The sequence below is a fragment of the Rhinatrema bivittatum genome, chromosome 18 (genome assembly GCF_901001135.1).
Source record: "Rhinatrema bivittatum chromosome 18, aRhiBiv1.1, whole genome shotgun sequence".
Taxonomy (NCBI): Eukaryota; Metazoa; Chordata; class Amphibia; order Gymnophiona; family Rhinatrematidae; genus Rhinatrema; species Rhinatrema bivittatum.
The window spans coordinates 42,637,645-42,760,329 of NC_042632.1; the positions used below are offsets into that span (position 1 = coordinate 42,637,645).

General features: G+C 44.7%; 4 protein-coding genes across 8 annotated transcripts; 2 read left to right on the forward strand and 2 right to left on the reverse strand.

Moving 5' to 3' along the window:
• Positions 1-463: 463 nt before the first annotated feature.
• TTC1 (tetratricopeptide repeat domain 1) lies at positions 464-13,434 on the forward strand. Its single transcript, XM_029583635.1, has 7 exons — positions 464-1,086; positions 3,004-3,064; positions 6,121-6,233; positions 8,040-8,076; positions 8,762-8,910; positions 10,220-10,274; positions 12,953-13,434. Exons 1-7 carry the CDS (start codon positions 628-630, stop codon positions 13,087-13,089), a joined length of 1,011 nt encoding a protein of 336 aa, XP_029439495.1. The 5' UTR covers positions 464-627; the 3' UTR covers positions 13,090-13,434.
• Positions 13,435-14,967: 1,533 nt separating this feature from the next.
• On the reverse strand, positions 14,968-59,825 carry PWWP2A (PWWP domain containing 2A). Of its 2 annotated transcripts, XM_029583633.1 has the most exons (3): positions 58,691-59,825; positions 33,367-35,058; positions 14,968-17,578 (listed from the first exon to the last, which is right to left on the reverse strand). In XM_029583633.1, exons 1-2 carry the CDS (start codon positions 59,746-59,748, stop codon positions 33,381-33,383), a joined length of 2,736 nt encoding a protein of 911 aa, XP_029439493.1. In that variant the 5' UTR covers positions 59,749-59,825; the 3' UTR covers positions 14,968-17,578; positions 33,367-33,380. The 2 variants fall into 2 exon arrangements, with proteins under 2 accessions (XP_029439493.1, XP_029439492.1); XM_029583632.1 differs by lacking the exon at positions 14,968-17,578 and having other exon boundaries at positions 32,347-35,058.
• On the forward strand, positions 58,733-80,949 carry FABP6 (fatty acid binding protein 6). Of its 2 annotated transcripts, none has more exons than XM_029583636.1 (7): positions 58,733-58,869; positions 60,313-60,378; positions 76,559-76,615; positions 77,941-78,035; positions 78,383-78,555; positions 80,392-80,481; positions 80,846-80,949. In XM_029583636.1, the coding sequence occupies exons 3-7, from the start codon at positions 76,611-76,613 to the stop codon at positions 80,897-80,899; spliced, it is 417 nt and encodes a 138-aa protein (XP_029439496.1). In that variant the 5' UTR covers positions 58,733-58,869; positions 60,313-60,378; positions 76,559-76,610; the 3' UTR covers positions 80,900-80,949. The 2 variants fall into 2 exon arrangements, with proteins under 2 accessions (XP_029439496.1, XP_029439497.1); XM_029583637.1 differs by having other exon boundaries at positions 77,965-78,035.
• A 3,191-nt stretch (positions 80,950-84,140) lies between these two features.
• Positions 84,141-101,940, reverse strand: CCNJL (cyclin J like). 3 transcript variants are annotated; one of them, XM_029583813.1, is made up of 6 exons: positions 101,798-101,940; positions 101,464-101,571; positions 93,461-93,671; positions 89,866-90,165; positions 87,399-87,558; positions 84,141-86,362 (listed from the first exon to the last, which is right to left on the reverse strand). In XM_029583813.1, the coding sequence occupies exons 2-6, from the start codon at positions 101,539-101,541 to the stop codon at positions 85,927-85,929; spliced, it is 1,185 nt and encodes a 394-aa protein (XP_029439673.1). In that variant the 5' UTR covers positions 101,542-101,571; positions 101,798-101,940; the 3' UTR covers positions 84,141-85,926. The 3 variants fall into 3 exon arrangements, with proteins under 3 accessions (XP_029439673.1, XP_029439674.1, XP_029439675.1); XM_029583814.1 differs by having other exon boundaries at positions 101,035-101,571; positions 101,798-101,838; XM_029583815.1 differs by lacking the exon at positions 101,464-101,571 and having other exon boundaries at positions 101,798-101,935.
• Between the last annotated feature and the right edge of the window lie 20,745 nt (positions 101,941-122,685).

Here is a 122,685-nt window from a genome sequence, read left to right on the forward strand (position 1 = left end):
GCTATATTGGCTAGTATTGTTTTTAGAGGAGGGAGGGGGGATATTTGTAACCAGACTTACCTCCCCAATTAAGTCAAAGAAAATGTGGGCTGCCTGAAATACTACTGCACAGCACGTACTAACAGTAGCCCTTTGTAAGAGTTATTACAAATTACAATACGATAGGGAGCCTTCAATATTCTGGTAAATAAATCTAACTTAATTACTCGATATGGCCCTGATTGAATAAAGGTTTGCACACCTGAACATAAATGGGGCAGTTTTGTTGATACATTTGACGTGACTTTTGCACCAAAACAACACCAAGGGCAAAGCTTTCTTAATCCAGTCTCTACGTCTCTCAGGATTCGCCGTTAAATTGTCTTACTTTTTGTCTTTTCGCCTAGGATTGTCCGGCAAATTCAAAAGCCTTTTAGCCCGAATCAAATATGGCGTCTCAGGTGCTGTGCGCGTCAATACGTCGCTTTGGAAAGAGTAGCGCGGTTGCGCGCTTCGTGCGTTCCGCCGGGTATCTGCGTGCGCATGGGCATTGCGGCGCCTACGTCGGGCGGCGCGCGCGCGATTGTGACGGCGCATTCTGTGGCGGGCCAGAAGCGCGGCGCTAGCTGAGCGCTTTCCTCGGCGTCCATGGCTTCCGTCGCGGCGACAATAGAGGGAGCGGAGCAGTCCCTGCCCCCACCTGCAGCCCAAGGCCAGGTTGTTGCCTCCGAGGAGGGGGGAGATTCCCGGTCTCCTTCGGCCGCGGAGCAGGAAGAGGACGAGGACTTCTATGACTGCAGCGAGGAGCCGGTCCGCGGAGCCTCCGGGGAGGGCCCGGTGACAGGGACCGACTCCGGGGACCAGGACTCCGGCGAGCCTGCGGGGTCGGGGCCTGGGCCTGGGCCTGGGCTCGGGCAGGAAGCATCAAAGGAGCCCGCGGGGGCCAAGCCCGGGCAGGAAGCCTCCGGAAAGCATGAGGCGACCGAACCCGGGCAGGAAGATGTAAGGGAGGCCCCAGTGTCTGGGGAATCGGGGGACCACGAGACGGAGTTAGCGGAGGAATTCTTATTGGAATCAGAGAAAGACTTGACCGAAGAGGAGAGACAAGTGAGTAGAGAAGAGATACAAAGGAGGGGAGAGTAAGAGCAGGAAAGAGCGTGGGAAAGCGATGAGCTCCTGCCCGGAGTATGGGATTGGGGGGTGTGGCCTCAGAATAAAGGATATTAGGTGGTATGGGATCTTCTATGTTTTCGAGCAGGGGTATAGCCAGAAATCTTTTTGTAGGGGCCCCAAGGTTAACATGGGTGGGTACCATGGCCATGTGTGGTGTTCTTGTAATAAACACTGATAAATTCTAGGAAAAAATAGAATAAAAACTGAAAATGAAAGTACCTAAGTATATAGAAAATCGTGGTTTAATGGGCACAGCCAGCATGGATTAGACACAGGAAGTCTTGCCTCACCAATGTGCTACTTTTATTTGAAGGGGTTATTAATGTGGATAATGGTGAGCTGGTGGATATAATGTATTTGGATTTTCAGAAGGCGTTTGATGTGGTAGCAGTCAAAGCAAAGAATGTTAGGAATTATTAGGAAGGGAATGGAGAATGTCATATCTCCATATCGCTCCATGGTGAGACCACACCTAGAGTACTGTGTGCAATTCTGGTCGCCGCATTTCAAAAAATAATATAATTGAACTGGAAAAGGTAAAGAGAAGGGCAATCAAAATGATAAAGGGGATGGGATGGCTCCCCTATGAGGAAAGGGTAAAAAGGTTAGGGCTTACTTATTTTGGAGAAGAGACGGCTTTGGGGGGGGATTGGTCTATAAAATCATGAGTGGAATAGAACGGGTAAATGTGAATCCGTGGTTTACTTTATATATAAAAAAAAAAGTCTAGGGAACAGTCCATGAAGTTAGTAAGTAGCACATTTAAAACAAATCCGAGAATTGTTTTTTACTTAATGCACAATTAAGCTCTGAAATTCATTGCTGGAGTATGTGGAAAAGACAGTGTAGCTGGGTTTAAAAAAGGTTTGGACAAGTTCCTGAAGAAGTCCATAAACTGTTATTAAGCAGGTAGATGTGGGAAAAGCCATTGTTTATCACTAAGTGTTTGCAACAAGGGATCTATCTACTGTTCAGGATCTTGCTAGGTACTTGTGTCCTAGATTCACCACTGTTGGAATCATGATACTGGACTTGATAGACCCTCGGTCAGACCCAGTATTACAATTCTTATGTTCTTAGTGTTTTGTTTTTGCTATTATTACCCCTTATACTGTAAGGGGTAATAATAGCATGTCAAAAGCACATGGCCAACCCCCTGAAAACTAATAGTGCTCATCGCATGCAAATGCATGTTGAGCCTGTTAGTTAGTTGCCCGGGATACTGAAAGTAACGCCTGCCCAAGGGCAGGCGTTAAGTTCTAAACAACCCGGAAAAGTGTACAGAAATGCAGAAAAAACTGCTCTTCTGTACACTCTCCGACTTAATATCCTATCAGAGGAACCTAAAAAAAAATAAATCTGCCCACTCGTCAGTGGGTTAGAAAAACGGATTCTCAATTTTAACGGCGTCCGTTTTCCTAACCCATGGCTGTTGGTGGGTTCGAAAACCGCTGGTAAAATTGTGTCTGTTGTCGGACCCGCTGACGGCCAGCTCTACCGCTAATGAGGCACTAGGGACGCCCTATTGTCCCTAGTGCCTCCTTATTAGCGCGTGGCCTCATTTAAATAGAGAATTGCGGGCGCTGAACGCAGAGTGCCTGCGCTCCCGCGATTTTCACAGTGTCGGCATGTAGGTCTCTAGTTTATTTTTGAAATGAGTCTGTTCAGTCACTAGGTTTTCACTCCTTCTCTTGTGTATCATTTGTCTGCTTGTGATGTGGACAGTGCCTTGATTAATGGTGCCAAGTAAATGCAGACAGCAGTAAGCAACCACAATAAAGAGAGCTGTTATTTGCTGGTGACTTCATTCGCATCCTGTGCAACAATGAAAAATGTTCTTGTCTTTTACAGAGAAGACAAGAGGAGAGTACTACCTTAAAAGAAAGAGGAAATGAGCAATTTAAAAAAGGAGGTGAGTTTATTAGGTTCTTTACAGTGCTTGTGCTTAAGGTTTTCTGTTTAGGAAATGTTTAAAACTGCGCTGTAAGGGTAGGTCAAATAGGAAAGAGAAATGTTGGGGAAAGCGTGATGGTGGTAGCAGTCATGTTTGCATTCCTATAGTGTTGCCTGGAACCACTTTAGTGCTTTGGATATAATCTTGTATTAGTTTTTATATACATTTAAAGATGTTCAACGGCTGGACATCAGGCTCTGTGTTTTGCTTACTGGCTGCATGAACCTCACTAAGGTGGCTTAATTCTTTTGCACAATTTGTATAGCTTTGTTGCTGTACCGTAATAGTGTGCTAAAGTGATTCACTCGGCTTTTAATGACTCACTCTTGTATTTGCATTTTGTACTGAAAACGTATGCCTGTTGGAACTCCTGTTTGTTTTCTTTTTCTTCTATGGTTCAACAGCAGTCTAGGAAAATTGAAGTTACAGGATTGGTTCATCCTGCCAAGGCAGTGCCTAATAAGCCATAGATGAGGGGCTGTTGCTTTAATTCCCCTATATGTGCTCTTCCACCATAGTGTAAACAAATGCCACCTTCACTATAAGAAAATGTCACCTATCTAAGCTCTTTACATAAATTGTGTCCAAGCAAAAGAACCAGTTGTGTGCTGTGTCACTCAGGTACCATCATGCTATTGAACAATTCACTTCTGAAAATTAAAAATGAGTTTGATTCAATCCAAAGACATTATTAACTTGTGGTGTTTGCTTTAAGAGCTATTTTAGATCTAGTTCTCCATGGAAAGCAGAACCTGGTGCACAAGAACAGTGGTAGAGGGATTGCCGAGCAGTCATATTTGATATATAATCACTTGGAGAATATTAAGGAAAACCTCTACATCAGCATTTAACTTTTAAAAAAGGAGATTAGAACAAAATAGGGAGTTATGAGGGTTAAAGTTAGCATGAAGCTTAGTGATTAAAAATACTGTGTTGAAAGTTCAGGCAAAATATATTCCATAGTGCAAATGTCGACCAAAGACTGCTAAATGGTGCTGTGGAAAAGAGGATTAAACTTAAAGGATATCCTTCAAGAAGGGGAAAGTGGATCCTAATGAGTAAAGAGGCAAATCAGATGTAAAACAATCAAAGTCACATAAATGCTTAATAAAACGCACAATAAAAAGCAGTGCATGAATCGACTGCTGAAAACAAATGTAGGAACAGAAATTAAACACTTAGAGGCAGGCTAATAAATAATCGTTAAAAGCAAGTGTGAATATGTCAGCCTTACGTTTCCTAAAACAAATCCAAGGAAGATTCAGATTTAATCTCCTCTGAGAATGCATTCCAGTGTTCAGGGCCAGCAACACAGAAAGGGCGCTTGCAGGATTCGGCCAGTCTGATAGGCTTGTTAGAGGGCGTATTTAATAAACTCTGGGAGGAAGATGATACATTTTTAAAATGCAGCTGAAACAGGAGGCCAGTAATGGTTTTTGTATTTTGACTTTCACCCTCATTGGAAACCAATGAAGTCTGATTGCAGATGGGGGTGATATGTGGGTGCAGTGGAGCAGTAATGTTTTGCATTAACTGAAGCTCAGGAAAGCCTCAAGTAAAGGGCATTACTGTGATCAGCGGGAGAGAGAACTAGAGCTCGAGTGAAAGTCGGGGTTCTGTACTGGAACCAGTGTTTAACTTCTTTGTTTTCCATCTGGAAGAGGGAGCAGTGACTAAGGTGATCAGATATGCAAATGACACACTTATTTAAAATAGTTAAAACATCAGTAGGCTATAACAAACTGCAGGTGGACACTGCAAGACTGGAAAGGCAGCTTAATGTCAACCAAAATTTAGTGTGGACAAGCGCAAAGCGATGCACATGGAATAATAATCTTAAGTGTATGTAAACAATGTTGGTGTCTACATAGGAGTTACTACCCTGGAAAAAAGGACTTTGCGGTTGTCATGGGCAGTGTGTTAAAAGTTTCAGCGTATCCTGCAGCAGCAAATAAAATGTTAGGAATTATTTGGAAAGGAATAGTCTGCTTTGTTCTCTGTTGTAATGCCCCTATAAATCCATACCTTGAGGTTTATATGCAGTTCTGGTTGCCCCATCTTAAAATATAGCTAAACTAGAAAAAGGTACAGAGAGGAGCAACAAACATGAAAAAAAGGGCTCCTTTGTGAAGAAAGATTAGACCGTTAAGGCTGTTTTACCTTGGAGAGAGATGATGGAGAGGTGATATGTTAAAGGTGTACAAAGTGAGTGGTGCAGAACAAGTTAAAAGGGAGCACAGTTATTTATCTTTCCAAACAGGACTAGGGGACACAGCATGAAACTAACTGGTAGCAGGTTTACAACTAATTTAGGAAAGTAATTTTTTGGTCAGTGCTACAACTTGAGTGTTAAAACGTTTGGGCACGTTTCTGGATGACGGATCTATTAGCCCACTGGAATTGGGGGATCGCTACTTCTGGGCATGAGTAACAGAGAGTGCATCTCCCATTGAGGTCTGCCAAGTGGCCTGCATTGGTCTGAGCTAGCATGACACTTGTGCACTTAATGACTATCTGAGTGAAAACCCAGAAAATAATAAACAAAATAGAGAGAAAAATGGAAGCAAAGCAAGAGAAAAGCCAAGTGAGCAGTGTTTTCTGTTTTGGTTTGGGTTTTTTTAAGTACGTAAAGTTTCATCACTTATCTCCTCCCACCGTTGCTGCTGGTCCTTTATTTTATTTGGTTGTATATATTGTGTTGGTATTTCTTTTCCCGCTGCTGTGGTCAGAGCTTAAATTTAGCTATGTTTTATTTTACCATGGGGATCAAATGTTTATAAGTAATAAATATAAGTTCCTATCCCTTTTTTATAATCTGCCTTTCAGCCACTTCAGAGCGGATTACATTCGGGTACTGTAGTTATTTGTTGAGATCTTGATTGATTGGCAGATTTTATTCAAAGTCCTAAAAATCCTAAACGCAAATTAAGTAACGTGCTGCGCTTTGATATTGATGAGAAAGATGGTCAGCCAAATCAATAAATGAAATAACGAACTTCTTCCCGTCTTTTCAGAGTACACAGAGGCAGACTCCTTGTACACACAAGCGCTCCAGATCTGTCCAGCTTGCTTCCAAAAAGAGAGGTCCATCCTGTTCTCTAACAGAGGCGCTGCCAGGATGAAACAGGTACAGTGGCTGCTGAGGTTTCTGCTCTCAGGACCCACCGCTCCCCTAGAATATCCCTCCCCTTGTTCTAAAGAGCTTTGGCTGCTCAGTTTAGGTCAGACGTCTCCTTCTATTGCAGTGGCTTAAAAAAAAAGAAGCTATGAAATGTAATAGCCGTCTGGAAATATCAATCAATGCTGGGACTTCTGCTTGATAAGAGCTGCAAGCTACAGTGTGCAGCAATGCCTGATTATATCTTGACGCGCAGGTTCACAGCAGTTCTTGCTCATTACGGTCTGGGCAGTGTAAAACACATTTTCATTCACTGTAGCAGCCAGCTAAGGAAACAGAAGGTTGGAATCTGTAAAGGATCAAACATTTGACACGGGGGCGTTTGAAATTCTGAGTCTGCCTCTTTGATGAGCAATCGCAAGGTTGCAAATCTTTTATATTACTAAAACTAGCTGATTGCGAGCACTGCCCCATGACCAGTTACAAACACAGTTTAAAAAGGCCCTCCCCTGTTTTGTCTTTAAGATAAGGCAGGAGGCAGGGTCCTCCATGCCCCCATTAACTTGGTGGCGGGCATTTCCTTTCTGTGTTTTCATCTTATGCCTTGGGATTATGGGGTTGAATAATGCAGGAGGCAGGGATTGGTGGCCTTTGCAAGGGCTGTTAGGCGGGAAGGAGAGGTGGGGGGGGTGGTGCATGTGTGCTTGGCGCCTTTTTGCCTTTCCTCTGAATGTTGAGGCAGCTCCTTGCGAGGTCTCTCGTCGGTTGCGTGGGGGGGGGGGATTTTTCTCCCACCTCCCTCCCTTGTGTTTTGCGATGTTGATGTGTAAATCGAGGGGGATTGTGTTTCGTTAATTGTGGCTTTGATGCTGTATTGTTTGCCGCAGGGTGGGTGTGACCCGAGCCTAATGTTTGGTCATCGTTAACTTTGGGACTTTGTCAAGTGGGGGTCATGGCAGGGCAGGTGTAGCTGGGGGGGGGGGAGGGCGGCTGCTACACACGTCGGGCGTGCAGAGTGGGGGCTGCTGTGCGAGCTGTAAGGTTTTCCTTCCGGGACGTGGCAGGGGGACTGGTAACGGCAGTGGCCGTGAGGTAAGGAGGAGGAGGGGGTGGTGCGGCAGCAGTGTGTCACTGGGATGCTGATGGAGGAGGGCGGGTGTTTATGGTATAGGCTGGGGTTATTGTGCATTGATGATAAGCTGTGGCCTGCTTCTATTCCACTTCATGTCTGTGTGAATTCGTTGGGAGTGCTTTCTCCAGGTTACTTGTCAATATTCAGCACACATTTTGGGGTTTGTCTTATTCTTCCAAAGAGTTTTTAGTAAGCATCCTTTAGGAGCTACTTACTGATCAGCGTTAACAAGCATGAAAACATTTTGTTTTCTCTTATCGACGTGGCTTTTTATATTAGAATTTAAATGAGCTGGTTAGCACCAGTTTGCATTTTAATCAGCTGAAATGTAACCTTGATCAGTCGTGCCACACTAACAGCTTTAGCTGCACCTCCAGTTAGTGTTTACGTTAAATAGGCATTATTGCTGCCCTCTTGGTTTTGCTGAGTAGTGCATTGGTGTGCGCTCCTAACACTGTTCAGGCCCCACAGAGAGGTAGTATGAAAATGTTTTGTTTGCGATGGAGTAGAGGAGCAGCCTAGTGAGTTAGAGCAGCAGGTTGAGAACTAGGGAAGCCAAGACTGTAAGCCCTCCGGAGACGGGGAAGTACCTATGGTACCTGAATGTAACTCGCTTTGTGCTACCAATGAAAAGCCGTGAGCTAAATCCATACGCTGAATACGAATCCACTTGTTTGTTTCAGGACAAGACCGATTCTGCCATAACTGACTGCAGTAAAGGTACGTGCTTTGCTTTGGCACTCTGAGAGAGGAAACGCAGTGTGTCCCGTGGCCTGCACACCCTCGTCGCTATCCTCAAGGTGTGGGGTGGTGCGCCGGGTTGATGGGAAGGCTGTTTGTTACAGTGCAGGCAAACTGAACTTTCTGATTTCCCCATCCTGGAACTCGGTAACCTTAAAACACTTTTCATATAAGGCATGAGCTTTTTAGGCCATTTCCTTTCTGATAACATTTGCATACCTTGACTTAAAACTGGACCAGTGGCAGCAGAGCTTGCATAAACGTTTTGTGTACTGGAACCACTGACGAGGTAGCAAGGACACAAACCGAAGTTGCACAGCAGAAGCACCCTGTATATAATACCCATGAAAACGTCACTTTACAGAACTTTATTGCCGAGTATAATAATTCCAATGTGCTGCACTTTTCCGTGATACAGTAATTATAGCCCCTGGTGGGTGTCTGTCTAATGTTACCTCGGTATAATCATTTATAGCACTTTGCTTTGTGCTTACTAGGCTGCTTGCAGTCGTAATAAAAAACTTCTCAAGCTCAGGAGTTTTATAGTAGCCACGCCGAGCGTCCGACGCAGAGACGTCATTTGACTATATATTTGCTCACGGCTACATCCAAGGTGTTCCCTTTAAAATGTTTTCCATTTCTTTCTTTTCCTTCTTTTTTTCAGCGATTGAATTAAATCCTGATTATATCCGCGCTATACTGAGGAGAGCAGAGCTGTATGAGAAAACAGAGAAGCTGGATGAAGCCCTGGCCGATTATAAATCGGTGTTGGAGAAAGATGCTTTGGTGCCCCAGGCCCGAGAAGCCTGCATGGTGAAGCCTTTTTTCCCCTTCTGAAGACATTTTACAAACAGGGGCATTTCTTATGTATAAGGTCCCACTGCTTGTATGGTGGCAGAAGGGTTTGGTTTTAATGGTTGAGACATCAGAGGGAGGGTGGATGGGTGGGGGCCTTTAGGCTTGCAGTTCAGTCAACTGGGGCTGGGATCCAGCACTGTGAGCCTTCATTTGCAATTGCCCAAGGATCTTATCCCTATTTTTATCCCTTTCCAACTCACCCAGCCCAGTTGCTGGAGTTCAGCCCTTAGTTGGGGGCCTAATAATCATGAGCCCTAAATCTGTCTCTTAGGTGGTGATGACTGGGGCTACATCCTCACTTGGCCTGGAGCAGGATTTCCTACACTTGTCCAAACCATTTGGGTTTTCAGGGTATCCACAGTGAGCATGCAGAAGATAATTTAACACACATTAGGCTCCCACCCTAGGCAGCTACTTCATTGTGGATATGCTGAGAACTGAACTGGCTGGGAGGTCTCCAGGACAGGTTTGGGAAAGCTTGAGGTGGAAGTCAGACCCAGCTTTTGTGCATGCCCGTGTGCAGGCAGTTAGATGGTGCTTTTTAGTTTGGAGTAAATGAAATGATAAAAGATTCACCTGTACCCATTCTCAGTTTGTCAGCGTTCCCTTTGCTGTGTAATTCTGTACCTTCTTCTTACGATGTGCTTGCATTATTGTATAACCCTGTGGTCAGAGCACCATATATAAAAAAAAAAAAAAAAAAAAGCTGGTCATTGTTTTTTCTCAATTCTCCCATTGTACACACCCTCCAGTGTTTCTACCTGCTCGAGCCCACAGCAGTCATTGTATGAAGAGCCATATTGGCTCATGAAATGTTAACTTTAGTGTGTAGAGTCGGAATCCAGTAGAGCTGATAAATCTACTCAGATTGGTGGCGCGATTCTCAAAATTGGGTTTAAATCTCTCTAAATTATTAACGTGAACCCCTGGTCAAATGCTTTATAGCAGACTTTTGTGACCGAAAGAACAGGATGCACCTGCTTTACCATTGCTCATCAGCTGTTGAATCAGCAATAAAATGTAACAAAGCATCTAGCATGCCACTTATAGAATTTTTTATAGCTTCTTCAGAGCTACATTTCTTTAAAAACCTCGTATTCATACGTATCCTGGGAGGCAGCAGGGTACATATAACATATTAAAGTGAAGCAATAGAACAATTACACACATACAGTATATAAGCAAAGCATTTACAAATGTGTGATTACCAGCTAGTTGCATGAATTTTCTTTGTGATTAAAATTTTATTTTTTTTTTTTTTTAGCGGTTACCCAAACAGATCGAGGAAAGGAACGAAAGACTAAAGGAAGAAATGTTAAGTAAGTGAAATCTAGCTAGAATGTGCTGCCCTGTTGAATAAGAACCCGATGGTGTGGCATGCTGACCTTGCGGAGTGCAGTGACACAATGTGTGCAGGGCTTCTTGTCCTAGAGGATGCCACGCCAATATGTTCAAAGAATGTGGGGTAGAAATGGCAGGATGTTTGAAGGCAGAACTCCCTCTATTGTGGCTTGCCTGCTGGGGGACGCAGGGTGTGGATTTATGCGGTGATGGAGCCTTTGCGTGACAGATGGGACTCCGGTGACCAGTGCCCCTAGCCTTGGTGGCTTGTGTTGGTTTAAGGAAGTGGGCTGTGAGGCCATGACAGAAATGGATGAGCTGAGAACTGCATAGTGTGTAAGGGAGAGGTATGCAGCTGAGTTGTCCTTTCCATGGATAGGACAGCCTTGAGTGAAGGATAGAGCATAAAGAATGTGGCTGGGGGGGTGCAGAAAATGATTTTATATTTTGACATCTTGTGGCTTTGCATACCAACAGTTTCTTGTGCACTGCAGCTTGCTAAGCCATTGGCAAGGTGTTTTCTGTTTGTGTGTGTGCTGGAATTTCATTGAATTCTATGGAATCGGGTTGAATGAGTTTCAGAGGATATTTAAATGGAATCATTTATTTATTTAATCAATTGATATTTAGACAGGCATTTTTGGTATCTAGCCCTTAGTTTGCACTGATGTCACAGCTGTGCATGCTGATTGTGGTTTCCCTGCCTTCCTCTGTAGGGGATTGGTGTCATCTAAGCCATTTTGCATATCCAGTAGGGAATAATCGGGCAATAATGTAGCTAATGTACTTCATGGTACAGAGCTGGACGGGCTCCAGATGCTTTTCACTGGAATTTATTGTGCATGTTATTCCTATTCACTCTGCAACGCAGCCTTTGCTCCAGCTTTGAATGGCTCTGTTTGTATTTTACTTCTCGGCCCTCCAAAATAGTTCAACATGGCTTCCTTTCCACCCTCAAACTGGATGAATAGACCCCTTGATTTTAATCTCTTGCAGTTGTCTTTCTTATTTTTTAATGTCTTTATTCATTTTTAATACATGTACAAACAAACATCAACACATAAGCAACTACAAATTAACAATGCCATCAGTTAACAATGCCATCAATAACCCATCCCATAACCTCCCTCTCCCTCCCCAGCCCAGATCATAGGAGTAGGAGAGACAACATACAGTGGTTCAGCCAATTTCTTCAGTCAATAGCAACTGCAGAAGTAGCCTGAGACGAGTTGGTCATGCTTCCCCTATAGAGAAGCAGCCAGTTTCTTGATGAACGGACTCCATGTCTTGTTGGAAAGCTGATATTCCCCCACCCCCACGGGATCATATTCCAAGATTTATATTCCAAAATCAAAAGTCAAACATTGGTGCATCACTTTGGATCTACTTAATATACATTTCCTAACGATACATGTTCCCTTAACCTTCTTTCCAAATCATTGTAGGTAACTGCATCAGTGAAAGGTGGGCGCATCTTATGACCATATTGCCTCAGTTCTTATTTTTTTAAAAATGGAAGTCAGAGACGTGGTAGTGAGTGGGCAGAAGCGTTTGAAAGCGGTAAGGAGTGCTGTGGCTGATGTGCCGCAGCAGGTGACAATGCTAGGTGCCATCTGGGAGACTCTAATCAAGTTGGAGGCGTCACATTGTAAGTCTTCGTGGAACATTAACTCCTTGGTTGCTAAATTAGAAGCCATAGCTCGGAAGCAGGAGCCCTATGCTGTTGAATTGAGGAAGAGAATTCCTGCCGTAGAAAAAAAGAATCCCAAAGTGCTACATGTTAATTCAGGACAGAGTTCCTCGTGGTTGGAAAAGTGTTCAGGGCATCTGCCTCTTCGCCTGTTGCATTCTCCCAAGGTGTACGGCTCATCTCCTGGAGACCTGTTTAAAAGGGGTTTGTTAGATTTTGGTACACCATCTGCATCATCTCCTCCTGGGAACATTTTCTATTTACCTGCAGCAAAGGCGGGAGGAGGTTACCTCGCTTAGGACATGCGTGTTATCTTGGAGAAGTCTTCTCGAAGTACAGGAGAGGGCCACGTTGCTTGCAGCTTTATTATTTTTGAGCAGGACCTGAGTCCAGTTACGCGTTTATACTTTAGGGAAATAGTTATTTTTTGGACAAAGAATCTTGCTATTTCCTGAGGTGGCTAGGAAAGAAGGAACTTTCTGCATCTGCGCCGGAAGACTCCTCGTGGGGCATCTTTCTTTCTCTGTTACCTTTCTAAGTGTATAGTACAGTATTGTAAGGTCAAATATGCATTTTTTTTGTACCTGAGCAGCTGAGGGTTTTGTTTTATTTTTAGATTATGGGGTCTCCTACTTTAATTGCAGTTTGAGAAGAGATGTATCTGTTTCCTTACTATACCAGCATCAGCCTAGCCCTTTCGTACAAGGTGTTCCTGTGTTATCCCGCATATTTCTTTTCTCCTAATTTGCTATGCTCTTTCAAAATATATATATTTTATCTGCCGAATTCTTAATTTGTCGCACAGTCAGGACATGGTTTCTATTAAATACATCCTAACGTGAATGCCCAACTATTTAAAATCAGAGCTCGCTGACTTGCTTCTTGAGAAGGCAGCACAGAATAGGGAAAAGCTCTGACCTTAATCTAATGTAATTGCCTTTTTTTGTTTTGTTTGCTGTACTGCAGGTAAGCTGAAGGATCTTGGGAACTTGGTGCTCCGACCATTTGGACTGTCAACGGCAAACTTTCAGATCAATCAGGACTCCTCAAGTGGCTCATATTCTGTCAATTTTGTGCAAAACCCCAACAACAACAACAGATAACAGGAGCTTGGCTGAACAGCAGCGTCTTGTGTGAAGCAGCATCCAGGACACAATGTCTTTAAATGTTAAACCTGTATGGGTATTTATTGGAAGAAAAACAAATGGGAGATTACTCTTCGCCCTGAAGCTGTAATGTTTACAGATATGCTGGGACATACTGATGACTGAACCTGCCTTGCTGTGATCATATTAGAGGCTTTTTCCCTTGTCCAATTCTCTGCCTGTTCTTTGCCTTCCCGTGCTAGTAGAACCAGGAAGTGCGGCACAAAAGGGTTGTCTCTTCTCATCTACAGAGGAAGATGTTCCATTTGCGAGTGAGTTGGAATAAAATATTTAAACCAAAAATGCAACAAGTGTTTGAGGTCAAGGAGAAATATACTCTAGAGTCGTTTTCAAAAGAAATACTACAGGACTGAAATACAAAACTATTTGATCAACTATATTCTCCCTGCTCTAAAGATACAATAGGCTACAATATTATGAAAACAAAAGCTGTGCTAGATATATTAGGTTCTTGCCCCTCTTTATAATAACTTTTTTTTGTAACGTGCCACAGTCAGAGCAAGGAATTGAGAGTAGCGTTCTAAGCTATCCATTATGATCAGGACAAGATAGTTCTGGGCGTTGCTGGTCGTGTAACGCGGTGAGGGTGCTGTGCTCAGCCATGTGGAAGTTCCCTGCTTTTGATCTCACTGAGCATGCTGCATTCACAGCCCCTGGTGGCCACATTTTAGAGCACGTGCCTGTAGTTGTGGCAGCAGGGAGAAAGGAGACCCTCACGTGCCTCATCCTGCAGAGGCCAGAAGGAAGAGATGGCATTGGCTCATGCAGGCCAGGAGGACACTGCACTCGTGTCAGCCAGGTTGCAGGGTTCAGAGGCTGCTAGGGGTCTAGCTTGGGGATGAGCTCTAGGGTTGGGAGATGAAGGCAAAAAACCCCCCCAAAAAAACCTTTGGGTAGGAAAGTTGAGTGTGCAGGGCTTGGGCTTTGGGAGAGAGTGTACGAGTATTATCCCTTCTGCTAATCCATATCAACTTTGGATGGGGGAGGGGGGAAGAGTTTGAGGGGTGGGCCCGTGGAAGTGGGGGAGAAATTCCCCGGCTAGTTTGAACGAAAGGCTTATGGACTAGAATCCCAGCATTTGTTCTGGTTGAGTTGGAGGCGGAGCTACTGGACTACAATAAAAAGTGAGCCCTACCAAATCTTTAATGTTGTCCACATTAGGAACTGCATCCTGAGAGGTCATGTATCAGCGTCTTTAAAGAAAGCAAACTATGGCTTCTATTTTTGTAACTGACAAGCCGTGTTTTATTCCAAGACCATGCTAAAGCAGATGTGTTCATGATGCTACCACCGCCTTTGATGGTGGAGAAGAGGGAGTCCTGTTAAATATGTACAACATGAAGACTATCTGTTAGGTGACTAGAGGAGTACAATGGCCATAGTTTTGAGCCATGGAGGTCTGTGGGGGGATATGTTGAGTGCAAGGGGGAGTTAGTTGATAAGGTGAGAGAGTGAAATCTTAGTGCATTCTCGAAGACTTCTCTTGCTGTCAAATTCCATTGTGCAGAGTAGTGTGGTTGCTGCATTAGCTACATAATATGTAGATCTTTTTCTGTCTAACCCATTATTTCTCTCTTTGTATTTATGCATTTGGTTTTTCATTCCTTAGTGTAGTATTTTGCACTTGTCCATATTTTTTTTTCATTTGTGACCTGATGTCACCATGGCAAGCTGATTATTGCAGTTATTTTATTCTATGTGCTCTAGAAGAGAGAGAGTGCCATTTTATCAGTAGAGGTAAGTTGAGGGAAAGAAACTAAAAACATAGGGAGACGATATTGCCTGTAAGATCCACGAGAGGGAGAAGATAACGTGTTTAAGAAAAATCAAGACTTTATTTGAATAAATGTTACACAACATTCTTCAACATTTAACTCTTGAGCAAACCTGAAAGCTGAATCACAATTTTTTTTTGTCCTGTTCAAGTTAATGAAATGAAGGAGGCAAAAAGTGGCTGTTCGAACTACTTCCAAAAAAAAAATGGGATGGATGCAGCACAGCTTAAATATTAAGCAGCTAAAGCAAAACAATGGAAAGCAAAAAATACAGCACTAATGTCTACATTATTAAACATCCCTGACAACAAGTTCCAATTATTCAGGAAAACCAAATTAAAGAGGAGGAACAAAATAGCTACAGTACTTTGGGGGGGGGGGAAAGCAGTGGATTTTCAGAGGTTAACATGTTTACCAGGCTTCTATTTTTTTTCTGAGGCCCTATCCCTCCATCCCCAAACAAAATACCCCATGTTATAAAAGGCTCATAACTTTATATTTCAGAATCCTAGGTCGCCTGCACCTCTGGGGTTAGAGCAGAGGAGGGCCAGCCCACCCTCATCCTCCAGTTAGGAGAGGGGAAAAAAAAAAGCTTAAAAGAATTTTACAGTCTTACAAAAACACAAAAAGGCTGCAAATAAAAGGAATAAGAAATCTATTGTACAATAATTTAGTGTTGTTTTTTTTTTTAAACTACGCATTCTAATTCCAACATTATAAATAAATTAAAATCAGCACCTAAAACAGATACTGCATCCTTAAGTTTAAAATTATTTCTTAAACTGAACTAGCAACTATCATCTGCTTTCCACATCTGCACTAGGTCTCTCCTTGTCAGCACGTTAGTGCGTGTTACCCTTTAAGTAAACAAGGTATTTTGTGCCGAAAGCAAGAAAAGAAACTTAAAAAGGAATGAAACATGCTACTACTTTGTCCCCTAGGATAATAATTCATTCCTTATTCTCATGCCTAACTCATCTTGTTTGTCTAGTGCGTATCCCAACTTTTTCAGATACACTAGAATGTCACTGGGAACGGGAGCTGAATGCTGATCAGTCTGCAAAACGTTACTTGGCTTTTACCAATTTGGTTCCAAGGAATATCAGTACATGATTAACTAATTTTAAAAGCAAATACCCCACTTGCAGCACACTGGGATAATATTTCTTGTTATGGTTGCAAGAGTGGATAGGGAATGAATTTGTACTACAAAGAAATGTTAGTTGAGTTGGGTATTTTTTTTTTTATTTTTTTTTAACTTTTAAAGTGTCTCTCCCCATAATGGCCCTGTCCTCTGCCATGAAAGACAAAGTAAAGAGAGCACCAGATTTTATTTTTAATTATTTCCTGTTTTCTCGTATTTCTAAAGAAAATTGCACCAGGGTTGATGAGACCAGGCAGCCACATCTGCTAATGGAATGTAAAATCTGCGTTCAAACATGGCAAGTAGGTGTAAGGCTTAAAAATTGAGTGGAGTCAAATATTGGGAAAGGTCTTGCACGTTTCATGGGTGCTGCCATGTTAAGGGACTCGCTTGAGTTACCTTCTAATTGTCTTCACAGTTATCTTATGCTGCATTCGGTTAGTCTACATAGACAAGGCGACTACCATGGGCAACTAAGTCAACCCCAAAATGTGATAATGCCAACAAAAAAGAGCAAAAAAACCCCCAGGAAATGTTACTAAAAATATGCATATAAATTTTAACTTCCAAAGGGTGAAAAATCTTCTTGGGTGCTATTTTATCTAAGACAGCTGTCACTCTTTTCCATCCAATTCCAAACTCAATGCTTACCCTACTACTGTCTATTTTACTGTAAAAAAAAACCAAAACAAAATCTACACTAAAGTAGGGATAATGGTGAAAAAACCATTCACCACTTCACTAGTGCACCTGGTCCAATATGATGATATTTCTTTTTAAGTGTTTGGGCTTCATCGTACCTTGCCTCTCAAAAGAGCAAAATGAAGTGTCAGAAACAATGGTCGTCTCCTAGAGAAAAACAAATTGGAAGAAGTCAATGGACCTGACCTCATTTGTCTTTCATAGGCATGACGCTGCTCTAGACCTTTCCCTCTGTATCCCCTGCTCTCTTACCCCATCTATGCATCAAAAGGCGAGTTCTAGTCCCACAACCACTTGGGCACAAAATGAAACTTTTCAGAAGATGGAAAAAAACAAAACAAAAATATGCCACCATAAGGGGGAAAAAAAGGTACAGGGCCATCACCTCGCCCTTTTTGACCCTTTGGCTGCACCCAAAAAGCTGAAACGGCAGCAGTCTGCACGGGGTGGTGTGTGATTCCTGGTTCAAGTGGGGTCCCTTGGTAGCAGCAAAGACCACCTTTCCCCCCTCTCATGCATTATTTATTGCAAAAGTATTTATAAAATATTTCCTAAAATGTCTTTTGTTAAGATTCAAAGCAGAAATGATTTACAAGAGACCAATAAGTCCTGATGATGGTTTTTGTAATTGGTTTTCACAGATTCTGTTTACTTCTTCATGATGGTATCCCAAAAGGGAAAAAAAAGTTCAATAGTATTTGTCTTGCATTCCTTTTCACGGGGATGAGCTGTTCCTGCTCCTCCTTTTTCTGGCAGGGGGGGGGGGGGATTCCAGTAAATAGGGTAATCCCCTAGTGTCTCTGAGCTAGAAGAAAAGACAAATAGTTTAGTACTTGACTTGCAGATAAAACTATTTAGAAAGCCTATAAAAGATGTTTCCATTGCAAACATTATTTGCCATGAAAGCTTGTGTCGGTCAATCGATTTGTCCAATCTTGGCTTTTCAGCAGGACAGAATTTCACTATACAATCACCTTAAAATGATTCCATCAAACCCAAAATTATATTTGCTATCTGTTAAACTTTGGAGCTGGCCTCTCCATTCTGCTGTGGGAAAAGCATTTTGCCCTCTAGCCACAGTCCGCAAACCCTTTAGTACATCTGGCCCTGAAAAAGTTAGAGCCTATAAACTCCAAGAAGAACGATGCCACAAAATACTCGCAGCAGGTGAGCTGCTGAGTATTAGCCGTAAAGAGCCATGCTTTTTCACTAATAGTGGTACAGTAGTTATTTTGGGCTTAAATCGCACTTCTATAATCAAAAGGTGCCATTTCTACATGATCACATGTACTCTAAAAACAGACAATCACTGCTCCAATCCCTGTAACTCTTCCAAATTTCATAACATTTCTTTCATCTGTTTTTGGGAATAAGTCATTGTAAAATACCAGTTGTTGTTTTTTTTTAATGAGTTGCCTACCTCAAACAATATTTTTTACTTTTAAAATCAGACTTTGGTTCTAGAATAACCCAAGGTTGCTCTGATGTTTTTAAAGTTCTCAATATTAACATGTTACAGAATTTTTGATTAAAAAATATTAGTTCTGCATGCACAGTAAAGAAAAAAAAAAACCTGGTTTAAAACCCCTTATTATTTGATCAGCAGTGTTCACGCAGCAATATACAAAGTAAATGATGGCTCAGCTTATCTGCCCAGATTTGCCCTCTCTGGTTTTCTACCCCTTTGCGAAGAGGAGCATATAAAGTCTCTTGTGCTTAAAAACATGAGCTCAGTTTCCCACGGCTTACCCTTCTCAACCCTGCCATTGTATCTGTCCTCCACATGCTCTTTGATGTTAGGGTTATAAATATGGCTGCTCCTCGCAGGTTTACCTGTCTTCTTGGAAGCCTAATGCAGCCGTATAGCTGAGAGTAGGGTTATAACCATGGCTGCTCTGGGAAGGTTTCCCCAGCCTTTCACTCTCTTCCTACTGGCTTCTATTTCTAAAGCTTCCCCACCTTCTACTTCTTGTAAAACTCTTACCTATGTCAATATGGTATTAAACATGTAAACAATATTAACTATGCAAAGCGAAAGCATTAGCGAGCACTTACTGCTCTGGCTGCGGGGAGATGAAGGCCACAGTGAAGCTGAGATACCTCAGGAAGAGGAGTTAAGGTAACACAGGTGCCTTATGGCTCTGGCTTTTAGTGGTCGTCAAAGCAGTCGCATCAGTGTGGACTGTTACAGTAATATGACATTACAATGCTTGCCATGGCAAAACATTAAATATCTCTAGCTTCACAATGATATTGGATCATCATTGAAACTGCTACTGCCATGAATAGTAATCCGTTAATCATGGAAAGGCAAGGCTTGGCCAGGCCTTATGGGCTTGAGCAGTTCATTTAGTAAGGGCAAGCTTAAAGGCCTAATTTTGCATGGTTAGGGTGACCACAGCAACTCAGTGTCTGTTTCTGTACTGATACTAAGTGCCATTTTTGATGAGGAGTTTCATAATGGGAAAAGCTACAGTGCAAGGAGTATCAATGGGCTGATCATAATGATACACTCTCAAGAATTGAGAGAGCAACACATTATCCACAAAAGGTCAGGGAATTAGTTTGTGAAGGAGTAGAAAGCCCCTGGCCAAGCTGAAAAACTCTCCAATCAAGGCAATCACAGTTTGCCATGATTAGGAAACTGGTCATAATGTCAATGTTAATGGGGTTATGATATCTCACCATTAACATTGTGTTTCATATTGTCTTGAAAACATGCTAAAAAAAAAAAAAAAAAAGGCTGAGCTTTATAGGAGTATGAGGTCACAATGAATCCATAATCAACTGAATCCATTATGTACGTTGCGGATTTACACATGCTAGGCGATTCATTCCAAAACGTCTGCATTCAAAGAACAAATTCACAACAAATCAAAGGAAGCAATCAATCAACCACAGTAGTCACGTTATCAGTCTAATATACCTGAAGGTCAGGCATCAGTGCTGTACAAGCGCTTAGGGTATGCAGGGCTGGGAGCTCAGCTGGGGTTTCAGGTTACTGCCGGCTGCTGGTAGCTGTGGCAGCAGAGCAGTTTCCATACTGAAAGCACTGTGCTATCACAGCTCTCTCCAGCAAAAGGAGACTGAAGCTGTGGCTGCTTGGAAGCTCTGTGCAAATCTGAGCCTTGCCAGAAAATAACTTCTGAAAATTGGGTTGTCATTTTTAAAGAAAGACATTGTTAGCCTTTTGTATTACGTATTTCTGTGGGTTGATATCTTAGAATACCATGTATGTACTAATCACGGCACAAGGGGCTGCTTGGGAGCCCCGCGTCTGATTTTCCCAGCCTCGGTGCAGTAGGGAGAACAGCAGGCAGCGGAAGCCAGGGTTCAAATCCTGCGGCTGCTCCTTGTGCCTTTGCGCAAGTCACTTTATCCTGCATCGCTTCAGGTACAAACTTACAGGCTGATGCAAAAAAGTGCACACAGGTGGATGTGCCTTTTGAACATGCTCGACTAGTACCAGAGGCAAGAAGGAGATTAACCCATCCAAAACATGTGCCCAAACAACTGTGTAACCGAGAGCGCTCATCCCATGTAAATCCCATGAAGAGGAGGCTATTAACTATTACTACCCCCTCCCCTTGCAGAAAATTGCTGGGTGCCCAGCACCCACTTTCTAACGTGGAAAATTTGACTCCAGCCCCAGAGCTGCCATTAAATCAATCCGTGAGGCAAGGGCGCAGGAGACATTTTTTAAAAGTCTCCTGAGCGGTTCCTACGTACTGCTTGCGGTGTTTAAGAATAATGTAACGGCTGGATGAAAAAAAATAAATAAATTCTGGATGTATCATACGCATTCCAGGCCAATGTCACCCCTTGCTACTGTGCATGTATATTTGGTGTCCAGAAAGAGACCTGATGCGGCATCAGATGGACGCGCCTATTGAGTGCCCGTTGTAATTGCGGACGCACAGCTACGGCTCCTGCGCGTCCGATGCATTTGCCTACGGGGGAAGCATAATTCTTCCCTAGCGCAGCAGCTCATTAAAATATAGCATCAGGCACCCAGGAGAGGGGGCTGTGCGGGTTAGGGAAAGGAGCCCCCATTTCAGCGCACGACTTATTGCAGAGGCCTGTTGGATTGTGAGCCCTCTGCAGCCGGGGAAATAGCTCCTGTACCTGAATGGAATCTGCTGTGCAGTGCCCGAAGAGCCGGATATTATTTATGGCACTGAAGCAGGAAGGTAATTGGACAAACTAAATGGCCTTTTTGGTCCTTATTTGCTCTTATGCTTTTTAGCAACTGTCAAGAATATTTTTTCCAAATGAGGTCAATGCAGATATGGACCAATATATTTATGATTTGTAAATCTTATAAAAATGTCGATGCCATCCCAGGCCCCCGCTGGTGAGTCAGTTTAGCAGAAAGGAAACTTTCTTGGCGGGTCAATTACCGAGCATTGCAAGCCCATTCAAAATGAGCCTGAACTGTCTTGGAGGCATGCAGGGTCTGCACTATCTACAGGAGGGGTAGCCAACTCCGGTTCTCGAGAGCCACAAACAGGCCATGTTTTCAGGACAGCAGGAATGAATATGCAGGCGTTAGATTTGCAGGCATTGCCTCCGCTGTATGTAAATGTACCTCATGCATATTCATTGTGGATATCCTGAAAAGCTGGCCTACTTGTGGCTCTCGAGGACCGGAGTTGGCCACCCCTAATCTACGGCATCATCGGTGGTTCCCTGCCCTCTCCTGGAAGCCCACCTAACCAGTATGGTTTTCAGGATATCCGTAGTGAATGTGCATGAGAGCGTCTTGCATACATTGGGTCTCCATTGCATGCAAATCTTTCATGTCTATTCATTGTGACAATCCTGAAAACCTGACGGGTTAGGTGTGCCTCCAGGAGAGGGTTGAGAGATACTGGCGTACATAACTCAGGATGTGCTATGTATGTGCAATACCCTAAGGCAGTGCTTTTCAACCCAGTCCTCGGAGCACGCCTAGCCCGTTTAGGTTTTCAGGATATGTACAATGAATATGCCTAAGACAGATTTGCATGCACTGTGTCTATTGTATGTACATCCATCTTATGCTTATTCATTGTGGCTATCCTGAAAACCTGACTGGTTAGAAACACAGCTGCTGGCAGAGTAAGCTTGTTAATTGCTTAACATTTACTCTACGACCCTCAATGGCTTTGCACTCTGCATTCGTAGCAGCCTCTCGAATGCTACACCTTGCCAGGTTTTTAATCTGCCAGTTTCCTCCAGCTAGATTAGGATCGGGCGCTATGAGCCTTCATTGGGAATTGCCCCGGGTCATTTTCTCCTATTTTATATGCCCTCCCCCTCCACCTACTCCCATGAAGCGGAGTTTGGCTACTGCAGCCCTTCTGCCAGGCTCCGTGAACTCCAGTCGCGGGCTCTGAATCTGACCACCCTTGAGCGATGACGACTCCCACCCCACCCTAGGGGAGCTATATTTTGAAAAAAAAATGTATTGGCAGCTATATTTAAAATCGAAGTTTCAAATTCTGCTCAAAAGGTAAATCTCTACTAATCCTGAGAAAAAACTGGTAGCCTACTTAACCCGATAAGTATATGGGCACTATATGTAGCACTCAAGTTTGATCAAAACGAGTGCCTATATTTTATTGCTGCTTTAAAACATCTGCAATGCTAAAGGTCAGATATGGAGGTGGTGCTTTTTAACCAATGCACTCGAAAAGAGGGCTCTTTTGACACCGACACCACCCAAGGTAAAAAGCTAACCAACATCAAGTGACAAATTCACAACCAAAAAATGACCTACTATCCTGAAACTGATCTGGGACCCTGCCTCTGAACAGAAAACCTTTAGACCAGTACTAGTACAGAACACACCATTCCAGGTGTGCTTTTTTTCAAGAATTCCTGCCAGTGTTGTCTGGGGTAGGGAGAATAATTGACAAAATCATAGCCTTAGTTCCCAAACTCTCAAAACCTTTAGCTGGTTTCAGATGCTGTGGAGCACTTGTTTCATCTGTGCAAACCGCAGCCGTTCACATCACAGCAAGATCAATTCAACCTTTCACCCTCCAGGAATGATAAACGTATCAGTGGCAAATACATTAAAATAACTCGGGCATCTGTTTGTAAGATGCTTTAGATAAAAGGAACTACAGTGCAATCTGGTTAGTATTCTAATTAAGAAGGAGGCTGAATCTCCCTGCAGATTCATTGCAGATGAAAACCTTGGCTTGGTAAAAGCTTTAGTTGTGTGGGCATCAAGCTGTTATACCAATTAGGATTATAATAAGGTTAGGTTTCTCCAGAGAGAGGGATGTTTATTGTTTTAATTTACACACACATTTCTTTAAATTTGTATTCTGCTTTTTGGCACTTCATATAATTCCCTATGGTTTGGTTGCGGTCATGTGAGTTGCAATCACAAATGCCTCTTCTGGGACACTGTGGTGCATCGGCTCAGTAGGGCGTCCTTAAGATCACCTGATGATTTCCCACCCAAAACTATCACCTGGGAATGGAAATTAAGAGAGTAATCCAAGGGAAATGACATCACCATTTTGTGCATTTGCCATAGTATGGGACACAACGAGCACATGTTAAAACCAAATAGCATCCACTAAACCTGCTGCTGTGTGCTAAATACGAACAGCACACCCGAAAGGTTACAGGGCACGCTAAAAGCAATTAGCATGCACTCAATGAGAGGAAGGCATTGGTGATGGGGAAGAGGAGAGGAATGTCAGCAAGGACTCTGAGGAGCACAATCGAGGTCGCTTTTGCTGGCCATCAGCTTGGCCAACTGAGATAGGATTGAAGGTGACTGAATAGGGAGAATGTGGAGTTGGGGAATGCATTGGAAAGGGTTTGGGAGTTGGGGGGATGTGGGTGTGGCAGAACAATGGAGAGAGATGGATGCGTAGGAATGGTCCCATGAGTAAGGGGAAGGCAGGGGGCTAAAAGAAAGCATCTACATGTCTTTTTTCCTGTCATTTTTGACAGGTCTTGCTATTAATTATATATATATATATATTTTATTTTTTTTTTAATTTATTTTTTTAAGTCTGCTGCTGGTGTGGCTTGATGGTAGTTCTGGGGGCTGCTATGAAGAAGCCCCGATCTGAGAAAGAAGGAAGCAATTCAGACAAAACAGGCAAGGTTCAGAAGGCCTGAGGCTAATGTAACAGTCGTAAAATGTAGATGGGACTCCAGCTGGTAAAAGAAGGCACTGGCTGATGCAGGATTAAGAGAAGGCTTTCGCCCCTGGCTGCCAGGGTATCTTCCTTCACTCAATATTGTAGAGGACAGGAATGGTACTACATGACCCAGCACTTAGTGCTCAACTGGATTCATGAACCTCCAATGCTGAAGAGGGATTTTGTGTTTAAATGCTTACCTTGTAACAGTAATAAAACCCTGTCCAACATCTATAACATCTATAGCATCCTTCAAATTTACAGAAAGGAAAGAAGAAAAAGGCTAAACTGATTTCCTCTTCTACTTCTCCAAGTTTAAATGGAAGTTCAGAGCGGGCTATAGCCTACCTACCAGCCTCTTAGTAGCTGCAACCAAGGCAGCCCACACCTCTACCCACCAGTGAAAAGTATATAACCCATGACAGAATTTGAACATATGTTAAAATACTAGAAACAAGTTCGTAATGCTACAGGTCTATATCTTAAAGAAACCAGCAAGAACTCATATCTTGGAATAATCTGCACCAACTGAAATCTAAGACTGACGGCATGAAACCTCTTTAATAAGCAGCATTATTGTAAACTCCAGCAACTCATGTTACACTATTTCTGAACTGTCACCTTTTAAGCAGGCCTTTCATTATTCTGTAAGTCAGCCAAGCACCTAGGTTGTGATTCTTAGCAGCATTCTCCCAGCTGGCATCAAGCATGGGTGGTCGAGCAAGCTAAATATCAAATAGCCCTCTGCGCTCCCTCCCATGTCAGCTTTACAGCTGCCACAGATGCAAGAGATTGAAGAGGTGACATGGAAGGCAAAGCTGCGATAGAGGGCACTCAAGCACCCATGGAGCTGGCACTAATTACATTATCTTGGACTGCTTTGCTTGAGGTGGTGGTTCTCTGTATGCCAGCCTACTTCAGATCCTGCTTAGTAGAGACTTGCTCATTTCAGGCACAACACGGTAATCTACCAGATATAGTTGGGGGGAACAGTCTTAGCTCTCCCACGTCGCTGCATGACCACCATCTTGAAAGGGCTTTTCTTTTAACATCTGAAAAATGGCAGCAACTCAAAATTAGGAATTCTAGTTCTAAAAAGTTTGAAACTGTGGTACGTAAATAAAAGCACAGCAAGCAGAGCTAGAAATGGCAATGAAGTTGCCCACTCTTTCAAAGCATTTCAGGCTGGATCGTTTCCAAAATGAAGTCACTGCTGGCAATTCCACTCCTTAAAAAAAAGGAGACCCAAAAGCATTTTTAAAAGATGGCAATGCTCCCTCTCAAATAGCCACCCAGGGAACGGGCCTGCGACCACTTGGCCTTTTTGTAATTGCATTCGTTTCTTCGGACAGCGCCAGAGGAAACAAAACAGTCCAAAGCAAATGCTAATGGCCGTGACAAATAATGTCCCTGGGCTGGGCCTGCTCGCTCACGGCTATGGATAGCTTTTATATTCTTTTTTAACGATTTTAAAGGGCACAATCAGGCCTTACTATAGAGATACTGACAAAAACCTAGGGGCACTCCAAGCCAGGATGAGCATAAAGTGACAGATGATTTTATAACAGTGGGTGGAGCTACACAGTAATAACATAAAAGGCCTTCACTGTACAGTGGCCCTTAAAAGAGGAGCTGTATGATTTTATTTCCGTTTATGTTCATACTAGTGGGAAGGGCTCAGTAATCAGAGGTGCTATGGCACTCTCTCACTACACGCTGCAGCTATCCCATGCTTTCAGCCTGACCCTGAATTCAGGGGTGGGTTCACTATTTCAGGTCCCATTGATCCCATGGAATTAACTATCCCTGTCTGATGAGGGACAACATATGGTGTGACAATGCAGCATCTATCTCAGAGGAGAGGCATAAATACAACGGGGTAGACCCAGTTCAAACAGGGAGAGTACCTCCATGCCTTCTGACTGAAGGATAATCTAACTTTTCCTTACGTTTACGCAAAGGAGCAGCAATCCCTCAGCAGCTGGGAGACACACATTCCCATCGCCTTCCATTAAAAACCCGGGGATACTTCCATTGCACCTCTGCGCAACAAATTAACTCCTCGAGGGTAGAACTTAATGTAGAATACGGTTTTCAGTTAATTTTGCTAAGTTTCTGGTTCTTTGTTCACTTTTTCTTGCACCAAAATTCCATTGCAAGCAAGCATCCATGCCAGAACTCAAAATTAGATCCTAAAAAGTAAAGCACGGAATCTATTAAGCTTTTGGGATCCTGCCAGGTACTTGTCACCTGGATTAGCCGTTGTTGGAAACAGGATATTGTGCTTGATGGACCTTTGGGCTGACCCACTATGGCAAATCGTATGTTCCAAGTCCATTAAGAGAACTGCCGTATAACAAGAACCTGCCGTAATTGGGTTGCCATGCTATCCCCTTCGATATTCCAAAATGAAAATCAACACCTTGTAGGTGACACCTTTTCATTGGACTTAAGGTATTTGTGACGAGCGGTTAAGCTGCACGCCCTTCCTCAGGCCAGGGCAGAATGGGCTAGGGCCGAGTAGCACAGCATTGGTTTCAAAGCTGAAAGGAGAGAGGTTTGAGCTGCACTGCGGTCTTGTGGGAGTAATTTTATTGGATTAGTTCTCCATGTTGAGAAATGAATTGCATTGTACCCCATCCTGCCTACCCATTGGCATAAGAGTGGGTTATCAAGTGAAAAAAACCCCAAATGCACAAAGTGCATGAGGTTTAAAGAGTATTTAATCTTAAATGCAGGTATGAACAGTAATGATTTGACCTGCAAGGGTTCTTGGCTGTTATAGTGCATATACTTTCAACTGTTCAGTTTCTAAAAGGAAACTAAAAATACTATTAATGTAAATATGATTTTCTCTATAAAATTCTCACCACTATTTTTACACAAAGCAATTAAGTATGGACACTAAAATGCCACAAAGCAGTGCTTCCTTAGCACCATCACTACTTTGCCTCCTATTTTCAGCTTCCTAAGACCTGCTCAAGACCTATTGGGTACCAAGGATGGCCAACTGCTTTTTTAAGCTCCCCTGATTGTTAATAGTATAAATGCCACAAAGGAAGGGTCGTGGGTTGAAGCTGAAATTGTATAACTAAAATAAAAGGAAGCATTTCTTTGGAGAAAAGGTATTGATGGTAAAAAAAAAATCCGTGAGAATCTGGAAAGCATGCAACAAACCCAAAGGATGTTTATTTATGGTGAGATGAGGGTAAAGGCAGGTCAAGGTTTCTGCAGCACTGCAGTAGGCAGGAACAATGGGCAGTCTAGATGGTCCTTGCGATATTTATCTGCCATATTTCCATTAGTTGGACCAGGGGCAAACTGTGCGTAAGGCTAGAGCTGTCAAGTCAACACGCCTTCCTAGCCGCTTATCATTGTTTAGATAAGAAATGCCATGGTGGCTCACACCAAGGTCCATCAAGCTCTCCGACGGCAGCCAATGTGGGACACCGCTAGCCTGTGGCTCCCAAAAAGTAGATTATTCATTGTTCACTCTCGGGGAGAAGCAATGGCTTGCACAGTGTCTGCAATCAGGGCCAACAGTTAAGGAGTGGAGGGGGAGGTCTTATAGGCACACACCCCCCTGGTATTCCCATCTCCCACCCTTATAATCTGAGCCTTCCAAGGCCCCCACTGGGGTGATGGCTTCTGGGTCCCACCCCCTCCTCTTGTCAGCAATTTACAATAAAAAAAAAAAAAAGCACTGTGAGGCATAGAGTTAAAGATAGCACCAGGCGTATAAAATGGGTTAAAATCCATAATGAAATAAACTAATCTTAGAGGAACGCCAAGAAGAAGGCACAGCAGAGGATCGGTTATGGCCCAGAGGTACAAACACTGCTTGGTAACCACACCTTCCACAATGACTTCCTTTTTCTAAAAATAGCTAACCAGAGGGTAAACTATAGGATATACTTCTAAATAAGTGAAAGGAGCAGACATAAAAGAGGCTGCAAACTTAGAAAACTGACCTTCGCCTAATAAAACACAGCCATCATGGAATCACACTGAGCTTACACCTCCTCTGTACCCGTCTCTCCTCTTGGTTTCATATTGTTTAAATACAAATATACAGGCACAATTATTGGCCACAGGGAACCTCTCGGCGGGAGGAGATTGAATTAGCACACACTTCAAACTTGTGAGCAGCAGCACCTAGCATCAAGGCTTCTTCTTTCATATATAGAATTCATTCAACTTAATAAAAAACAAAAACAAAAGCCACACACACACGCACTCTGGCAGCAGTTCAGACTTTAGATAATCCCATTTAATTGAAAGCACTTCCTCCACACTCCCAGTCCCGTGACTCTAGCAGCCACACAGGGGATGCAGCTCCTTGGTACAAAGCAGAATGTGCACGCGGATCCAGGATGCTCTTTACAGATCCATCACTGGGCTGTGAGAGCACCAGGAAATGTACTTTTAATTAAATTGGACGGGCTATGAACACACCAGAATTAGAGAAGCACTGTAACACATCCAGGAAGAGGATAAGGATGGTGGCAGGAAATGTGGCGATGGAGGATTCTTGCTAGAGATTTCTTTTTTATTTTGGCTACCATCCCTGTCACTATCCTAGCTACTTAGAAACAGAAAACTGCTTCCCTCCCCCAACAATCACATCCCCTTTGAGACTTCAATTTCCTCTGGAAACCCCTTAAGAGTTTGCAACCAGGATAGGCAGCCCTTTCTCACCTACGAATGAGGCGAGTGAACGTGAGCTGTACTCGTTTGGTTTTTCAGATGACTGAACGGCGAATGTGGACTGAAGATTCAGAACTGGACAGCAGCCAGGGTTGGAAGCCTTGGGGATTGGTGGTGGTGCTGCTGCTCACAAGCTGCAAATGCCACTTCTGTACGAACGCTGCTTAAAATGTTAACACCCTGCAGGCCATGATGGGAAAGCGAAGGGCAGAGTGATTAGAAGAATGGAGGGGACTCCAGAGACTCGAGTTCAAATCCTGCTTCTGGCACCGACTCGTGTGACCTGGGGGAAGTTACTATGGCACCTCACGTTCCCCCTTAGCTTCTAAGCTCACTGGGACAGAGACTTCTTGTTGTAAAGTGCGATGTTGCAGGGTACACCAAAATAGTAATAATGATGTACAAGCCATGCCTCAATCACTCAAGCAGTACTGCAGTTGTAATTACATTGAAAACATCATCCCCAGTTTTTGTTATAATCATTTGATTTCTGAGGACATAATTAGGGAGTGTAAAAGTACCTCTGTAATTAGCCACCACACTATTATAAATAAGTAAATTAGGATGCTGCTTCACTGATTTTTGTCAGCAAACGGCTCCTGCACGCAGAGAAAGCCTTGATAGAAGATGGCCAACATGGCAGAGGAGAGGGGGTAAGCAGAGAGCTTAGGAGCCTGGGCACTAAAGAAACTAAAATAAAGAAGGAAAAGGTTAAATCTATTTCCACACCTGCCCAGGTGAGAGAGAATGAAACTAGAAAAAGTGTTTCAGGAACAGCACAAAGGAAGCAGGAAAACTAATCTTAAGCAATTTAAGGCTGTTTTCCATTCAAACACTGAAGTTACTACTGTTGCTTAGCAAACATGAGGGAAGATCTCGAAATGTAAGCAGCATGGAGCTGGTACTGATCTCCAATATAACGAAGGAGGCCCTGCCCAGTAAAGGGTCCAGGCGCTCAGCCCCAGCCTGCTGCCGGCACAGAGGGCCTAAAGGAAGCTGTTACGAGCTCACTGGGGCAGACAGCAGGAGCTCTTTAGTTCCACATTCAAGGACCAGCACCAGCTAAGGCTTAAAGCTTACAGAACTTCCTTAATGTTTACAATAAAACGAGACAACACAATTTTGATCAAAATACTGTTTAATGTGTATATAAATAGATAGGAGAATGGGTAATGAAAGCTGCACTTGCTTTTAAAACTATTTTATCCCTTTTCATGTAACTATTTCAAGTTTTAGTGTAAACAGTGTTTTGGATGTTTAGAATTGAACCAATGCTGCAGGTCCCATGTGGAGTATGATATTGAATTCAGTGCATTAATCAGCTGATGTTGAAAGGAGCCGATAAATTCTAAGATACAAATTTCTATCTTCATGCAATGGAATGAAAGCAGCTGAAAAAAAATAAAAGCAAGCAACTTGTGCTTCACTGGTCCGAGTCTCATTTTTACTAAGTCATTGCAAGCAGTCAGAAAAACCATGGATGTCACTAGATTTTAAAATTCTTTACCCAAATTGTTTGCAGGAAAGAGAATATATGAAGTGTAAAATAAGTCAAAGTCACAAAATTGCACACTTTTTTTTTTTTTGGGGTAATCAAAAAGCTTTTGGGGAAATGTTTTTGCTCTATTCTAATCTGGCAGGGAAGGCATTGCCCACATCATCTGTGTGTAAAGCAAAAGTGCTTACAAATCTAGCAGAGGGGAGACTATGAAATATCCGCGTCCTGGAACCCAAGGAGTTTGGCGGCACACCTAGCCAGTGGGGGGTGTTCAGGATTGTCACAATGAATATGCAGGAGAAATAATCTCCCCCCTGTCTATGTATTATGGAGACCCTGAAACCCCCACTGCCTACGTGTGCTTCCAAGGACAAGCTTGGAAAATGCTGGCGTAGATAGCACTCGCCCTCCTATAAACCCATGAAGATGTATTATCCATGTGCCAATTCATCACAGACTTGCCCCCCTCTACCCATGCACTGTAACAGCATCCACAATGGGCACCAAAGATTAGGTATGGGACAAGACCGTTCCAAAAGGAAACCTCTTGCTAAGTGATCATCAGCTGTTTCCAGGAACACAAAACATTGATGGCCAAAGAATGCAAGGAGCAGCTGGACCAATCCCCTCCTCCCTTTCACCTTATTTATGCCTTAATATTTGTTTTGTTTGTCTTCCTACAATCCTAGTTAGAATTACTGAAACCAAACCCATCTCTATATGAAATCATTTTAGGAATTAATAGGTTAAAGAGTAACGCTTCCTGTATTATTCTGAATGTATAGATGTGAAAGTATTGGAGGCCTGCACCAACTACCTCCCCCTCACAACCAGATTTGAAATTCTACATGTGTGCAAGTCTAAAATCGAGCTTGCTGGTACAACAGAATGTGCTCTGCAGCTTACTGTAACTTTCCAGCTGTGCACCGGGACAAGTGCAGGTGTTCTTAGTTTGGAATACATCCCATGCAGATTTGAAAATGTAGTCTAGATGTGTTTTCTTCCCCCACCCTAACCAGGCCCCAGGAATGCCTTCTGCAAATGTAGCCGAGATCACACACTAGGCACTGCCCTGCCTAGGGAGGGGCAACCATCAGGAATGGCTTGGAATAATGGCCTTCCCTACCGGTCCTAGAGAAAGAAAATCACACCACACAATCTTTAGAGAGCCTCAAGGCAGTTCTTGAACTGAGCTGAATCACTTCCCCAAAGAAGGTGTTTAGCACAAAAATACATCCTTACGAAAAACAAATTCTCAGGCATTTTTGGAACTGCAACTTGGTGCTAAGCCTGTCCAGGCCCACAAACTCACACATGGGGCCCCCTGGTTTGGCAAGAAGTTAAGAGAAGCTCAAGTGTGGCATCAAGAATAAATCCTTTAATTTGTGGATACATTTACTATTTTAAAAAACTTTTACGTAACTTATTTTTTCCCCTCAGATCACTAGGGCTGTATCTTATGTACTCTAAACATTTTGACACCCCAAGTCTTCTACATAGAAATACTACCTTAAGACTGCATGGACTTTAAAGATGTATCAAATGACATTAGGGTAGTGGTTCCCAACCCTGTCCTGGGGACCCCCAGCCAGTCGGGTTTTCAGGATACCCACAATGAATATGCACGAGAGAGAATTTGCATTCACTGCTTCCATAACGTGCACATTTTCTCTCATGCATATTCATTGTGAGTATCCTGAAAACCCAACTGGCTGGGTTGTCCCCCAGGACAGGGTTGGGAACCACTGCATTAAGGAAGTGAGAATATACTGGAAGATGATGGGAGTCACTGTTCAGCTGCGGGGAGCCCAGATAACTTAGCCAGATAAACTCATCCTGTTAAAATTGTACTGGATATTCAGTGATGCAGATGCAGCACTGAATGTACCTGGCTAACTTTGGACTGCCTCAGAAGTTAGCTGGCTAAGTTAATCAGATAACTGCTCTGCCCTGCAAAACCACCCTTGACTTTATCTGGCCAACATTTTAGCTGGCTAATTACTATAGCCAGGTAAGACATTCAGTGAAGATGGCATGAATTTCAAAACCCAGTTCACCCAGCTGGACAAACTATATGAATATAGTGAGCCCCCTCAAAGTTTAATTGTTTCTCAACAGTAATGTTGTTTCTTCGACTAGCTGAGACAAACTGATTCCAGGTCTCCTACAGTGGCCAAAATATTAAATTTCAAAGCTTTCTGAGAAACGCACAACAGATTCAGAGTTTCTTCATTTTATTTACAGGTTTGTACATTTTCAGCACGTTACACAATTACAGATTTCATATTTTATTTTCTGACCTGCAAACAGATGCCTTAAATGGAGTATAGAAAAAAAAAATGAAGTTAATACATCCAAAATGAAAGTGTTACACATCTGACAATTCACCAAGTGTAATTTTCTGATTATGTCCCTAAGAACTTAGCAACAGGCAATCAGAAGATATGGAACCAGTTTTAGCAGTGTTATTTACATACGCAAACTACCTTCATGGACCTGAATGTTCACGATTTTGAGTCCAAACCCAGCACTATGATCAGCCTTCAATTCCAAATAGAGCCACCCAGCCCTGCTTTCAAGTAACAAGAAGCCTATCCTTACTAGGCAGATGTATGGATGTGGACACTAAAGGCAGAGTTCCCCGTTCTCTTACCAACCCTCTTCATGAAGCCCGAGCCATCTCTCACTTCTCCTCCTCCAGGATTTACTGCAGCATTGATCAACCTCGGCCACTCAAGGTGTTGGATCTCAAGACACCAACCAGATGATAGCTCCTCAACTCAATTTAAATTTTCTACAGTACAGACATGGAGGACACCGAAAAAGCGACGGGTTGCGTGTATACCTTCACAAACTCTACTGTCCCATTTTTTTACCTTTTCCAGCTGGCATGAACCTGCAAACTAATAAAATTAGTCCAAATCCCCCCTACAGCTACGCTGCCCACGTAAGACTACTGCTAAGAGCTGGGATAATTTATGAATGCTTAAGGAACTACTTTCCAAAAGTAGAGAGGAACTGTTTGAAAATACAATTTACCGAATCCTCACAGTCTGCAATCACCTTTAATTTCTACCACTCCCTGTAACTCAGCGTACGATAGCCTTCAAGAAAGCCACAAAAGGTTACTTTACTGCCAGAGACGCAGCCAAAACGAGTGCAACATTCGCTTGTTTTTTTTTTGGGCCAAGTCTTTGCTTACGTCTGACTAGGCTAGAAATGCGTATCCTCGCCTACCTTACTTTCCGGTTTCACGTTTCAAACTGGGTCAGCAGGGCCCGCACTTCGGGGGTGAGCTGTTTGGCAGCCTTAGCTGCCTCTGTGATGGCCTTGCGGTACAGGCCCTTTCTCTTCTTGTGAAAGCGCAGCTGGAAGTTTTCTAAAAAGGGGCACAGCTGGGCGAGAGCAAGGAAAGAGGTCGTGGGGGACCCAAACCATGCAATGCGAGCCTCCTGCCGCACTAACAGACCGTTATCTTTCCGGCTGACAGTTATAGAAAGAATGCGGGCCGGCCACCAGGGGAAGCCATAGATCTTGGCCCAAACAATGTCCCCTACACATATGGTCCTGCCATCTGGGGTGATGCATTTAGAGACATTTTTGGAAAACACTTTAATTTTCAAGGAATTACTCAGCTTTTTGTCTTCCTTGGAGGAGGAGGAGGAAGAAGAGGAGGAGGAGGAGGAAGGTGGGTGCACATTGCCTGGGGGGAAATCAAAGTTTTCAGTAGAACTACACTCCGAGTGGGAGGATTTCAAATCGTCTGTGCTGTCGCTACTACACATGGAGGCACTGGAAGAATCGGGCTTCTTTTGTTTTAGGGTCATGTAAACGGTTATATTGCTTTTCCTGCCTCTCTTGCCCAGTGTCTGCTGTTCCTCCTGCTCATCAGCTGGCACACACACGTCACTCGTGTCCTGAACCTCAATACTGGCCTCTTCAGGACCTTTTGAGGGGGCCTCACCTGCTGAGCGGGTGGAGGGGTAGCGAGGCTGGGGCTTGACGGCCATCTTGCTGCTCTGCACTTTCTCAAGTCCAGCCTTGAGGGAGGCGTCATTTTCTTCGTTCCGGTACCTTTGGGGCTTTAAGCGCAGCCGGGGCGGGAGGGTACCTGAGCTGGTGTTCTGACAGCGCCGGGTGAAGTGAACCTTAGGGTGCGCACTTTTGGAGGACGATGTTTCCCGCTGCTTTCTCTGTGCCTTCTCTTTGGCCATTTTCAACACTTCCCGAGCCTTGATGTGATCCATGTTCTTGCTTTGGAGCACTTTTTTAGTGTGAAGCTGAGCTTTAGAAGTGTTCGCCGGAGCCGAGACTCGCACCACTCTCCCTCTGCTATGGGGAAGGCTGGGGACCTTGGTCACAACATTTCTTTTGTGGCTCTCGTTTTGGCTTTTTCCGTCCACCTTGTGATCAGTTTTCAATTTTTTATTCACAGTAGCTACGTTGTCATGTCTTCGCCTTTTACTCTCCTCGTGTTTAGAAAAGTCACTGCTCCCTTTTTTAATTTCCTTCTTATCTGCCACAATACTGTTTTTACACTTGTCACACAAGACCTGCCTAGGCCGCAATTTAATAGCGTTCATTATTGAAGTAGGCTCTTCCCTGTATATTTTCCGCTTGGGCCTCTTAATTTTGCGTGGAGGTGGCTGAGGTATTGACTGGTTATATGTGTCCCTGATAAACAAAGGAGGGGGGTACGGAGCTCCTTCATGGAAGAGGGGAGGCGGTTTGGAAGTCCACTGGTTCTGCGCCAAACTGGGCTCAGACACCGGAACTGGAGGAGAAGTGTCCCCAAGAACAGCGCCTTCCTCCTCGCACTGTGCTGCAGTCTCTTCTTGGAATGATTTACTTTGGAGCTGAATGGCTTCTGGTTTATCCTTGTATTCCCTTTTAGGAAATATGGTAACAGGGATCCCATGGGGTCCAAACCTGCAAGAGAAAAATGCAAGCACATTAGCCAGCAGTTCACAGTTTATATGCAAATCACTTGTTAAAGGAAATAAGCGCTCTCACACTTCCTTATGGCTTAAAATACATTTACACATCTTTTGAGTTTTGTTTTTTTCCTGCCCGTTCACCAACTGAAAAACATTGACTTTCCAAAAGGAAGCCTAATGCATAAAATCAGAAACTCCAGCAAACAGAAGAGAGAGGCCAGATAAACAGCATTGTAGTTCAGTTCCCCAACTATAAAGAATGTAAGCAACAGCTAAACTATGCAACATTAACCCAGTTTACATATTCAATGACAAGTTTTCCAGTAAGAGTCTTTGCAGCACATGAACAGTTCTGGTCCATGGGAAAGTCATAGAACCACAGACCAACTATTACAGTGACATAAAAACTGAAAACCACAAACAAAAAAAAAAGGAGGAGGAGTGTCACCACTCCCACTCCTGAAACCTCCAGGACTGTGCGGTTTATTTAACACGCACTAGCACTCCACCATCATATGCTGTTTTCCACTGTGGTAACCAGGAACCAGAGATACAGTCATGTTACTGACCACTAAGAAAATCTTCCTCATCAAAAATTTAACTTTAATAACCCAACATGTCCCTCCTGCTCCTTTAGGCTTCCAAGTCAATCACAGTAATTTTCTGTTAGGCATAAGTACCAGGGGTATTTCTCCAATTCTTATAACCTTCCCTGGTAAGGAGAGTCCTTAGCTGAAAGCCACAGATCACAGTTGAGCAATGGTTGAAACTTGCCCTCCTCCCTCCCCCAAAGAGAAGACTGTGAAGGTCATCTCCACAGCATTCCCGTCTAACCCACAGAGAGAAAGCTTAGCCTGGAAAATGAGGTTTTCTACCCAGCCAGCTTAATAACCAGCTTGAAGTCTACAAACAAACTGGAAAGAGACAAAAATAATATCAAACAATGAATTATATCATGTTTATAACACAATAGATTTACAAGCCCTGGCTTCCACTGAGCTGGAAGCAACTGCTGGGCTGAGAAAGTAAAGTTTGATTCACGTTTCCTGCCATTGATGCAGAGAGTAATGTTGGAGCATCAAAGGTGAGCATAAGGCTTAATGGTTAAGGGTAGTAAGTAGTAACCGCTGCATCAAGCAAGTTACCCCGATGCTTGGTTACCCAGACTGCACAGATCAATGCCTTGTTGGATGTTGTCTGAATGTAAATCTAAAAAGACTTCTGAATGTAGTGCTACACCAATTAACTGCAACCACAGCGGAGTGACAGCTTACGGATGTATAACGTACACGTCATACTCCTTGCTTTTCAAGAAACCTAAACCACAAATAGCAACGTCACGAAAACAGCTAAATACAGAAGGCAGTTTTCCCATTTGTTCTTGCATTCAGCTGGAATCCACATTTCTCTGAGAAAGGTAGTGAGATGTACCAGCTTGGCTGCACATTTTACTTTCTGGATCGCACCGGAATACTTAATAGGCCCATCAACATGCATTTGCATGTTACGGGCGCTATTAGTTTCAGGGGGGTGGACACGCATTTTCGACGCACTATTAGCCCTTACTGTACTGTATCGGCCTGATTGTGAAAAGCTCAGGCTGCACTTTTTCTTTAGTGTCACTTAAAGCAGTGATTTTCAACCAGTGTGCCGCGGTACACTAGTGTGCCGCGACACATGGTCGGGTGTGCCGCGGGGAAAGTTCCCCAAACTATAGTGCCCCCTGTGCAGGGCCGGCGGAAGCACTAGGCGAACTAGGCGGTCGCCTAGGCTAGGGCGCCAGCTTCCCGGGGGCGGCACTGCCCCGGTAAAATTAAGAGAGCCGCGCTTTCAAGCATGTGAGTCCTTTGCTGTCAGCCCGGGCGGAACGCGGCAGGACAGCTGGAGTCAGCGGCACCGGGCGTGCTCTCTTCTTCCCGCCCCCCCCCCCCCCCCGCAGTCCGGAAGAGGAAGTGGAGAGCATCGGGTGCCTGCGCGGGAAGAAGAGACCACGCTAGTGTGGTCTCTTCTTCCGCGCAGGCACCCGATGCTCTCCACTTCCTCTTCCGGGGGAGGAGGAGAAGAGAGCACGCCGGGCACGACTGGAGTCAGCCGGGTGCCTGCGCAGGAGTCATCGGGTGCCTGCGCGGGAGTCTTCCCGCGCAGGCACCCGATGCTCTCCACTTCCTCTTCCGGGCCGCGGGAAGAAGAGAGCACGCCGGTGCCTGCGCGGGAAGAAGAGGCCACGCTAGTGTCCGACGGGAAGAAGACTGCAGCGCGGCTCGGAGGAAAATGGAGTTTCAACCGCGGCCGATGGGACTCCGCCTCCGCGAGGGCTGAAAATGAAGAGGTTAGCGTTGGGAGGAGGCTGCTGCTAGTTCCCGGGGTGGGGGAGAGAGATAGTGAATGAACGAGCAAGCATGTGTGTTTGAGATCCTGTGTGTGTGAGTGAGAGATTGCATGTATGTGAATGATTGAGAGCCTGTGTATGTGAAAGAGAGTATGTCTGTGATTGAGAGCCTGCCTGTGAGAGAGAGAGCATGAATGTAAGTTTACCATTGGGAACCTGTATGTGTAAGTTTGTGTGAAAGAGTATGTGTGTATGATTGAGATCCTTTGTGTGTGAGAGAAATCATGTGTATGTATGATTAAGAGCCTGTGTGTATAAGTAAGAGAGAGATCATGTGTGTCTGTGTCTGATTGACAGCTGGTTTAGGTGATTGAGCATGTGAGTATGTGATTGAGAGCCTGTGTGTAAATGAGAGAAAGAGAGGACATGTTTGTAAGCATGTGAATGAGAGTCTGTGTGTGAGAGAAAAAGACAGCATGTATTTATGTGATTGAAAGCCTGTGTGTGTGTGTGTGTGTAAGCGTGAAAAGATAGACAGCATGTGTGTAAATGTGTAATTAAGAGCCTATATGAGAGAGAAAAAACATGTATATATGTGAGTACTGAGAGCATGTGTGTATAGGTGTGTCATTGAGAGCCAGTGTGAGAGAGAGCGCTGGTATGTGACTGAGAGAGGAGAAAGTTCCAAGCAAACCACCCCACCTCCTGCTAATTCAGAACAATCTCAGGACACCTGGATATCAAATGTTCCCAGGTATGCAGAGCAAAAAAATTTTTGTATCCTTATTATTTTTCATTACTGGGTCTTTGTGTCTGCTATTTTTAAATATTTTGTTGGTATCTGGAAATGTTTTATATGAGTTTTTAATTATTGGATATTCCACTCATCAGCTGTTTCGAAATATGTTCTTTTTGTTAGTACAGTTTTACTGCTGATGATTTTATATTTCTTGATTTGTTTTATAAGGATGGGTGATGTTTCTTTTTCCTTTGTTACACTGCATACAGAGACTCTGGCTTGTTGCAGTTTCCAATTCAGTTTTTTCTGCATGCTTCTTGTTATGCGTTTTGGTCTCTTTATTCTATGTTAGGTGAGGGACAGCACGTGATTCAGGTGAGGTTTTCTGCTGGCGTGTTGTTTCTGTGTAGGACTCTATAGCAGCCTGACTTGGTCCGTTTTCCTAATAGGAGATGTATTGGTGTCTTAAGGCCTGGTGTAATATTTTCAGAGACTTATTGTACTTTAAAAGTGTGATCTTACATAAAATGCACACATTTACTTGTATTTAGTTTTAAACATATTGTATGGCTCTCATGGAATTACATTTTAAAATATGTGGCGTTTATGGCTCTCTCAGCCAAAAAGGTTCCTGACCCCTGGTATAGAGCTTAGCCACTACTGCTGCTTCTGGTGTGTACTACAGCCTGCATGGAAGAAGAGTAAGAGAGCTGCTGGAGGGGGTAAGTAAAGATGGCTTTTTAAGTTCATTTTTCTTGATTGACTGCCATTTTAATTATTTAATATTATGTGATGTGTCTGCTTTTTTTGTTTGAGCAACAAGTATAGCTTTGGTTTATGTTTATTTTATATATTTTTATTTATTTATTTATAAAAGTTTCTATACCGTCGATAAGACAAATCATCTCAATGGTTTACATGGCATAAAAATGTCAAATAAGTGTTCTGTTATAAATAAAGACTTCGTTATTTTCATTAATGCACAATGTAAGTTAATTGTGTGTGGAGGCGGGGGGGGGGGGGGGGCATAGCTGACGTTTCGCCTAGGGCGCCTAATACCCTTGCACCGGCCCTGCCCCTGTGTTTTGTTCCCCTACGATGCGCAGTCACGCTTCCTACAGTGTAGGAGCCGTGTACAATAACACATGCGCGAGCTTTGAACGCTCACGCGACTTAATGACATCACCGAGCTGGTACTTGTACTCTGGCCTCATGACCATAGTATTTCTCATTGTACCCCTTTATATTGCAGTATATGCTTGGCAGAGGTCCTTTAAGTGTGGCAGATAATGTAATACTCTTCTATTTTAGTGTGTGGCTGCGCACACTATCTCAGCAGTGATGGAGAAGTATTTGAGAATGGAAAAGGCAAATGCCGAACAGGACCCTGGACACAATTCTGACCTAGATGAAGGCCCTAGTATGAGAGGTCGACAAAAGAAAAAAGACAAGACAGTGAGCTCAAGGCAATACAGTGAAAGCTATCTTTCATTTGGATTTACTTTCACTGGGGATGCGACAGCACCAACACCACTGTGCTTGGTGTGTGGTGAGAAGCTATCCAATAGCGCCATGGTGCCAAGCAAGCTTAAATGCCATCTCCAAACGAAACACTCTTCCGTTCAAAACAAGCCGATGGAGTATTTTGTACGCTTACGTACAAACAATGAGAAAGAAGCAACTTTTTTGAGAAAAAGCACACAGGTAAATGAGAGAGCCCTCAAAGCTAGCTACCTTGTTGCTGATCTCATAGCTAAATCAAAAAAGTCTCACACTGTGGCAGAAACATTAATACTACCAGCTTGTAAAGCTATTGTAAATGAGATGCTTGGCCCTGACGCAGCCAAAGAGATAGCTAAAGTGCATCTCTCTGATAACACAATTTCCAGACGGATTGATGACATGTCTGCTGACACTGAAACAGTTGTTTTGGAAAAGGTGCGCATCAGTAAGAAATTTGCCTTGCAACTTGATGAGTCGACGGATATCAGTGGACATTGTCAGCTGTTGGCCAATGTGCGTTTTGTGGATGGAGAAGCCATTAGAGAAAACTTCCTATTTTGCAAGGCACTGCCAGAAAAATCAACAGGAGAGGTAATATTCCAGGTCACATCGGAATATCTTGATAAAAGTGGGCTTACATGGGAAAACTGCACAGGTGTCTGCACTGATGGAGCCGCAGCCATGGTCGGGCGCATCAAAGGCTTTGTAAGTAGGGTTAAAGAAAGAAACCCAGATGTTCTTGTTACCCACTGTTTCTTGCACCGTGAGGCCCTCGTTGCAAAGACCTTACCAGCAGATCTAGTTCCTGTGTTGGATGATGTTGTGCGCATAGTGAACTTTGTGAAGATGCGACCTTTGCGATGTCGCTTATTTGCGTCTTTGTGTACAGAAATGGAAGCGGAACATAAAATCTTATTGCTCCACACGGAGGTCCGGTGGCTGTCACGCGGCAAAGTGCTGGCCCGTGTGTATGAGTTGCGAGAGGAACTTAAAATATTTCTGACAAACGAGAGGTCCGATTTTTCAAAGCTGCTTGCAAGTGATGAGTGGTGTACAAAGCTGGCATACCTGGCTGATATATTTCAATATCTGAATGAACTGAACACACGGATGCAAGGCCGAAATGAAAACCTGCTTACAAGCACTGATAAAATGAACGGATTCCGTTTAAAGGTGCAGCTCTGGCAACAACATGTTCAGGGTGGCAACCTTCAGATGTTCCCGCTCACCGAGAAACTGCATGATGGCAACACTGCTGCAATGTGCGAGGTGATTGGCAGACATTTGAAAACTCTTGAGGAGAAATTGTCGTTTTATTTCTCTTCAGCCTTCACAGAATGCCTTGACTGGGTTAGGGACCCATACAGTTCATTATCCGTTGCTGGAAAGGACATGACTTTAAAGGAGCAAGAGGAACTCATTGAACTGAAGCAAGATCGCGGTTTAAAGCTAAACTTTGCTGATCTTCCTTTAGACAGTTTTTGGTTATCTGTTGCCAAGGAGTTCCCCATTCTGGCCAACAAAGCTATTTTGACATTGCTCCCATTTTCAACCACATATCTATGTGAGCTGGGCTTCTCAAGCTTGACTGCCATAAAAACTAAAAACAGGGAGAGACTGAGAACTGTTGAGGAAGAGCTTCGTGTGTGTCTTTCCACCATTCCTGCCAGGATATCCCTTTTGTGTTCATCGAAACAGGCCCAGGTTTCACACTGAATGAGTATAGATACATTTAGAATCTATATTTTTAAACATATGTATAATATGTACTGTTTTAGTGTCATTTTGTGCCATTTTGGTTGGTGGTGTGCCCCGGGATTTTTTAAGTGTAAAAAGTGTGCCGCGGCTCAAAAAAGGTTGAAAATCACTGACTTAAAGGGTAATTTTAAAAGGCATTACGTGTAAATGTAATTTAAAATTGTAGCAATTTTAAAAAGCCATTTACGCAGGTAACGTGTACTTACATGTGAATATTCTATGGACAATTCACTGGCATATATTGTGGCAATTTTCAGAAGCCCATTTCCACAGGTAAAGTGCATTTACACGTGTAAAACCCAATTTTAAGTGTGTGAATGCCTTGTAAAATCAGAGCCACAGTGATCAGTGTAAATGCTGACCGATTACTATAGAAAGAACATCGGCTAATTTCTGTCTTTTATATTTCCACAATCCAATAATAGTCACAAGGTAATTTAAAACTACTGAAGTAAGCAGATAAGGAGCCTGGCTAGGACCATCATGGCCAGTAAGGTTTGAGCTCGCCACAGAGGAGGTTAGATGGGACCTGCTAGCCACAGAGCTGCCCTGACAGCTGTCGGAGGAGACTTCTCTCCAGCCCTCAGAACTGGCAAGAGGGCTTGTGCAGCCCAGGCACTCTGAAGCTGAGGTGATTGAACCAACGAGGGTAAAACAGGAAAAAATAAAACAAACAGATGTGAGCTCTAATAAGAGAAGTCACACACAGTAAAACACTAAGTCTCACATTAAACTCAGTGAATTTCTACTGGGGGAAATACAAGAATTGAACCGAGAAAATATGGCATCTTTCCTGAGAAACATCCACCAAGATCTGCAGGGTGAGAACCAACTGAGGCAGAAGAAAGAGTTCAGTTTTCCTAAGGCCTAGAAATTCTTAAGAGAAGAATAACTAGGAGGTTGCTTTTTTGCTAAGAATTCATCAAAACCACCATTTGAGAAAGGAAACTCTCGTTCATTATCAGAGGCGTATGAATCCCATTGAGTGGAAATACAAGACAAATGGTGCCAGTTCTCATCCAAGAGAGACACTCCAGAAAACAACTCTCTGCATCCTCAGAAAGCCAGAATCACCTCCCTCGGCATCATCTGTTCAAGTTAAACCAGTTACCAGATGAGGAAACAGTTTGCAAGTTAATCTATGGGTTGAATGTTGAAAACCTCCAAACTCAATGGGGCTGACGCAATATTTGTGCGCAGAAAACAGGCGCTCAGTGTCAAGCGCCTGTTTTCCTAATGCACGCCCAGCCACCTCTCCTGGGCGCATGATGCAATATTTAAGTTAGGGGTCACGCTAAAAAGGAGGTGCTAGGGAAAATTGTACGACCCTAGCACCTCCTCAGCACCAGGCACACAGGAGAGGTGGCTGTCGGTGCAGAATAGGAAAACAGACGCTCAATCTACGAGTGTCCATTTCCTCCTGCTACCAGCATATATATGCACAAGATACACGGGCCTAGACCATGTATGTTGTGTGAGTGTGTATATTGGGCGTCCAGAATTTTCTCTCAAAAATATATATATATTTTTTTTAAATGTGCCTTTGAGCATGGCATACCTTTACGCCAGCCCTGGGCTGGTGTAAGGTTGGCTGCGTTGCAATGGGCACATCAGCCATGAGGGGAATTTTTTGCATCGTGGGGATTAGCCAATAGCCTCACCTGCATGGAATTTACATGTGATGAGTGCTATTAGCTACGCAGTGATTTGGATGCGCTAATCTGCATGACGCATCAGGGGCTATGGACATGCGTATCCAATCACGTTAAGCCGTGCGCTAGCTGCTGCACACGGTATTGCATTGACCCTTATGTGGGGTGTCCAAGCTGTGGAAGCAAAGAGGAAGCCTTTACTGCCAACAACTTGAAAAATAAGCTCTGAAAATCATTAATCCTGCATACCAAACCTTTCATGAGAACCTATATTACAATGTATCTGTACCCTGCCTAGTTACAGGAAGTAGCCTGCTATTTGGACTTTTCCCCACTCTACTAGAGGAAAAATGCTCAGACACCACCACTTCTGCTGGGCACAAACCAGCTGAAAAGCGCAATTTTCAGAGCTGTAAGAATCGCACAAGCAAAATCACCTGGGTGCCTGAAATTTAGAAAACAAAGACACGAAAAAAGAAAAGCAGCAATATAAAATCCTGAAAAAAAAAAAAAAAGACAAAGCACAAAACAAGCAAATTAGTGACCAAAAAATGAAAAGTAGGTAGCAAGTTTCCCTGGCTCCTACGTTTTCTAGACATATTTCCACCCCTGCTGATTTTTAAGCCCATTTACCGTTTAACTCACATTTGGTTGGATGCTAGGGATGCCATAGGGTGGACCAATCTCTGTGCTTACGAGAGGAAAAACAGGCAAAAGTGAATATTTAAGCAGATGCATAATACTTTTCCCTTCCTTTGTGGTGAAGGAGCAAAGATATGTAAAAACTAACATGGTAGGCATGACCCAAACTGCTGAGCTCCCATAAGCAAATATCAACCACTGCAGCATGGCACGTCCACAAGCCATGGGGCAATGAAGAAGCACTATGGGCCGACCTAAAAAAAAGATGATGGGGGCATCCATTTCCATTGGAGTGGTTTACAGGCCTCCGAATCAAAAGGAAGAGCATGACAGATCTGGTTGAAGACATCCAAAAGATGGGAAAGAAGGGAGAAATGGTGATCGTTGGAGACTTTAATCTGCTGGATATAGACTGCAAAATCCCTTCTGCAGAATCAAACAATAGTAGAGAAATAGTGGATGCCCTGCAAGGGGCTTTGTTCAAACAATTGGTAATGGAACCCACGAGAGAGGGAGCCATACTCGATTTAGTGCTCACTAATGGAGATAATGTCTCTGATGTCCAGGTAGGCGCCCACCTCAGCACCAGTGATCATCAAACGATATGGTTTCATATCACACAAAGGATACGGAGAAGAAGCACAAAGACCCGAGTTTTGCAGTTCCAAAGACACAGACTTTGATGAAATGGGGAAGTACCAGAAGGTTGGGAGAACGAGAGAGATGTGGAACAACAGTGGACCAAACTAAAGGAGCAATAACCAAGGCAACTAATCTATATGTTAGAAAAGTAAAGAAAAGCAAAAGAAAAATGAAACCTACCTGGTTCTCGAAGGAGGTGGCTGACAAAATAAAGACTAAAAGAACAGCATTCAAGAAATATAAAGGATCCCAAAGGCAGGAGCACAAAGAAGAATATCTGGTAGAACTGAGGGAGATGAAGAAAGTAAGAAGGCAAAAAGTCAAGCGGAAGAAAGGATTGCCAAAGAGTTAAAGAGAGGTGACAAAACATTTTTCAGATACATCAGAGAAAGGAGAAAAGTCCAAAGTGGTATAGTGAAAATGAAAAGTGAAAAGGATCAATGTGTGGAGAGAGATGAAGAAATGGCAGAAATATTAAACAAATACTTCAGTTCAGTGTTCATTAAAAAGGACCCTGGAGAAGGACCGTCGCTAGTTAACAAGAAACTGGAGGGGAGTGGAGTAGATGTAACTCCATTTACTGTAGAGAATGTATGGGAAGAGCTGGGGAAACTGAAAGTGGAAAAAGCCATGGGGCCTGATGAAGTTCATCCTAGGATACTGAGAGAGCTCAGAGATGTGCTAGCAGGTCCGCTGTGTGACCTGTTCAATAGATCCCTAGAAAGGGGAATGGTGCAGAGTGATTGGAGAAGAGCAGTGGTCGTCCCGCTTCACAAGAGTGGGAGCAGAGAGGAGGCTGGTAACTACAGACCGGTTAGCCTCACCTCTGTGGTGGGAAAAGTAATTGAGTCGCTGCTGAAAGAAAGAATAGTGAACTATCTACAGTCAGGAGAATTGCTGGACCAGAGGCAACATGGATTCACCAGGGGAAGATCCTGTCAGACAAATCTGATTGACTTTTTTGACTGGGTGACTAGGGAATTGGATCGAGGAAGAGCGCTTGATATCACCTACTTGGATTTCAGCAAAGCTTTTGATACGGTCCCGCACAGGAGGCTGGTGAATAAAATGAGAAGCTTAGGAGTGAGTGCCGAGGTGGTGGCCTGGATTGCAAACTGGTTGACAGACAGAAGGCAATGTGTGATGGTAAATGGAACTTACTCTGAAGAGAGAGCGGGGTTAAGCGGAGTGTGGCAAGGATCGATGCTGGGACCAGTTCTATTCAATATCTATGTAAGTGACACAGCGGACAAGATAGAAGGTAAGGTTTGTCTTTTTGCGGATGTTCACCAAGATCTGCAACAGAGTGGACATGCTGGAAGGAGTGGAGAGAATGAGATGGGATTTAAGGAAACTGGAAGAGTGGTCGAAGATATGGCAGCTGAGATTCAATGCCAAGAAGTGCAGAGTCATGCATATGGGGTGTGGAAATCCAAAAGAAATGTATTTAATGGGGGGTGAAGAGCTGATGTGCACGGAGCAGGAGAGAGACCTCGGGGTGATAGTGTCTATCGATCTGAAGTCGGCGAAACAATGTGACAAGGCGATAGCTAAAGCCAGAAGAATGCTGGGCTGCATAGAGAGAGGAATATCGAGTAAGAAAAGGGAAGTGATTATCCCCTTGTACAGGACCTTGGTAAGGCCACACCTGGAGTACTGTCCTCGGTTCTGGAGACCGTATCTCCGAAGGGACAGAGACAGGATGGAGGCGGTCCAGAGAAGGGCGACCAAAAATGTGGATGGTCGTCATCGAATGACTTATGAGGAGAGATTGAAGAATCTAAATATGTACACCCTGGAGGAAAGGAGGAGCAGATGTGATATGATACAGACTTTCAGATACTTGAAAGGTTTTAATGATCCAAAGACAATGACAAACCTTTTCCGTTGGAAAAAAAAAAATCAGCAGAACCAGGGGTCACGATTTGAAGCTCCAGGGAGGAAGTCTCAGAACCAATGTCAGGAAGTATTTCTTCACGGAGAGGGTGGAACACCCTTCTGGAGTAAGTGGTGAAGACCAAAAATGTGAAGGACTTCAAAGGGGCGTGGGATAAACACTGTGGATCCATAAAGTCTAGAGGATGTGAATGAAGAGAGGGTAGCTTGCAGAAATAACGGCTACTACCTGGAGATAATACCCTTATTCAATAAACATACACACAGTTAATGCAACTCCAACATTGCTCTATGCTTCAACGGCAAGAGGAAATGTGGGAAAAAAGATTTGCATTCACAAAAAAAGCGGGGAGTAACTTGCTTGATATGACGGTTACTACCCCAAACCAAATAAGCCTGGTACTTCACTTTCAATGCATATCCAGCGTAGCTCTCTGCTTCAACGGCAGGGGTAATGAAGAAAAGATGATTTATATTCAGACAGCAACCAACAAGGACTGAATTACATAGTCTGGGTAAACAAATAAGCATGTGTGTAGCTTTGTTACAGCAGTTACTACCCCAAATCAATTAAGCCTGATATTTCACTTGAAATACATCTGCGGCGCACTTCACTGCTTCAATGGCAGAGAGTGAAGAAAAGTGGATTTATATTCAGACAACCAACAAGGACTGAATTGCACAGGCTGGGTAAACAAACAAGCGTGGAAGGAGCTTGCTTATTGCGGCAGTTACTACCCCTAACCAAATAAGTTAGATACTTCACTTAGATGCAGCACTGCTCTCTACATTAAGGCAGGGATGGAAGGGAAATAGAACCAAAAGGTTACTAAGGGCCAAGAGTAACTGATAAGCATGAGAAAAAAAAACAAGTGTGAAAGCTTGCTGGGCAGACTGGATGGGCCGTTTGGTTTTCCTCTGCCATCATTTCTATGTTTCTATATTAGGAATGAGGTGGCAACTGTTCAACTGAAAGGAGTCACCAAAACAAATTTCAAAATTGTTAGCATTTACATTCTGCTCAAAAGTTTCCCCGGCTATTACGACATGGTATGAGGATACGCAGGTTTTTACTTTATACTAAGGGAGCTTTGAAATAGCCTTTACCCTTATTATCTACACCGAGGGTACTAACCCCTTTTCCTTTTTTGTTCAGCTACCATACCAGGAATCTCACGTCAGGAAAATGTATCAGAAGCTCAAGTCACCCAAAACCTTTTTGGCCTCTGGAAAATGAACACCAGAATAAAAAAAATAAATAAAGACACAAAAAAGCAAATAGCACCTGTTATAAAAACTATTTATTTATCTGTTTTAAGACAAACATTTTTGTCCCAGCCAAAATATATACGGCAAGAGATAGAGCTCTATCTGGGGCACACAGGAGGAGCAGCTGCCATGCATGCTCCTTTTCTACTTCCCCCCTACCCACAAACATGTGCCTTATAGTTATCTCCAGCAGCCCACCCAGACATTTTGGGTCAGGAGTGGAAGCATTTTTTGCCAACCAAAGTTTTTAAGAGCTAGGGGGGAAAAAAAATGAAGATTCCTGCTTTTGGTTTTGTCTCTTTGCTATCCTGGCACACAGGACCTTTCCCAGCACTGATGGTTAGACAACGGGCTGGGAACACAAGGTTCAAATGCCACTCTCCCTGCTGACATTCCTTGTGATCTTGAGAAAGTCACTTTATCTCCCATTGCCTCAGGTACCCACTTACGAGTGGAAGCTCCTTGGGGTAGGGACTTCTTGTACTTGAAGTCTAAAAATGCTGAAAGCCGCCTTAAACATTATTTGGAAGGGCAGGTTAAATATTCTAAGATTTGTGTTCGTTATTCTCTATGCTAGTGCCACAGCTGTACACCATCCATTAAGATTTTTCTGTTTAAAAAGTATTCATAAGACATTTGAACAGTGCCACTTTTCCCTAGGTTAGTTACCCAAGGTTTACAATCACCTTTATCAAAAGACGCATATAGTTTCTTATCCTATTCTGAGGATACTTGCACTCAAGTGTTATTCCTTCCCACACAGAGTCTACGTCACAAACGTTTTGTGTGTATGCAAACTCCCTCCCTCTCTAAGATACATGGATAAAGAGAGAGTGAGAGTGAGAGTGTGTGTGTCTCACATATGTGAAACTACAAACCCCAAGTTTGCAGGAATATTACAGCTCAAGGTACTGAAATGCTACTCTGCAACAGGAGCAAGCAGGACTCATCTATACTGACTTAGCCAGCACTACAACACAGTCAATTCATGATCAATCCAATGTACAAATTAGCTTGCACCCCCTTTCTTCACACCAAGTAATAACTGTTATGGTAGTCAAGGTTTCTGGGTCCTGCCATGAAGTCCATATATTAAAGCAGCGTGCCCTAAAACCCGCGTGGTTATGATCCTGAGGATGAGCGGATGCTTGTAGGAGTCCTTGTGTAAGGGACACGTGAAGCAAACTTTAAGCAATGTTTTTCTGTGGTCTGAAAACGATAGTAGGCATTCCCTCTCACCCAACTGTTATCTCTTTCCTGCACACATCTGCTGACTCAGAAGCGAGCTACAATACAGTCCCACAATCCATTTGGGCAATGGTACATATGTTCAGTTTCCTCGGGCCCTGCAGTAATAAAACGAGAAAAAAAAAAAAAGTGCGCTGAATTTCAGCGCATTCTTTTTCTTTGGACTAAAAAGGAAAAAAGGGTTAGCTCCCGTCACAGTATGTTAATTGAATGCTAATGCATGGGGCATTCAAGCACACGCCACCATGTTTAAGTCACATAAAACAGGATTTCTATGCATAAATGCCACAAACTCCAGTTCAGCCCATAGACTACCACTAGCCCCAGAAACGTTACTCCACCTCTGGACAGCAGTTAAACTGCCTACACACCTCTCTGCACTGGGGAACAACAGCCAATGCCTTAACATGGCATTTGCGTGGCGAAACAATTTGGGCACTAAACTCTTTTAGGAGTGCACATAACCACATTATGCGTGCACCGCCGAGGGTGCCTTGTAACATCAGGGTGTCAAGAGGTCACACTGCAGGCTTTCTGCTGATAACACCTGCCAAAAATTGATGTGAATCAGATCCTTTCCAGGGTTATTTTTCAAAGTTTCTCTGCCATCCTGCCATTTCTCTAGAATATGGGTATTTAGGTCTTTAAGTCTATCCCCATATGCTTTAAAATGAAGACTACTGACCATTTCAGTAGCTACCCTTTGCACCGACTCCAGCTGGTTTATATCCTTATGAAGGCCTGGTCTCCAGAATTGTACACAGTACTCCAAATGAAGTCTCACCAGGGACTTATACATGGGCAATGTCACCTTTTCTGCTGACCATTCCTCTCCCTGTGCAGCCAAGCATCTTTCTGGTTTTCACCATTACCTTCTCCACCTGTTTGACCACCGAGATCACCAGATACCACCCCCCCCCCCACCCCCCGATTCCACTCGGGATTTGTGCATAGAATAATCTCATTCCCTATACTATTACTGCTTCCTTAGGGTTTTTGCAGCTAGCATTAAATCTTAGCTACCAGTCTCTAGGCCACTCTTCAAGTTTTGCTAGCTCCCTCCTAATATTTTCCACACCTTCCAGGGTATCCACCCAGAGGCAAATTCTTATCACTTGCAAAATCCAAACCTTTCCCAGTAGTTCTTCTGCAATATCACTTATGAAAATGTTGAAAAAGAATCAGTCCAAGGACCAATCCCCAACACACCCCATTAGCAATGCCCCTCCTGGGAGCAAACTCCATTTACCACTACCCTTTATCGCCTTCCACTCAGTCAGTCACTTTAGGGTCCAGAGCAAGGACACTCAGTTTATTTATAAGTCATCTATGTGGAAACATGACAAAGGCCCTTACTGAACTTCAAATGCATGACATAGTGCTCTCCCTGATCCAACCCTGACATCCAGTCAAACAAAACTGATGAGATTCATCTGACATGTTGCCCTCATATCTTGTAATCCATTGGATTCCAGAAACTGCACTCTTGTTTTAGCAGTGATCCCCCACGGAGGTCAGACTAACCGGCATGTAGTTCCCAGCCTCCTCCTCACTTCTACTTTTGAGAAGGAACCTCGTCCGCCCATCTCCAAGCAGTTTATGCAAGACAAAAGTCTTTATTGAAAATGAGATTTGAATGTGTCACTAAAGCCAAAATATTCCTGCCAAAAAGAGTCATGCATGTCTTGAATTTAGGTGAACTGTTAGCACAAACAACTATATATATGCAAAGAGTAGCTGGACCAAGTTGTATACGTTACTGCTCTGACCTCAGAATGATGGCAGGAGTTTTCAGCAATATCTAATATCACCACAAAACAGGTGTTGCCCTAAAACCAGTATGTACAAATATGACACCTGAAAATTCATGTATTACAAAATGGACAAAATAAACTTTTTGAACAAAAAAATAATACTCACCACAGAGAATCTAAAAAGAATTAAGGGATGGGTTGCTAGCTTCATATGAAAGTAGCAACCCTTAACTGCCCGGATAATCGGTGCTATGTGATGGAGATGCTGATATCAGTTCACATATTGGCACACTGATAGAAAAGAAATATCCCCTGAGGAAGGGCACTGTTCAAAATGCGGCCTTGTTGGGAGGACAGTAAGAGATTGAATATCTCAGACAGATGCCGAAGTTTTATTAATAAGTGTTTTTCTTCACACAGTATACTGACACACATGCATACGGAGTACATCCATAAAGAAGCCTTTGAAAGCATACTTCTAAGTTTAAGAAAGATCTTTATAATAGTTATTTAAAAAAAAATCTAATATACAAATTATTTGTAGGTAGGATGGATGGTGGTTGGTAGTTAATGATTATAATTACATCATAGCACCAGGCGTGGTAACAGTTGCTACTTTTATATGAAACTAGCAACCCATTCCTTCGTAATTTTTTTAGATTCTCTGGGGAGAGTATTTTTTTTGGTCAAAGTTTATTTTGTCCATTTCTAATACATGAATTTTTCAGGTGTAATATTTGTGCTCCTGGGTTCTCAGCATCCATTCAAACCCAATATACACTCAGGCCATTCTGAAAATTAAAAAAAAAATCAAAACAAAACAAACTCTAAACATGCAACAAGTCTCTACCTTGGGCATTTGTGGTGGCCCTAATGGCAGCTTTAGACATTACAAGGAACAGAGGGGCTTAAGCCAGGAAGAGTAGTTTGTTTCCAAATATCAAACAATCAGCAAGAGAATTTCTACTGCATAGAAATAGTCAGGCAGGTCTATCTTGCTTGATGCATTTAACAGGGTTACCAGGGGAGGACCATGGGAAGAATTTTCTAGTAGTTTAACCGGAGTAAAATATTTGGTGGTAAGGTAGGAAGAGGAAGAAAGGATTTGTGGTGAAAGGGGTAGTTCCTGCTGGGAATGCGAGGTTGGGGATTGGTAGATACATTAGAATGTTAACAGGAGGGAGCACGGCTAGTGGCAGAGATGAAGGACAGTTTTAAGGTGCTTTGCCTGCCTTTTTCCTCTCCTAGTACAGCCATGAAGGACAAACAGGTGACCCGACTTCCACAAAGGCTCAGTAACCTCTAGATACCTGAATGTGTCTCTTGACAGCTAAGGGTCACAACAGACTATACTCCTCTACATCTTTCTCTCTGTCTGGAGATGGCAGGGAGATGGACTGATTCAAGTGAAACTCGATAAAAAGGAAGGAACAGTATGCTGCTGTACCGCCTGGAGTCATGGCTCCCGGCAAGACAAGGCCTGCAGTTCGGAAAACCTACACGCAGAAGAATTTGCCTCAAACAAACCGTTTTCAAGGTCAGCAACTGCAAGGACAGAGTACATAGCGGTCTAAATGTAGGGCCTGCCAAAAGCTCCAAAACAAAGTTAAGACTCCATAGAGCACAGGAAACTGCAAAGGGTCACATCAAATCAAGCCAACAAGGATCCACCATTTACCCGACCCCTGAAACAGGCGAGAGCCACTACTTGTTCCTTTAAGGAATTAAGAGCCAAGCGTTTATTCAAGCCATCCTGCAAAAAAATTCCAAAATGAGCGGAATCTTGACCAAGGAAAGAAGAGTACCTCGATCCTCACATCAGGCCTCAAACACTCTCCAAACCCACACATAGGCCAAGGAGGTGGAGAACTTTCTAGCTCTTAGCAAGGTGGAAATCACTGCCACAGAGTATCCATGTTTCAGCAAGCAAGCCCTATCAAGGGCCATACTGCAAGACAAAATAGAGTCAGATCTTTGTGAAGAACAGGTTCCTGTGTGCTAGAAGTCGAAGTGGTGAATCCACCAGGAGCCTCTGCAGATCTGCATACCACGGTCTCCTGGCCCAATATTGAGCGACCAAGAGCACCATCCTTCTGTGGCATGGAGAAAAGGCAAACAGCAACTTGTCTTCCAGCCACTTCTGCACTAGGGCATCGATCCCCAATGACTTTGGATCTCTTCTGCGGTTGAAGAAACGCAGAACTGTCACACTGCACAAAGTTAGCAACAAGTCTGGAACAGGAGACCCCAGCAATCCCAAATCAGCTGAAATGACTCATCTGAACATGCTCACTCTCCTGCACCTAGACTCTTCCCTGCTGAGAAATTCTGCTCTTATCGTCGTCTTTGCCTGCAATGTGTGAGGCTGAGATCATTTCAAGATGCACCTCTGCCCATTCCATAAGTTGATCTATTTCTTGTGACACTTGCTGGCTCCTGGTACCTCCCTGCCGATTGATGTAAGCCACAGTCGTTGCATTGTCAAACATTATTCGATCTGATCGACCCTGCAGCCTGTCGCCAAACTATAAACATGCCAACCAGACCACCCTGGTTTCCAGCCAATTGGTGTTCCAGAGAGAGACACTTCTGCACTCCAGCACCCTTAACATCGGTTAATTCCCGACAGTGAGCTCCCCAACCAAGGATACTCGCAACCGTTGTCAGTACTAGCCAATCCAGTGGGGATAGGGAAACTCCCTTCCGTAGATTATCCGCCTGCAACCACCACTGAAGTTGGAAGGAGACCTACAATCGGCAGGTGGAGCCAAATCAAATAGTCCCGAGCCTGCAGATTCCACAGAGAGCAGGGAGCGCTGAAAAGGACGCATATGCGCCCTCGCCCATGAGACCACTTCCAGAGTTGCTGCCATTAAACCAAGGATCATACGGTCAGGAACAAAGTGTTCAGACTCAGTTGAGCTAGCAACCTCTGAATTCGAGCTTCCAGCAGGAACACACTGCCCTACTTCCTGTCGAACTGAACCTCCAAATATTCCAGCGACTGATAAGGCTGAAGACTGCTCGGGGCAAGGTTCACCACCCAGCCGAACTCATACAACAGGGAAATCTCCTTGCAATTCACCAGGCAGCTCTCCTCCAGCGACTTGGCGCGAATCAGCCAGTCATCCAAATATGGGTGTACTAGGATTCCTCTTCTCTCAACTCTGCTGCAACTACCACAATTAGCTTGGAAAAGGTTCTGGGAGCCAGACCAAAGGGCAGTGCCCGAAACTGAAAGTGTCTCCCAGAACTGCGAACCACAGGAAGAGTTAATGTTCTAGTCAGTTGGGAATGAGGATATGCCTCGGACAGATCCAGAGGCATATCCAGAGAGGTCAGAAATTCCCCTGACTGCATAGCCATTACCACAAAGCACAATATTTCCATGCGAAAATGCTTCACTTGCAGATGATTGTTGATGTCCTTGACGTCCAGAATGGGACAAAAAGCCTTCCTTCTTTAGCACAACAAAATAAATGGAATATCACCCCAAATTTTCTTGAGATGTGGGCACTGGGACCACAGCCCTCAGACTGAGGAGCCTTGCCAATGTATCCTCCACTGCCTGCTTTTTCTGAAGAGAGTGGCAGAGAGACTCCATGAATATGTCCCAAGGTAACTTCATCGCACATCCTTCTCGTATCACCTCCAGGACCCACTGATCCATTGTGATTTCAGCCCACCTCTGGTAAAAGAGAGAGATGGGTCCCCCTCTCTCCTGTTCCTGGGGTTGGTCAGCAAACCTTCATTGGGAAGCTCGGGAGATTCCACTACCCGAGCCTACGCCTCTTCTAGGTTGTCGGGGAAGGACAAACCTACCGAAGGACCAAGTCTTCTAAAAAGGTCGCTCCTCTCTAGGATCAAAAATCCTTGGATCTTCTAGTACGAACTCATGTTAAAAGAGCACTGTGGCCATTTATCATCCTCCGGCAAACAAGGAACCGGAGATTTGCCCCACTTACTGGCCGGTTTCTCCAACTCGCTGCCAAACAAAAGCAAACCGTTAAAGGGCAGTTTGGTGTCATTAGCCTTGAAGGTCGCATTAGCCGACCAATTTCTCAACCATAACCGACACCTGGTCGCTACTATTGAAGCCACCCCTCTCGCTGAAGTGCGGACCAAATCACAGCCCACATCTGCCAAAAAGGCAACAGCTGGTTCCATAACTGCCTTGGAGTTTACCCCGGAGTCATCAACCTCCTGGGAGAGAGACAAACAAGAGTGAGCCACCAAGGAACAAACAACCTGCAAGCTCATCGTCACTGCTTCAAATGCCTGCTTAAGGATAGTCTCAATCTTTTTATCATGAGCATCCTTCAAGGTTGCTCCTCCTTCCTCTGGAATAATGGACTGCTTGGAGATTGCACACACAAGTGCATCTACCTTCAGAAAACATAAGTGCTCTCTTACCACTGGATCCAGAAGGTATAGGCCTTCCAAAACCCGACCAATCAATTCTTGAATGGCCTCCATCATGGGGAAAAAAACAAGAGGCTTTATGCAAGGAAACCAAAATGGGATTTCTCTTTGGTTCAGAGGCTGAATCTGCCCCAGGAACGCCAAGCATTTTCAAGGTCTGGGAAATCAAGCTGGTATTTCATCTCTATGAAAGAACCGCAATATAGTTCCATATGGTTCTAATCCGAGGGCAATTTCCCCATCCTCAAGAGAGGCAGGATCGGCGTCATTATCTGTGGTGTCCGGATCTCTAACCAGAGTCCCGCTACTGCTCTAGGAGTTCTCCAGCACTTACCAGAAGTTTCAGGCAAGGTTCCTACCTGCGCTTATGCTGTAGGAACACTGAACAGGGCCAAGGTCTGCGTCTGAAGAAAGGATTGCAACCTCTTGAAAAAATTCTACCCATGAAAAAGTAGACGTATCCAGACCAGGAGGTACCTGAGGTGTACTCACTGAGCTACCTTCCCCTGTTGAGGAACCAGTTAGGGGAGTTCCAAAATCAGGCACCCCACCCACCTGAGCCATCTTTACCCAGACCCGCATCGGCTGGGAAGAACCTGGTTTAGTGAAATCGGAGAAAGACAATTCCCCCTGAGCCTCCAAACAGTGCTGGCACTTCTGGTTGAGACGCCAAAATATGTTAAAGCAGTGCAAAGAAAAAAAGACACAGGCTTCTTAGGTACAGGCGCCATTATGGCAGACAGAGCACTGAATGGTGGCCGGAAGCATGCGTCTAGCTGTTTTACCTACCTAGGCACCCAAAAAAATAAGCGCACAAAAAACTTAAGCACACATTACCACTTGTGCACAAAGGTAAGCGTGCGGCCACTACAGGCTCACTTAACATGAACACACAGACTACAAAGCCTGACTGTGCATCCAAGAACTGGGTGCACATGCCAGACCAACAATCCTGTAGAGGGTAGCCTAAGAAATCACGCAAAATGCCATTGTGGCCTACCATGCAGCGAAAAAGCCTCGAAGCGGGGGTCTAGCCTAAGGAGGCTGCTCACTCGCCAGGCTACCCACATCCCTCGACCTGCCACAGAGCAGGACAAATGTCGGACCGGCGTGCCGAACATAAGAGACCGGGGAGAGGGGGGGGGGGGGGGGGGGGGGGGGTCGGAAGCCCTGCACAACAAAAAAAAAAAATCTTAGTCTCTATAACTTTTTTTTTTAAACTTACCAGAGCTCAGCCTTTTCCTGACTGAGTACAGAGATGGTCTCCAGCGGCAGGGGGAGAGGGCATGTGCTGGCACCGCCGTGCTCAGCTTCCTGCACCCGCTGCCTTTCAGCTGCTCAAGCAGCTAAGTCCACGCCGGCAAAAAAAAAAGTCAGTTAAGGGACCAAGGTACTTGTCTGAGGGACCACGGAAACCACCTCAGGAATTCTCAACTGGGGGAGGGACCATTTGATATCACAGCAGGAGAGCGGTGTGAATTTATTTCCTTAATTTTCCTTTTCTTTAAAATGAAACCATCCCCAGTGGGAAGATGCACATCCACCATCTGCTGGAGATGGAGAATACTGGCAGGCTGATGTCACTGCAAGGGTATATATACTATGACATCAGTTTGCACCATTTCCATCCACTGGTAGATATGCATAACCGATTTGTGCTGGATTCATCTGACTGGATACTAAGAAATATGAATTGTATATGCAACACACCTTTTTTTAAAAAGTTACTCTTTAAAGGGTGATCCATTTCACCAACATTTCTTCGATCTAGTAATAGTTTGACCTAATGATCATTTGCAGGCAGTTTAACTGGCTTGCCTTGGTCTCATACTACTTCCCTCATACATATTGGCATAAGATATGCCAAGCTAAGTCAGACTGATGGTCCATCAGGCAAAGCATTCTAAGTCTGGTCAATCCGGATCACCTGAAATACCAGGCAAGTCCCAATACAAAAGCCTGTTTCATGGTGCTGATAAGTATGGACTGTCCCCAAAACCTTTTTGAAACTCAGTTATACCACTAGCCTTAACCACATTTTCTAGCAACAAGTTCCATAGCCTGGTTTTGTTTGATTTAAACCAAATTTAAGAAAGCATTTTTTTTCCAGTCTGCTGTTAGTTTCAGGGAGTGTCCCCTGATCCTAGTGCTATTCAACAGTGTAAATAAGCATTCCCTATTAACTTATTCCAAACCACGCAATTTTCTAAACCTCTATCCCTTTTATGTTGTCTCCAAGCTGAAGGATCCTAATCTGTTTAGCTTTTTTCTTAACTGAGCCGATACAATCCCATGACGACTTTTTTTTTTTCTAGTTTTGCTTTCTCTGGAGGTGTAATGACCAGGTGTCATCGTACCATGGATTGATAGGTGGTATTATATTCCTAGCCCTTTTTGAATAATTCCCATTTGCTTTTTTTGCCTGCTACCACACCCTGAGCAGGAGATTTCAACATGCTGCTCACAATGACTTCTGGTCCTTTTCCTGGGTGGGAACTCCTATGTGCATCACTTTGCATTTGTCCACATTAAATGTAGTCTGCCCTTTAGATGCCTAGCTCCCCTGTCTCACAATCAACTCCTGTTTTAACTACTTTGAATAATTGTGTCATTGTTCACTGCTCCCTTTTCCACATCATTTATGAATATGTTGAACACTGATCCTAGTACAGATCTACTACTCATCTCTCTCCATTGGAGAAAATCCCTATCTACCAGTTACCAATCCACAATAGGATACTGCCTCCTATCCCACAACTTTGTAAATTTCTTAATAAGTCTTCATGTCGGACTTTATCCTGCTATACTATATTTACTCGCTCACCCTTATCCACGTTTCCTTCAAATAATTCTAAAAGATCAGTAAGAGGACTTCCCTGTGCTAAAACGTTGGCCTTTTCCCATTTCTAGCCATATGCCCAGTAATTCTGTTCTTAACTATAGTTTCTATTACTTTGCCTGGCACTGACAAAAGTTACTGATCCCTAGTTTCCTGGCTCACCCTTAGAGCCCTTTAAAAAAACTAGCATGGCTTTGGCCGCCCTCTAGTCTTCAGGTACAGTGGCAGCTTATAATATACTACAGAGCCACAAGAGCAAATCTACAATTTCATATTTGGAGTTTTTAGAACGCTGGGACAAACACTATCAAATCTTGCTGATTTGACATTTAGTCTGTAAAATATGCTTTAATGTTCCGAAACAGCCTATTTAAAAGCGATTTGCCTCATTTCCTCTTGATACATAACCTTCAAAGAATAGTTCCAATTTTCTCTGCAGAAAAGACGGAAGCAAACACCTGCTCCCTGTTTGTATTCCTCTTCCTAGAACTCGTGTAAAAAAACCTCTCCCCCTGGACAGCTTCTCTCATCCCAGACGTACAGACGTCTCTCTACTTCCCCCACCGGATCCCTCTACAAGATATCGATTACACCCCTAGCAGCTATGACCTACACAGCCACCACATCCCAGGAGAGCAGCGCAGAATTATCCTATTTCGGTTCCACAGCAAATTTGAGTTAGCATTCAGCCTGAAAGCTTTCTGAAGCATTCGTTTCCTACACATACCCAGCCCTGATCCGATCTGATACTGCCTATGCCCTCGTTCTGCCAGCTTCCCAGACCTGAATAGGCATCCAAATCCCTCCCCGATCCCGCATGGCCACCTTCCCCCACGTGTCCTCTTCTCTCGGAAGGTGGGGGGGGGGGGTGTAAGTGAAGCACGTCCCCGTCCCCACCCCCACCGATCCCCAGCACCCCCTCCGGTCTCACCTTTTGGACAGATCCATGAGGACCCCTGAGAAAATCCTCTCGCCAAGCCGGAAGGAAACCACCAACGCGTCCTCTATGATGTGATCCAGTGTGACCCACACCGCCGAGCCTGGGAGCAGCTCCGCCACGGTCCCCGCCTGAGGCGGCTGCAGCTCGGCCGCCGACTCCTGGGGCGGCAGGTCCGGGACGGGGGGCTCGGCGGCCGCAGGCGGCTCTTCCAGGGGGGGAGGCTCGGGCGCATGGCTGCAGAGAGGATCCGCTGCCCGAGGGAAAGTGCTGGAGGCCGGCGGCGAGGCTTCGGGCTCCTGGCCCCGGCCAGTGCTGCTCGGCTCCGGGGCGCAGACAAGTTCGGGCGGCCCGCAGACGGCAGAGGGCTCGGGGGCGGGCTCGGGCTCCGGGGCCAGCGCGGCCTCCTGCGGCGGAGCCTCGGGCTCCGGGGGCTGCCGCAGCTCCTCCTCCTCTTCCGAAGCGCTCGGCGTCCGGACGCGCTGGCCGCAGCTCCCCAGAGCTTGCTCCGACACACCCTCGCAGGCCGCCGCCGCCCGCCAGTCCTCGGCCGGGAGGCTGGCGCGCCCCGCCGGCTCCAGGGACTCGGGGCCCCTGCCCTCGGTGGGGTCGGGGCGCCGGAGCTCGGGGGCCTCGCTTCCCTGCGCAGGGTCCAGGTAGTCCGGGGCCTGGCTCTGCCCCGTCGGCTCCGACCAGTCCGGGGCCTTGCTCCGCCCTGCTGCCTCTGGCCGGTCCGGCTCCTCGCTCTGCCCCAGCGGGGCCGGGAAGTCGGCCTTCTGCGCCTGGCTCTCCCCCGGCCCGTCCAGCTCCGGGGCCTCCGTCCCCACAGGCGGGTCCCAGTGCTCTGCCGCCGGAACGGCTCTCAGCGGCTGCGGCAACTCCTCGGCCTCGGCGCCCGGCGGCTCAGTAGCAGCTGCGGAAGCATTGCCGAGCAATAGACAGGTGGTGCCGGCCTCGCTCCCGGGTATCGGTTCGGGCTCCGGCTCGGCCTCGCCTCCGTCGCCCGGCACCGATGCCGCAGTCGCTGCCGCCTCCGCAGCCACGGCCGCCATTTTCTTTCTCACTTCTCCCGTACGGGCGAATCGATACTCGGCCTTCACCTTCTGCGGGATAGCGCCCGCCCACTAACTACGAAGCCACGCTTTCATTGGCTAGCTTGTCTTGAAGCACATTTACCATTGGCGGGATGGGCCGTAGATCAGGCCAGGGCCCGCCACAGAGAAACTTTCCGTTGGTCCGTGTACTTGTCAAACATTCGAACTGGGTTTGGAACCCGCAAGCCCATCATGCTTTAGAGAGAAAGTTAACCTCTAATTGGATGGTGAAATATTGCTCTTAATTCCTATTGGGGTTGCTGAACGTCGATCAAAAATTATTTTGCATTTTATTTTCATTGGCTACCATTCTTGTCAATTACCCCGCCTTAGGGTGTACCTGTGTCTCCTGGGCAGAGATGAAGCATCAAAGAGCTGTAGTAATGATGGGAAGGCCTTATTAGCTCTCCATGGTAGCAATATCCTTATTTTAGGTGGAAATGCATATGAAAATACATCTATAGTATTTGACATTATGAATAAAACAACAGAATAAAATAATACACTTTTTTATTTTTTTAGAATGTTGCCAGTCATTGAGGAGTTCTTCCTGATATCAGATATATTCATGGCACTCTGAATATGAAGGTATTGCCTTTAAGTTCTGTTTATGACTTTTTTTTTAAATGTAATATTAAAAGATGGAAGAGGAGGGTTATCAGTTCTATGGGAGCATCTGTGCACAGCTTGAATAATGACCTAGAACATAAGAATGTAAAAAATTGCCCTTCTGGGTCAGACCGAGGGCCCATCAAGCCCAGCATCCTGTTTCCAACAGAGGCCAATCCAGGCTACAAGTACCAGGCAAGTACCCAAACATTAAGTGGATCCCATACTACTGAAGCTAGTAATAGCAGAGGCTTTTCCTTAAGTCAACTGGATTAAGAACAGTTAATGGACTTCTCCAAGAACTTCTCCAAAACTTTTTTAAACCAAGCTACGCTAACTTTACTAACCACATCCTCAGGCAAAAAATTCTAGACCTCACTGAGCTTTCATTTCTGAACTTGGCAGTTGTAGCCCAGTCTTATTCGTTTGGTATATACCCTTTGCATTGGTTTTTACTTTTTAAATATATGCTTCTGATTTCATGTATCCATGCCAAGTCACTCCATTGAGGTGATGAATGTCCCATATTTCTAGAGGGAGAGTTAGAGGCAATTCTGGTTTTTGACACCTTCTTTCTGATGCATTCTGGTACATGCAGTGCAAAAAAATGGCACCGTTCCAGAGTCTCGCTTGAGAAACTGGGATCACTTGGTAGTTCTAGTTAGAACAGATCTTCTTGGTATTTGGGTAATTGCCAGGTTCTTGTGGCCTGGTTTGGCCTCTGTTGGAAACAGGATGCTGGGCTTGATGGACCCTTGGTCTGACCCAGCATGGCAATTTCTTATGTTCCCAAACACCAGTGTGACCCCATTTTGGCACTTGAAAATTCACATAACCCCACAGCAGAACCAAAACCAACAAGCAGGAGTGTAGTCCTTCCCCAGCAATTGCTCCTCACCTTCCCTGCACTCCACCTCCTCCAGAGGACCTCCTTGCTTACTCCTCCTCTTCAGATTACTCCTCTCAAACTTCGCTCCTCTCGCATCCCTCAACTCTCACCCTCAAACCCTTCTTATAACCTCCAACGGATCCTCTGTTGTCCCCTCCCTCTCACACCATCCCCTGTTCCTCATCTCTTATCCCCCTAGTCTGGTCACTGCATCTCAAAAAATGTGTAGCTGAACTGGAAGAGGTACAGAGAAAGACAACCAAAATGATAAAGAGGATGGGAACAGCTCTGCTATGAAGAAAGGGTGAAGACGTTAAGAATGTTCAGCTATGAGAAAAGTCGGCTGAGGGGGGATATGATAGAGGTCTCTTGTGAAGATTTGATGACCCTCGGAGAGAGGAAACTCACCCAAAGATGAGATTGGTGCAATGTTCTCTCCTCCTAGCTTGATGGACTCTCTACTTGGGTAACATCAAGCTAGGTGGAGAGAACATTGCACCAATCTCATCTTTGGGTGAGTTTCCTTTCTCTGAAGGTCATCAAATCTTCACAAGAGAGCACTGTTCTGTTCATACTTCTCACATTGAATGTCAAAGTGGCCCCTTATCCCCTACACTAATACGTAAATCTCACCTCAAGTTACTAGGTGGGCCTCCCATAGGGATATAAATACCTATCTAGGGAGAGAGCATTATGGCTAGGCGTTCTCTCTCTCTCTCTCTCTCATCTGAGACCATTAAAAATGGTCCCCCAGTGGTTGTATGCAAATTTGCACTAACTTAGCTTTTCACATAGGTATTAGTGCAAATTGTGATAAACTGTCTATTTGCATAAAACATGCCCCTTTTCTAATCGCATGCGATACTTATCGCATTTTGATAAATCCAGGCCTTGGTTTGTACCTGAGGTAATGGAGAGTGAATTAACTTGCCTAAGGTCACAAGGAGTAGCTGTGGGATTTGAGCCCTGGCTTCTCGCCCCCCAGGCTACTCCTTCACTCCATGTGCATAATAACACATCCGTCTGAGCACAAAGGGCATGACTTAGATCACACAAAAAGTGGGTTGCGGGGGGTGATTGAACTGTGGACGTGCTGTGAGATTGGGGCTGTGACGCCCGCCTTCCTGTCTCTCCACTGGCGTGTTGCCCTACCTGTCAGCACCCATCTGGAGCCTCAAATTCACCGAGGCAGTGGTGTGCAGCAGCCAAATCCATGTTCCAAAGGGGCACGCCAAACATCTACTGAAAATAAGGCCTGCTGAGTGTGTAACATAAGAGGAAGCAAAACCTAGTGAGAGGCGTAGCCACCCCTTCCCCTAACCCAGTTGCAGGGGATGCGGGGGAGCAGGCCCCGTTCACTTGCTTCAATTTATTATTCGCTGGTGCAAAGCAGCATCTGGCGGAGGGCTCATGAATTTGACGAAGATCAAGAAAAGACAGTTTTGGAAAGACAATGCTGCCTAAGAGCTGCCAAATTCCAATTTGCAGAGGGTAGGAGGCCAGGCAGCCTCGGCTCTAATCTACCACTCCATTTGGATGGTAAAGTTGGGTCTCTCGGTTTGCTGCTCCACAGAGCTGAAGGTGCTGTGCCTAGATTTGTTGGCCAGAAATGCCTCTCTTCTAATCACTCCTTCCAAGTGCCTGTGACTCCCCATTTCCTGGGGAGGGCCAGACAGGTGCACACACACACACACCGGTGCTACATAATAAGTCTCTTTTCTAATAGAATCAAGGTGAAAAATTTGTATAAGGCAAAGGTCAGGATCCACCAGGACCATCTTCTCTAAAGCAAGCCTGCAGAAATGAAAACATGTTTTCTTTTCATTAACCAGTGGTGCGTGAAATAAACAGCAGGGTCTATATCTCTTTCTGTCCCCAGCCGCCAACTCTCACTGGCATTGGAAGCATCAGATCTATTCATCAGTCCTCAGATAAGACAATTTTACAGGTTTCCACTGGAGGTCTCCCTTGGTTGTAAAATCTACACATAGTGTAACCTCCATTACAGAAAACTGGTTGAATTAGAACAAACTGGAAACTTGTAAGCAGTAGTGCCTATCGTTCAGGTTTCAAGCTTAGCTGCCGACCATTCTCCAGTGACAAGCAGGGCTGAATAAGCCAAGACACATGGGTGGTGCCATCCATCTCTCTAAGGGGCCGATTCAATACTGTGTGCTACCTGCTGCACCCGGCCTAACACGCGATTGGACGCGCGTTTTGGACACACGTCCATGACCCCCCCCGATCCAATACAGGGATTCGCGCGTCCAAATCTCCTCATAGCTAATAGCACTCATCAGATGGGAATCCAGTTAGATGAGGTCATTAGCTAACCCCCGCGATCCAATACATTTTCTGCACGGCCAATACGCCCTTGCAATGCAGCGGCCCAGGAATGGCGTAAAGGTGCGCCACACTCAAGGGCGCATTGGAAAAAAAAAGAAATATCCTGCTTTCTGAGAGTCCTCCTAATATCGTAGCGATACTAAGAAGGAGGAACTAAATAAAGCAGTATTTATTTTTTTTTAAAAATTCTTTGAAAAAAAACCATTTTGGACATCCAATACACACACAGAAGATACACGGTCCAGGCTGTGTGTCACGTGTGTGTCTATGCCGGTAACAGGAGAAAACGGACGCTTGCAGATTGAGCAGCCATTTTCCCAAGCGGCTCGACAGCCACCTCTCCTGTGCGCCTCGATGTCGAGGAAGCGCTAGGCATGCTCATTTTTCCCTAGCACCTCCTTTTTTTTAGCGTGACCCTTCATTTTAATATTGGGTCGGGGGCTTAGGAGAGGTGGCTGGGCGCGAGTTAGGAAAACGCGTGCTCAACACTGAGTGCCTGTTTTCTGCACACATTTATTGCATCGGCCCCTAAGTGCATAGAGCTCTTGCTCTACACAGCACGTGCAAGAATTCACACACGGGCATTGCCTCGTGTGTCCCCTCGGTCTTTTTTTTTCATCCAAGCATCAGCAAGGATGTGTGCACCCTATTTCCCTGTAAAACTTTTCTTTAATTCTTTTTTTTTTGTAAACTTTTTAATTGTTAAGTTGCCGCCAATGCCTCGAGCCCCAGCGGCAACGATGCATAAAGCCTCCGCACGTTAACATACAAGACCGTCCGCGTGGTTTTCTGTCCGGATGTTTGCGTGATTCGCTACATAGGGCCACGAGCGCACGTTTCTGCATGTGGTTGGTGCGCGTGGGTTCTATGCACGTATTTCATTAGCATACGCGGCTATTACATCCCGCGCTGCTGCTGGTTTTTGCTGCGTGCGCCAAAAGAATCCGCGCATCACATCGGCCCCAGTGTGGCTACGAAGCCTGCACACGTCGTGCAGCCGAGGCCAACAAATCTTCAGTTGGCGTCGACTCCAGTGGATGCTGGTGCCAGGCGACTGCACTGGGGAGACTTGTCACCTAGAAACGGGGGAAAGGTTTGGGGTGGAACTGACTGTGGCAGGAAAGTCCGTGCGCGCCCTTCGGTTTACTGTTGCCTAGGAGAATCGGCTTGGTGGCTTTCGCAGGCTCCGTGGCAGGGAAAGGGGGTAATGATTACTCCAACAAGTACCAAAGCCCCAGAGCTTAAACAACAAACTCATTGTTCATGGCGACGCGTAAGGCGCCTCATGAATCATTTAAGTAAATACTGAAATAGTTCGATAGCTGGACTTTACACCGTGGTCACAAGCTGCCATTTCTGACTGGAGTCGCAAGATAAGAGCAACGTCTGCATCGCGCCCTCCGCGAGCCGAAGGAAACATGGGAGCCCTTAGGAAAAATTGACGCTGATCCGGGCGGGGTTGGCCCACTAGCTCCTCTCTTCTCTTTCTTTCTCAAGCTCAGTCAGAACCAGCACTGTGCACCTTCCAACAATCCCAAGTCCATGCCCCAGGGCTTCTTCCACAACACTGCACCAGGGGCTCTGAATCTGATCACTGGCTGTCGCCCTAAACAATGACCATGATTCCCTCCCCTCCCGAGGGCTGTGAGCGCTACCTCCAGGGCATGCCCAGTCCCAGGCAACCCAGGGGTGCAGATGCTCAATGCGGGAATTGAACTGGGGACTCTCTGCATAGCACTTGCCACCAAGCCAACTACTGAGCCATGTTTCTTAATCCCGAGACTATGGGACAGTTACAAATGTGTGTTTGCATGCATGCAGGCATGTATATCTGTGTTTATACCTGACTCTCTATATATGTGTGTGTGTGTTCGCCTATTAATGGATGATGCCCAGACATATGTGTGACTGTGTACGTAGGTAGCTGCATTATATGTGATCAGCACTCTCTAGGATTCATTTTTAAAGGCATAGTCAGGATCCATGCAGATAAAATAGGAGTAACATCAGAGCTGGATTTACTCATAGGGGGGGGGGGAGGCAGCAAACTTCCTGTTCCCTGCCATCCCGCAATCCTGCCCTGAACCTCAGAAGGTGCTTCTCCCGCTGTCGCAACCACTGGCTCTTCAGCTTGAATCCGGCAGCGATCCTCAAGCAGGGGGCAGGGCCTGTGAGCACAGGCTTAGTCTCCACACTCACTTTGAGGGATAGCTGCTGGAGCTAAGGCCTGGGGTGGGGGTGCCACACAGAGCTTCGTTTGCTCTGGTAGGGGCTGTGTGGCACTGGATATAAATCACTGGGTAAAGAGGTTAGGCCTCTTCAGCCTGGAGAAGAGACGGCTGAGGGGAGATGTGATAGAGGTCTATAAAATAATAAATAAAGTGGAATGAGTAAAGGTTAATCAGCTGTTTACTCTTTCAGAGTGTACAAAGATTAGGGGGACACACAATGAAATTACTAGGTGATTAATTTAATTTAAAATAAAAGAAAATATTTTTGTACTCAATACATAATTAAGCTCTGAAATTCATTGCCAGAGGATGTGGTAAAAGCTATTAGTGTAGTTGTGATTAAAAAAGGTTTGGACAAGTTCCTGGAGGAAAAGTCCATAAATCATTATTAAGGTGCAGTTGCAGAAATCCACTTCTTATCCCTGGGATGCGTGGTACCTATCTACCCCTTAGGATCCTGCCAGGTACTTGTGAGCTGGCTTGGCCACAGCTGGAAACAGAATACTGGGTTTGATGGACCCCCCCCAGTCTGACCCAGTATGGCAATTCTTCTGTTCTTATGCAATGCCTAGGGCTGACGGTGGACCAAATCCATCTCTGAGTAGAACAGCTGAATCCATCTAAGTGACTTTTCAGCCCCTAAAAGTACGCTCGTGTTTTCACAGCACCCGTATTTTTAACCACAGGTATTCCAACAGGGAAAGGAGGCATGGTGTATCCTGGTCAGGGGAGAAGACTGAGGTTAATTAAAAGTTGTTTGTTTTTTTTTAACTCTCTTGCTCACATACAGAAACCAGGCCTCCCATTGTGTCACATACGCATAAACATAAAACACACATTTTGGAAATTTGCGCAAGTGTAAAGAACACCTGTGTGAGATTTGTGTACTCCATGTAGTGTATCTTTCCAGTCTTATTTGAACACCCTTCAGCTACTGATGAAACCATCATAATAACAAACCTGCAGTCCTATATGAGATACCGCAGGGCTTGATTTCAGGGAAGATTATTCACGTTCTATGATCAAATTTGAATTAATGACTGGAAAGGGGACAGTAAGCAAATCCACAGCTCTAGCGCTAAACTTTCAAAAGGGAAACTTTGAGAAAATGAGAAAAATAGAAAAAACTGAAATATTCAGCTCCAAAGGTAAAAGGTATGCATGAGGCGTGGTCATTGTTAAAAAATACCATCCTAGAAGCACGGTCCAGATGTAATCCTCGCAATAAGAAAGGTGGAAGGAAGGTCAAGCGATTGCCAGCATGGTTAAAAGGGGAGGGGAAAGAGGCTATTTTAGTGAAAAGATCTTCATTCCAAAATTGGAAGAAGGATCCATCAGAAGAAAATAGGATAAAACATAAGCATTGGCAAGTTCAATGTAAGACATTGATAAGACAGGTGAAGAGAGAATTTGAAAAAGGCCATCAAGCTGGGTATTCTGTTTCCATCAGTGGCCAATCCAGGACACAAGTACCTGGCAGGATCCCATAAGGTCGATAGATTCCAGGGACTATGGAATTCAAAGTACATAAAAGCAAGTGTACAGCCCCTCTTTTCTGCTCCAGTCTCCTTTTCCTCTCTCTCCCTCCCATTCTCTCTTTTTACGTCCCTTCTCTCTCCATGCCACTCACCGTTTTGCACTAATAGGGAATACCTTGTGAAGAAATAACAGAACCTGACACAAATACAATGACAGGTGTTCTCTCTCTGGTCAGATATACAATCAGATCTGGTGAGCACAGGAGGATCAGTTGGAACAGTTAAATGCAAGAAGCCAGGCTGAAGATGTAGAAAAGCAGCCGGTCCTTATTCGGCTTTGATTGGTTGACGGTGTTTAGCGGCGGATAGCCTGTATATCCCAACCTGTTAAATCATGTTGAATGATTTGAGCACAAAGGATGCAGTTTTTGAATGGCCATTAGCCCACCTAATAGAAAGGTGCATGCACCTATTTGTACACACACGTTCTGGCTGATTCTTAAAAGGAAACGCCGTGTGGGTGCTCTGAAACCGAACTGTCAGAGTGCGTGTTTTCACGTGGCGCATGTACTTTCTGCCGTCCCCGAAGGAATCAAGCAAGGAATTAGGCCCCTATTTCTGGCATAAGTTATGCAGGAGTTTTGAAACCGAGCTGGCCCTAAAAGCAGAGATATCGGATCACCCCGTGGCTTAGTAGCGCGGGTGCGTGTTGCATTGCAGGAGGCTCGAGCTTCTGTTCCTCAGGCAGATGGGGGTTACGGACGACGCCAGCAGAAAAAAGAGTCCTAGCCGTTGCATAATTGCCATTAGGGATGTGCAAGGCCTAAGTATGATTTCAATGGTGAGGGAGATGTTGTTGTTTTTTCCTGTTTTGTTTTGGGCTTTTTAAATGTATTTTTAAAAATGAAAGAAAAAGCTGATCAAAGGTTCCCGAGCCCTCCCCTTCCTTCTCCCTCTCTGTCTTATCTTAGCCCATCTGGGATTACTCCTGCCCAGAGATGGAGTAAGATTTGGGTGGGAGGCACAACTTGTGTTGTCTTGCAGTGGGAGCAGGGCCTGACATCTTTCTAAAATGAAAATGAACAACACTCTGTTAGTGTTTCTGTGCTTTCACGTTAAATATCCTGTTTCATGTCCAGCAAAGGCACATTCCTAATGGCATTATCCAGTGGCCTGACTTGGGCTCCCACTGCTGCAGTGGCCGCAGTGGCAGTGACAGCCCTTGGTCACAGGCCGTCACTGCCATGGTCGGGGAGAGGGGAGGAGATTCAAAACAGGAAAGACCTAGCTGCAGTAGAGGCTGGTTCTGACTGACCCAGAAAGCCAAAGCAGCAGGAGGAGACGACTGGGCCAAAAAACAAGGCAGCTCAGAAAGCGGCCGGGGGTAACAGGAAAGAAAAGGTGGGATTTACACGAGCACTGTGGAGCTAAATCAGCCAGCGGGTTTTGAGATCCCGTACCTGGGTGCATGGGAAGATCCTCAGCAACCAGCAAAGGAAGTGCAAAGAAACCGCGCGAGCTGGTTTTATGATCAAATGTTACATTTTTCCCAGCAGTGGCAGTGACTCGAAGGTTAAGGACCCTTAACAATAAACGCTGGGTCACTTACAAGTGGAATTACGTTTCTTATCTTTGTACTGGCTCTGTGTGTAGGATGCACTTAAAAGCATCAGCGAAAGCTTCCCCATAAAGTCATAAAACGAAGTCAGAGACACTCAAGGGCCTGACACTTCAAATATGGAAACAGAAATACAAAAATTGTATTTTTTTTTTTTTTACTAAACAAAATGTTCTTGGCCCCTGAACCTCCAGCCTTGCAAGTCTATTATCATTGCTATTGGTTTGTTGTGGGGTTTTTTAGGCATTCTTCTTGAGAGGGGGAGGAAAAAAAAGAATGGTTCACGGGGAAAGTCGTGTCCGTCTGTCTGGCTGACCTGGTATTAACAGAGAAGCCAGCCAGTGGGTAGGAGTGAACTAAACAGATATTTGATAAGGATACTACGGCTGTCAGCAGACGCAGCCATTTCCTTGTACTCCGGGGAGTAGGCCTTTCCAGTCCTGCCGTGCACGCAGACACACTCTGGAGTAAAATGCCGTCAATCCTACCGAGGATTTGATCCAGAGCCCTACTCCTGATCCCAGGGGGCTTAACTGAATCACGAGGCAAGGACAGATCTAAGCGATCTGGGAAACCAAGGTCTGATATAAGGTGGAAGATGATCAAGGGCTAAATTATTTCTACCCCCAATTGTACTGGACTACCTTGGCTTACGATTTACTAAACCTTGCATGATGGGAATTTTCCAATTATAAGCAAACCTTCGGATCATAATCCTAGATTGTCAGCCCTCTGGGGATAGGGAAGTACCTACAGTGCCTGAATGTAAACCGGTGTGATATCCCAGATCGAATGTCGGTTATATAAATAAAGAAGAAAACGAAGATGATCGGTGTCAAAGGGATTCTTTATGAGAACCTGTGCCCGACTCTGGCCGAGTTTCGCTCTTGTGAGAGCTGCCTCAGGGGCTACAATGGGACAAAATTGAAATAGAATAGAATAAGATCAAAACACACATACATGTAAAACACAAATTAACATACATGTATATGAAAACCATGACTGGCATGTGGCAAAACTAAATACATATAAAAGTGTGAACAGCACAATGGACATAGATGCGTAGCGGGGAAAGAAAGTGGTATATGTAATTACTCTAGTTTCACGCCTAGTTTTTCTTTTAGCATTGTCTCCGCACTTTTCTGACGATTCCAATTGAAGGAGTTTGAACATAAGAACCAATCTGTACAGGTACCTCGCTACGACTGCACTTTCTTTCCCCGCTACGCATCTATGTCCATTGTGCTGTTCACACACATGCAAAGATATTACAGACAGAAATAAGCCCATTTATTATATACAGTGGTTAATCATAGATTCATGCAGTGATGTCTCTGAATTTACTCATTTGAGTTTTTAAGTTAAGTGTGCAATATACATGTTTTTAAATTAAGTGAACACTTTTATATGTATTTAGTTTTGACACATGCCAGTCATGGTTTTCATATATATGTATGTTAATTTGTGTTTTACATGTATGTGTGTTTTGATCTTATTCTATTCTATTTCAATTTTGTCCGTTGTAGTCCCTGAGGCAGCTCTCACAAGAGCGAAACTCGGCCAGAGTCGGGCACAGTTCTAACAAAGAATCCCTTTGACACTGATCATTTTCGTTTTCTTCGCTGTTCAGCATTATTGATCAGCTTCCGCTTTGTTTCTTGGGTATATAAATAAATAAATAGACTGATTTTTTTTTCCGCTTATGTCCATTAACCTAATAATCTGTCTGCATTGCTGCAAAGCATGTGGGGAATTTCTTCCCATGGGGTTAGACAGAACAATCAAAGCTAAATTAGATGGGAGTTTTGCTTTGATTATTGCCCCATAAAAATTAGCACCCAAATTTCTGCCTGCTTTTTGTGTGCGCACTTTTTTTGAATTAAACTACTCGGATAGCTCAAATTATTCAAAATTACAGCCAACCCAGCCCGGTGACTGCTTCCAAAGGTACACGGGGGAAAAAACATCCACACAACCGCCATACATGGGTACTTTTACCTGCGTAGAGGGTGGGCAGTTATCCAAGCCATTCCTGGGGGTAAAACAGTGTTTTACCCGCTTTTCAGTTACTGGGCCTCCCCAGGTCCCTTGAATTCAGAGCTGCCAGAGAAATCCGAGTCGTCAGTGCCACAGTTTCGCCAGCCTTGCTCTTAATCTCCCTTTCTCTAAAGGTTGGCATTGACAGCTAAGGACAAATCGCAGAATGCTTAGCGAGGGGAGGGGAGAGGAACGTGGAAGAACCAGGGCTGCCGGGAAAGGTTGCTCATGCCGTGGAGTTAAATGGCATATTCTCTGCATTTCTGCCCGATTTAAAGAGCTTTGTCATGCTCTTTCGTGGACTGGGGGCTTGAACGTTCAGTGAGAGCAGCTAGGGCCACAGTTTGCAGTGGAGGTCACTTTTCAAGGGGTGTAGGAGCTTAACGTTGGGAGTTAGGCTCCTAAATTGGCCCTTTTAAAAAAATGTACTAGGGCTGAGTGCCTAAGTGTAGGCTCCTTAATTTAGGGGGCTAAAAGGTAGGTGGCTACAGGGATGGAGTTAGAGCAGGGGAAGTAGGAGCTTAGCACTGATTTTCAGCATTAAGTACCTAACAGGCCGATGCAATAACCTTGGCACTAATAAAATGTGCACTGGTTTTTAGCTCACATTTTTAATGCCAGGATTTTTTTTTTAAACTCCCAATGCAGTAAGCTAATGATATGCTAATGAATTTGGAGATTAAATAAAACTGCATAAAAACTGAAATGGGCATTTGGCACAGGTCGAATGCACATTTTAACTAGGGAAAGGGCTAGAGTCATCCCTGACAGGCTATCCGGGTAAGTAGCAACTGAATTCCAGGGCCCAGAAGGCCGGCAGAGGGAGAGTTGACCCTGAAGATGTGGAGCAGGCTTCCTCCTGCTCTCCTCTCCCCGTGGCCACTGAACTTTCAGCCCAAAGTGGTGACTCGACTGGCGAGCGGAAGAAGCAGGTGTGAGGGGAACGTTGAGCTTTATCACAACGGGAGCTGGACGGCTCTGTGCGGCAGCAGAAATGAGAGGGAGTCCAGATGACAAGAGGGCTGCAGAGAGCGGCGATGTGGAAAGCCAAGTCCAGGGGCCAGACGTGGCGCCTCATCCCGACAGCCACGCACAGGAGTGTGCTGCAATGGACGCGGTCTAGAGGCGTGTCGGCCCTTGGAAAGCCATCCGCTGCACCCCAGCCAGAGTCGCATGAGAAGGCTCTGGGCTGGAAAAAAAAAAGGATTGAGGGCTGGGACTGGCCCGAGCATCATCCGTGCACTTCTCCTCCTCGGAATCATCTTGGCCATGTGTGCACCTCCCATGTACAAGAAAGTGATGAAGAAGGAACGCCAGTGGATTGGGCCAGTGGGAGCGAGCCAGAGCAGTAAGAAATCAGAGCATTCTAGAAGAGAGCCTGATAAAGGTTTCTATTTGGTGCAATTATGAATATTTTTAATTGTAAACCACCTAGCGATGCATCCATCTATCCGGCAGTGGGAAGGAGCTGCCAGATAGCCGCACAAGTGCCAAAAAGTAGGAATATACATGAAAACGGTAAATGTTGGCCTCCCACCCACCCCCCTTGTCTCTTGGAATGAGTATTTATACATGCTGCCTTCTTGCAAGTGGTGGAAGCATTTTCTTTGCCTATACAGAGTTTATCTTACTTACATTATGCTGTGTCTTCAATGAGACAGCAACAGGCAAAGCACCTGCTCTATCTTACCTTCACATCTCAGACTGCTAATCCTTATCTCCTACATCGAAGGTGTGTAGGAAGATTATCCTCAGAAAGTTTTATGTAAACAGACATAGTTCATGGAGTAAGTTCATTTGCCTCATTCCTCCAGGTCATCCATGCCAGGAACTGATTAAGCAGAAAAATCAAGGCCTGAAATACTAAACCTCACCCCCTCTCCTCCCAACACACAGGTCGATACTGTAACGTGCGGTTGAAGATTTCCCTTCTGTAACGTGCTGGGAGCGCATAGTTCGGACGCGTAAGGCGATCCAGCGATACAGTCTCCAGTTTCACGCATCCTTAGCGCTTCTTAAAACAGACGCAGAACCCTTTCCGCACGCAGCATGTATATGATATGTAAATGAACGAATTAGCTGTATAATGAAGGAATTAGCTATTCCCCTCCGATACTGTGACGCGCGCTCAGATTATCTCCTTTGTAACCCGCTATTTTGCCGCCTCCTTAACCTGTTAGTTTACCGCCTACCCTCTACTTGGTGTTAGTGTGGTGTTCGAAAATTAAAACAGGAATAAAGTGTAAAAAATGGGGGTAAAACCAAAGGGAGTAAAGTGTAAAAAACATTGCAGCGTAAGTTGTTTATATATATGTATAAATACCTGTCACTCTTCTGTCACTTTCCGAATCCCCCAGGTGTGCAGTCATCGAGGCGGCGGCGGCGGGAGCCGGCGGGCGGATGGGCGTCCGTTCATCCAGGCGGTGGTGGGAGCCGGCGGGCGGGTGGGCACGCGTTGGATCCAGGCGTCATGGATGCATGTCATTTTTGGTTTTTAACTCAGCTAACTGCACTGTGATACGCTGTGACATGGCTGACTAATTGCCATGAAAGGCAGAAGAGAAAACTTAAATATTTATTTATTTATTTATTTATTTATTTATTTATTTATTTATATTCTTTTTTATACCGAAATATAGCAGGCTGCCTTCATTCCAGTTTACATTGTAACAACAGTTTCATACAGTGAACAGTTATAAAATTATGAATATAAAGCAAAGAGCTTCCAAGTGCACCTTCCTTTGCCCGCTGGCAGTGAATGAATGCCCGTGCAATTTCGGCGCTCAAGGCGTGACGTCACGACATGTGACTGCCTTGAGCGCCGAAATCGCTCGGGCATTCATTCACTGCCGGCGGGCAAAGGAAGGTGCACTTGGAAGCTCTTTGCTTTATATTCATAATTTTATAACTGTTCACTGTATGAAACTGTTGTTACAATGTAAACTGGAATGAAGGCAGCCTGCTATATTTCGGTATAAAAAAAGAATATAAATAAATAAATAAATAAATAAATAAATAAATATTTAAGTTTTCTCTTCTGCCTTTCATGGCAATTAGTCAGCCATGTCACAGCGTATCACAGTGCAGTTAGCTGAGTTAAAAACCAAAAATGACATGCATCCATGACGCCTGGATCCAACGCGTGCCCACCCGCCCGCCGGCTCCCACCACCGCCTGGATGAACGGACGCCCATCCGCCCGCCGGCTCCCGCCGCCACCGCCTCGATGACCGCACGCCTGGGGGATTCGGAAAGTGACAGAAAAGTGACAGGTATTTATACATATATATAAACAACTTACGCTGCAATGTTAATATTAATTTTCGCCCTGCGCCTTGCTTCGGGAGGGGGGGGAACCATCCACTTCCTGGTGCCTGTCATTTCAAATGTCATTTGAAATGACATTTGAAATGACAGGTACCAGCGCACCCAGGATACTGTATAGGTGCTGTATTAGCGCCTATACAGTAAAATGGGTTGCACGGGCCTAACGATTGCCTAAGGCTTCGCAGCCGCGGCATGCATTTGCATGCAATTAGAAAAGAGTATCGAGCGGTAGGTGAAGAGAACTGTGCGTGCGGGGAACGAGGGTGCGCCCGGCACTGCCGCACTGTTTCTACCGCGGCCTTAGAGTATCTATCTGACAGAAAGGAAGAAAAGCATTAGTGAATCAAGCATTCATTTCAGTTATGGCAACTGGTGGGAATCATTTACTAAACCGCATTCATGGATTTATTGTGCGGAGAATGCCTTAACACAAAGATAACATACAGCTTTTGAAATGCCCCACATTAACTATCCCCCGCAACAAACCCAGTGCATCATGGGTATTCCTATGATCTTATTTGTATGCAATTGCCTTGAAATGCTCGTGGTGAAGTCCTTAGGCTGTGGTATTTGAACAAACGTTAGCAACACCTCAGGAGATGGAGCCAGCTCCAGGGTTCTGGCCTTGAAGGGGACACTGGCTCCCCCTCCAGTGGAATATCATAATCAACGGGGATCTCACGAGACCCCATCTCCCCTAGGATTATAGAGATTAAGTGTTAGTTTGGAAGCCTCAAATTACAGGTCCTCGCTGGTGGTGGGAGGGGCAGCTAACCTCAAGCATCCCTTTGCTCTGTGACAGGGGCAAAGCCATGCAAGAGAGCTGCCGGCACCATTGCTGCTGAAAGGGGACTGGGGAGGGGGGGCAGATCTTTTTTTTTTTTTTTTCGTTTGTTTGCTTGTTTGGTTACTGTGCCTTTAGTTTCCCTCTAAACGCAGAAGCCGCTGTTGCTCAACAAGCATCTCAGGTTGCTGAAAATGCCATAAGAAAAAAAAAAAGTTCACATTTTGGAAAAAAAAAAAAATTAAAAAAGTGGTTTCTGCTCCTGTGGTTACATTTTAGCTCTGTACCCTCATGAGTAGCATTCCCGACCAACTTGTGACTGACTAGGTTAAAATTTTCTTAACTTGCTTACTGGGCTGCAGTTTTACAAAGGAGTTTTCTCATAGGCGCAGAATGGAAGAAACCCTATTGGACAATGGACCACGAGGTCCTACATCGGTCGTATTGCTTTTCTTCCCTACATTCATGCTTCCAGAGTCCCTCTGTTGATGGTTACAGAAAGCATGAAGGAAGGGAATGCTTGCACTGCAGGAGATCGATGCAATAATTGTGCGCAGAAATCGAGCTCCCATTTTCCTAACGCGCGCCCAGCCACCCGTCCTGGGCACCCAGTCCAATATTGAAATGAGAGGCCACCTTGAAAAGGAGGCGCTAGGAACAAATGTGCGTCTGTAGCGCCTCCTCGGCATTGGGCGCTCAGGAGAGGTGACTGTCAAGCCGGTTGGGAAAATGGACGCTCAATCTACAAGCGTCCGTTTTCTCCCGCTACCACCATATACACACACAAGATTCAGGCCTGGACCATGTATCTTGTGTGTGTATTGGGCATCCAGAATTTTTTTTTTCAAAGAATTAATGATTTAAAATAAATACTGCTTTATTTGGTTCCTCCTTCTTAGTGTCGCTACGATACTATTAGGAGGAACCTCAGAGAGCAGGATTTTTCTCTTTTTTTCAATGCATCCTTGAGTGTGGAATACCTTTAGGTGTAAAATTTACCGCATTGCAAGGGCACATTGGCTGCGCGGAAAATTTATTGGCTCAAGGGGCCTCATCTACATGGCTTTCTATGTGATGCGCGCTATTAGCTACACGGAGATTTGGACGCACTAATCCCCTTATTGGATCGGGGTTCTGGACGCGTGTCCAATTGCACCTTAGGCCGTGAGCAGCGGCTAGCGTATGGCTTTAGGATAGTTTCGGGTGGTCTCTATGCATAATTCTTCTGATCCTATCACTTTCTGCTGGGAAATCTGCTTTTCCTTGTACCAATACGATTACAGCATCATTTCTATAGTTCTAGCAGATGTACTTTGACCATCAAGGGCAAAAGGACCTGTTATAAGGCATTTTAGTGCCCACTGCCTGGGGCATGCAAGCATTTTTGCACCCCCCACAGCTGCACGCTGCTCCCCTCTCATCCCCAGTCCTTTTTCATTCTCTCTTCTAGTTCCCCACAACCTGGCTGGTAGGAGGAAAGCTGTAGGTCTTCCTGACTTTTCATGTGGTAAGGTCCTACACTTTTACAACTTACAATGAAAAGAGAAAAGAATTACATAAATTATACAAAAATATTTTAAATCAAATTACAACAAATCTTACAAAATATTTAATGTACAATACATACTCTATTGCCGCTGGGTCACACCTCCACCTCTAAAACCTTAATAAAAGCGTCCATCAACATTCGCACCCCCTCGTACCACTCTCTCCTTACTATACACACACACAAAAAAGAGTGATTTACACCAAAACATATGTAAAGAAGAATTCAAATCAGATGTGATACAGATCTTATTATGGAAAATCAACTATGCAGCTTGCTTCTCAAAATATATCACCACCACACGAGAACCTCTTAGACGATGCTTAGAATTTGCTGTCAGCAAACAAACATTAGAAAGAAATAATTTATAAAAGGCCTCTTCCTTTGCAATATCCATAAGAAGATCTATATCACACCTGATTGAATTCTTCTTTACATATGTTTTGGTGTAAATCACTATTTGGTTTTTTTATGTGTGTAGTAAGGAGAGAGTTGTACAAGTGGGTGTGAATGTTGATGGACATTTTTATTAATGTTTTAGAAGTGGGGTATGTATTGTATTTGTAAGAATTTTTTTTTTTTTTTTGTTATTTATTGTACTTTGTTTAATTGTGAGATAGGTGGTTCTTTGTCCTTCATTTGTTTTTCTGCACCTACACTTTTTCAGTCATTTTTCTGCTCCCATGGCGCTTTGCACTCTGGGCGGCTGCTCCTCTCACCCACCCCTACTTCCAGCCCTGGGGATATAGTGGGAGATTGGAAGTGCAAGCAAAAATAAAACAGATGATGTAGCAGTCCCGCATTCACCACTAAATGATGGCTTTTCCCAGAGTCGGTAGAGTCACAAACGGACATTACAAGGATTCACAGGCAGAGCTCATAGAACAGATCACGTTGCATTGTGCATTTTAGTGCTGCCAGCATTTGAGCTACAGAAGAAAGTATACATTTAGTTCATTTATATTAAGGATTCAGGACAGCAGCAGCAGCAGTAGTAAAAGAGCTTCCACCACTGGTTCAGACTTCAAGGATTAGAGGTTTTCCAGTCAAGGTCAGAGAATTATCGTCCTTGGCTCCTAAGCAAGGGTCAATAACACTCATGTTAGTGATTTACTGAACTCTCCCATTCATGTTTAACAAAACAAAACAGGGAGGGGTAGATGAGGGCTCCTTGGTCCCAAAAGGTGGGGTGATGATTTTGGAGGTGGGATTTCTGAGCGTAGGGTGGCTTTATAAGAGCGCGCTTCTGGGCATCCAGTGCTCAGTTGTTCCTTGGTTGCAAGCAGCCTGACAGATTGCCACGTCTGCAGCATCATGTCTTTCACCGGCAAATATGAAGTGGAAAGCCAGGAGAACTACGATACGTTCATGACTGCGATTGGTGAGTAGCGTTACTTTAACTAAACAGCACAATCATGCACCCGCTGCTAAGAGGGTCTGTGTTCCTAGACTCGCTTCCTTTTCTTTTTTTTTATTATATACATTAGCAATAGGAAATTTCCCTTTCTAGGGGAAGATTTCTTTCTTTTCTGCCAAGGAGAGGTCAAACTTTTAGCCGAGATTTTAAGTTTTAAATGCTCTGGTGGAAACTTGTGTTAAAAAAAAAGGGTTTATTTGTTAAAACAAACATCTGCCTTATAACAACAACAACAAAAAAATTGCAATAAGCAGCCTTGAAAATCATCATTGTGATAAAAGTAACAGTCCCGCTCTTTTCTTTTCCATCAGGCCTCCCCAAGGATGTCATCGAGAAAGGGAGGACATTCACGTTCGTCACCGAGGTTGTGCAGAACGGCAACGAATTCACATGGTCTCAAATATATCCCGGCCACACCATGACAAACAAATTCATTATTGATCAAGAATGCGAGATGGAGACAATGGCTGGGAAAAAGTTCAAGGTGAGGAAGCTGAGGCCTCTTTTTAGACTGGGCCTCGCACAATGGGAGAGCGCTCCAATGAGCACCGGCAGCCAGGAACGTTGCACTTGATCTGTGTTTGAAAATGATGGCTAAACGTTTGGGGGTTGATTTTAAAAGGCGCGCCCATGGGCGTGCCGATTTTATAACATGCGCACGGCAGCGCGTGCCTATTGTAAAATCCGATGGCCGCGCACAAGTGCAGGCGGCCCACGATTCGCAGGCATGGGGGAAGGGGGTTTTAAAAGGCCATGTGCGGTGACAGGTGTAGGGCTTCCCAAGTTCCCTCCCAGTCCGCTCCAATTAAGGGAGGGAGCTTCCCTATACCTTCCTACCCTTTCCCCTCTCCTCCCGACCCCTCACCCCTTCCTAGCTACTTACTTTTGTTTTGTTTGCTTGCTTACTGCTCCCTGTCCTGCCCTGCCCCCACCCCTTCGGAGAGGCCCGGCACTTTCGCACGAGACGGGGTTTACACGTGTGGCTGGACCCTTCCAATAATGCGTGCGAGGCCCGGCCACGTGCATAACCCCCCCTGTTTTTACGCACGTGGCCCTTTTTGTTTAGCCACGATATCACATTGACGCATGGGAGCACAACCCAGCTTTGTTTTTGGCAGGGTAGTCCGAGTCTGCTTTAAACACTCACTGCGGAAAGTTTCAAGCTGCTGCTTTACCCGCAGGTTCCCGTGCTCTGGCAGGAATGGCGAGATCTTTTCTGGCAGCTGGTTTAGGGTTCAAGATACTTGAAACGCTGGCTTTAAAGGAGGCAGTGCATGCAAATCTCCAGAAAATGCATTGGGGCGGATTTTCAAAGGGTTACGCGTGTAACCCCGAAAACCCCGCGCGCGCGGAGCCTAAGCCCCGGGATGCGAGTATGTCCCGGGGCGTGGCCAGAGGCCTGCTAGGCCGGGGAACACCGGCGCGCAACCTGTGCCTGCCTGCAGGCAGGTGCAACTTAAATAATAATGGTGGTGGGGGGGGATTTAGGTAGGGCTGGGGGACGGGTTAGATAGGGGAAGGTGCGGGGGGGGGGGTGGTGGAGGGAATGGGGAAAGCCATCGAGGCTCCCCTAGGGCTCGGCCCTAGGGGAGCCTCGATGGCTTTCCCCATTGTGCACCCCCCTTGTGCACGCATGTTATAAAATCGGGCATAGATTAGAAAATCTGGCCCTTTGTGAATATCCAGAAAAGCAGACTGGTTTTGGGATTCATGAAAAGAGGGGATTTCCATCCCTGTCCTGGAGGACATTAAAACTAGCTTCATTCCTGCTCATTAAAAGTCTGCCACTGAGCAACTTGATAAGTTAGCCAGATCCACTGATGCAACTAACTTAAGCAGGATATTCAGCAGCACAGCTACACCAGTGCATAAACCCGGCTGCAGCAGGGGCAGAGTTAGGGACGTACATTTAACTGCTAACTCCACTCCGCACCAGAAGCTCTAAAGCCCCTCCCAGAACTGCTTCTGCCATAGCGGAATATATTCTAGCCAGATAAAGAGTGATCCAGGTAGAAGGTGGTTAAGTTGCTGAATATCGCAACTGAGCCATTTAGACAGATAACTGAAATGTTATCTGTCTAAATGGCTTGAAAATGTATATCCCTAAATGTCAGTTGAACCCTGTCTCCAGAACAAACACCCACTCCAAAAAGCTATTACAAAGCTTGGGCTGCAAAGGCCACGGTTGTGCCTCTTTGGTTCACCTTTGTGTGGTGACGATGTTGCACACGGGGGTTTAAATGCCAAGGTTATTCTACGGCTTTGATATGATGTCTTCCGATAGCCCAAGGCCAGATATAATGGATCTATTTTGTTCTAGGCAACTGTGCATATGGATGGTGGGAAAGTGGTTGTGGATTTTCCAAAATATCATCATAGTTCTGAGATTGTTGGGAACAAACTAGTGGAGGTAAGTGTTGAGCCTCTATGGGCCCATAATAGAAACTGAATTTGATACTGGAGCAAAGCAAAACCAACTGTCTTGTTTTCAACTGGCTCACAGCAGGCACAGGGAAATAAAGCGACGTGACCAGCGTGCAGCAGCACGTCGGTGGCAGAGGAGAGTGCATTTGGCCAGATTCACAAAATGCTAACATAAAAAGAGGCAGAGTAAAGTGCAACAAACTCTTGCTTTAGACCCGAGAGGCATTAAAATGGTGTTGCATTTTCTAATTATAAAACAAGAGAAGTTATTGCAGCTGCAGAGCTTAAAAAAAAAAAATTCTCAGCCAATACGAAAGTCCCACTAACAGCTGCTTTGTTCTCTCTTTCAGACGTCAGTGGCTGGCGGGATAACTTTCAAAAGAATCAGCAAAAAAATTGCCTAAAGCAGCTGGCTTCCAAGACGCAAACCAATAAACAGGTTTTTGATAACCTCTTCACCATTGTCATCTTTTGCTGAGCACAAACACTCAAAAATAACATTAGTTACATTTTCTTTGCTGGGTTGTCATTCCCCCCCAACTCCTGCCACCTTGAGTAGTAGTAAAGCTTTCTTTTAGCGAAAGCTATTGGATTAGTAAATTAATGCTAGAAGCTTAGTAGGATACAATAGTTTTTGACCGGCGTAAGAAAATGAGGTAGAGAAGCTACAGAACCTCTATGCGCCAAATTCATGCTAAAGGTGCTGGTGGCTAGAACCACTAAAGTACGCCCTCGGTCTAGAGGCAACCAACACAGGCGGTGCACTGAAGTACGAGCAGTGGCGGCCAGGCACAAATGTGGCTGCGGTGAGGAGATCAGGGAACGAGGAAAGCCCCTTCCTGGCTCCTCTCCTTACTTCATTTAGTTGGGCCTGGGCCCAGCAGGACACAAGGAGAAATTCGGTGCAAGGCCTACAGCAACCTTAGCAGCAGCTCCTGCATGGGCTTCCTGTTACTGAGGAAACCTGCACCAGGTCCCCGGCCTCACGCTGAACATTGCAGAGGCTGCTACTTGATGGCCGAGTTGTTTGGCCCTGGATTGGGGAGGGGAGAGAGAGGAGTGGTCCTCCCGCAGGGGAGGGCACAGGATGACCAGTCTCAGTAGCTGCTGTGGCAAAATGAAACAAAGAAGACTTAGCACCATGGTAGCAGCTCTGCCTGGGTGGCCCGTGTTCCTAATGGCAAATCCAAATCTTTCCACACCTCCAAGAAGCAATGCACCTTAGTGGTCATTGGTCAGAGCAGCAGACAGAAGCAGTAGCACTGGTTCAAGCCCTGTTTCACCCACTAATGCTCCTTCATGAGTAAACATAAAAGCCAAAATGAGCTGCCTAAGCCTCCCAGAGCTTGCTTGATGTGGCTGGGCTGCAAATAGATGAGCAAGAGCCAAGTACCCACTCTAAATCCACCCATTAGGGTTGGAGAGGGGAGCATTAAAAAAAAAAAAAAAAACACCCCATCTCTGCCCCAGTGTTGTACTTGCTGAAGGCTTGAACAATGGCTCTGCGTTGTGGCATTGATGCCCTCGTTCATAGCTCGGGCAGGGCGCTGCACTTAAGTGACAGAAGGCAAGCCCATGTTGCACCTTTGTCTTTAACCAGTGAGGCCCTTGTCCCACCGAGTAATAGGAAGGGAAACTTGCCTTGAGTTCTGTTTTAGCAGAGGGATTGACAAAGTTCAGTTTCACAGAAGCTACTACAGTAAATCCCAGCCACACGGGAAGCCTCCTACATTAGTGAAAGATTTCCATTGCTTTTCCAAGTCACCTCTCAACATGCCTGGATCTTTGGCTTAAGAGTTCAGCGACCTCAAGTCACACAGCCATTCAAGCAGCAAAAAAGGAAACTCATCGCTAGCTTTGAACTAGGTGCTTGGAGCAGATTTTGGCTGGAAGGGAACTAGATTTTAGTAAGGGCATTAAGCTGAAGCGTGAATGTTCCACTATTTCAGCATTTTGCTTACTTTTTTGTCTTCAGCTTTCTTCTCGCCATTGTCTGCCCTGAAGCTTAACCCCTTCCCCTGCTGTTCTTATCTTCTGTAGCTGAGCCCTTCCTCCTGGCTCCTGCTGGTCAGAGATTTACTCTAGTCAGGGCGACAAAAGCAGCAGCCTGGCCAAACAGGACAGCCTAAGATAAGACTGCAATGGGGAAAGATAGTTAAAGAAAAATGCAGACACTACAACAAGTGCTGAATTTTATTATTTTTGCCCCAGCTACAGTTAGCTAATAGACAGGCTGATAAAGAAAGATAAGAGATGCAAAAAAAAAAATACAGTTAAAGCATTTGCATGATTTGCCTCAAGTGTAATTCAGTCCAGGGCAGAAGAGACTTGGTAAATGATTTCTTCCCATCTTTAGATTAAGGCTGACAGATGTCAATGATTAATGCAAAGAGGGAAATGAGGGGAGGCTGGCTCGGAAGTAAGACTTAAGAGAATTACTGAGCAGCCTGGTGGATACCAATTACTCACTGAGCAAGCCTTTTCAATGTAAGTCCATTAGTACAAGTTATTAGTGAAACAAGACTTCTTTCCTACTGCTTGGCTTGTTTGATAATAAAGTAGGCACAGGTCAACTTTAAGATCAAACAGAAGATTCTCACAGCAAACCATAGCAAGGAAGGCAGTGATTGGACCTTAATTTAGATTTACTTCTATCAGGATGCTGGACAGGAGCTTGCTTGTGTCAGGAATGACATTTATGAAAGCTGGTTGGTATCTATGCCAAGGTTCACATGTAGGTGTGAATGTTTTGTTTAAGTTACATACAACTTTCAGCTAATGTGACTTTTGAGTTGTTGCATCTTAGTTGTATGCTGATATTGGTTATAAAATTACATATTAAGGCAGCAGAGGCTCTGATATTTTAACTGAACCAACATAATTCATCATGGTTGCTGCAGGATGTAAAGCTTGAGGCCACAGGAGTCCCTTGTCCAGATGCCTTCAAGGATTTACTATATGCACTCAAACATTCATATAGGCCGCCACCACTCCTGTGTGCAATAAAGCATCAGCCCCTGGAAAGAATCCAACTATGGAGTTGGAGCATGGAAGTGCACCTACACAAAATCCTCCTCACAACGCCTTGTTCCACAACAGATTCTAAGAATAGCAGCTTTCAGGCATCAATATTTCTATTTAACTTATATTTTAAACAGTAGGAGTGGTGAGTTTAAGATACATTAAACCAAAATTCTTGTGTTTTCCTGTCGTGAAGAGTTACAGGTTGCCTCACCTGCCCAGTTCTAACACTCCTGATCTAACAGCAGTTCAAGACAAAATGGGTCATCAGTTACAGCTCAGGGGAATAAGTGGAATGGACTTTTGCCCAAAGCTGACAAGGGAGAACAAAGACCACACACTGTTTTCTGGATTCTTGTACAATTTGTTCACTTTATTAAAGACTGCACACTTCCAAAAAGGCCAGCACAGGCCACAGCAGCTAGGGCTATGCTTTGCCATTAATCTCTAGGATGATCACCATGCTTTTAATGTTTGCAAGATCCCTAAAGCCATGCAAGGACTGGTTCAGGATCTGCCAGACTGGTACAGGCAATCATATATCATGGAAGGAGTAAGAGGTAGAAGATATTCACATAAATACAAAAAGGAAAAGAGCATTCACACCCCACTAAAATACACTCCCTCCACACAATTCTATCCATTTTTAAGTATGACAGATAAGGCAAGGCCTCATTACACTAAAGGTTTTTTTTTTCTCTTTCTAGTCTTAGTAGCTTGTACTGAAAACCATCACATTAAAACAGGGTTGCAATATGCAACATCACAGTCACCATTAGCAAAACCAACCGATGAGTTCAAAATGTGCTCATTTCTAGTTTATATTTTTCTTTAAACAGTTTGTTATCTAAAATTATGTAAACTACCCTGCATGGCTTGGCTAAAGGCCTCAGTCCCTTTCCATGCACAAAGCACTCCCTTCCTAAAAAAAAAGGGGGAACACTTCCTTTATGATCAGAGCCCCTGTCCCAGATTAACACAAAAGTTAATCACCTCTGATAATCAGGTATCGAGAGAACTCACTGCATATAGTTAAAAATAGCTCTTTATGCAATGTAAACAATGACTTCATGGCCTAAAAGAGAAAAGAAAACTCAATGAACAGATCCCCTCAGCCCTGCTAAGTTGAGAAATCTCTGTACTGAGGCTCTGACCACATGCTTGTTACGTTCAAAATGTGAGCAGGAAAAACCCACAAGCCTTGAGAAATGCATCAACTGCTCTACATTACACGGCTGAGAATTCCACCCACTCTACCCTGCCAACATTGCATTCAGAAAGATACCAGGGTCAAAAGGCAGCAATCCACCGGATTTCACATTGTGGCACACACCTGAGCAGCAAAGGCAAGTAGATGAGACCTTTTGCCAGACACATTACAAGTTAATGAAAATGTAGAAGAAAACCCACAAACTGCAAAGAGATGTTCAAGTGTCACAAGACTTGATAGGTCTCCCGAACCTATAATCCCTGCCCACCCGAGACAGTAGCTTATTTCCCCTCAAGGCATTTTGTTTCAAGTAATACGAAATCCCTGATACGAATTGTAAACATTTTCACTAAGAGGAACAAAAAGTTGCATTTGCTCACTTAAGGCAGCAGCTTACAAGACAGTTGCTTTCAGACTTGCAGCATGATTTTTCACTTTTACTAAAAGTTGGAGATGCTCCCAACCGTTAAATAAGAAAACCACATTCCTATCAGAAGGCGAAATGACACCCTTCCTTCAGGTTCTGTCCTCCCACACCGTACAGCTTCTCTTGTTTTATTGCCTGAAAGCATAAAACAAGTGTCTTTCTTCAGTCGTATGATGTGGGAGATATGGAACAGAAAGACATCCTTAGTCTGCTTCCCTTTTAAATGGGAAGATTCTAGTCTTAGTCATTTAAAAATGTACATTTTCTAAAGGCTTAAAAAAAACCAAACCATTTCAGATTGGAACTATTCTAGTCTTCATGCAAAAGTTATGCTTCAAAATCCAAACTTCCATCTGGCATCAGTATCTTAAATTTGTGATTTTGACAAGATGAACATTTTAAATGCTTTAATTTTTTTTTTTTTTGCTTTAGTATTTCTCTACCCACTTTAAGTTGAATTCTAATTTTCCAGAAGAGGAATGCTTAAAATTCAGGAACTTCATCTTTCCAAAAGTTGCACTATCAGCACAAAAGTTGAGGTATATGTAACTTTTTTTTTTTAAACTGGCAGAATCCCAACATAAAGGTTCTTAATATCTGTAACAAACACCTAGATATTAAAAGAAAAAAGTTTGATCAAATAGGCTACATGACAAAGTTTGTTAAAAAGTATGTCTTCCTACTAGAAGGGATATGCACCTCGTTTCCCCCATTATAGTACCCATTTTTTTTTTAGATCCCATCTAGGATAAAAATTTTTTTTATTCCCATAGTCATCGGTCAAAACAGCCTGCTGTGTAAGGATGGTGCGCACTTAGATAGCTGCTGCCATAGGTCATGGGCACGCAGTGGCGGGGCTCGGTTTCTATGGTGACCTGCATGGCGACTGGCCTCTGGATAGGAAGAATCCGTGCCACAGGCTGGAGGCCAGCCTGGAAGCTGGTGCTGGTGTAGGGCTGCACGGAGCTTCCTGCGTGGACGCTGCTAGACCTGCTGTGAGCCTGCAAGGTATCGCGGTACGCCGAGCATAAGTCCTGGACCGGGGACTGGAACTGAGACACCGGGGTGGAGCTACTCGTTAGGGGATCAGAACTGGACTGCCGGAAGAGGAGCTGAGCGGGAGACTGGTGAGGACTCTGAAGCTGTTCTTGTCCTGTCGCTGACCGATTCTTCACTTTATTGGCTTCTTGGGCATCACTGTCGTGAGCCCTAGCAAAGAAATCAGGAGAAAAAGGACATTTAGTAAAACTGCCATCCATGAAAATGCTACAAAAAGGTCAATCTATACAGGGTACCAACTTAGGAAAAGCAGTATTGCGTACCATGGATAAAAAAAAAAAATCAATATTTTTCTATGGCCAAGCAAAACCATGTAGATGAGCAGGTACAAGCATTTCCCCATTCTGCAATCTGTAGCCTTCATGCTTTAAAAAAATGGGACTACAAGCTCCAGCATGCTTTGGGATAAGATTTAGAAACAGCCTGGATCTGTCCCGATCACCCCTTCAGGGGCCACATGCACAATTATATATTGTCAAACAGCTGCAGCTAGCAAGCTTGCTCAAGTTAAACACTTGCTAATTTGTTCAAATATCACAAAAGGAGATGAGCAACTAGTAAACTTTTCTCTAACTTTTACTGCCCTTCCTCACATCGCTGAAGAAAATTCTCTTTTCCCCTCTGCCATTTTGTCTTCCTCTCCATGATCCAGGATGGCATGCTGCTGACTCAGGGGCCTTGTTAGCCAGAGGGATTAAGGGTCATCCCTCCATATTTCTCTTTGCTCATCGGGTACTCACAGCAGCAGGCTTTCTACCCTCCCAGCCAGGGCATGCGATTCACCTCTGCAACAGGCCCAGGCAGCCCTGATGGGAAATTGGAACCCAGAACCTAAACACTACAGCTCAAGTTGCAGGGCCTGCTCTTAACAAATGCACAATTTATCTGATCCTCAAGAAGGCAAGGACCTCAAACACCAGTTGGGTTAGAAGAAATAAGATGCATAAGAGGCAAGCTGTGAGATCATCAGCTCTGAGAAGACATTAGCTAGACTTGTACCTGTAGCATATCAAAGGCCCAGCTCTATTTAATTCAGTCACCAGAAGAGCCTGGATCAGCCAATCTGATCCTGACTGTTCAGGCTACTTGGTTAAGTTCCACATTTCAGCTCTGACTCAGTTGCATAAGGGTTTGAAGAATGTTTGCTAGTGAAAAAAGCTTGAACACTGATTGGATGGCAACTTACATGAGCAGCAGGTCAACGCACACCGCAAGATGCTCCACAGAGTAGGCCGTCAAGAGTTGCAGCTGTGTGGTCCAGGTTGGAGAAATTTGTAGACAGATGCGAGAAGCATTAATGCAGGCAGCCGCCACCACGGATGGACGGAAACCAAGAAAGGCATGGCCTTTGTGGAAGGACACAGGAAGCAGGGAGAAGAGTGACAAAACGTTATATCAAAACAGGAATCTTCAGCCAGAGGTCTACATTCTCTCCAGTGTCTATTCTGTATGAATCTCAAACACTGGACACATTCACTATATAAAAACTTAAGACAAGGACTGAATTTGAGTTCTTGATGCTATACATGGCAGTTTCAATAAATTAGAGCTTTACATAAATTCTGTTTTTTCCCCCCTCACAAGGTGCATAAGAGCCCAGAGGGCACTCTTCAAAGATACTGGGCTGAGCTTCTCAATTTACCTCGCAGGCAGGGAATGGCACAATGGAACTTTATATATAATCTGCTTCTCTTGATAATAAAGAGATACCAACTGTACCCATGATCCAGTCCTGGATTTGACTCACTGCATACATGGGGCTTGTACTACCCCAAGAAAAGCAAGATCATATGCTGTGTACAAGAGCTATGCTCCACTTTATAGTTTGATTAGGGCACAGTTTCCCCATGGCAGCTCAGGGATACATTCTGAGGCAAGAGTTGAGATTATACAGCCATCCTACAGCATGCTTGCATAACATTTCAATTTTGCAATATGAATGTATAAATATATTTGCATAACAAAAGTAGTTTCTAAACTTGTTTGGGGTGTATAATTTTATTTTTAGGAACTAAGAACATAAGATATGCCATACTGGGTCAGGCCAAGGGTCCATCAAGCCCAGTATCCTGTTTCTAACAGTAGCTAATTCATGGTCAAGTTCCTGGGATAGTGAGAACAATGGATGTGATTAGAAGGAAGATCCAGGTTAGGGGATGGGAATGGAGGGAGATGTTCCTTCCCCTTGCACTTGACTTTCTCCCCACCTCAGGTGGGCTCTCACCCCCATCAAGGGCTTTGTTCATTTTAACCATTTTATGTTCTCAATAGTAGCTAATAATTTTAAGATGTTAGAGAATTTTAGGTTTGTTTTTCATATATGTCCCTAGATTTTATTTGAAGTAAAACCTGCTTTTAGATTAACTGCATTGTATTTTAGGTTTATTTTTATGTATTTTAGATTAGGCATGATTTTTCATCCTTGTGAACCATTACGATGGGCTCCTAGTGACCGTATATATAAAACTGAATAAAAAAAAAACAGACAGCTGGGACACAATAGAAGTTTATAAAATCATGGCTACAGACTGTTTACCCTTTCAAACACCTCTAAAATAAAGGGGACATGCCATGAATCTAGCCACCAGCAGAAGTAAACAAGTCCTAGAAAGTTTAGCAGTGCACTGTGATGTTGTGGAATCTGTTGCCAGAGGATGTGAGCAAGGTGACTAGCAGGGTTTAAGAGATTTGGACAAGCTCCTGGTGGAAGAGTCCATAAAAACGTTGGCAGCCAAGTAGACTAAAGAAAGCTACTGCTATCCCTGAGAGCAACCAATAGGAAATAGATCTACTTTTTGGGATCTGCTGGGTACTTGCAACTCCCTCACCACTGCCAGAGACAGATGTTGGGCTTGAATAGGCCTTGCTCCTATGAAGCAGAGCAGTTTGTGTTGAAATGAGGAAGGTGTGGTTAGAAGATTCAATCACCCTGCTCTTTCACAAGCTACCCCTGCTACCCCTCCCCCCCCCAGCCTGGGAGGAACTGCTGCTTTACACTGCACAGCAAACTGCCTTGCCCTCCACCACAGCCCAGTGTGCTGCTCTCCTCCCCTGCCAATCAGTGCCAGAGGGAGGGTGTGAGGAGGTGAGATTTACCAGCTCGGCCCCAGGGCTGGATTTTGCATCCTTCCCTGCAGGAGACCAGGGGCCCTGGTTATATATTAACTGGGGATGTCCAGGTAACTCCCACTGGATGGGAAAGTCAAAGTTTGAAAGTACTTACTGAATGGCCAAAGTACTCTGACATTACAATTTCTAAAAGCAAACTGTGCTGGTGGAAGCGCTGAAGAAAGATTCATAGTCTTAACCAGGAAAGTTTCCTGCTATCCTTGGCTGAGAATATCAGTCTAGTTAAAATGATTGTGACCCACATTCCTTCACTACTTCCTATATAGCACAATATTATAACCGAGCCCTGTACCTTTGGGAAAATAAAGTACTTTCCTTCCAAGGTACTTGGCTAGTTGTAAGGTTATGAAGTAGGTGGCTTTAGGTGTAGGCAGCAAGTGCCAGATTCACCATATCTGATGCTGCTCCTCTTCAAAAGAGGATTCACCCATGGAGCTTCAGAAATTTGGAAAGCAAGCACATGCCATTAAAAGCGTAAGCAGTCACCTGAAATCCCTCCCGCAACCCAAGGCCACCCAACGCACCTTGCAGAGAAACCTCCAGGAAGTAGTGGGTGTACTTCTCCATGAAAGCCTTGGTTTTGGCCAGGCAGGAGATGGGCCACCCGTTGTGCAGGTCATTCTTGCCAACGGAGGCCAGGAGGTAGTAATCGATGTAGTGTGCCGGAGTGGGCAGACACAGGTTCCAGTTGAAGCACTCCAGAACCAGGAGCTCCATGTCCAGCAGCTGTCGCTTATTTACCACCAGGTTCAGGCTGCACATGAAGCCCAAGCTGTTCAAATGGTCCAGTTTGGGCACTTTGTCCTCTTTTTCTTCAAATTTGCCTGGCATAAGAAAAAAAACACAAAGATGCATAAACATAAGGCCAGGATGTCCAGCAGAGCAATAAATCTTCACCTCAGAAACTCAGTATTGGAGGAGGAGTTGACTCTCGGACAGGCTGCACCAACAACCTAATCTTATTAATCTAAAACCCTAAACATGTACTAGATTGAGCTGAAATCTTTGACAGGATTCTGGACTCCATCACTAGTCAGTCTGGTCCAAGTTAAGAGCTCTACCAAAATAAGAAAAAAACAGTAGCCCTGCAATGCAGCATGTTCTCAAGAGGATCCTACAAGGTTGTCAGCTGTTGCACAGTAAAGACCACATTTCAAAATATCTGATGGGGGAGGAGTGATGAAATTCAGCTAGATCGATATGGTCTTGCCCATATCGCAGCTGCGGATACTTCGGATTCCTTCTTCCAAGACAGCTGTCGAAGGCCACCAACAATTCTACAGCCCAAGGACCCCCTGGACATCAGGAAAGCGCAGTACTGAACACCCTGTTATACCAGGTTTCTTAGATACAGGCAGGCAATGGTGTCCTGGAATTCACAGCATCAAGTTCAAAATAAAGCCACCGGAGTAACCTGCACAGCACGGTACAACAGCATCCAGCATATGGGAAGGCCGAGGTTACTTGCATGAAGAGACTGCAGTCAGAATCCAAACTTCAGCATAGATTTTTTTTTCCCCAAGCAGCCTAATTGCTAAGTATAACACTAAAATAACTTATTTTATAAAAACTACAAGCTTGTTAACAAGTTATGTCTCCTGCATTTGCTGTTCCCTTTTCCAGATCATTTGTAAATACATTGAACAGCAAAGGTCCGAGTATAGACTCTTGTGGCACTCCACTGACCACTTCTCCATTTGGTCCTACCCTGTCTGTCATTTAACCAGTTACCAGTCCACAAAAGGCCCCCAACCTGTGGGGTTTTTTTAATTTCCTGAGCATTCTCTCATGAGGAACTTTGTCAAATGTCTTGTGAAAAATCCATACATAACAGGCTCACCTTTATCTACGTGCTTATATTAAAAAAGCAAATTGTTTTGTAAGGCAAGGCTTCCCTTTGCTAAAGCCATGCTCTCCCATTAAGCCCTGTATCTATGGTTAGTGATTATGGTTAAGAGTCACTTCTATCCTTTTGCCTGGCACTGATGTTACAGATCCCTGAAGCCCTTTTTAAAATTGGCGTTATACTGGCCACACTCTCTTCAGGTATTGTGAGCATTAAATATGTGAAAGTTTCTAGTAATCTATAGTTTTGTCTAGTTTTTTGGGGGTGGGGAGAGCTTGAATACTTTCTAATGCACTTAAGTATCAAAAAAAGTACCCTAAAATCCCAGAGGATCTCCATCTGACACCAGGAACCTTCTGGTCTTAAATTCATGTATTACAGCTTTTATGGAGGTAAAATGAGCACTAGACAAAACTTCAGTTCTCTATGACCAATATGTCTCCTAGGCAGCTCTGTGCCCTGCCATGGAGAGGACTGGGGTTTGCTTTCTAGGTCAGCTCTTCCATGCCCTGGAAATACAGAGGTAGTGCCCACCATCCACCCCACCACCAGGCGAGGGAGGTGAACCACCATTGAGCAATGGTGATGCCTACTGACCTGAAAATGTGGCCTCTGGGGGAGGCCTCTTGTTACAATGGCAGAATAGGGGTTTATAATAAAGAACCTCATGATGGGGAGTGAATAAGTCACTGGGCAACACTACCACTTAGGGGCCAGATACAACTTCAGGCACGCTGGAGTCCTGAAAGGGAACATTGAAACAAGAAAAAGAAACCCCTGGGTAGTTTTGAACAAGGACTCCTTGTCAGATCCCAGCAGTGGTTCCAACGGACCTAAAAGTCCAAAAGAAAACTGGAGGGTGCCCACCTCAAAAACCCCCACAACATGTTAGCTCTGGACAGGTCTGCAAGAGTTTTCAAAATCCAGGAGACAAGCCATTCATGTAAAGTTACAATTTCAGACCTAGATTAGACCGTTGACATTTTCAAAAGAAAAAATAAAGTTGCGAGTCATTCAAACAAGAGAAGGTGCAAAGAAAGCTTGTCGAGTTTCTGCCATGCTCAGCACAGAATTTCATCCACTTCTGTCCCGGAAGATTACGTCAGTCCCCTTCAAGGCACAGAAGTAACAGGAAACAAACGTCGTAGCTATGTTAGACTGTCAGCTACAGCTTTGTTTAGACATTTTAAACTCAACTTTTATAGCACAAACCAAAGTTAAAAAATAAGTTACAAAACTTCAGAAAGTATATTTCCTTATGCACACATTTCACCCTCAGTGAAAGATAAACGAACTGTAGGTGTGCAAACAAGTTCTACACAAAAACCATTCCTATTCCCAGCTACCACTAACTATGCTTTTGTTACAGAGGCCCTGCTCCTCCCCAGACTGACAGACATAGGGCGGGGGGGGGCTCTCTGGAGTCTGCTTCCCCACCTCAGGCCCAGAGGAGCAGAATTCACACCTTTAGCTTTGGTAGAAAGGGCAGGACCCAACCCTCCAACTACTCCCCACCGAGCACGTGAAGCCGACCATGGACTGGATCCCGTACTGAGGGGGTGGGGGTGAACACACGAGCTGCCAGCATCACGAAGCTGGGCACAGTGTATATGGCATGGGCTAAACCTTTGGTCTTCTGCCCCTCTCCTGTTTTTATTCACTATACTGCATGTTCTGACCAAAAAGGATCCAGATTTACAGTATTTGATGAGTGGGTGCTTTTATCCAGAGGTCGTACATGCAGTGCAAGTTGCCCACACCTTCCACCTTTTGAGCCTAGTGCTGCCACTCTCTACATGCCATGATGTTTACATCCAGGCTTAGTTGTTGAATTCAGACCAATGCAATCTGCTAGACAAGGGGGACAAGGCACACGATCAGGGATGCATTCAAGTCTCTTGCCAATGCAGAGCTGGACCTGGTTCTACCAGTCTGGTGTAGGCACAGGTTCACTGGGAAGTGGATCGAATCCTCCAGCTCAGCATAAACATCAAGCACTGGGCAAACACGGCTACATTGAGATGGAAATGAACTCGCACTTAAAAGGCAGAGGCAGCCGTGACATCCTAGCATTACCGCAATATGGAGTAAGCAGAACGAGACTTGCTTACACAGAAAATGAATTGTCACATGCTATGTCTCGACTCTCCTCCCCGGCAGTGTAGCATTACAGAAAGTGCCTCCATGCAGAAGGAACAGCATCCAGCTGCAACGGGTGTGGACGAGAGAGACCCCTAAAGCAGATGCCCAGAGAGGGAGGCAGGGCCACTTACTTGCTAGGAGCAGGCAGGACAGGGAAATGACGTACAGTTGCTTGACTGCCACATCATAGTGATCCATGAAGAGGTCCAACAGGTAGACAGCGAGGTGCCGTGCTGTGGGGCAGAGCTGGTAGCGATTGCAGAGAACGAGCAAGAGGTCGGCAAAATAGCGCCGCATGCCAAGCTGTGGGGAATGGGCCTTGAAAGCAGGCAGCTTCAGCTCCTATATGCACAGATTGAAAAAAATAAAGGGAAGAAGAGGCACAAAGTGAGCCAGCATGTGAGTCCTCAAAAACCCCCGTCTAACCTTCTCTGATCCCTGCTCAGCAAGGAAAGGCAAGCAAAAGCTGGGACAGTGGCAGGGTGAGCTCACTTTTCAAAGTCAGTCACTAAGAGCCCGATGCAAAAAAACGGGCACTGAGCACAGTTTTACCTGCAGCTGCTTGCAAACTAACTCCCGATGCAGCCAGGCGCTTTGTGTGGACGTACAGCTGTAGGTCTTGCCTGCTGCCTGCACATGGAAATCCCATGGTAATCACCTCTCATCCCCAATGCAGAGAGGTACAATAGCTTAACTCGTCAGCACTGGAAGTTTTACTCTGGTCAGAGGTGGAGCAGAGTTTCCAGGGTGTGTGTCAGTCCCCATGCAGCAGGAGCTGTAATGCTGCCAGCAGTTTGGATTTATGTGCAAGAAACACAAAGATGGATTCTGTGCCAAGAGCACAAAGCATGGTTTTTTTTTTAATGTGTACCTTTTAATTTAAAAACGAGACGTGTGCGCACTGTAGAGAGACATTAAGAAGTGTACATAAAAGGCAGAATGCACATTGCAACTCCCGATACCTCCACATACCATTGTTTTACTGCATTGGGAGTTAAACCCCCTGTTTAGTGGTAAATCAGAAATCCTACATACCACCAAGTACACAGCCAAGCTCCAGGCTTGGGGGTTTTTCACTTTAAAATGTTACCCAGGCTGCTCAAACTATTTTGCTAGGGTGGATTTGGTATATTTAGCACATTAAGGGCCTGGTGTAATAGGGAAGCATTTAAAACCATGTGCTGAATTTACACGGAAGAGTTTGCTACACAAAAAAAGGAAAAGTAATGTTTAGTGGCACAGTGAGCACTTTACAAAATTACAGTATTCAATCACCTTCTGGGGTGCTGAAAGGTAAAAGGCAAGTTTAAAGGCAGAAAAATGAAGGCAATGTGAAGTCTGAGGTTACTGCACAACTTCTAAAATTAGCCATAAATTCGTTACATAAGTAGCTGTCAAGTAGCAAAGAGTGGCCTGTGGGGCTCAGGGCCTGCCAAACCGTGATGCTTCCTCATTCCTCCACAGAAAGGCAAGCAGATGTGCACGTGCAGGGGAGCTGGCTGTGTCTGGCAGGCCTGGAGTTGCATGGATTGGGTTAGCTCTTTGCATGGTTGATATCTAAATGCAAAGAGCAGGCCCTTAACATGAAACTCAGCCACCGACCCAATGAGTTTTAGGTAAACCTGGAACGTTACCGACTGCACAATATTCTAGAAGTCATTTGGATGTAAAAGGGTTCCTATCTGGCTCTGGCACTCAGTGCTAGCTGCCAATACATTCACCCTTGTATGCAGCTAAGTGAGCTCACATCAGCATTTTCTTCATGGAGGGGAGGGAACATTAGAGACTACCAATAGCAACTCAAACTTGATCAACTAATGAACGTAAACAGATGGAGGCAACAGGGTGGGCTTTGAAAGCACAGAAGTGGTGGCCTCAGGAGAGGGAGTCAACCATTGTAGAACAGTGACACCAAGAGGTCAGACAGGTACATGACAGGTTGTGGGCAAACTGTGCAGCAGGAGCATTCAATCCAGCCTGCAGCATTGAGAGCATGAGATGCATGGCCAGAAGTTACAGCATTGGATTGTCAAAGCTTCTGGGGAGGGAGGGGCACCTTCGAGAGCCACTGTGTGGCCCTCAGACCGAAGTGTTTGCCTATCCCTGGTGTATGTGTATAGAGCTCCAGGAGGAAGGAGTGAGGTAAATATCTTGAGGAAGCTAGCCAAGGAGCATCACTGCAATGGTTGTGCTAAATTGGGAGGAGAATATATTGAACCTCCAGGATTTGGAGAATCAAGGCTCATTGCACCATAGCCCAGTAAGATTACTGCTGCTGGTGGACATATGCAGTGCTGTACAGAGATACAGGCTGGTTCAGATTAACCTGGGAGTTGAGACCAAAATAAGAGGCCCAACATGCCTCAAGCCACATTTCAGTTACTGGCCCAGCAATGCATCTCCATACAGTCAAATGCCAGAAAAACCCACATGAGAAGAAACTCAAGTTAGGAAAAAAAGCAGGCAAGAAACACAGCGAATCCCCATCTGTAACTTCTGGAAGAAAGGTGAGCATTTTAGAGCTGCCTTCCAGAAAGGAGACGCTAACTCGGTTAAGGTATTGCACCAAGCTGACTGATCGGTTTTGTGCCACCCAAACCGTGTATCAACTGAAACCATCCAGACTAACTGGTAAAAAATAAAGTCTTTAGGGCAAAACAAAGGACTTTTCTATTGATATAAGATAAATAAAACAAAGCTTGATGAAAAAGCCTTCCGAACACAGCTGCACCTTTTGATGCAATGGAAGAGTGATGTATTTTGAATTTGAAAGGCTTGTTCGGCTGCTTTCAATGATACATTTACTGATAACCTTTTTAGTCAAGACCACTAATATGCTCAGCCCCCATCCCAGAGGAGGGTAAGAGTTGTGAGTTTTCCCCTTGCCCATCGGTTGATTTATTCAAGCAATAGGTCATCCATTCAGACAGCCCCAACAGGATGCCCAGGTTATTATCCCTACTCCTTCCCAAGGCTGCAAAGCTGTTTGCCTAAATTGGTCTCACCTATTTAAAGAGCACAGAACAGCTGGATCCTCAGCAGTAGGGATTATGCTGGCATGATTAACTTTCAATGAGTTATCAGCCAGATGAGGCAGTGTCAGCCGCCAACTAGTAATCCATTTTAAAAAAGAGCATAGGAACAAGACAGAGTCGGGTCACACATACATGAAGTATGAAGCCTTGGGCTCATGCTACAACATGAAGAATGCATGCAGCCAGAAAGGGCACAGCATGCTTTAGATACCAGCACCGTGCATGCATTTGTAGGGCCAGGTCCTCTGCACTGCAAACAGGTTAGAAACTCACGATTGGATTTCACTGCAGCAGACAGCAGTTTGTCTCCCCCCACCTTTCCAGCATGTCAACTCTCCCAGGGAATTAGCAGTGTTAGTCTGTAGCACACAAAGGCTGGTGGCTCCTTAGAGACTTAAGCGATGTATTGAGGCAAGGGTCCACTTCATGCATGTGTTGAAGTAGTCCCTTGTCCTCTAAAGCTTATGCCTCACAGTGCTTAGTCTAAGGTGCCACCTGGCTGCCATTTCTACTTCCAGAATGGCCCCGGGGCTCTGATATTTAGGACTGGTAATGACCTTGCCCCATATGTTCAAGCCCTTACAATAGATGCAGTTCAGAGTAGAGGTAAGGGCAGCTGTAGGTTTTGCTTCCTCCCCTACCATACATGGGGAACACAATCACTGCAGATTTCTTTAAAAAAAGTTTCCCTTAGCTTGGACACCTTCAATGGAGCAGTCTTGTGTGTCTGGCCATAAGAGAAGCATCTTCAGAAACTGAACCATCCTCCATGATGCTTTGTTTAGGGAATGGATCTGCTCTCAGCATCTTAAGATATTACCAGATTTCAGGGGAAAAAAGTCAAGTTTTAAGAAAGCTTAAGTGTTTTCTTGGTGCTCTGGAGATATGAATATAGGTAACTCTCATAATATAACAGATGAATAGGATGTAGTGGTGATTGTGGAGTTGGGAAGTTTACAGGCAGGTCATAGTATAACTAAGAATTACTGTATTTCTCAGAACTAAAAATTGAGAAAGATTCTAGAGCAAGGCAGAGTCTTATTACACATCCCTAATGTGTTAAAGAAAGTTAGAGTCCCAGCTTCACATACTGGATTAATTTTGCTGCAACAGTAAAGTCACCGAGAAGGGCCAACAGTGGGGGGCGGGGAAGGAGGTTGTGCAGAGGTACCCCATTAATGCTAAAGTCATTACTATGGAATTTGCCCTCAATGTAAATCACACTTAAAGTGTTAATAAACACACAATGGCACCTGATAACATTGTAGCAACAGGCATTCCATTTAAAAGGACTGCCCTGCACGTATGCTAATTACATTGTGACTATGAAGTGTGCTGGGCGAGGTGGCCTCAGACAGGCATCTTCAACTTAATGATATTAGCATTGAAGACCTGAGGTTCTTTTGTCCCGCCAGCAAGTGCTTCACAGTGAAACGCAAATGTGGGGGCTCCCTGGCTGCCCCGATTGTTCACATCCAGTCCCAGCGCCAGGCAGTTCTCCTGACCTTTAGAAGAGCCGGCGGAGAGCAGGTCAGATCTGCTGAGAAAGATGGCGAGGTTCAGCTAAACTTCCAAGTTGTGCAGAGCTAAACGTGCAACCCTAAGGAGAACAGCACCGATGTAAAAAGATAAGAAACTAAAGTAACTTGCTGCAGAGTCTGGGGGCTTCCTTCCAAGGGCTAGGAAAACTGGTTGTGCTCTACAGATCCTTCCAAAGCTACACAGAAAAGCAAAAACAGTTTTTCTCCAAGTGTATGCAGTTTTAGTATTTGGCCAGCACTGCATTAGGGAAGCTCAGCCTACAACACTGCTTGGCTAGGAGAATATCCACTGTTAAGAACTTCATAAATCACGTTCAAGAAAAATCAATCATTTTGCCTTCATTCAAAAAAATTGAAGTCCTCTTCATAAAGCAGTGCTGTATTTTCTAAAGCTTCCTGTTGATAGTCTGAAGTTCAACTTAACCTAGATGGAAGTTTCCCTACCCCAGGAGATCAGGTTTGGCCTGTGATGTTTGCTCTCCTCTGGAGGACAAGGGAACAAACAGACAAAGATAAAAATGGCCCGTTCAATCTGCCCAGCAAGGCATTCAGGTTTGTAACTGCCATGCCACGCAAGTCACCCCCCCCAAAGTCACCACAGGTTATCCCAATATCTCATTTACTTCCTCTAACCAATAGGGATTCTGTGTTTATCCCATGCCCTTAACATGAAGGTGGTGTCTACCACCTTTCCTGAGAGCATATTCCAGGCATCCAAGACCCCTTACATGAAAAAAAAAAAGTTTGACATGGTTCCTAAATCAACTCTTCCCTGAGAGTTGTGTTCTGACCCCTAGATCTACAGCTTCCTTTCCTTGCACATTTAATAGTTCAGGTATTACAATATCTGTATCATACTCTCCCCCAAACCTCTCCAGGGTAGATATATATTTACATCCTCAAATCGTGTATCTTTTGGTGCAGAACCGGTACCATTTTAATTGTTGCTCTCCTCACTGCTTCTACCCCCTTCTATCCTTTGAGATGAGGTCTCCAGTACTGACCACAATACTCCAGGTGAGGCCTCACCCCTTTCCCTGCTAGTTATGCCTCTGTGCAGCCCAGCATCCCTCTGGGCCTTATCACTGCTTCACCAACTTCATATCAACAATCACCCTGAGATCTGTCTCCCATGTACTAATGCAAGACTATACTGTGTCAGACCAAAGGTCTATCAAGCCCACTATCCTGTTTCCAACAGTAGCCAATCCAGGTTCTGCCAGAATCCCAAAAGGTCAATTCCATGCTGCTTTATCACAGATTTCCCCAAGTGCACCTTGTTTATGAAATCTTCCTCCAGAAAGAGGATCAAACCTGAAAAGAAATAGAAATTCTCTGAATTGGTAGAGTAGTGATCTCCGATTTTCCCCATGATTTTTCTTTGAGAGGGTTCAGATGCCAGTTAAGAATGAAGGGCACAGTCTTGGCATTGTCTTCACTACCATACTGATCTTTAAGCCCCACAGAAAATGCTGGTTTTTAAGTTACAAATCATGTGACAGTCGCTCAGATCTTCAGGCATTGGTACAGAGAGCATTGTACTATCTGATTTTTTTTAGGCCTTCCCTTGAGTAGAATCCAGGCAATTCAAGACTCCGGAGCAGCACCCATCCTTACTGGATCTTCTTGGCGTGACCACATACCTGTTTGTTTCTTGCATTGATTGCCAGTTCGGTTTGGAATTCTTAAGGCTCTCTTGACAAGGTGTTGAACGAAGTTTCTCCGTATATCAGCTTTTTATGGAAGATATGCAGGCCAGAAAGGAAGGCAAGATCTTCTAGGAAGCTTACTGGATGTTCCCTCTATTCCACAGGTTAGACTCGGGCAATCACAAGAGGGGGATGTTTGCAGCAGCTGCTGGTACAATTGCTTGGAACAGCCTGCCTGACCCCTTGCAGTTAGAAGTTTTAAAATTATAAGACAAAAACCTATTTGAGAAGGCTTGTGTAAGCACAGCAAGACATTTGCTATGCATTTTGTTTTGCAGCACAGTTCTACATTTATACTATGCTTCTAGTTTTAGGAGTATTTTTGTGAGCTGCCTAGGATGTTGGCTAATACAGCATAAAAGGGTTTACATAAAGTTCAGCCACTGGTTTGGCTGGTAGTGCTCATTAAATGGTATTGAATGACATGCAGGGGATCTTTTCACTTTTATCACCAATTTTAAATAAGGGCCATACTAACTGCCAAGATGTGAACTATCTAGCAATGATATGAAAATGGAAGATTGAGAGAAGTGCTCTTGCTGTAAGCTCCTTGGAGCCAAAAATTGAGTGTGATACTAAAAAAAAATCTCTTGCACTGAAAAAGTTAGCAAAAGGATTTTAGTAAGAAATGAAAAATACATATATTATATTAGACTTCATTGGAAAAAAAAAAAAAAAAAAAAAGACCATGCAAAATATATACAGACATTCTATATGCTATAGCAATATATATAGATATAAATGCCAGAAACAGAGTTAATAAATATCTTGCCCCCATGTCTTACATATATGGATATTAATTTTGGTGACAAAAGCATAGCTCCTAGTCTCAAATGATTAGAATTAGAGATCCCCTATTCTAAGATAAACAAAATACCATATCCTTTGCAGGAAACACTGGTGGGACAAGTAGTAAGTGGTGTAAGGAATACTGCCATTATTACTGCTCTCATATATGCCTTCTTAGGTTTCTGATGGATTAAGTATTATAAAATATTAACTAGCTTGCCTTTATAATATAGATTAATCTTATACATAGCCAAAGTGTATACATTGTGATAAGTGTAGTTATGCTCTGACAACTCAATGGCAACACATTTCATGAGGCAACACCCTGTTGGAGAAATCAAAATTAAAAAAAAAAAGTGTTAACACGTTCTTGAGAACAAGTAGACTGTCCCTGCTCTTCATTCTAAGGACACTTCTCACCTTATTATGGGGGAATAGCCCAGCAGCTAACGTTTCACCACCTGGCATTAACAAGATCGTTTGCATTTTGACAATAGCATATATAGCAGAAGACGAGTGCTAGCACCTCGCCCAGGCTGAGCAGCAGTACTTGTAAGGTAGCGCATACACCACATTCTGTTTAAAACCCAAAACAAAAGCAGCATCACATCCACGTCCCTTATGCACCTACCTGCAGGAGCTTCAGCTGCGAGCAAATCTGTCAGCAAAAAGCGGAAACAGAAGCCAACGGATACCTCATCGTCCAAGCTAGAAAAATAAAAGCATTTCTGCAGATCCCCGGTCGTTTTGTATAGAAAACCTGCCAAAGTTCTTCCTCACCCAAGCCAGCGCAGGAAGCTGGGGGGAAATAACCCCCGGTAGGGGGTCTGCCCCCTGCACACACAGCCCCAGAACGAAGGTGCAAGTAACCTTTAGAAACGTGGAGGGAAGGAGGACGCCGATCACAGGTTTTCTCCTGCAACCGAGGCAATCCCTACAGCGCGCGCCGCTTTCACTACGGGATTGCACAGGTTGCTCACTTTCTGCCGGGACATTTATTTTTGTTATTTCCTTAAAAGCAGAGCGGAAAGGCATGAAGATGAGAAGAAGAAACAGTGACCTTTATTCGGAGAGTCTGATGGATGTCCGCTGCCAGCTGTCCCTTCCACCACTGCTCCCCCAGCTCCATTCTTCCCATGCAGACAAAAGGCACGCGCTCCCGGGCAGCCTAGGACGGCAGAAGAGACACAAATCAGCCCCCCCCCAGGAGAAGAGGGCAGCGCCCCTGAACCGCGACACTGCAGAGGCGTCTGGAGCCCAGGGGGGCAGCACAGCCCAAAGCGAAACGGCTGCAAACTCCCTCTGCCCACCGCATGCAGCGGTCCAGGCGCGCGCGAGGCAGCAGCAGCCGAGCCCCACCGCCCTGGCCAAGGCTCCCCGGACCCCCCCCTTACCTCTAAGGAGTTGGGCAGCAGCCGCCGCGCGCCATGCCAAGCGTTCGGCCCTCACTTCGGGAGGAAGCCGCGCGCCGCTCACATCCTCGCCGGCTGCAGCCTCTGACCGCCAACTTGCACCAGGGGACCGCCCACCGGCCGCTGCCGCCAAAGGAAGATTCACGCCCAGCGCGCGCCAGGCCTGCGGTTTATGAGCAGGCGCAGGACCCGCCCCGTCCCCCGTCCCCCCGGAAGGGAGGAGTCTGGGAATCGTAGTCCCTTCCTCGCCTGCTCCCCTCGCCGGCTGGCGAGCGCCGCCTGCAGGCTGCAGTGAGTATTGCGGGCGCCGTGGCTTACTAGCCGGGGTGCGGCGCCTGACTGTAGGGCTTTTTTCTCTTTTTTGACTCCCAAGTGGACAGGGCTAGCGTTTGAAACCGAAATAATCAGCAGGGCTTTGCTAACCAACTTACAGCTCGATACAGTAAAGTGGGGCCGTGGTTACCCTGCTCCTAACCCGCTTTCTACTCACTTTTCGGCCGCGTTAGTCCAACCCGCGATACACTATCCCCTTTAACCCATTCTTACCGCCTCTTTAAATCCCCGGGTAACCCCTTCCGCACGCGGCATGTATATCAGATGTAAACGATCAAATTAGCTATTCCATACAGTAACGTGCGCCCCGACTATCGCTATTTTACCCTGCCGTTTTGCCGCGCGTTTAACCTGCTAACTTACCGCCTACTCTCACCCCTGCGTTAGAGGCAGGGGTAATGGTAGACGGCAAACTTTCCCCCAAAAGAAACCGAAAATCCCCTCCTCCCGAAGCGGCTCGACATGCGCCAACTTACCTTTTGTTGTTTTTCAGCTCCTTCCCTTCTCACGCGCGCCCGTCTATGCGCTTTCATTGGCTGGAGCGCCCAAATCGACGGGCCGATGGAGCCCTAGCTGTTGCCGAGCCAGGAGAACCGGGACCTGTGCGGGGGGGACCGCTGCGAGCCGCTTTCGCCGCCGGCTGCCCCCTCCGGAGGGCGGCAGAGAAGGGAAGGGGCTGAAAAGCAACAAAAGGTAAGTTGGCGCATGTCGAGCCGCTTCGGGAGGAGGGGATTTTCGGTTTCTTTTGGGGGAAAGTTTGCCGTCTACCATTACCCCTGCCTCTAACGCAGGGGTGAGAGTAGGTGGTAAGTTAGCAGGTTAAACGCGCGGCAAAACGGCAGGGTAAAATAGCGATAGTTGGGGCGCGCGTTACTGTATGGAATAGCTAATTTGATCGTTTACATCTGATATGCATGCCGCGTGCGGAAGGGGTTACCCGGGGATTTAAAGAGGCGGTAAGAATGGGTTAAAGGGGATAGTGAATCGCAGGTTGGACTAACGCGGCCGAAAAGTGAGTAGAAAGCGGGTTAGGAGCAGGGTAACCACGGCCCCACTTTACTGTATCGAGCTGATTATTAGGTGGAATTTGTTGCCAGAGGATGTGGTTAGTGCAGTTAGTAGAGCTGTGTTTAAAAAAGGATTGGATAAGTTCTTGGAGGAGAAGTCCATTACCTGCTATTAATTAAGTTGACTTAGAAAATAGCCACTGCTATTACTAGAATAGACTTAGTTTTTGGGTACTTGCCAGGTTCTTATGGCCTGGATTGGGCACTATTGGAAACAGGATGCTGGGCTTAATGGTCCCTTGGTCTGACCCAGTATGGTATGTTCTTATGGAGGCAGCAGATGTTAACCAACTTTTTTTTTTTCACACCAGCTGGGAGCCGCACAGCCACAAAAGTTAAAAGACAGGAATGGGACACATTTTATGGAAGGTGCGGAATATAAGATTTTTAGTAAAATAAAAAGAAACAAGAGCGCGCGCCTAGCTCAGATCTCTGAATGAGAACCTGCTCACCCCTGCAGCTATCAGCTGCCATGTTTAATCCACCTAAAGGATGTGCGGACACAGAAGTCAAAAAACAACTTTATGTAAAGTCAATGCCATTTTATTGGACTAAGCTAATACATTTCTTGGTCCGCTTCCAGTAGTAAGATATCACCTTCCATATTTGTTTTCTTTATTAACATTTATTTCCGCACACGGCATGTGGTCATACGAATAAAACAGGCAAGTAAACCAAACCCGCCAAGGAATATAGAAACATATAGAAATGACGGCAGAAGAAGACCAAACAGCCCATCCAGTCTGCCCAGCAAGCTTTGCACTTTTTTTTTTCTCATACTTATCTGTTTCTCTTGGCTCTTAGTAACCTTTTGGTTCTATTTCCCTTCCATGTAATTAGTCCAATTGCAAGATAACACATTGCATAGTAATACTTTTGTTCATTAGCCTTTTTCAGTTCTAGAAATGGAAATGAAATGTTGTTGTTATTTATTTCCAGACATCTGATATTCCACCTTTTCCCAGGGCCCTGGAGTGGACATATCGATTCCCCTGGGAAGGGGCTCGCTGCTGGAGTTTCTTGGTGCGATCGTTCTTCCTTCGGTCTTGGGGCTTCGTTGTTCAAAATCTGGGAAAATAGGGGGATTTTTGCTGTCTGGAATATTTTCTGATGCCCTCAAAAATACTTTTGGCTGAATTTTCTTGATATTTCATAGGCATCACACAAAAATGCTCCTGCTGCCTAGTGCGCGTGGCCTCCATACACACCCCGAAATCCCCTGAAATTTGGAATTCTTCGACAAAACCCCTCTGCCGCACAGGAAATAGAGCTCATCGGTCTTTCCTTCTCTCCCGATCTCTTCTCACCACGGGCTTCATTTCCCTCAACTCTTTCCATCATGTGTCTCCACTCCCTTTTTTCTCTTTTCCCTCTGGTTTCCTAAAGCAGAATCTCACCGGTGTTTTTGTCATTCTTTCTGTCAGCAAAACCAGTTTTTCATATTCTTTGCTGAAACCCTTACAGCTAGCGCACCGTTTAACAAGTGATTGGACCCGAATTTTGGACCTCCAATCCAATACGGGGATTAGGGCATCCAAAACGCATGACCAAATCAATGCGTAGCTAATGGCGCTCCATGTAGATGAGGCTATTAGCCAATCCCTGCGATCCAAAAAATTTCCCGCACGGCTAATGTGCCCATTGCAACGCAGCAAATTTTACGCCAACCCAGGGCTGACATAAAGGTATGCCACGCTCAAGGGAGCATTGAAAAGAAAAATCCTGCTTTCCGTGATTCCTCTTAATAGTATCGTAGCGATTCTAAGTAGGAGGAATCAAATAAAGCAGATTTAGTTTAAAAAAAAAAAGTCTTTGAAAAAAAAAATTCTGGATGTTCAATACACACACAAGATACACGGTCCAGGCCATTTATCTTGTGCGTGTCTATGCCGGTAGCATCCGGGAGAAAACCCGCACTCAGATTGAGAATCTGTTTTTCTAACCTGCTTGGCAGCCACCTCTCCTGTGCACAAGATGCTGAGGAGGCGCTAGGGACGCACGCATTTTTTCTAGCACCTCCTTTTTTTTTTTTTTTTGCATAACTCCTAATTTAAATATTAGATCATGCACCCAGGAGAGGTGGCTGGGTGCGCGATAGGAAAACGGACGCTCAACACTGCGCTTGTTTTCTGCGCACAAATATTGTGCAGTGTAGAACAACAAGGAGACCTATTGCCACATTCGGAAACAACGAGCAGACACCACTACATTGTGGAACAAGGAGCAGTCTTGGAGCTGCATTATGTATCAATGAGCAGTCATCATTGCTTTGTGCCACAACAAGCAGACTTATCGCTGCAATATGGAACAACAGATTTAGCACTGCATTGTGGCACAACAAGCAGATGACACCTTGTGGAACAACAAGTAGAATTGTCACTGCATTGTGGCACAATGAGCAGTCTTATTGCCGCATTATGGAACAATGAGTAGCCTGCTTACACCTATATAAGTATATCTTTGATCTGGCAATTTCATCATACTCTTATGGTCTTCTGCTGACTTTTACTGGATGATATGTTTTTATAAGCCTTCATCTGCAACCGTTCTAGGGTTTTCACTCAGGTATCTTAGAGAATTCTCAGCCATGAGCCACCGATCCCCCACCCTGCAGCTCCTGGTGGAACCTGGTACGTGCACACCCTGAGACTGGCCAGTAGGTGGAGCTAGAAGACTGTAAACACTGCCAACTCAGCAGCCCCAGCAAAACCTTACTCGCTCAGCTCTTCCACAAGGCACCACTGAGCAGGAGGGAGATGTTTGTGGTCCCTGGCCAACAATTATTATTATTGTTTGTAACGGCTGGGCTAGGCAAGAAGGGAGTTTGAAAAATGAGGACGGTGTGAAGTCGCGGGTAGAGAAGCCCTGCATAGTTGTGAACGAAGGCTCATGACACCCTTGGTGCAGTAGATGCGATTTCTGATTGCACTGCATCCCAAAAGTCACAGTGGGGGGAGAGAGTGTCAAATAAAGAGAAAAGCATAGCAGGTTATTTGCCTCCTAGCACGTCTTGATGAGATTTGGATCTTGAGAGGGCTGAACCAAAAATGAACATAGGGTTCCTATTATTGAACTATTCCCACTATATTTTAGTGATAGTACAATCACATTTATGTGTTTCTCTCAGTACAAAACATTGGAGCGTTATACATTTTGGGTGCAGAAATCTAAGAGAGTGGTACACGATAAGGGGTGGGACACTTATCTCTAGGCAGCACAAAAGAGACCTTGGGATGATTATATTCACTGATTTCAAGATAGTAAAATCATGCAACAAGGCAGTGATCAGAGCCGGAGGGATGCTGGGGCCCCTAGGGCGAGGTATAACTAGCCCCTTTATTTACAAACATTTCTAACCCATTGGTCTGAAAAGCTTGCTCCCAGCCGATAACAAAATAAACAAAAATAGAATAACAATAAGAACAGCAAATCAAAGACAATAAATCTAATAATTATAAATATCAGACAATCCACCTAAAATTGTCATTGTCCAAAAACTTTCTGAAATAAAAAGGTCTTTACTATTTCTCTAAAAGCAAAGTAATCCCCTTCCAATTGCAGATCCAGAGGAAAAGAGTTCAAGGTCATGAACTTGTTTCTCCCAAATATATTTGTCACAGAGATGAAACACAACATCCTCAATTCCAAGTGGAAACTTAAAAGGTTCATAGTGCTGCATCAGGGTCTTCAGATAATCAGAGCCCAGCCCATGTATAACCCAAAAAAATGAAATGGCCATCTTGAATTTAATGCATCGTACAGTCGGTAGCCAATGAAGACTAGCTAAAATTGGATTAATGGCCGCTCCTTACATCAGGCTGTAATGCTAGAAGTTGAACTCACTTCTGGGACTATCTGTCAGGCTCAAGCACTGACATAAACGGAAGACTTACCGGAAACGCATGCACTCGTATCCAGGACCGAGTGGCAGGTGTGGAAAATCCCAAGGCAAAGACCCTCAGGGGTCTCCCTGGAGACCTCTAAATTATTCTTTCTCTCAGAATTTTTTTTTTTTTTTGGCTTTGTGGCAGTTTTGCTCCCTCAGATTCTTTCTTTTTCTGTTTTTCCTTTCTTCATGGCCAACGATATTCAGGATTTATGATATTTTGACTGGATGCTTATAACTTGCTGCCTTTTATTTTATTTTGCGCTCTTGTGGTGGATGGGCTTTGCTTTTGCCCCTGGACCTTTTTCTCTCTATCCCTGGCTCATTAAATAGCTTTCTGTGGTAAGTATTTGGTTTTTATTTCTTCTTTTACTTTTTTTCTTGTGTGGCACTGGGTCTGTTTTACTGCCCCTCTGAGACACAAGAAACAAGAGGGTTAGGGTATAGGCTTAGGTTATAGTATAGATCTATGTTTTAATCTTATCAAGAATATACCTATAATTAATGAAGACATTAAATCACTACCATTCATTCCAAATTTAAAATGGTCATCTTTTGACTCTATAGCTTCCTCTGAAGTTCAAAACATTATCCGAAAAATGGATCCTGCTTCTCACCCAATTGATTTTATCCCCATAAATGTACTCGAACTAATTTCTAATATTATAGCTAAACCTATTGCAGATATAATAAATCTTTCATTAAATGAAGGAATCTTCCCAGATAAATTAAAATGTGCCGTAATCAAACCTACACTTAAAAAACCTAACCTTGACCAATTTACTATAACTAATTACAGACCTATTTCTAACCTCCCTTTCATAGCAAAAATACTTGAAAAGGAACATTTAGAAAAACATAAAATACTTTTCCCAAATCAACATGGTTTTAGAAATTCACTTGGCACAGAAACTCTATTAATATCGCTATCCAATATAATACTTAAAGGCTTAGACAAAGGCCAAAAATTCATCCTTATTTTTCTTGACATCTCAGCTGCATTTGACACTGTAAATCATTTCATTCTCTTAAAAAGACTAGTAGAAATTGGTTTATGTGATAATACCATTAACTGGTTCACTTCATATCTGCACAACAGATCCTACATTGTCAAAACTAATTACAACAAATCTAAACAAATATCTCTTCCCCATGGTGTTCCTCAAGGATCCTCCTTATCGTCAACACTTTTTAATATTTACTTACTCCCATTATGTAAACTTCTTTCAAACCTTAAATTAACTTACTATATTTATACAGATGATGTTCAGATTCTTTTACCCATAAATACTAATCTTACTAATTCACTAATTCACTAAATCTCTGTAACTCTTATCTCACTACAATACAACAATTACTAATACAAATATCCCTCAACCTTAATCATAATAAACCTCTCCTTCATCAACATGATTTTCTTATAGTTTTGCAAGCCCTTCTATTCTCTAAATTAGGCTATTGTAATGCAATACTTCTTGGATTATCTGCTTCTACAATTACTCCACTTCAACCTTTGCAAAATGCTGTTGCCCGACTAGTTAGTAACCTCAAAATATCGGATCACATCACTCCAGTGCTCAAAGATCTTCACTGGTTACCAATATTTTATAGAGTACAATACAAGACTCTAACTCTTATTCACAAAGCGTTATATAACAATAAGACTGACTAGATGGATACAACTCTTCATTTTCAAATCTCAAAAAGAACTTTACACTCCTCAAACACCGGTCTCCTTGAAATCCCATCTCCCATAACTTCTCGTCTCATTTCAACAAGACAATGTGCTTTTTCAATAGCAGGCCCAAAATTATGGAATTCCCTTCTAATCGAATTAAGACTTGAATCGTCTACTCAAAATTTTAAGAAAGAATTAAAAACTCTACTTTTTCTAAAAGCTTTTTCAACATGTTTCTAAGAATTATCTCGTATATTCATTTTAATTATTGTTCTTTTTCTTCTGTCTTCTTTAATTCTCTCCTTTATCTTGCTTCTACTTTTCACCTTGTATTTTTATATCATTTTTGTTATATGTGAACTGATGTGATGACTGTTGTTGAACAGACTGTTGTTGGGCAGACTTGATGGGCCGTTTGGTCTTCTTCTGCCGTCATTTCTATGTTTCTATGAACATCGGTATACAAAAAAAAATAACAAATAAATAAATAAATAATATATATTATGGTTTGATATTGGTATCTCCACTTTTTGGCATTTAGAGTAGATAAGGGATGTGTTTTGTTGGCATACAAGCACTGGATTAGCCACGACACCAGCTGTTTTGTGGAGTCTGGTTGCGTCCAAACAGAGCTGGTTGGAATTAAACTAGGGTTGGAGGCCCTATTGGATTAAGTTCAATGCACCTATTATTTGTGGTTCCCATCCCAGCTGGCATAAGGTGGTTGAAGTCCACGCTAGGGAAAGGGAGAGGCTGGTATTTTGGATTTGGGTGTTAAAAAGTACCCCAGGCTTGTGATATTTTAGACACTGGGTGTGGTGTCTTTGGGCTTGTACCTTTGTAGTCTTTTAAGTCTTTAATAGTATTTGTTCTGCGTAGAAAAGTGGAGCCATGGAGTGGGGGAGGGGTCCTCTGGTTCACGGTTGCCAATTGGCATTTTTAGTGGGATGCTGAATGTCTGTTTTTTGGTAAGTCTGTGAAACACTAGAGAGTGAATGTTGCAGCAGGTTTTTACCACAGGGGATGCTGGGTACTTTGATCCCAGAGCTCCTGCCAAACATCAGTATATTTTGGCAGCAGCATTGTGACCACCCAAATGTCAAATATCTTAAGAAATTAAATTTCTATATTAGAAAAATTTGTAATACCATTAAATACACTGAGCCATGCAAAGTAATATATAGGTTACAGTTATTGACCAAACTCAGAGAGCTCCGAGTGTCGCAGATGAAATAAACACTTTAAATATCAAACAGAAACATTGACAACAAGCTTTCAATCAATCAGCAACCAAATATCTCAATATTTATTAGATTCCTAGAATTTATACTTAATTCTTGTAATTAATTCCTATGCATAAGCTTATGTTTTGTCTATGTGTTTTAATGGACAACTTAATGACTAGCTGTGAACAATGCCACAAATCATGTTGGATGAACGTGCTGCTAAAAGCCAACCTTTATTGAACTATTTATTTAATTTAATGTATTTATAATTTTTTAATTTTTAAGAGACAGAGACCTCAGATCTGGTAAAACAGGTTTGTTGACCAAGTTTTTTGAAAAACCAGTAGATTCAATCATAAGTCTCTATATGTCTCTCTTTTCTCTATTTTATTAAAAACATTTCCACTCTTTGAAATGCATGACTTTGTAGACTTGAAAAATAGATGATTAAATCTTATTCAAAATTAATAACAAACTGCTTTCAATTTGTGAAATATTCTCAAACAGTGTGCTTAAATCACTTCCGCAGTGAATAGCTTCAATGCTGAATGAACTTTTTTTAACTGCTTCAGCGGCAAGAGATTTTTTAGCCGCTGACCATCACACTGTTTTAAAGGATTTTATCCAAGAATGATTTGTTAACGGAAAGCCTGTGGTTAGTATGTTTTATCACGTGAAGGACAAAACCAATTGTGATAACTCTTTGTCCTAGAAAATATTGCACTTATCTTAAGACTTGTGGCCGTTTTCTTTGTGCCTTTAAACAAGTCTGTGCTGAAAGTCCCCGCCAACGTTAACGTTTCGCTTAATGCTTCCTCAGGGCGACGTTATTAAGTCGAATTGGGTCGAAACTTGAACAATTCTATTCATCTCTACTTTACAAAGCCAACAGGAAGTTTTGTCTATGTGTTTTAATGGACAACTTAACCAGTAAACAACTTACTTCTAAATAAAGTAAAACTTTAGCCTCTAAATAAATATATCTTTAATTAAACTCTAGTATGCAATAGCCCTACGTCATCTCTGGTTCTCTGGCCTTCAGCAGTTTCCAGCAGCCATCTTATCCTAATTCTACAACGCAGTCTCAGATCTTTAAGACGGATGTCAGCATAACTAACAAGGGAATCCAAGCCTGGCTTCCAGAAATTTATGGCACAGGCTACTCATGTGACCTAGGAAACAGGATGTTTGCACAACAGCTATGGTAGTACTGCCGACTATTAAGATTATTACTGGTTAGACATGGGAAAGATGGGAGCTGAAGGGAATTAAATGGGGGTCTTGTATGCGCATCAGCCTCAGAGATGGAGTACCAAGCAGGACAACAAAGACTTCCTGGGTAATGATATACTGCAGGCAGTCTCATTCTGGGGCTGGAAGTTGGCAGTCAGGACAGACTTCGAACTCCACATCTCCACTTCCAGAGGCCCCACACCCCTTGCAGCAGAAGAGGACTGGAAGGCTCATCTGCATATCCTACCCAGCAGCCTCTGGGACAGGACTCCAGAGGTCACAGTGAGGGATCCAGGCTTCAAACTCCACAGCCCCAGCTTCCAGAGGTCCCACACCCCTTGCAGCAGAAGAGGACCAGAAGGGATAGGCGTCTACATCTCAAACTTCCTTACTACATCCATTTACCGTGCTATACCTTATCTGTTTACTAGACCTTATCTGTTTTTATTTGGTTTTATATCTTTTGATTTTACATGGTAATTGTGTTTGGTAGGAGTCATTTGCTGCAGATTTTGTACATAAGGAATCTTATTGGGTAACTAGCAAGAAATAGGTAGATTAATTGTAGTGTTTTGAAGGTCATTGCCAGACAAATATAAAATAAATCCATAGACTAAAAGTATTTTAGGTTAGCTTTACATTCCTGCTCCCTTAGATGTTTTATATTGATAACAAATCAACAAAATTATGATGCAGAATGTGGTCCAGCAGTGAGAAAGAGGCTTTCCAATCTTTTGCACTGACTGCCACATGTATGATTATCTCCCAGCTGGAGTTTGCCATAAGCAGCTTACCATCGCTAAGGCTCTGATTTTGTTTTAAATTTGGGTTTATATTAATTGTGTATGTAGATCTTCTTGTACATCACCTACTTATTAAGGGGCGGATTTTAAAACGAGCGCGAATAGCCTACTTTTGTTTGCGCTCCAGGCGCAAACAAAAGTACGCTGGATTTTAGTAGATACGCGCGGAGCCGCACGTATCCGCTAAAATCCTGGATCGGCGCGCGCAAGGCTATCAATTTCGTATAGCCGGCGTGCGCCGAGCCGCGCAGCCTACCCCCGTTCCCTCCAAGGCCACTCCGAAATCGGAGCGGCCTCGGAGGGAACTTTCCTTTGCCCTCCCCTCACCTTCCCCTCCCTTCCCCTACCTAACCCACCCGCCCGGCCCTGTCTAAACCCCCCCCTTACCTTTGTCGGGGGATTTACGCCTCCCAGAGGGAGGCGTAAATCCCCGCGCGTCAGCGGGCCTCCTGCGCACCGCGACGCGACCTGGGGTCGGGTCCGGAGGGCGCGGCCACGCCCCCGGGCCGCCCCGGGCCGTAGCCACGCCCCCGGAACGCTCCCGATACGCCCCGAAAACGCCGCGCGGTTCGGGCCCGCCCCCCGACACGCCCCCTCCGAAAACCCCGGGACTTACGCGAGTCCCGGGGCTCTGCGCGCGCCGGTAGGCCTATGTAAAATAGGCTTCCCGGCGCGCAGGGCCCTGCTCGCGTAAATCCGCCCGGTTTTGGGCGGATTTACGCGAGCAGGGCTCTGAAAATCCGCCCCTAAGGAGATTCACAAATGTTAATAAAAGATAAAAGAAAAAGATACTTAACATTTCATATTTTCTGCCTCTAAATGTTGTATAAGAAAAGTTGCTGAAGAGTGTATCGGAGTTTAATTCTGTGACTTGGAGCATCTGGTTTGATCTGATCTTCTGTTTTGAGGCCGATGTGTTGTGCCCTGTTAGCATTTCTCTTAAAACAGCAGCACTGGCCAAAGAAACTTTTATGATAACTCGGCTAGCAGTTAACAATAACTTCTAAGTCATAGAGAGGGTCATTTTCATCAGCCCGCTTATAGCTAAAGTACCCACAGACTTTAAATCACATTTTCAAAGCAGATGCTCCAAATCACAGAATTAAACTCCGATACACCGATACACTCTTCAGCAATTTTTCTTAAACAAGAGTTAGAGGCAGAAAATATGAAATGTTAAGTATCGTTTTCTTTTATCGTTTATCATTATTTGTGAATCGCCTAAACTGTTGGAACTTGTGTTGTCCTCGAGCTTGGGACGCTCAAGGCTTGGCAATCCTGTTGCACTGATGATGGGACGGAGCGCAACCGAGGGCTCTCCAGCATGGAACGAGGAGAATGTGTGCCCTTGTGGTGAAGACAGTCCAAGTCTGGGAGTCAGGAGCCTCAAATCCTCCGCCAACCTGCACGCCCATGAGACTACCAATGCAATGGTGGTCTCTGAATGGCCTTCCGACCGTTCCAAGCCCTTTCAGACCTGCCACAGGGTGTAGCAGAGGCTGCAGGCTGGACAGAGGCCATGGTGGAAGGAGGCCGTAGGCACTGGAGCTTGGAATGAAGACTGGAGCTTGGGACAAAGACTGGAAACAAGAGGGATGAGCAAGACCCTCAGGCGCCCTACACAGCACGTGGGGCTGGTCGTGGACCACACTGTCCCCTTCACGCCCTACCCAGCCGGATGGCTGGTTGCGGACCACGAGGAGAATGGGACAGGCTCAGGAAGTCTCATAGTGCAGGTTAGTGACCCCTCGAATCCTCTGGAGTCGGGAAACAAGATAAAACCTTAGAGCTTGGAAACTTGGAGTAAAAGCAGGGAATCTCCAGAGGCACGGGTTCCACCGGACCTGGAGCATTAGGACCGGGAACATGACAGAACTTGGCACATCAGGATATCGAGGAACATCAGGAACATCAAGGAGACCACGGAGATACTAAGATACAGGATACATGGAAGTCCATGGATGAAATCAGGATGCCAAGAATGAGTTGGAAACAAGGAGTCCTTGAGAGAAGTAGCCAAGGAGGACTAGCTCCTTGCCGAAGCAAGGACTGACTGACGGAGAAGCCCTTTTATAGGGCTGGAAGCAGGCAACTCCCTGGGAGGAGTTCAGATGGGCCACACCTTGCAGGCCCTTTAAATCTGTGCAGAAGCCTCGAGCCAGCCCCTTAGGAAGGAAGGGGCAGGACCCTGGACAGCGGCCATGCTGCCGCTGCAATGCTGAGCTGAAGAGAAGGAGCTGGGCCTCAGGGCAGGCCCCAGTGACGTCGGCGGCGTCTAGCCGCGAAGAGGAGGCAGAGGAGCGGCTTCCTGCAGGAGCGAGGACCCCCTCCCCCAGAGGGGGCAAGAGTGTCGGCAGCTTCCTGCCACATCGGAGATGCCCGGCACGGCTCCTGCCGCGCCGGCAAGATGGCAGCCGGGCCACAGAAGTACCCAGCGTCGGCAGCCCCAGGCAAGGCCCCGGCTTCTGTTGCGGCCTCCGGGCCTTGAAGGTAAGCATCTCCCATGGCTCCTGCCGCGGGAGGAGCTCAACATAAACAACTAGGTGATGTACAAGAAAATTTATATACACAATTAACATAAACCCAAACTTAAAACAAAACAAAATTCTGTCAAGACAAACAAAGATCAGAGCCTCAGCGGTGCTAAGCTGCTTACAGCAGACTCCAGCAAGCTGTGCGGGTCATGAAACACACAGTGCCAGGCGTTTAATACCTTTGCATTGAGAGAATCTCTTCACTCTCCAGGTTGTGCCGGGTTTGCACAGGAAGTCATTTCTGCATTGCACATTTGTGCACTTATAGTTTGGAAAATCGAAACTACTCATCTCTCGGAACACCGTCCATGAGTGCGGGGACATCGACACGAGGAACAGAGTCGCGCACCCACATTTTCCCACTCAGCCCCTCCCCCTCCCCCCGGCTAATTTTTAAAAGCTGCTTTACAGCGTACAGCCTTTTGGAAATTACTGCCTAAGATCGCCCCGTTTCATGGAAGAGAGGCTCCTGCCTCGGTAGCTGTTTCTGTTCTCCGTTTGAGGCAAGTCAGGGTGCTGCTGTGCAGGCTGGAGACAGCACAGTTTTGGACTGCGACCATTGTGATCCAAAAGGGTGGGGAGATGGTTTAATGGTCCCCATAATTCAAGATCACATTTCCTGTCCACAGAAATTGCTTTTGTGTTCCTGCAGCCCCTGTAGGCAATTAGCTTCACTTTGGGACGCCTGGAAAGTGAGAGCCATGTGATTCATCTGGGCAGGGTTTTCATAGGCTATGTTGTAAAGTTACATAAAATGTGCTCATATTTAAAATGATCACTTTATTTTGTTTTGATGACTGTTTATTACGACATCAGAAGAGAACATTCAACAAAATAGCATACATATAGAAATCGCAAGCAAGATTGTCTTAATAAAATGAATTCCCTAAGCTCGCCTAGGTACAGTAGCTGTAAGACATTACAAAAGTATGGTGATGTGCACCTCTGTGCCTCCCTCACTCATACTCATTCAGAAACGATCATTCTGTTCATAAAAATAAAAGGATTCATACATAAGGCTAAAACAGAGCTCCCAAAGCAGAGTGCGCTTCGTGCCAGTACTCATGTTAATACATGCTGTTTGCACTAGAAACAAAATGTACTTACTGATTTATTTTGGTATACCTTGGGGTATTTGCACTGTGCACACAGAGGCAGCATGTGCTTTTCTTGTTTTTAAGCTTGATGTGTAGAAATATGTGACACATTGTGTTAAACCAGTGTTGTGAGTGAATACAAAGCACCCGCTCTGCGGGATGCCCTTTGCTGATGCACCACCGGCACCACTTTCTCTCATGAAGGGCGCTGGGGGAGTTGCGGCTCCCATGGTGACTTTTCTCCCAGCTCTTCCAACCCTCCCTCACCCTTTCTTCTTTCCTGATAATTCCCTTTCCCCCCTTCCTGACGGGAATTTGATCTAGGGTGGGAGGCCAGCTCCTGCCGGGGCTCATGGGGAGGTGGGTAAAGGATAGAGGGCGGAGGAGGCAGCAGGGGAGTAGATTAGAGAGAGGGCTTAAAGGCATCGGCATGACATGCAGCCATGTAAATTTCATGGGCCATGCCAGGTGACCTCCCACCCACGCTTATAGAGTGGCAGGCCATTAATATTGCCGGCTGCAGAATCTAGTTAGCTTGAAGTTGTTAGTAAGCGCAGTCCAATACTGCATTACTGTTGCAGCTGGGATGGGATAGCCAGGGTGGATTTCTTTCATAGAATTTTTATCTTGGATTGAGGCCCCCCTGGGGAGGAGGGGCAGAGAATATTGCCCACCAGGTGTCTCTGTGATCATTGATTTTGCTGAAGAGCAAGTGCCAGGAGCTGGGCTAAGGCACCCCCCCCCCCCCTCAACCTCTGCTCCCTTGGGAGTGTAAAACACGGGCCAGCGCAATTCTCCCTCAGATCGGGCTTCGCTGGGTTACACAGCTGGCTCAGCGGGATGGAAGGAGGGAAGGAAATGGCATGGGGGCCGCTTGGCACTCATAGGATAAAGCATGGGCTGGCCTCGCTAGCCCAAGACAGCAGGCTATTTGGGCGAGCTCACAAGGCTTGGCTGGAACAGAATTACAGATTGCTTGGGGCTGTTTTTGCTTCCCCAGGAAGAACGATGTGTTTACTGCGTTCACCTTTCCACTTCTGGGTGGGGAGGGGGAGAAGCGGTGGGAATGGTCATGGCTGCCTGCGTGAACAGAATACTGCACGCTACAGTGGAAGGAAAACTAACAATGCCACGTCAGCTGGAACGAGTTCATTTTTGCTTCAAAATATTGCAGTATAGCAGGAGTTAGAAAAAAAAACAAAGCCTCCAAAATCTAAATGATGTATGGCACAGGAAAAAAAAAATTAGTTACTCATACAGCATATGTGCAGATTTGTAAGGCCATGTTTACATGGATACAAAATAAGCACTCTGATTTCTTCAATTATTAATTCATTTATTCCCATTTTTAATTATCCAGCCTGTCTTTACTCTCCTGTGATTTGACAGCCAGTAGGCGCCTTCTGTAGGCCACATGGTGTGGCATATTTTCCTTGGGAACTTAGCAGGCCAAACTTAGAAAGGAATCATAAGAAGCTTTATTTTTAAAACATTTTTCCTGGGTGACAAGCACTTCCAGGTTAATATTCAGCAGCATTTATCTGGCTGGCCGGCGCTATCTTAGAAAACGGCGCGGGCCATCCATTGCTCCTTCCATGTGACAGGGCCGACCAATGGCACGGTAGCCCCTGTCACATGGTAAGGGCAAAGGGCCACCGGCGCCATTTTATTTACTGGCTGCCAAGGGCCTGAGAGCGGGAGATCGCTCCCGGGACCCCCGCTGGACCACCACGGATTTTAGGCAAGTTTTGGGGGGGGGGTCCGGAGGGTGGGGAGGGTTGTAAATAACTAACTTTTAAGGGTTGGGTGGGTTTTTTTGTTTTGTTTTTTTAAATAAAGGTGCCCCTCCCCCCCACGCTAACCCGAACAACAAATTTTCCCCGAGGTTCGGGGAAAATCCGTCTAGGGATTCGGGTCCTCCGACCCATGCCGAACTGGACTATTTCTTTGAAATAGTCCAATTCGGCAAAAATGATTGCACATCTCTAGCAGTTTCTATCCTTAAGAGAAACATGGGGGTAGCCTGCACTGAGTGGCAGTTGCTACCTTGGGATGCTTGCTGGGCAGGCTGGATGGATCAATTGGTCTTTTTCTGCCATCATTAGTATATTATGTTCCTAAAAGATGGGACAACCATGGCATACTGCCCCAAAGAAGGGTATCAAAAATTTGACATGGTAAAATGGTGATGAAGGCTTATATATTAGAGGAGCTCACCATTTATCTTCTCCCACATGAGGGAGCTAACCACCCACACTATTATGTTTCCTCCCAAAAGACGAATCTGTTTATCCATAACTTGGTAGAGAACAAAAGGGGATCTACGGTAAATTTTATTTCTATCTCGTTGTTTTATCAACCATTGCTACTGTACTGGGTACAATAGTTAGTGCAGCATTCCTTCAAGATATGTGTTTCTGGCCTACAATTAACTCTTGTGTTTATAGATGTTCAAGTTCAGTCTCTCACTGGTGATAAGGCTTCTGAATCCTTTGCCTGATGTTTATTCAAACCATTATTTATGAATGCTGTATCTCATTCAGGGGTACAGTTTGAGCCTTGGGTGCTTTTTATCTAAGCAAAATTAGAGTTAACCTGCATAAGCTCTAGACAGGGGCCTAATACTGTGAGTATCCTTTCTAATGTGTGTAAACATGACTGCATGAAAGGGAGGCACGTATGAAATGCCATGCGTGTGATGGGCAGGCTGCTAAATAAATAACGCATCTCGCCATGCACTTTCATTTTACTTCACCCAAGGCATGGGGTAACCTGCACGGAGCAGCAGTGGCTACATTAACATAACTAAAAAAAGATTAATTAATGAAAAGAATAAATAAATAAAGCTTGCTGGCCAGACTGGATGGACCACTTGGGTCTTTTCTGCTGTCATTTTCTATCTTACGATTTAATGTGCGCCCGCACGTTTATCTGCATAGCAGTCTGATTTTGCAAGTCACCCAGTTCTGTGCAGGTTTTCCAGAACAAACATAACTTTACATCTAGGCACTTTCGTGAAAATTTACTCTTTGGTGACTTTGCCAACAGTCATAGTGCCGAGTTCAGATGGAAATCTGACAGAGGATTCTCTACATCCTGCACACAAGCCCAGTACTGGATGATGAGACTTCCAACTGCACTCTTTATTTCTGTTAATTGTCCCTAAATATATTCTGTTCCAAAAATTCAAGGTTTTTTGTTTTGGGCTACAATTTTCTGATGGCAACCCTTCCTCTGTCCACTTAGGCAGAATATTTTTTCGAAGGGACATCTGTGGGTAAAACAGTGTTTTAGGTGCAGAAGTGGCCTTTTACAAAATTGCCCACCCGATATTCAGGTAAACTCGCCCACGCGCGTCACGTTTGCGCATAACTTTCCCCAGATTGAGCAGAGGTGTTCCTGGAGGCGGGGTTATGGGAGGGGCTTGCACTAAGTCACATAATTTTGCATTTTCAGTAGTACCTTGTGCAAAATTTCTCTGAAAAATGTCTGTGCACAATTTAGCAGGTGCACAGCTTGGTGTACGTTATGAGCATATGTGCCATCTAATTTATGAAGTCTGTTACAAAATTACTCCATTTCTTACTAACGAATTTTATATTAACTAGTTGCCATACAGGCAAAATGCTCTGAACATTTCAATAGTGTTTTGGTCAGGGATAGTTAGGGCTGCTTGCTAGAATAATCGATGTTCCATAACATTAGCTGTTTGCCAAGGCTGTGCTGTTGTTACACAAATACTGAAGGCTCAAGTGTCCAGATCTTCACTAGCGAGATCCGGTGCCTTCCAGTTTGGCTCTGTTTACTGTAACATGCAGTCCTGTACAGAGAAGCTTGTGATCTGAAATACAGAGATAAGGTACTTCTGGAATAGGATTACAATCATAGTACAGACAGAAAGGGTGCTTGTTGACACTTGTGTTTACTAATAATCACCAAAGAGTAGTCACTGTTTTTCTTTCAAAGTGTAGTTTCTTTTCACTGATACCCATCTGTGGAATTATGTAATAGTGGAAGTTAAATAACAACTGGCCAGACTGAAAGGAAAGGCCTATCGGATCCTACATGCAAGATCCTACATTGGATCCTACTGGGCGGGTACTCGTGAACTGGATTGGCAATTGTCAGAGACAGGATGCTGGGCTTGACGGACCTCTGGTTTGACTCAGTGTGGCATTTCTTGTGGATATTCTAAAACCCCAGGTCAGCAAGACCAGAGAAATTAATCCTTTAGCTCAGTAATTGAGTGCTTACATCCTAAAAGCCCCAGACAGAAGAAAGTAGTCTTTTCCCATAGGCAGAGAGTCAGACTAAACCTGTAATGAGTTTGGCCCACAGTGTTGAGAATGGGGAGAGAGGAATGTCCAGAAGATACAAAAGATGGGATCGGAGGGTGAAATTGCACCAGGGTAGAACAAGGAAGGATATGAAATCTATGCTTGTGCAATTATATTTATTTATTTATTTATTTATTTAGGAGTTTTTTATATACCGAGGTATAGCAAAAAAAAATTCCTTCACTCCGGTTTACATTTACAACAACCTGTTACATCTAAAGCATTTAAACAGAAACTGGAACTGGAACTGGTACTGAACAATAACTTAGCGCAATAAATAAAAACAAACAAACGATATAAATCATATAACGAGGTGCATAGCTGTGCTCAAATTATGTCTGGGGAAGAATTGTTAGAGGGAGAAAATTGATGAGGGAGAATTGTTAGAGGGAGAAAATTGATATTCAAATGCTTCTCAACTATGACCCTTATGAAAATGTGCATATTGTTAGTGTTTGAGATAGTTGTGGGTGGATCCTTGGGCCGGTGGCAGATGACCACGCTCCAAGATTCTGAGAGGGACCACCGGTCAGGCTCAGAGTTAGGAGACAGACACACACTAGTTCTTTTATTAGACAGTATACTGAACCACCAGAGATGGCAGTAGTGAGCTGGAGTGCCCGGCTGGGCTGTAGTCCCTCAGATACTGGAACAGCGATCCCTGGATAACTGAGCTGTAGAGAAACTGAATATAGTGAGTAGGCAGGGTATTCAAAGTTCAGGAACAGAACCTTGATGGTAACACTCACACAGTAGTCTCTTAGAAGCAGCCCAAGAGCTGGAAATGAATTAGGACCTCGAGGAGCGAGTACCTGGTTCCAGGGAACGCTCTGAGAGAGAGATGGTAACTCACTCGTGTTGCAGGCAACGAAGACTTCCTGGCAGAAGTGGTATTCAATAGCAAGTCCGGGAACGTGGGCCCTCGAGGAGCGAATACCGGTTCCAGACTGCGACCTGAAAAACAAGAGAGAGAGAGCGAGGTCCCCAAGGAGCGGGTACCTCTGGTAAAGTCCGAGGAGGCAGAGTAGCAAGGTATGCGGAGAGCGAATCCCATCCGCAGCGATATCTGAAGGAAGCTAGGTAACCTTTCCTTTGCTAACTCGATTAGTTAGCGATTTCAGAGACCTTAAGAATCCGGTGAGGATGACATCATCTCAGGGGGACGCCCCTGAGGTTTGCGCCATTGCTGGTAATTGAGTTGGGGGCACGCCGCGCGCTCGCCCTTAGGCTTCTGGGAAACATGGCGGAAGGCAGCGTCTAGCTGGTCCGGGGATGCCCGAGTAGGTCGGCAAGATAATGCAATGGCGGCCAAACTTCCATCAAGCAAAGAAGGAGTCACTAAAGAGCTAAGGTGGGCGAGGTGGAGACGTCGTGCAGCGATGGTCGCAACACATATCCTTAGTGCATCTAAGACATTTCCTTCCAAATTTGGACCTGATTGGTGATGGTCTACATGATGGATAGAGAAGAAAATTGAGCCGAAATAGAAGACCAATAAAATTAGTTATGAATCTTATTATTATTCATAAATTAAATATTATATAAATGATATTTACATACTGTTTGCTCAGAATTCAGTAGCTTAGTTTTGTGGAGGGAAGGGGGGAGAGTAAGATGGCGGTGAGCTGCTGTATCTGAGATCTGTTTTTATTTTAAATTTATGCAATTTTTAGAATACATATCATGAACACCTTGAACCAGACAATAAAGTATACGTGAAAGAAATATTAGAAAAACAAAAAAATATATATATATTCCACGTACATATTTCCTATTTAGCCCTCAATTAAGGGAAAACCAATATAGAGAATTGGAAATGAATTAAAGAGAAAAAGGTAATGGGCCATTTTTCAAACAATGGTATGCGCCATCATTTCCTTATTAGTGTAGGGTTCAGGGGAGGCTGGTTCTAGTCTGGGAACCCTGTCGTCCACTTGAAGAAGCAGCAGCAGCAGAAAAGCCACAGCCGAAGGGAAATCTGCCTCGCAACTTGTCCACCCCGGCCCCTTTCCAAAGCGAGGCAGCATGCTAGCAGCCCCCACCCCCTGCATCAGTGGTAAGCCATCATGGGGAAGATGGGTGGGGTTCCCTATCACTGTCCTGGGGCAAGAGGCAGGTGCTATCAAAGATGGTGGCATGGCTCATCAGGGAAATTATTGCCCTGGACAAGCAGCTCCTGTAGGTGGTTGAGAACATGGAATTTAAGCAGCTGCTGCCTGTCTTAGTCCCAAATTACAACCTTCCTTCCAGGAAAACATTTAGTAGGAGAGTAATCCTTAACCTCTATCCTCAATGCTATGTCCGGTTGCAGGTGCAGTTGTACAAGGCAGGGGGGATGTGGCATCCATTTTACAAGTAACATTTGGACCAGCCAAAATACTACCCATCTCTACCGCTCCCTGACAGATAGAGCTGCTGCCTGCCTGGTCCAGCTGGCACCAATGTGTGCCAACTGGACCAGGCAGGCAGCAACTGTAACAGAGAGACACCAGCAAGTTACAGGTGGACTGTGCAGCACACTCAGGTAATGGAAGAAAGCCGTACCTTTACCCATGTCTTAGCAGTAATAAGGAGAATTATGAAGAGCTGGTGGCGAGGCTGAAAAACAACATTGCTTTTTTTTTTTTTTGTTACGGGTGGTGGCTGTGGGTGATGGGGACTGCCAGGGGATCCAAT

Excerpts from the sequence above, each read along its gene's own strand:
- TTC1 (XM_029583635.1), top strand. The coding sequence starts at position 628 with ATGGCTTCCGTCGCGGCGACAATAGAGGGAGCGGAGCAGTCCCTGCCC. Across the intron at positions 8,077-8,761 it reads CATAACTGACTGCAGTAAAG|CGATTGAATTAAATCCTGAT; the intron begins GTACGTGCTTTG and ends TCTTTTTTTCAG. Across the intron at positions 10,275-12,952 it reads ACTAAAGGAAGAAATGTTAA|GTAAGCTGAAGGATCTTGGG; the intron begins GTAAGTGAAATC and ends GCTGTACTGCAG.
- PWWP2A (XM_029583633.1), bottom strand. The coding sequence starts at position 59,748 with ATGGCGGCCGTGGCTGCGGAGGCGGCAGCGACTGCGGCATCGGTGCCG. Across the intron at positions 35,059-58,690 it reads CTCATGGATCTGTCCAAAAG|GTTTGGACCCCATGGGATCC; the intron begins GTGAGACCGGAG and ends TTTCTCTTGCAG.
- FABP6 (XM_029583636.1), top strand. Across the intron at positions 78,036-78,382 it reads TACGTTCATGACTGCGATTG|GCCTCCCCAAGGATGTCATC; the intron begins GTGAGTAGCGTT and ends CTTTTCCATCAG. Across the intron at positions 78,556-80,391 it reads TGGCTGGGAAAAAGTTCAAG|GCAACTGTGCATATGGATGG; the intron begins GTGAGGAAGCTG and ends ATTTTGTTCTAG.
- CCNJL (XM_029583813.1), bottom strand. The coding sequence starts at position 101,541 with ATGGGAAGAATGGAGCTGGGGGAGCAGTGGTGGAAGGGACAGCTGGCA. Across the intron at positions 93,672-101,463 it reads ATCAGACTCTCCGAATAAAG|GAGCTGAAGCTGCCTGCTTT; the intron begins GTCACTGTTTCT and ends CTGTGCATATAG. Across the intron at positions 87,559-89,865 it reads CCTGGAGGTTTCTCTGCAAG|GCCATGCCTTTCTTGGTTTC; the intron begins GTGCGTTGGGTG and ends CCTTCCACAAAG.